This window comes from Aulonocara sp. 'chitande type north' Nkhata Bay, linkage group LG7 (assembly GCF_057382095.1).
Source record: "Aulonocara sp. 'chitande type north' Nkhata Bay isolate Kocher_YH1m ecotype deep benthic linkage group LG7, A_spYH_male_GT1.1, whole genome shotgun sequence".
In the NCBI taxonomy this organism is placed as follows: Eukaryota; Metazoa; Chordata; class Actinopteri; order Cichliformes; family Cichlidae; genus Aulonocara; species Aulonocara sp. 'chitande type north' Nkhata Bay.
In genome coordinates, this window is record NC_141350.1 from 22,265,367 (window position 1) to 22,407,377 (window position 142,011).

At 39.5% G+C, this 142,011-nt stretch overlaps 9 protein-coding genes and 1 long non-coding RNA gene across 21 annotated transcripts; 2 read left to right on the top strand and 8 right to left on the bottom strand.

The window, feature by feature from the left end:
* Positions 1-453: 453 nt before the first annotated feature.
* On the bottom strand, positions 454-5,618 carry hapln3 (hyaluronan and proteoglycan link protein 3). Of its 2 annotated transcripts, none has more exons than XM_086299408.1 (5): positions 5,536-5,618; positions 4,853-5,027; positions 3,865-4,263; positions 2,190-2,492; positions 454-2,094 (listed from the first exon to the last, which is right to left on the bottom strand). In XM_086299408.1, the coding sequence occupies exons 2-5, from the start codon at positions 5,004-5,006 to the stop codon at positions 1,784-1,786; spliced, it is 1,167 nt and encodes a 388-aa protein (XP_086155534.1). In that variant the 5' UTR covers positions 5,007-5,027; positions 5,536-5,618; the 3' UTR covers positions 454-1,783. The 2 variants fall into 2 exon arrangements, with proteins under 2 accessions (XP_086155534.1, XP_086155532.1); XM_086299406.1 differs by having other exon boundaries at positions 454-2,100.
* Positions 5,619-16,076: 10,458 nt separating this feature from the next.
* On the bottom strand, positions 16,077-38,759 carry mfge8b (milk fat globule EGF and factor V/VIII domain containing b). 4 transcript variants are annotated; one of them, XM_086299410.1, is made up of 11 exons: positions 38,558-38,759; positions 29,910-30,032; positions 29,585-29,716; positions 28,914-28,946; positions 23,553-23,666; positions 22,442-22,623; positions 22,000-22,155; positions 21,531-21,675; positions 19,634-19,818; positions 19,388-19,543; positions 16,077-18,801 (listed from the first exon to the last, which is right to left on the bottom strand). In XM_086299410.1, exons 1-11 carry the CDS (start codon positions 38,625-38,627, stop codon positions 18,658-18,660), a joined length of 1,440 nt encoding a protein of 479 aa, XP_086155536.1. In that variant the 5' UTR covers positions 38,628-38,759; the 3' UTR covers positions 16,077-18,657. The 4 variants fall into 4 exon arrangements, with proteins under 4 accessions (XP_086155536.1, XP_086155535.1, XP_086155538.1 ...); XM_086299409.1 differs by having other exon boundaries at positions 19,634-19,836; XM_086299412.1 differs by lacking the exon at positions 28,914-28,946 and having other exon boundaries at positions 38,558-38,758.
* A 3,437-nt stretch (positions 38,760-42,196) lies between these two features.
* On the top strand, positions 42,197-52,816 carry abhd2b (abhydrolase domain containing 2, acylglycerol lipase b). Of its 2 annotated transcripts, XM_086299413.1 has the most exons (11): positions 42,197-42,316; positions 42,626-42,657; positions 43,007-43,240; positions 46,046-46,221; positions 46,613-46,780; positions 46,997-47,180; positions 48,506-48,598; positions 48,976-49,077; positions 49,169-49,238; positions 49,625-49,709; positions 51,112-52,816. In XM_086299413.1, the coding sequence occupies exons 2-11, from the start codon at positions 42,632-42,634 to the stop codon at positions 51,288-51,290; spliced, it is 1,317 nt and encodes a 438-aa protein (XP_086155539.1). In that variant the 5' UTR covers positions 42,197-42,316; positions 42,626-42,631; the 3' UTR covers positions 51,291-52,816. The 2 variants fall into 2 exon arrangements, with proteins under 2 accessions (XP_086155539.1, XP_086155540.1); XM_086299414.1 differs by lacking the exon at positions 42,626-42,657 and having other exon boundaries at positions 42,243-42,316.
* Positions 52,817-53,760: 944 nt separating this feature from the next.
* rlbp1b (retinaldehyde binding protein 1b) lies at positions 53,761-63,078 on the bottom strand. Its single transcript, XM_086299415.1, has 8 exons — positions 62,967-63,078; positions 61,456-61,497; positions 59,357-59,485; positions 58,123-58,327; positions 57,690-57,868; positions 57,414-57,572; positions 55,059-55,169; positions 53,761-54,473 (listed from the first exon to the last, which is right to left on the bottom strand). The coding sequence occupies exons 2-8, from the start codon at positions 61,465-61,467 to the stop codon at positions 54,345-54,347; spliced, it is 924 nt and encodes a 307-aa protein (XP_086155541.1). The 5' UTR covers positions 61,468-61,497; positions 62,967-63,078; the 3' UTR covers positions 53,761-54,344.
* Positions 63,079-66,134: 3,056 nt separating this feature from the next.
* On the bottom strand, positions 66,135-70,642 carry isg20 (interferon stimulated exonuclease gene). 3 transcript variants are annotated; one of them, XM_086299417.1, is made up of 4 exons: positions 70,533-70,642; positions 68,306-68,977; positions 67,134-67,334; positions 66,135-66,955 (listed from the first exon to the last, which is right to left on the bottom strand). In XM_086299417.1, the coding sequence occupies exons 2-4, from the start codon at positions 68,945-68,947 to the stop codon at positions 66,758-66,760; spliced, it is 1,041 nt and encodes a 346-aa protein (XP_086155543.1). In that variant the 5' UTR covers positions 68,948-68,977; positions 70,533-70,642; the 3' UTR covers positions 66,135-66,757. The 3 variants fall into 3 exon arrangements, with proteins under 3 accessions (XP_086155543.1, XP_086155544.1, XP_086155545.1); XM_086299418.1 differs by lacking the exon at positions 70,533-70,642 and adding an exon at positions 69,997-70,503; XM_086299419.1 differs by lacking the exon at positions 70,533-70,642 and adding an exon at positions 69,677-69,907.
* A 903-nt stretch (positions 70,643-71,545) lies between these two features.
* pdia3 (protein disulfide isomerase family A, member 3) lies at positions 71,546-81,269 on the bottom strand. Its single transcript, XM_086299416.1, has 13 exons — positions 80,938-81,269; positions 79,792-79,870; positions 79,558-79,675; positions 78,986-79,093; positions 78,682-78,811; positions 78,451-78,567; positions 77,101-77,226; positions 76,611-76,790; positions 74,281-74,389; positions 73,260-73,388; positions 72,954-73,033; positions 72,236-72,293; positions 71,546-72,155 (listed from the first exon to the last, which is right to left on the bottom strand). The coding sequence occupies exons 1-13, from the start codon at positions 81,069-81,071 to the stop codon at positions 72,045-72,047; spliced, it is 1,479 nt and encodes a 492-aa protein (XP_086155542.1). The 5' UTR covers positions 81,072-81,269; the 3' UTR covers positions 71,546-72,044.
* Positions 81,270-81,468: 199 nt separating this feature from the next.
* Positions 81,469-89,571, top strand: LOC147325108 (uncharacterized). Of its 2 annotated transcripts, none has more exons than XR_015130561.1 (4): positions 81,469-81,879; positions 87,201-87,273; positions 88,899-89,059; positions 89,181-89,571. It is a non-coding gene; the product is annotated as an uncharacterized LOC147325108 (long non-coding RNA). The 2 variants fall into 2 exon arrangements; XR_015130560.1 differs by having other exon boundaries at positions 88,899-89,046.
* A 4,010-nt stretch (positions 89,572-93,581) lies between these two features.
* LOC147325109 (creatine kinase U-type, mitochondrial-like) lies at positions 93,582-109,445 on the bottom strand. The gene is made up of 9 exons (XM_086299420.1): positions 109,124-109,445; positions 107,032-107,230; positions 103,075-103,170; positions 102,538-102,759; positions 101,538-101,623; positions 99,053-99,176; positions 97,707-97,841; positions 96,499-96,624; positions 93,582-94,469 (listed from the first exon to the last, which is right to left on the bottom strand). The coding sequence occupies exons 1-9, from the start codon at positions 109,267-109,269 to the stop codon at positions 94,356-94,358; spliced, it is 1,248 nt and encodes a 415-aa protein (XP_086155546.1). The 5' UTR covers positions 109,270-109,445; the 3' UTR covers positions 93,582-94,355.
* A 5,012-nt stretch (positions 109,446-114,457) lies between these two features.
* ticrr (TopBP1-interacting, checkpoint, and replication regulator) lies at positions 114,458-128,372 on the bottom strand. Of its 4 annotated transcripts, XM_086299424.1 has the most exons (22): positions 128,199-128,372; positions 127,338-127,496; positions 125,948-126,185; positions 125,400-125,632; positions 124,481-124,715; positions 123,967-124,105; positions 123,678-123,802; positions 123,296-123,499; positions 122,414-122,559; positions 122,053-122,153; positions 121,841-121,934; positions 121,415-121,497; positions 120,847-121,077; positions 120,549-120,636; positions 119,674-119,746; positions 119,196-119,327; positions 118,980-119,070; positions 118,815-118,873; positions 118,148-118,422; positions 115,870-118,012; positions 115,393-115,521; positions 114,458-115,106 (listed from the first exon to the last, which is right to left on the bottom strand). In XM_086299424.1, the coding sequence occupies exons 2-22, from the start codon at positions 127,392-127,394 to the stop codon at positions 114,991-114,993; spliced, it is 4,992 nt and encodes a 1,663-aa protein (XP_086155550.1). In that variant the 5' UTR covers positions 127,395-127,496; positions 128,199-128,372; the 3' UTR covers positions 114,458-114,990. The 4 variants fall into 4 exon arrangements, with proteins under 4 accessions (XP_086155550.1, XP_086155548.1, XP_086155549.1 ...); XM_086299422.1 differs by having other exon boundaries at positions 115,393-115,518; positions 127,338-128,372; XM_086299423.1 differs by having other exon boundaries at positions 114,458-115,103; positions 127,338-128,372.
* Positions 128,373-135,246: 6,874 nt separating this feature from the next.
* On the bottom strand, positions 135,247-136,698 carry lg7h11orf96 (linkage group 7 C11orf96 homolog). Its single transcript, XM_086302414.1, has one exon. The coding sequence runs from the start codon at positions 136,369-136,371 to the stop codon at positions 135,991-135,993; it is 381 nt and encodes a 126-aa protein (XP_086158540.1). The 5' UTR covers positions 136,372-136,698; the 3' UTR covers positions 135,247-135,990.
* Between the last annotated feature and the right edge of the window lie 5,313 nt (positions 136,699-142,011).

The window sequence follows — 142,011 nt, forward strand, 5'->3', positions numbered from 1 at the left end:
ATTTCATGAGCTATGGCCAACTTGCCCCTGATACGGTCTCCCATGTCTCCCTGGCGGTGGGGCCAAACAAAGAGTGGTTCAGCAAATCCGGGTGAGTGGAACAAATCAAGGGTCCAGTGTACCCTGCCTGAGCATGGTTACTGAGGTCCTACCATCAGGGGAAGTGGTATTCTACATACACCGTTGACAGTGGAGATGGGACACTCCTGACTTCGACCGAGAATATAGTTAGGAAGAACACCTTTAGGAGATCCTCAGTACCATGCCTTCTTTACTGTAAGCATAGTCTGGGGAGGAAGTGGAAAAATCACCCATCACTGGTGTTGAAGTCGCTGATGTAGTTAAACAATTGAAAATGTTAACGTAGGTTTTTTTAACAGCAGGATTTAAAGGAATTTGTTTAAGTAACACCACCCACATAAAAAAAAAATGTTACTCAAATGAAAGTGTATTCACAGCAGTATTTTTATTAGTTTGTAGAAAGTAGTACAAATGCACAGACATAATGAAAACAAAAAAGGTATGTTTGTATGTAAATATTCTTTGACAATGAACATAAATAGGGTAGTGTAATACCGAGAACCAGAACTTCCTCCTCCAACAGAGAACACAATTCTTAATCAGCCTTTAAAAATAAAAAGAAACACATTATATTTGTATAAAATGTTCAAATGTAAGACAGAAAACTGCGGACCAGCTGGAAAGATCTTAGAGGGAAATAAAATCTACTCCCTTAACCATTAAGATGCTCCACAAAAGCCTGTGGTTGTGGTATAAAGCTATTACAACTGATTATTTTTTTAATCTTTGTATTGTTTTGGTTAAAGGGTCAGTGCAAACTTCTGAATTATATGGTTGAGAAATATAAACGAAAGCTATGATTGGACACCAGTGAAATACTTTGGATGGGAAGAGGACTTTTCTGAGTCTGTACACCTTCCCTGAGCTTGAAATGAGTCATCAAATGAATCAGTATTAGTGGTGGATCAATGTCAAAAACCTTCAACCAAATTTCAAAATAGCTGCAGAAAGTTTAAAGTTAAATTAGCAGAGATGGAAACTGACAGCACAAATCATTTAATTGCAGGAATAAACAATGGCCTTGTGCATTTTACTGCAAGATTTTGCTGTGATTGAGACATGTTGCACTTAGCGGCAAACAGTATATGAACATTTGCTTGTCTGGGTACTTTCATGTTGTTTGGTGTCAGGCTGAGTTTATGGTCAAACTTACTCTCTGCAGGTCAAATAAATGGTGCCTCCAACTCTAATGATATATGTACACATCTACTTTTTTGTGCTAGGTATTGCCAAAGTCCCAGTGCTGGGACTTTGGCAATACCTAGCACAATGGGTGAGCCTTGAGACAGTGATGATAACCCCAACTAACACCTCTGAGATAAACTGGAAACCCAGCTGTGACCACAGACATATCAGCATCTGTTGTGTACCAAACAGGAACAACTGTCAAATGGATAGTGACAGGTGTGAAGGAAAAAGAGTGATGGAACAAAGAGTGAATGCTCTTGCAGCAACATAATAACACCCATGATTTTGGATTTACATGTTTAACAATGACATGTCGGCAAGACTGATGTCCACAGTTAGTTTAACAGTTGCTTCATAGTCAATTGTGTCATTGGTCTATTTGAGATGGAGAGAGATAAACCAAATTCCATTACTTTAAAATAGCTCAGAGAGGAATAAACTGGCTAACTGCTAATTTGCATCCAGGCTATATCTAATGCTAACCTCTCAAGCAGAGCTTTAACCTGCTTCACTATTAGTATGGTTTAATTTGTCCCGCGTTAAAACAGAGCATCGACCGATAACAGTAGACACCGAATTTCAGGTACTGAGGGGGGAACCCAAAACTACGCACACCTGGTTGTGATGGACCACAGTTAGCCCGGGCCTTTGTGATAGGATAACGGACACTTCCATCAGCCAACCAGCCTGCATCACAGTGGTCCAATCCCATCAGTTTCCATGCAGCATACAGCTGGCCCACTTTGGCAATCTGACTTCCATCACTGGAACAAGCCTGGATTGCTTCAGTGAAGTTGAGCTTGGTTGTGTTCTCTAAGAAGTAAACTGTCCCTATCCAGAAGAGAATAATCATTGAAGAAACTGTAATGACCTGGAATTTTTAGATGTAAAAAAATGAACTCAAACATGCTCATACTCACCCTTAACAGACGCAGCGAAGCAGAAAGCGTCATATCGGTGAAGGACACGGTCTCGTTGTCCATAGCTCCGTAGACCAGGAGCCAAGTTCTTGCCCCCACAACCATCACGTGGGATTGTGATTGGATACTGCACTGTGCCATCAGCCAACCAGCCAGCATTACACCAGTCTAGCCCCTCCTCCCATGCTGTAAAGAGCTGCTCAAATGTAGCCAAAGTAGCATCCTGATCCTGGCACTCTTTTTGGGCCCTGAAGAAGTTATAATGGTAGCGTCCTTTCTGAGAGTAGTAAGGAAACACCACACCTGTATGTGAAGGAACAATGTATTACAACAGTTTCTCAATGAGTACATTTCTTTTTTAATTCAACATGATCAGAAAACCCCAAAATACAACTCAAATAATGCTCATGTCAAATCTTAAGTATATTCTGAAATGTAGAGTTCAGAAAATCCTCTTTTTTTTCATTTATGACTGGTAAAAAAATAAAGTCAGCATTTTTCATTTTTGTTTTGCAAATTTAAAAAAAAGAAGATTGTTGGATGGAAATAGGTTACATTTTACTCCCATTTATAAAGTGCCATTTCACATGAAAACACCTCCAAGTAGGGTACTTGGACAACACAGAGTGGGCATATTTCACCCTGGCCTCAGATGTGGAAGTGCTATTTCTCCCCCACACACAGCTCAAGCTGGAGCCTATCATTTGATTATGCTAAAAAAAAAAAATCATATCATCTATAAAAAGTAGAACTAAGATCCTGAGACAAGACACCCTCCGCAGCATGACTGTGCTTTGACAATGTGACAAAGGACAGGTCTTGTGGAGTCCAACATGCACACAGCTATACCACAAGTTTCACGGGAAATGTAGGGTCACCAAAATACATTATTATATTCTTAAAATACATCTACAAACAAGAGCACCTTATAGCCTATAAAGCTGCTATGAAAAATAAATCCACTTATTCATTGTCCTTTTACAGTGAATCCTCTCTTAAGCTTTCACTTTGTTTAACAAGTTAACGTTTATCACAAACTTTGTCTGCATAAAAATAACAAAACTGCAAGTCCAATCTGATACTAGATACTAGATGAAACTAGATACTGTTATTGTTAATCTATTTGATGATTTCAAATACTATGATGTCTCTGGTACTCAGGGCTGTTGAAGGCCCTAAAATAATATGCATAATCTGCTATTCTATGGTAATGTGATTAATTAAATATTTGTTTTGCAATATGTACTGTTGGAGATCAAACAGAACTTGATACTGGGCTCAGATTTTAAACCCATTTATTGAAAATTGCTCATTCAGCATATAAGACTTGGGCTTCATTTCACTTATTTTGTACATTTTATATGGTCCTATGGAAATGTTTTCAAATATAAAATCAATTCATAATTTAGGAAACAAATAATAATTTACTTTTTTGCTATTAGAAGTACCATTATTATTTGGAAGCGTAGAGCCTAATCCAGCTATACGGTAGGGTGAAACCATAGAGAGGTCTCCATTCTAACACAGATGATTGATTTGATTGATTTATGATTTTATTGAGTTCAGCTCCCTCTTGCTCTTGGAACCAAAAGTCCACAGCATTTTTTGTGGCCCCCACAAGAATTAATCCAACCTGACTCACGTTGAGGCCCAAACTCAAAAACAAAAATCTTACCCCGTAGCTCCAGATCCACCGTCACACTGTCATCCTCCAGGCCATCAATCACTTCACAGCGATATCTTCCTGTGTCGTTGACCTGTAGCTCATTGATTACTAGAGACATGTCCCCTGGCGCTGAGCGTCGCAGGCGCACGCGGCCACGGAAGCTGCCGTAGCTGCGGTGGCGGCTTCCCATGGCAACCATAACCTCAGTCTCCTTGAAGAAGGCATCAGCAGAAACTTGTGGAGTCATGGTGTTGGCAGGCAACCAGGACCATTTGACACGGGTCTTGCGTGGTATAGTCAGTTCAGGCTCATAGTGGTAGTGACACGGAAGGGTGACAGTGCTCCCCCTAGTGGCTGACACTGAAGACTGAGGGGATTCCACGTGGAGACGAATCCCATTAAAATAAACTAGAAAAGTCAGAAGAAAGACAACATGTTAAAAGGCCGAATTAAAGCAAACAGAGCCAGTCTAAATGGAAGGTTTTTATCGAAATTTACCACCATCACAGCAAAATAAACTTGTACCTTCCCCCGTTGTCCTCCTGTATGAAGTCTATGAAGGTCAATTGTGCCTTCACCCAAATGGTTTATATTATTAGCCTGTATTTTACAGATAAAAACTATGATAATCAGTGCACAGTCGGCATGCATGTTTACCATTTGCCAAATTATTTTGAGTTTCATAGTAACAATGCAAATCTGATTAGACGATACTCAAGTCTGTAAAGTCTGTTTAGAGTTACAGAAACATGGATGTGTTTACCGAAATGTGGAGAAAAGAAGATAAAAGAATATCCCAAAAACACATGTTACATGTAACACAAACACACATCGCTCACTACTAACAGTATTTGTTTTGTTAGCCCTGGATGACTGCCTGTAAATTCATAAATTACAGCTGCTTTCCCACATCCTAATTAGTTCCGACCAGCTGTGTGTTGATGCATGTACCACAGAATGTGTTAATCATGTCCACACAAACACACGGACAACCTACTCTCTCCGTGTCCATTCCCGTTGCTGATGTCCTGGTAGTGAAAACCATTGGTGTAGCCGAGGATCCTGCCCTGACAGCCCGGCAGCAGCAGGAGATACACGCAGGTGACCAGAAGGGGGCGCGGTAGACTGAGCATGGCTGCAGCAAAGCTCATTCAGCTCCTTCAGCTTAAAAGCTGTCGAAAATACCCAACAGGACTATCACAATTAAGCTGAGCGCCACAGATTAAACGCTCTCGAACGATCTATATGTGTCTGTGCTTGAGAAAGTTACACACTATCGGTTAAAACGCAAGTCAGAATAAATAAATAAGATTTATTAGGAAAAAAAACTGTCTGCGAAACACTTTCAATGAATTTGTGTAAAAGTACTCTCATTGATCCTTTCACATTTCTTGGCGTCAAATAAAGCAAATGCACAGACTGAAGAGATGGAAGAAACTTTCCCTAACAGCTCGGTCGTTAGACAAATGCCGACAAATCTCTCATCGTATTAGCTTAAACTTTCCTGAGTAACAGAAAACTATAAGCCTTCTTTTATCTTCACGAAAACATTAAAAGGTTTCAGCTCTGAAACCGGCTATGTCACCTTTATAAGTAAAGCCTTCTGTTTTACCACCTGAATAAAAGATAATGTTCATGGGACCAGTTATAAAATACAAAAATAATCCAAATCTCACTCACAGAAAAGCAGTTGTCCGCTGAACGTGTCTTCGCTTCACTTACTCCTCATCCTCTGTCTCTGCTCACCGGACCGTCCTACCAGCCAACCAGTCAGGGGGAGCGCGCGCCAACGTCACGAGCTGAGGCATCTCGAGCAAAGACCTCATCACCGATGAACCAATGAGATCGTCCTGCAATGGAGACACCGCCGCCGCAGCACGTCATAACTTTTTCTACCGACTCAACACAAGAGTGCCAAACTAATGCTAGTGCATGCAGCCTAGTTTGCCTTTGCAAGTGAGCCAAACTGCTAAATCCAATGCTCAAAAGCCTTTATTATAAAAGAGAATATCTCTGTGTGTAAGTATAGAGAAACTGTTTTCATATTAAATGGAAAATACATTTGGAAAGTTGGGTCAACTCAAGTGAAGTCATCGATTTTAAAATAAAACACGAATAAACATGTAAAAGCAATCAGAAGACTTCCTGGTTTAAAGCACAGAGAACAAAAACGGGTTTTAAAAAGGTTGGGATGTGATCGTGATTTACTACTGCAAAGGCCTGATCTTCACCATGTTTTAACTTGGACACCGTGAAAACTATGAGCATCTGTTTTGCAGACTTCAGTGATCTAATGGGAGTGTCCAGAGTTAAAAGACCAGGGCGTTGACGAGGTATCAGCCTCGCATGTTGTAATAAATGTGATAATATCCAACATTTTTTGATTGTAATCCCTTCATTGCACCTCTTAACTGCCCAGATTTCCTTCGGGGGTTTCAGTTTAGCTTCCACATAACTCCTTTCCTCCACTTTAAGTTTAATTTCGCCTATTTTATGTCCTAAAAGTAACAACTAGGCCACATTAATATTGTTAAAAAGAAATTTAAAAAAACAACCTTAGCTTTCTAAACTGCCTTGGATTAGGAGCAATATTGTAGCCTACTGTTATAATATTTCTTTTTCAACTTAATTACTTTTAAATCAAGCTTCTTGCTTTATTTTTATTTTATTTTGTAGCATTTTATCTGTCTAACCTTAAGTAAACCTGAGTAGTGAAGCAGTTTTGCTTGAGAAAAGTTATCCAGTGAGCAGTTCAAACATTTTGACCATCTCACACAATTTCAATAGTAAAAGGTTGCATTAAACATTCTTATGTTTATGATGCCACATGGAATAAGATCCTAAACAGTAAATATGACTGCAGCACACACGTAGTGTACTACATCTTGCATACAGATGGAGCCTGCTATTTGACAAAAAATTTATAGGGGTCAGTTCAGTCCAGTCAACCTCTTTAAGACCTCACAAAAATGTGCTCAAATCCAACCAGACAAACCCAAAATTTAAAATAAAACCAAAACCTGATCTGTTATTACACAAATGTAGCTGTGTAATAACAGATAACAACTATGTTATCTGTTATTTCGCAGAGTTTAAGTATAGCTTGAAGACATTGTAGCTTCATGTAAGCATTCATTCACATAATCACAGCTAAAGTTTAGAGCAAATTCAAAACAGAGAAAAATCCTCAAAGCCTAATTAAAATTTAACAGTGCAGGTAGATTATATTTGTAGTAGTCAGTGCAAGCTCTAAAGAAAAAAATCCTCAAAATCTGGTGCCTTTAAAGAAGAGCAAAACAAATAAGTTATTTATATCTTATTAACACCTACAGACATGTAAAAGCTGCCTAGTCTCTGCAGTATTGTAAAATTAGTCATTGCCAGCTTGTGGATTCGTGTATAATGAGGCTGACAGAAAATATTCCATGCCATGTTTGGCCCTGACCTCAAGTAAGATGGAAAAAATATTGCCATATGAACTCATATTTCAGTCACTAGCTGAAACAAAAGGAGACATTGTGGGAAACAAGAGCAATTCCAGTTCTCCACTGAGGCCTGTAAAATGTGCCGCCGCCTGAATATCTGAGTGAGGGCTGAAGGTGCATATGGAAGCTGCCCTCTTGACACTGCTACACGGTGAACCTTAAAACTGCCCTGGCACGACAGCACCATCCTCCAAATGATCATCCTCCAACAGAGTCCCTTCAAAAAAATAATCTTCTGCACGCAATGCTTTCCTCTGTGGGCAGCCCTCTGCAGCCACTGATGTTTTTCTAGTGACTTCACTAACACCCAGCCAGCATAACAGAAACCCAAGCCCGCCACTATTCCTGCAGATGGTGGGGGGGTGTGGTAGTGGATTTGGGGATGTTGAGGAAAAAGTTGACCCAAATCCCTGGAAAACATTAAAAGAATGGATTTTAATGAGTAAACAATGTACATGCTAGTCATACAATTTGTTTGTTTTTCCACAGTCGCCACACTGAGAATGACACCGAGGGCCAGACATATGTAGTTTAAACACACGCTTTCATTTTAGTCAAAAATGTATGTCTCAAAACTTTTTCACATGTAATTTGGTTCACATGAAATGCCCAGTACAAAAAATTTATCAGCTTTTGTGAAATACGGTTACTGTATGGAGAATGTAACCAAACCATATCCATTCAGATTTAAAAGCAATATAATTCAATTCAGTTTTTTTATACAGCTCTAAATTACAACAACAGTTACCTCAAGCTGCTTTATATTGTAAGTTAAAGACCTGACAATAATACAGAGAAACCTCAAAACAATCAATCAGATGACCCTGTGTGAGCAAGCAAATGGCGATTGTGGGAAGGAAAAAAGCCCTTTTAACAGGAAGAAACCTCTGGCAGAACCAGCTCAGGGAGGGGCGGCCATCTGCATTAATGTTTTTTATGTTCTTGTACATGTATTTATTTCTAAAGTTTACATAGTTTAACTGTTATTGTACATACCAGCCACATAAGTTGTGACTTCATCAGTCTGAGATTGATTGTTGATGGCTTTCTGAAGCCTCTACACACCAATATCATTACAAAGTGTCAGAGATTTACAGTTAACAAACAGTCAGGTGAGTAAACAACACTGAGACACTTAAGATTGACAACGTGCGGCACGGGTGAAAAGCTCAGAGCAAATCACACCGAACTGCAGTATTCGTTTATTTTTATAGGTTACATCGTCAATATGCAAATATAATCACATTTCCTGTTACGCAGGTCCTGATGTCTGTCTGCATGCAAGCTGTGTGTGTGTGTGTGTCACAGAGTATGTGTGTTGCAGGTCAATTTCTAAGAATAATATAATGCAAGTCAACTTCTGCGGATATGTATTTCTGTGCTGGTCTCTTGTCAGTGTCACAGGGTCAGCTTCCTGTTTCTACAGAAAACTGTCTGGTGAAATATGTATAACATAACTTTTGAAGCATAAGCAAATAAAACAATAAAAACTCCCTAACACAAAGGTTCCCAGCTCTCTCAAAAATGCCTCCAGAATCAACCCCTTTTTTGCATTACTGCTTAAAGCTAACTAGTATACAAGTAACTGGTATACTTAACTGGTAAGATAAGAAAGTTACCATTAAGAAAGTGCACTTTTGTAAGTGGAGGAACATTAACTGGACAAATCAGAGTTTTGACTTGATAATGGACCCCCCAGGTCTGTTTGATGGCCATATTAGGCCCATATATACACTAAAAGGAGATAATATACTTTTGGAGTCCAAATGTTGTATATGAATTATCAGTTCATTCCCGCAATAAATTTTTTGTAATTAAGGTAATACGCACACACACACACAAATCGGTGTTATGGTCTCAGTGATGGAGAAAACAGAAGAAAGGAGGAGGTATTCTTTATTACCTCTAAATGGTACCATTTGTGTGTGTGCATGTAATCATTCTGTCTGTAAACATGATAGCTCGAAAAGTTTTGAATAAATTCTGATAAAACTTTATAGAGGTGTAGGGCAGAGTCATGTAGACAATCCATTAAAATTTGTTTTACATCCATCAATGTTTTTAAGGTCAAGCTAACGATTTATTGGTTGAAAATCGACATTGTCAACAAATAGAAAGTACAGTGTAGGCATTTAAAATATCATCACATTTGACCCTTGACCTTTAGTTCAGGATCAATAAATTGATCTGAAGGTCAACCTGATAATAATGATATATGGAGCTATTTAAGACTCTGCTTTTTACTACCATTGTTTGCATTGACAGCTTAAAATTATTTAGTACATGATAAATGACGATTCTATGCATCATGTTATTTTACAATGACATTATAGTTGATGTATGACATCAAATTACGGTAAGAAGTTATAACTGTTTCAGTAAATAATAATTTGACAATGTTAAAAACAGAATAAACTTGTGATGAAAAGCTTTTTTGACTTGATATTTATTACTGGACATTTAAACAAATTAACTTAACAATGAAATAAGTGTTACACATTCACTACATCCACATAAATAACAAATAATTGTAATCAAAATTATGTGAAGTATATTAAAATGGGTTAGAACAGGCAAAATAACAAAAGCCTGCATTTTGTGCTTGTTTTAACTGGACTACAAACTTTTTTAAAAGTATATTTGATTACAACGCTCCTCCCTTAAAAGGAAATTCTTCCCAGAGAGCGAGCTAGCTTGGCAGATGTTTGTGCTCTCTAGGTGCTGGATGTTTTCTCAAGTCTTCAGAGTCTGACATTGATGTAACTGCTAATTTCTAAATTTTGAGATAATGTTGCGTCTTCTTCTCTTTTTCATGTAGCAACATAACTGAGATCAACGAGATTAATAATGGATTGCATTTATATAGCGCTTTTCTAGGCACCTAAAGCGCTTTACAATTCCACTATTCATTCACTCACTGGTGCAGGCAAACCACAGTTGCAGCCACAGCTGCCCTGGGGCAGACTGACAGAAGCGAGGGTGCCATATCATGCCATCAGCCCCTCTGACCAACACCAGTAGGCGGTAGGGTAAAGCGTCTTGCCCAAGGACACAACTACCAGGACAAAGAGAGCTGGGGGATCGAACCGGCAACGTTCCGGTTACAGATGAACTTCCCAATCCCCTGAACCACGGTCGCCCATAGACAAGACTTCTAAAAATCATGCAAAACCACAGATCTGTGTGACAGGGAAGTTTGACAAAAATGTTTTGTCACAAGTAACAGTCAGGAATTATGAAATATATTTTACATACTTTTACAAAACCCTCTTTAACTGCCCTTTTAGAACTTTCAGAATGTCTACTGTACATAAAAGAAATGGTTTAGGTGCACAAAATACAAATGGAGGCATTAAAAGGTATTCCTGTATAAAACATAATGGCAACATTAATGACCTTAACCTTCAAGCTCAGTTGCTTTAGTGTTATTGATCCATTCTGTGAGAATCCCAGCATGTTAGCAAACCACTTAATTGCTTTGAGACATTTGCATCGAGATATTTCATTTCAAACCACAAAGGGCAGAGAATAACCAGAGTCACACTTATTGTCTGGGAAAAGAAAAGTGAAAGGTTTGCCACCAGTATTAGGATATATGGAGAACTGTGCCGGAGAACAACACACAGCAATCCATGAAGTTTTCAAGAAGCATACATTTTCACTTTGCGACTTTCTAAGAACTCACAGACATTTCAATGTCAGTAGTGAATTTATGTATCTTTGCTAGCTATTCAACTGCAATAATATCACAGTCATGGCTGATAATCATCTAATGGCAGAAATCCCAGATCCGGATCACCAGGAACATTTCATCAGTTGTGGTTTGCCCACATGCCAGTAAACCCTCATCCTGTTCCTCCTCCTCCTCCCTTCTTTCCAGCCACAAACCAAACTACTGCTTGTTGTATTCGAGACAGTTATGTTATTACTCACGTTACATTCACATTATTGCCCAATGTCATGAAATACTTTTTTTTTCTAAATTTTCACAGGTTTTTCATATTTGTATGTTCCCCCCTATAATAGGGCTTTTTTGTACTTATTTCAAGCTCGCACCCTCCTGATTTTTCTACCATTGCCTTCACTATGTTCATTACCATCAGAAATATACTCTGGTTTCAACGTAAATATTTATCTTGGGCTCAAAAGCGGGGATCGGTTTCTTTATTGGGACTGCCGTTTTATAGTGTGCAATAACAAAAAGTGAATTTCTACCTCATCTGTGAGGCTCCACAGTGGGCTGCTTCAAGGAACAGCACACAAACATGAACTGAATGACAGCAAGCAAGCAGATGTTAATAAGCCTCAGGTAGAGGGCACAAGCTTGAAGGACAAAGACCACCCACAAATATATGACATTAAATAAGGTGACCTTAAAGGGATTGTGAAAGCTACTACAAAATGTGCAAACAATGCCACGGTATACTCTGTCAACGATGTTACAACATCTCACACAACAACTCATGTTGAGCAAGAGTCATTCATCTTTTATAGAGCGTGAACATACATACTTGCAATTGTTGGGATTCTTTCAGTCTGGACCAAAAAACACAGAATGAAACTGACTAACACTGGCACCCAAAAGCAGCTCCAGTGGTGTTTCCAGATAAGTGTTTTGAGATCCAGGCTCAGTATTTTCTCAGAATGACATTTCTGGATTCGTGTTAAGCAATAAACTTACTTAGCTCCCAAATTAAATCGAAGCTCCTTCAGTTTTTAGCAGCAGTCCAAACAGTCATCAATAAGCTCCTACAATCCAGCAAACCTCTCCTCAGTGTTATGCTAGCTCATGCAGCCCCCACTCTCAGCCAGCGTGACAGACGTTTCCCCTCGTTCTATGTGTCTCTAAGTCATTATCTCAGTGTGTTTGAAGAAACCAAAACAGTGCTCTTCCTTAAAAAAAAAAAGATGAAAGGTTTTAGCCTGGGGCCCCAAATGCCATCAGCCCCTGTGAAATGCTGGGAGACTGAGGCTTTTTCTGGGGTATAATTTCAGCAAGGCATCAACATTCAGGCCCAGAGGTGAGCAAAGCTTGGACCCAGAGCTCCGGGAAACAACATGAAAGAGAAAAGGACGGCTGTGTGGGTTTAAGTTTGTGGTGTTCGATGGAAGAGCCAAGGAGATGATGGTGTCAGTATGAGCAGTCACGCACTGTCATTAACAGTGACTGCTCACAGAAAGGGACCGTTAGTCACAAGAGACGTGTGTGAGAGACGGTTTCAGTGTGACTGTAGTGATTAGAGACGAAGGCTTCAGTAAAAGGTCTGACAGGAGACTGAAGCGCAGGGCTTAAAGTGAGTTTCCAACTTAATTAATAGATAGAGGATAAAATGAACGGCAATAACAAATAAACACTACAATTTCTTATGTTTTTATACACACAAATGCAAAATCAGCGCCAATTAAACATAAAATGCCAAAATAAGGGGAACATCCCTGTATAAAAGCCCTTCATCACATGCCAAATAAATACCTTCTAAGATTTATTTTAGAAGAAACAACAAAGCTTTCCCACTCTTTATAGATAACACTCCCAGAGAAGTTGTCTGTGTTGTTACAGACCTGATTTAAAATAGCTGTTGTTTTCCAGGAGTGGATCCTTCCTCTTCAAACCAAATGCGGTGCCTCCAGTTTCCTACCAGCTTTGGCCCGATGCCATACTCAGCTTTTCATACCAGGAAACCAAACAGAGGGAAGTGGCAGCACAGATGCTGATGGGGAAGCTGCTAAGTGCTTGTATTTTCCAAGACAACTCAGGAAGATATAATTTACTTTCATTCCTAAAAAGTTGATTCTGTTCATCTGGACGTAGCGTTTCCTGATGAACAGAATCGACTTTTTGGGATTTCTTTATCTCCGTGATTGACCATGCATCAGGACAATGGACTTTCAGGTGTAGAGGATCTTGTGTTTTATGACCATGATAATGAGGATGTATGATGTTTTCTAATACTAAGGGGATAATCAAGACAACAACAAGAAATGCAGGTGATTTTAGAAAAGACCATCTTAAAAAAAATAGGATGACATTAATAAAGGATATCGTCACACATGGAATTATCGCTTCACTGTCACTTCAGCAATTAAGATGTTTTGTTCAATGATGGTTCAAATATATAAATGCACCTTCAGGAATATTTGGTTAAAGGCCCGTTACCAAGTTTCACATTGACCAGCTGATTTGGTACCCATCAACAACCATCTGCCATAATACTGTCTGGATATTTGACCACTTCTCTTGACTTTTCTTGACCTTGAACTGTCATGGACCTGGTTTTCAAGCAAAACCAAGAGTTTTCAGTAGGGTTGAGGTCTGGGCTTATTCCACTTAGGGCCATTCCAGAATTTTATCATTAGCCTGCATTCCAAAACTAGATTTGATATGTGTTTGGGACCATTGAGTTGGAACACCCAACTGTGTGCAAATTTCAACTGTCTAGCTGTTGTTGAGGAATTTGGAGACAGTCCGTCTACACTATTCCATCCACTTTGTCCAGTGATGACCATCATGCTACCACCACCATGCTGGTACAGCTGATGCAGTCTTCTTAAATTTGAAAGTTTCACCGTTTTACTCCTCCAAAGATACCTCTTGTCATTGTGGCCAATTACCTAGATATTTGTTCTTCTCCTGAAGGCATTTGGCTTGTTCATGTGGGGAGCTGAAAAGCAAAAAGGTGTTGATTTTGGAGGAGTCTTGGTCAGCACCGACTCAGTCAGTAGTGATGTAAAAGTCACTTTAGTCTGGACAATGACAATGGCATTCGAGATGTTTTCTGTTCATGGCAAGCTCGAGCCTTGGTGGCTCCTGGGTTTTTCCTAACTAATTTTCTTAACTAATTTCAGCTTTCTCCTAAGTACCATAAGTTATATCATTAGTTCTGCCATTTTTCTCAGTATCAATTTTCGTTGTTAAAAATTAAATGTACATCGGGCACAAGCAATCAAAATAACTTATTCATTAAAAATTGTCAGTATTACTGAAATCTCTGTAGACTGTGCTGTTCTTGCATGATGAAGATCCACACTGCCACACAGGAGAAAATCACAAACCTAAAGTGGTTTTGGAGTGTATCGGGTGGATTGAAAACAGAGGGGAGATTAGCACTTTTTTCACAATTTTAAAATACTTTTAAATACAATTAGCACTCCTTTATCCCAGACTAGAAAAGATCAAGCACATGGAATTTTCCACCTCTGCCACAAATTCTGAGCATCCTACAATTAAATGTTGTTACTCTTGCTGAGTCATACAAATACCCAGGCATTTTTGTTCACAGTAGACTTTGATTCAGAGTTCATAAGGTTCATGAAAAGGTTTGATACACGTTGGAAAAACCTGCTATTCATTCCTTCTCTCATGATTCTCTTTGTTTGTTTGTTTTTGAATTACTCATAAAATTATGAAACAGTTCCAGAAAGATTAAAGAGGTGGGGATGGCCCTACTTTTAACTGATAAACCTTTGAAACTGAGCCCATCTTGGGAGAAAACAAAAAAAGCATGACACAGCTCTCCTATTAATAATCAACTTGAAATATAATATTTAATGTTCTCAAGAAAATAACAGAAAGCCTATTGGCATCCAGTTAAATGCAATTTATTTATAGTGTGGTTTTCAGCGGTGGTGGAAATATGCTGTGTCAAGAAAGCCCCTGTGATAATGTCTTCAAACCACATTAAGTTCTTCTTTCATTTAAGTTTAAACTCATTAAAACTGGTTTCATATACCACGCACCTTTAAATGTCAACAACTTCAAACCGCCCTTGAATTGGAGATTTAGCCCCCACGTATAGGCTTAATCATCTCATGTTTTTATCATTCTTTCAACTGCATTTATTAACACATTGTTTACTCTGTTCCGCATTTCTTTGTCTGTTGTTTGTGTTTTTGTGACTCATTTTTGTTCTCAGGCCTTTCCTGACAAAGACATTAATCTCACTGATTAAAAAAAACATAGGATCAACGTAGGGATTTTGAAAGTACTCTAAAGGTTAATAAGTAAGAAATAACTTGTAAAAGCAAAGTATTCCCTCCGATAAAAATGTTTGTGTATAACAAAGTATATATATGTGGCAAAAAACAACAACAAAGAGACAGGTTCTCAACTCACACCATAGCTGCCAGCAAGACCAGAGGGAAAACAGCTGGTTTACTTGGGAGGGCTGGTCGTAACTGGATTTACTGCTTTTTTTACACAATTAGCCAGAATTTACTGGTTAAGCACAAAAAACATAGTATTCAGCTAAATTTTATTATATAGGAGCAGTTCACAACAACAATCATCTGAAGGTTTTGCTGGAGTAATTTTCCACAACATTTACCTTTTGTTTGTTCAGTTCTAGCAAAAAAAAAGCCCAAACCGACAAGAATTTAACCGCCACCGTGTCACCATGTGAATGTATTTTCATATGATTGCAATTATGTGGGTCAAACCTTAGAGGGATTTCCCTACTTGGGAGTGACCTTCACAGGCTGTAATGAGAAAAGAAGACATGCCCTCTTTGGGTGACGATACATTTAAACAGGCAGAGTGGTAAAAAGAAAGACCCTTGGGGTGTTTAAATGCTAAACAGGCAAAAACAACCCTCCACGCTCCTCATCTTTTGATCTGCCACCTTTTTAAATGGAAAACAGGTCCAATTAATTCAGCATAATATAACCTAAGTCTGCCACCCAAAGACAGATTTAAAGGTTGCTGCTGTAACAGTCAAGTAGCCCCCAGTCAATTCACCATGACAGTTTTTCAGTTTTCTTTATTTATTCGTTCATTTTAAAAGATACAAAGGCCAAACACAAGGTCCTCTTAGAAACACAAGACTGGAATAATAATTTTTTTTTTTTAAAAAGCTTCAAAACCAGCCAAAATTCAGAGGTCAACAGTCAGTAACTCATAATACATAAAACACATCAATATCATCAGTTTCTTTTTGATCAATCAGAAAAAAAAGCCAGAACAGGGGAACAAGATATCTATAACTTCAATGCTGATGACTATCTAGAAAAAATGTCACCAGTAAAGTGGAAACTTAAACTGAGCAACTATTAACCAATAAAACGCATGCAGACGTGGATAAGAGGGCTGCCTGCTGCCTGGAATCATCTGCGCCGATAATAAATACTGTACAGTGTTTGACACCGACATCTATCCGCGACCTCTCAGTGGCACTGCTGTCCCCTCATGCATTTTTTAGGGATCCTGAATTAATATTTATTGTCATCAAAACTAACACAGTATAATATTGCACAAGCCCATAATTCATAATTCATGGGGTGGAAAGGTTTAGAATACTGTGACAGGGTGGCAGAAAGCTGATGATATGGAGGCTTGTGTCATGTCCAGTGGAAGCGTTAAAATCAGCTTTAATTTGGTATCTTATCAGCAGGGCTGCAGCTTTGAACTGGAGGCATAATGCTGGACCCAAAGTAAATGATCTGCTGCAAACATTAGCGTCTACCAATCCAGGCAGATCCCAGTACAAACGTACTGCGTATATGAATGTTAAACCCAAACCCCTTCCCCCCTACACACGCACACACACCACTTTCAAAACTCAGTTTAATCCAACAGACACTGAACTGCAAACTTGATTTCTCTGCTGCTTACCTCCACACATAACAGCAAAATCTATGTTTGTTCTTCAATGCACAGCACAGTTTTTTTTTTGGTTTTTAATACTTTCAAAACACGAACATAAAAGTGCCATAAAAAAGTGAAACTGTGTGAATATTTGGAGCAGATCTACCTTGACCTGAGACAACATCCGTTTAGTTTTAGGCTTGCATCTGGTAATACATATATTTACAGATTTAATACTGTTATTTCAGTAAAACATAAGTTGAGTAGGGGGTCCAGATCTGAGACTTTTATAACCAGAACACAAATGTGACTTTATAAAAGTAAAATATATCTGCTATAGCTAATAACACATGAAAGACTGCAATAACTGTAAAAAAACAAAAAACATTTTCTGAGTGATCTTAAATGTTTTGAAAAATTTTATCCCCTCTAATGACTGCAGCATGTGTTTGAATGATTTGCAAATAAAGAAAAAAGTGTTGTTTTTGTCTTTCATATATTAATTACCTCTTAATTATCTTAAACCTGCTGTCTTTTGTTTAAAATATCTGATCCCGGGTGTCTCCTCAGGTATTTTAGATCACAAGCGAAGTGACTCTATAGGTTTGTAATGATGGAGACTTAAACACATTTGATTCCTCTTTCTGTTCTGTGTGTCAGCACCAGTGCACCATATACTAGATTTTTATAAATACAACAACAACCTGAGGATGTGCTGGCAAAAAAATATGTGTGGATTGCATCTTTATTTGAAGCATCCAGGTCAAGAATTTACTGTTGTACAAAAAAGGAACACTATTCTGTTAGTGGCTGCTATACTAAAGCTTGGAACTAGATATTAAATAGATATTAAACATCTTAAAGCAGCCCTGAAAAGGAACAAAAGGTAACAAACCAAGAATTTAACTCTTTAAACCACTGGTGAGAAAGACTAGTACTACTCTAAGACTGACCTTGAGATTTCCAGTCTCACATATTTTTTTTTTGCCAAGCAAAATAAAATATTACAAGCTTTTAGTTTGTTGTGAGTAAATTTGGTCGTTTTTTCAAATAAAAATACATTAAAAAAAATCTGGTTATTTGCCAATATGTTAATCATATATTAATTATTAGATATTATGTTCAGATTAAGTTTTGTCCATAACCCTCAGTGTAACTTCAAAAGATAATATATATTCTGTGTTTCTTCAGGGGAGCTCAAGGGTTCATTTAAAGGATATGTGCAAGCTGTTTTAATGGAGCGTATATACATCACCAGCTGTGGGTCTCGGAGGTTCCATGTTCCACAAAGAACAGATTTAAGATCAGAGTCCAGGTAGCACCAACTGGTACAGCAGCAGTCGTGTTACCCCTGACCTCAAACACGGGGATTAGGGACACAATAATTTTATTTATATTTTGCCAATAGATTGGATCATATCTGTCCATAGATCTGCTTCCTGAAAAGATCCCAGATTTGGTTCAGGTGGAAAAGATGAATGATCAGTTCAGGAAACAAAAACAGGGGGCACACGTGGACTTCTGGTAACACTGGTTAGGGGCAACAACTCCCACCTCCGGCCAGCCAGGGTTTAGGTCATGGTGTGCTACTCTGGTGTTTGCTGCCCTCTAGGGCTGAGAGCAAGGCAGTGCAGGTGTGGCTCAACAGGGAGAAAGAAAGGAGGGAATTAAGAGGGAAGGGAGGAAAGCAAAGAGAGGGGAAGGAGGTAGAGAAGAGGAGGTAGGGGGGGGGCAACGCTACTCGTCACAGCCCAGAAGCTCCATTCGCAGGGTGATGTGGTCATGCCACTCCCACGGCAGGATGCGGACATATCGGGCGTAGAACGGCGGCTCAAAGATGTTCTTTTTGTGAACGTTGTTGTCGCTGTTGCCTGGGAAAATCTGAAGAGAAGAAAGTGATTAATTAACACAACAGTTTCACATGTTGTTGCAACAGTAAAACCGCCTTAATTTACTGTGTAAAGTTATTAAGATCCATTAAGATATTTTAGTTGCAAAAGTAAAAAGGAACATGGGATCTAAAACCATTGTCAACATAAAACACAAAATTCAAAATGAGATCATAAAGTCATAAATGTTTTATTGATTAAATCAGAGCCACGCCTCAGTGTGACCTAATCTGGCCGTATACTGCCTGCATCTGCAGATCAATAGATTTTTTGGATGTAATGGAAATGAATACACACAGAAGACTAATCAGTCCCAGTGACAGCATAACTGGCTCCAGATGCAGACAAGTACATCAAATACAGATTTCGTTGTTATTCAGTTTTTTGCTTTATTTAATTATTTACTGATTACAAAAAACACACGGTTAAAGTAAGAGCTGTTTGGGTACCATGACTGGAAGGTACACAAGATTGGGCAGATGGTTTTAATGTTGTGGCCAGTCTAGGTGTGTTAAGTTTTACTCAGTAATTAGAAGAACATTTAAATTCATTTTGTTCCCCTGTGCTGTTGGACCGACCTTGTCTGTCTTTGTGGTCTCGTCCTTAACTATGGTCCACAACTGTCCATCATCACTGTGGGCGACTTTGAAGGCTGTGACAAACTGGACAGAGCCAAAGTCTTTGGCTCCCTGTGTGATGATTCCTGTGATCCTCTTGGTAGACTGAAGGTCAACCTGAGGTCATAGACAAAAGAAAAGAACCTTTACATGAGTAGAATGCATTAAATAAAAACCAGTGTGCAACTCTGGCCAGTCTTCTCCCACCTGTATCCACTCAGATCGGTTGTTGGTAGCAGCAGTCCAGGCGTTGGTCTTGCCCTGTTTGTCCAGCCGGGCGTAGTGAGGGTGCCAGGTGAAGGCCTCAATGCCCCAGGTGCGGAAGGTGCTGGAGGCTGTAATCTGGCGATCAGACACCAATCTGGACTTCATGCCCATTGGCTCTGAACAACCTGAAGCGTTTGAATACACTGTGGAGGTGAGACCAGGCAGAGAAGAAGAGACAAAGGAAAGAGAGAAAAGAGGAATGGAAAGAAAGAGAAAGAAAGAAAGAAAGAAAGAAAGCATGATAGACAGAGGACGGAGAGGAAGCAGCCCAAGGCCAGCCAGTGATGCAAAGCGACAGACAAATGAGCAAGGACAAAATGTGGGTGTTTCTCAACTCTTTGTTGCGGCTGGTTGGAATCATTTATATTTCATAATGTATTGACCTAACCCTTAGACCAACTACATTTCTTCTACAAGACAGTCTTGCTATTTAGCTGCCATTTTAGGCTAACAACATTGGGCTTTTGTCTAAATGAATGTTTTAATTTCATGGGGACATAAAATCATATACTTGGAGTGCCTGGCTCAGCTCACCAGAGCACTGCCATGTTTGTTCACACCAAGGATAAAGCAAGCTAAAAAACCCCACTACATACACTTGCCTTCATCTTCATTATGAATACTATTAGTTATGCCCACCAACCCGCAGTTTAAAATTACATGAGCTTCAACTCTGAGCATGCAACAAGATGAATGGCTTATTAGTTTTTTGGTTTTGCTGGGCCCAAAGATTTCTACTTTTCTTTGTTCTATAACGTCTCTGCTCTTACCCAATCACACCTGAGGCTGACAAACACCCACTGGATGAGGAGAACATTAGGTTTTACAGTGACTGGAGGTCCACAGTATTCTTACTTTATGTAATTTTACATGTGCAGAATAAAGACCTTAAAAAAAAAGAAAAATGCGTGGAGCTCAGTGTAATATTTAAAGGCTGTAACAGACTTTTAATGAGTGATGGGTTAGTGGAACAGCTGAGCATGCATGTTAAATGAACAGGGGTCAAAGCTGCATGAAAAATATTTAGCACAAGCACCTGAATATTAAAACAGCATCTTTACAGTTGAGCTGATTCACTCAACAGCGTTGAAGCAAGTCAGTGAATGTAAAACAAACAGTGCTAGATTAGGTAATGAGCATTTTGCATTAAAGTGAATGTGAAAGTATTAGTATGTTGTAAAGTGATTAAACCAAAAACACATGCTGGTCGGGATCTCGTGTTACACAACTGTGGAATCATGCAGAAACTGAAGTTCAGTGGAAGAAGAACACACACTGATAAGAGACAACAAAGAGAAACAGATGTCTGACAGTGCAACGAGGCCAGCAAGACTGAAGGAACTACATGATAATGATAAAAGGAAAAGAAAGATGAATATGCTTCTACTGAAATACAGAAGACTTCAAAGAACCACATGTTACATCAGCCTCCTGGGGTGACAACATTGGGACGATGAATATGATGAGTCTTTTACCAATTAGCATCCAATATGTTGCGGTATATATAATCATATGGTTTTAATAAATTCTTTAGGGAACATCTTAGACTCAGACAGCACACAGCTGCGTTCAGAGCTGGCAAAGAGTATTACCCTGCGCATGACATCGTTTGATCATAATTAACCGCTCAATGCAAAACTGAAATAATTAGTGACAAAACATAGGAGATAAATGCCAGCAGAAAAAAGGCTGTTGGATTTCCCTTCCTGAAAACTTCCTCCCACATTAAGCCTGCATGTTAAAAAGCTTCTTTCAGTCACTAACAAACCTCAATAAACTGAGAACCTAACATGTGTGCGCGGCATGTGTACAGCGGATGTTTTCTTTGTGAATTTACCGTTGAGTTCACAGCCCACCAGCTCCATGCGCAGAGTGCAAGCCTTACGACACACAACGGGAATGATGCGGATGTACTGGGCAATGATCGGGGGGTCAAAAATGTTAGTCTTGGTGCCGTCATTGTCCATGTTCCCCACAAAAATCTAGGAGAGAGGTGGGAGCAAGCAAACTGTGTCAACTGCACCATCAGGTGAGTGTTAGCAACCATTGTTAGTAGCTTTGTGACCTATCTTGAATAAACTTCTGCTTTCAAGCTGATGCAGTCAAAAGTGTGGCATTATAGTAACCGTAGAGTATTACCAGATTTATCTGTGTGATGTGTGATATATTATTTATTTGTAAAGGAAAGTCTTTTATCACTGTGGAATCTGTCTTGTTTGGAACAGTTACTGCAATTCTAACATAAAGCAATGGAAACCAGACTTTTCAACTAGAATACTGTGTGCTTTATTCTTCTGTTGCCTTACATAGTCTTTTCTCTGTCCATCTGTTCTGTACATGGTGTATGTCCTGCCGTCCAGGCTGGAGGCCACCTTGAAGGCCTTGATAAACTCAGCTGTGCCCATGCGACTGGCGCCCTGTGTCACAATTCCTGTGAAGCGCATCTTTCTTTGCATGTTGATCTGGAAATGTAGAAATGGATGATGGTAAGATGAGTCTCCCTTCCCTTTAAATCAAATAGTTTTCAAAATCTCAAAAACATAAGAGGTAAAATGAAGCAGTCCAAACAAAAAGCTCTGCATACTGTGAGAATATGTTAAAAGTTTATGATTGAAATGCATTTGTTCTAAATCTCGATGATTCCAGACCCTAATTTCTCACCAGCCTTTATTTATTATTGTCAGTCTACATGGTCAGTTTTCTAACTGCCTGCGTTACACTCATAATCTACTGTATAACTATTCTCACTTGTATCCATGGGTTCTTGTCATGTGCAGCAGCACTCCAGGCATTAACCAGTCCCTTGTTGTGGAGGCGGGCAAGCTCAGAGCCCCAGCGCTGCAGGCCCAGTAGGCTGTAGCGGACTGATGAGGCTGAGATCTGTGACTCGGCAATGCCCCCTCCCTCCATGCCGAGAAGAGAAATACAGCCTGAAGAAAGAGCCTGGAGTTAGGTTAAAGTTTATTTCCATTTCATTTCTGTTTCTGAGATATGGAGCTGAATAAACATTATGTCACAATGCAGTCTTCACGTTCTTCACGTGGTGCGAAGCCTATGAGATAGTTTTACTTTTACTACGCCTCACTCCCCAGTATCATACCAGTCTTGGGGTCTGATATGTCAGCAGTGCTGCTGCCCTGCGTGGCTACCTGCTGATTCAACTCCTTCACAACCCCAGCATCCACCTGTACTAGTAATCAACCTAATTTATATAGGTGACATGTCTGTGTTGGTAATGTAATTGGCAGCTAGAGGCTCTATAGAAGATTTTCTGCTGTTGCTTTTTAATTCTTCACTTATAACCAAAATTGTGTTTTCTTTGACAACAAAACTGAAATTAGTTTATTATTTATTTATTAAGTCCAAGTGAATGTCTGTATCAAATCAGTACCAACAACACATTTCTCAAGTATCATATTCAGAAGAATTGGCTCAAGGGATGAAGAACTCCCCCCAAAATTCTGCATCTGACGGTCACCAATGGAGAGGCATGTAAAAAGTCAGTATCTGGTCTCACACACGTGATGTGTATGCATAACTTTTACTAGCCTGAACCATAAAATCATTAGGGATGCAGAGCACTGAATCAGCCTAATTGAACAAAGCATTGATTTCGCATTTTGAACAGACCATCTTTATGTTGAGCATTGATCATCATAAAACCCCAGCAGCTTGGCCACCATCCCCTATCCTCTTTAGTGTCGTGCACTTCCTTTAATCACAGTGCTTCTGTTACATTAGCAATATTAAAGCTAAGAAGATATGGAGTTTTTTTATTGCCATCTAAAAAATGTCTTTGTTTTTTAGCTATTTATCCCTCAAAGCATTTTGTCATACCAAGTGCTTGTCTGACACTTACGAAGTTGGCAGTGTTTTCCTACATAAGGGGAAGGGCAGTGGCATTTGAAATCTCCATCCAGGTCTCTGCAGGTACCGCCATTCTCACATGGCTGTCCAGCGCAGTCATTTACATCTACAGGGAGATAAATCACAGTCAGTGTTGTTACAGGACAGGTCAATTATAGGTAAGTTTAAAAGCAGATTATGGTTAGAAGTGTGAGTGAGCTGCATATCATGCTTGAGAAACAGAGTTCAATATTCAATCATCTGATTTACAGTAAGGTCACCTCATGCTGTGCCAGCAGAACTGGAGCTGTAGAGAGGTTAGTGAGACGAGCTTAGTCCTAGGTCAGAAAATGCAAACTTGACAGATATATTTGACATCAAAGAGACTACTGCACATGAGATCGTGTGTTTTAGGTGTAGATTATAAAACAAATCTCCCAGAAGTAAATGTGTCATTATAGGAAATCTCTGACTCCATTTCTGGATGCTCAAAGTAGAATAGATGATCTTCTGGAGAATCATTTCAGTGCCTTGAATGTGTTCATTTTGCTGTAATTCTTTGCATCACCTCTTGATGGTACCCTTACAAACATTATGTGTCCCACTTAAAAACTGTAACACAGAGAGGGGGACAAATCAGCAGAATGAAAATGGGACTAAACTCCTTTTCATCTCACCCACCACAACTGTCAGTGTGACTAAACCGGCACTGAAGGCACTCTATATTGACCACATTCAGGACCAAGGCACAAATGATGCTGGTTGTACAGATGACTGCACACAAAAAGCAGAATTTCAGACCAAATCTCTAAAGCTTTAATCCTGAGTGCTTGTTATTACGCAGGGAAATGCACGCAAACAACTCAGCACATTGATGTAATGTTTCTAACCAACAAACAAGCACACACAGCAGCATCTTCCTGCCCACATGCTCTCTCTATAAATAGCTCTGTGTCCAAACATTCATTTTCAAACGTCACAGGAGGAATATATAGTCATTTTGAAATGTGCATCCGCAAACTCTGGATAATGAGGTCCACAGCTGTGACACTTCTAGCTCGGGGAGCTCATCACATAAAACTGACTATTTTAGCAGCTGAATATTTTAAACGCATGTTGCAAATAGCCTCTTAGATCACTTTGTTGTTGTGAAAAAAAAATGTTAGCAGCTACCTCTGTCTATATCCAGGCATGCTGGTATTTCCTGTATCAGAGCACTTTTACATTTTACTATAACAATTTATTACAGCATAATTGTTTTTATTATTATTATTGTTTTATTTTTTTTACATGCACTGGATCGTTACAACATTCGAAACTACAGAAACAGAAAAAAGGAAAATAAAATAAAATGTGTAGGATGAATGTAGCACATGGTGTATGAATACTTGCACTTTGCTAATTCATGGGTAGAAACAGTCAAAAGTTAAAGGTCAATCTTCCATTTTTATTTACTTTAAAACTTATTTAAAATCAGACAGCTGTTTTCTGGGGCGAGAGGATTTGTGGGGACAAACTGAGTTCTTGTCACAAATAAGTGAGATGATCTGTGAGGTTTCAAAGAAAACAAACCAGACAACATTAGTAAGACAAACTCTTGTCAAGTTCTGAGGAGCGTCAGCTGGTGGCCCTCCTCCTGTAAGAGGATTGAGGACCAGGAGGACCACACAGCCTTGTCAGATCCAGGCGCTAATCCATTTATCCATCTATCTGATAAAAGGGGGAGGAAAGAAGAGAGGGAGAAAACAGGCAAGGGAAATGTTGCAAAATGTATGACCTGCACGACTAAAAGAAAAACAATACTGACTGTTCTGTGTGTAGTAGCATCCCAGTATCAGCTAACTGTTTGTACATATAGATTTTAGTGGGACGAGTGCGTGGTAGCTAAACAGGCCAGCTCTCTATGGCTGGGATCCAACAAACCCTATCACGTTTAAGGGAAACGGCACACTAGCACAATATTTAGAGTGTCAATATCTGTCTCAGCAGGAAGCGAAAACCAATAGAGATCTCACGTGGCTTGTTTGAAATCTGACCCTGATCGAAGCACAGCCAAGGTCCGCTGGCAGCGCTTTGTGGTGATCACCAAAGCTGCCTGCATCCTGGATCTGTGCTGCAGCAGAGTGGGATGAGGTGCCAGCTTGCATCTGACAGTCCAAACCTGCTTTGGAGTTACTCTTTTAAAAGTGTCGTGTTCTCCATACCTCACAGTGTGAGACTAGACCTTACAAGGTTCTCAAAGTGAGCTCTGAAACTAAACGATTGATGTGATTTTACAACAAAACAGAAACCCTTCTCCACAAAGACAAAGAGTAGCAACACACCAAGGACGTTACTTAAGAACCTTCTGAAACTTATTTATATGAAACTGCTAAACTCAGTATAAATGCTAGCAACGTTCGACCTTATGATTTTTATGAAATTTAGCACAACTATTAAACAGGAACAAAGTCATTTATTCAAACTAAAGCCAACATGAAGTGACAAGATTACATATTTTAATCACTTCTCATACTGTTGCCATGGTACAGTAACCAAGAGCTGCTCTTAACCCCAGTGGCATTATTAAATTTTAAAAAAAGGCTGAAATGTGTTATTTTCTGTGTGCTGTGAACTGAACAGACTGTTATAGCACAGCCTATAACAGTCTGTCCCACCATAACACCAAAGCTTCTATAGTGAAACATTTTACTATCTATATTACTGCATCTCCACACTCTTGTATGATGTATTCATTATTCATGACTTCATGTCCTTGTGGCTTAAAAGAAAAAAGAAAAGAGAAGGGGAAGTTTGACGGATTTCAAGGTTCCCTGCAAAACCCTTCTAAAGTTAGAAGTAATCTAAAGTTAAACACCACATTATATTTACATATTTACACAAATGTGGTTGGTGTACTTTCTTGAGGATCTTGGGCAAAGCCACTCGACTCACTACAATTTCAAATAAAAACACAGCAGGCTCCTCTAATCTATCATAACTTCATGGGTGAATGCCATAAGTCTAGTTTTTTTTAAAGCCAACTCGCTTAATAAAATTTTAAGTATTACTCAAATATGTATACTTATTTAGTGGACGGAGAATGTTTTACTTTTGACAAATTCCTTTTACTTTAAAAATAACTTAATGTCAAGAACTAATATAAAAAAAATACATAATTTTACTTCACTTCATCCATCCAAGCTGTAATGTCTTTATTTTCATGGAAGCAACCTCTATGGTTAATTGTGACTACCCACCTTTACTAGTCTGTTTGTTTTTTACCTGTGAGGCTTCAGCCTCTTATCAAAACACCTGACAGCTGTGTCGTGATTCTTAAGAGCATGTAGTGATTCCACATAAGCTGCTTTGAGTTCCTATTAGGTCAACAGGGTTTCTTAAATGCAGACTGTAAAGAACCAAAAAATATATGCCAGGCACAACAGAGTTCACGACGGCACAAACACACATGAAACACACACCCTGTATTCCACAGGGGGCATGTGTCCCAGACTGTCCGCACCACCACATCCTGGGAGGAGTTGAAAACTCTCCCAAAACAAATGAGAGATCAGAACACTCATAGACACACCCTTTTCTGGCCTCCGCACTGATTTCCAAGAAGTCGGAATAACTGTTCGGAAATGTGGGATTTAAAGACTGTAAGAAGAAAAAGACTCTTTCCCGTACTGTTTGCATTAATCTGCTTCGGTCTGAAGTGAAAAGCATTCAACATCCTTCTCTCTCTCTCTCTCTGCATCTCTATAACCCCCCACCCCCTCCCCGCCACCACACACACACACACACACAAATTCTGTACAACCCATAAAGGCTTTTAGGCCAATTTGATAGGACAATCAGAACTGCCGCAGTCAGACCTGAGTAGTGAGTGTGACATTGTAAGGAGGGCAGACTTAATTCACTGTTCCGCCTCCATGTTCGCTTTTTCACCCGGCAACAGAAGCAGCGCTGACGTTGCTAGCACTCAGCATGGACCGCCACTTTCTGTTGGCTAGACTGGCACGAGGGATAAACCATGTGTGTGTGTGTGTGTGTAAGTGTATGCTAAACAGTCTGTACATGAGATCATGAGCTGCGTGCGGCTGTTCATGTGGGATGTGCAGCCCACACGTGATTAAGCTGTTTTCCAGTAGATTTCTTGTTCCTTTGATGTGTTTCTCAAAATAATTTTAGGCTGCGAATCTTGAAGTGGAGTTGAATGGTGCCATTTTGTACCCCCCATTCCCCGATCAGCCAATCTTCCACTTCTTTTCTGTTTCTATTTATAGTATTTTTTTTCCATGCAGTAGTTTGTGTGCGAACATCATCTCCTACATCTGGCTTCCAGTTTGCTGACACCTGCTTGTCAGGCTTTGAGCTTGACTACTTTCTGATTAGCACCATCACTCCAATCACAGACTCCCATGCATTACCAATCCTATACAGCCTCACATTTCTGAATATTTTATTTTTCTGAAGTTCTGGCCTCATATTTCTGTCTGAATGTGCAAGTGTGAAGTGAATGTGAGAATGTTGGCTAAATGTTTAACTACACTACATCCCTGGGTTCACCACAGTCACCGGTTTTCTTCTTCCAGACTCCTTTTGCTTCACACAAACCATAGGAGCTGGCTGCCATGGTAGTTACTCCTTGCCCACACACACAGACATATTTTAGAGCACTTAAACTGTCAAACAAGTCATCAGAAGCTGTAAAATGAGGGGGACCTTTATGACCCAGCAGTCCTCAGGGGGGCTCTCAAACAGACATGGTCAAATAAATTCCACTCCTCATTATCCCTGAGGCATCATCTAATTAGTGTAAATGCCTGCCCCATGGAGGGCTCATACTCTGGCAGCTTAGCTAACATTAACTGCCAAATGACTTGTGAATGTATAGATTTTGATGAGCTGTGATTTGTGGTTTTTGAGGGGAAAAGAAAACAGAAACAGATTCCTTGGCTATGGTTTCTTAAATGAAAAAAAGAATGTCTTGAACTTAAATACACTCTGGGGACTGTAAATTAAAATAGATGAGAACTTGGAAGCAACCTAATTGACTCAGCGGGAATGATGCACAGCTTCACTGATATCTGAGCAAATGTTTTAGTATAACAAGACCCATCCCATCAGGGTGGCTGAACTGATTAAAAGTTGGTGGATCTAATGCTAAAATGATATCACTGCTGTTTTTGTGGTTGGCCTTGATTCATAAAGGACTATTTGTGCTGAGTTAGAGATAATGCTGAACTCAGCGGTTCCTTGTCTATAAGTGTATCTGTGAATGTAGCCAAATTCCTCAGCCTCCACATGCAGCCAGAGCGAACAGAGAGAAGTTGGATCCAAGAAGGAAAAGAGATAAAAGTGCAGCAAACACTCCTGTTTTCACTGTTACCTTTCTTTGAATTTAAATCTGCACCTTGGACACCTAGGACAGAAAAGCACACAGGTTCACACAAAAATACACTTTGAAGGTCTGACTTGCAAATGAGCTCTTTGAGCACGTGTGGTAACTGTCACTCTGCTGCCTTCTCCTGCAAACAGTAACCATCTGTCTGTGTGTGCAGGGGTGGAGGCAGCTGCAGGAGCGCAGCACGTTCCCATCCTTGTTTCGACTCTTTCAGGCTGACCCTGTTTAAAGCAACCTGGTCTGAGTGACGTCTGAAAAAGGATGACAACTGTCGGTCTGGTGGCCAGTACTCACAGCAGCTGTCTCCATGTTAGCGTATCACATTACACTGATCAATGTGGACGTCATTACACGTGCCAGTTAATGGCATGGCAAAGTATGTACTGCTGGTAAAAAACAAACAAACACACACACACACAATAGTAGCACAGTGGCAACACTGAGACTTAGGTCTGCTTATTACAATTTTCTCCACAAGTAAGCATCAGTAGAAGTCAAAAAAACTCTTCCAACATCCATTTTTTTTCAATTTTCATTCATAGTTGGCCTTCATTAAGTAGAGTTATTACACTACAGCAGCTCTACAAGGCCCACAAAAAGCCTGCCAGTATTTTATATTTGCAACCTACAACAGTCAAGAGGGAGCACAAACTTACTGTTCTGGCAGTGAACTCCATCAAAGCCTGGCTGGCATTTGCAGACATACTCGCTGAAGACATCACCTCGGCGGGAGTGGCCCGTCACCTCACAGATGGCATCATTCTTACATGGATTGGGGTTGCAAGGTCCTTTGGGTATTGAAAAAAGAGCCAAGTTTAACAGAGTTTAAGCAGTGTTCTATGTAATTTTTTAATGAAAGGGGTTTAACCTTGATTTAACAAAATTAAACTTGGGCTTCTGAAGTGGGGTATGCCAGAAAATGTTTAAGGAAAAACTAAGCAGTAAACTGTGAATCAGTCATCCTGCAGAGGCATAACATACCAGACTCAGTCTCATTGCAGGTTTCTCCAGAGAAGCCATCAGGACAGATGCAGATGAATGGAGACCCTGCCCCGGTCACACAGGTCCCACCATTAGTGCACACGTTCACCTCACAGAAATCACCTGCATATAGAGTGGAACGGTGGCAAGTTGAGTACTACATTTAAAATAAACTACTCTGCACAAGAACTGATAAAAAAGTACGTTCTTCTAGTGGGGAAATTGAATTTGATTTTTTTTAATGAAGCCAGCGGTGGTTTATTTGCTTCATTTCACATTTATAAATGCTTGACAGTTTACTTTTTCCCCTCAGAAAACATCTGATATCTCCAGGAGAATATTTCAGGACAGAAAATATGCTCACATACAGTAGGCAGGTTTAGCATTGGCTTTATGCGTCTTTACAATGAAGAAGCTATCCCCTTTTCACAAAGGAGTAGCTCCATATGTTAACATATTTTTAATAACAGATGCCTTCCTGACACAACCCCAATTGGATTTTTTGGTCTCGTCTTCCTTACAACAGGGATCCTTCACTGTTAGGTGTATGTGCAAACCACCACACTATGGAGCCACTATACATGTTTTTACTAATATTAAATTTTTGCTCATTTTTTAGCATTACAACTATAGTCTGAAGCCATTCAGTAAGAGTGTAACAACAATTAAACAACTAAAATGATGTTGTTCTGTTATCATATTTCCATTCTATTCCCATATTGTGTTTCTGAAGAGTAAACACCATGCTGCAGGCTGGAAGTGAGGGTTTTAAAAAGCTGAGTAAGCCATCACTACACTGTAAACACCACACAAACACTGGATGCTTCTACCAGAGTGTAACTGCTGCCAAGCCTGGACCTGACAATCTGGCTGCTCTCTGGGCATGAGGGAAATCATGTCAGTTAGTGTTCGGCGGAGGGGGAAAAAAGAAACAGAGGGTTTGTTGTGGTGTTTTAAGAGCATCATGACTGAATCAGGTCTGATTTACTCGCAGAGTTTTAGTCCAACAAAAAAGGGACGCCTCTAATTCAAACTATATGTTACGTCTATTTGAGAATTACACCAGTGAAAAAAGTACAGTGAATTAACAATGAGCAAATGGGTATTTTACTTCCTGCATGCTCTATCAAAGCGCTTTTTCCTCCTCCTAAAGCAAACTTAGCGAGAAAGCATCTCACACAGCCATCAGCCCTTTATAGGGTTTAAATAACAAACCACATGTAATGACAATTTTCTGCAAATTGATACATAGTATTTTGGAAATCAACTTTAAAAATGACAACTCTATATAGCTATTTTGACACTTCGAATAATACAGAGGAAGTCAATGATTTAGCGTCTTATAACACCCAAGAAGACAGAGATGCCTTTTTAAGCAAACACTTTATCATCATTTAGATAATTGTTAAGGAAACTGAGGTTGGACCCCTTGAGACAAACTAGTGGTTTAATCACCACAGAGTCTGCCATACAGGCTAAGAAAGGAGTTCTGACCCTGTGTTTTGGTGGAGGGAATAAATATTTTTCCCCGCCTTCTAATATAAAGTTAAAGAACTGCATTTTAGCTATGCTGAGGGTATAATTATCATAGGCCACAGGGCCATAGCTAAAAATGGTATTTTGGAGAGACTAAATTTAATGCGCAAGGCCGCATGCTTCTAATGTGATCACACACATCCTTAGTTGTTCTTAAAAACAAAAACAAAACACAGAGTAACTTATTCAGTGCAAACTCTAGCCAACGTCGGAAGCACTACTCTTCAACGTGCACAAATGAATATTGTGTAGTCTGAGTATTGCGTAGTCACTTATGACAATATGGACCTCATTTGTTATTACCAGCAAACAGCACTGAGGGAATTGCAAGAATCAGATCCATTTTACAAACATCCTGTTTGACTGTTTATCCATGAAGTGCCCAGTCCACGAATATCCCGGGTTATCTGTGCTGCATCCAGTGTCACGGCCCTTGAGTGCTTTCACATCTCGTGGGATTCTTAGGAAACAGGCCTGCCTGGCAGCACTAACAAATCCTTATCAAACAAAGTTGCTGCCTGTTTATCTTTGGGAAGGAACACATCCTCCCTTCCTCTGGAAACCCAACAGATAAAAATGAATAACAAAATATGTTTACAAAAAATCAAATAAAGTTTGCAACCATCGGCATTTTATCTGTCTGTTTGTGGTATGATTTGACTTATTCAGCTGAAAATCTGCCTGGGTGTATTGAGGAAATGAAATTAATGACGCATCAAGTTAATGTGGTCCGCAAAGAGGCAGTGACCCAACCTGAAAAAAATCCCTACAATGACACCGTTGTCAGTAAAAGTCACTTTACTGATGAGTGAAATGAATGAAACTTTTGTTGTTCACACCTATTCATTTTAAGTATAATGAAATTGAAGAGTCACAAAGCAAACAAGTCATGGCTCTGAACTTAACCAGTTATATAACATATTGTTATATGCTGTGCAAATGCAACCACATGAACCCCAAGCTCTGTTATACTCTTCCAAGATACTTAAATCTTAAAAATAATAAGTAAATGTTTTCTGTACTACAAGAGTACAGATATAGATGCATAATATTTGCTACAGTTATTAATGCAGTGAAAAAACAAAAAAGTACACCACTTCTACAAGTACCCAACATGGTGCCCCACTAAATCTAAACCACAGTGACAGATCAGGAAGGTATGTGGAGTGATGTTTGGCTGGAAAACCCAATTCCACAGGGCATTGTTTCTCTCACTTTTTATGAGTCACTGTCTGTGCCTTTCCCATGATGCCCCAGCCCTAGATTGAGGTCCAAACAGGGAGTTGGCTTTGGTATGAGCGTCTGTGATAAGTGTTGTGTTTACTTGGGGGGGGGGGGGGACCAACAGATATTTCCCACATCACAGAAGGAGGAACCTTTACAGTTAACCAGCAATCTCAGTCAATCCTCTGTACCCTCTGATCACTATACAATTCAGATGGATAGACTGGAAAGAAGATGAGCACTCAACAAGGATGAGTAGGCTCCACAACAAGGGACTTTTTGGACTTACTGCATTTAATGTGCACCTTGAATGAGGAAGAAGACAGAGGAGTCATTTGAGGACATTAGGAATGTGGTGGACAAACTGAGGACACTTAATGAGTCCTCAGTTTGTCCACCACATTCCTAATGTCCTCAAATGACTCCTCTGTCTTCTTGAGGTAACATAAAACTCTGGCCTCCGCACTGATGTCCGATCCATTTGTATTCCAAACTTAATCATTTGTGGGGACTGCACAGAGCATGCCATTTGCTGTGCACAAAATACACATAGCCAAGGGCAAAAAGTTTATTTCATCCAAATTACCCCTGAGTTATCAAAGGAGACTTGGAGAAAAAAAAAAACAGTGGTGCACAAAACATAATACACTTAGACAGGTTAAAAAGACATTAAGGAATTACCTTATTAAATGTATTCAAAACAGGAGCTATCTGCAGCCATATGGAAGTAACTTGACTGTGGTCTGAGGGGTGATTAGTCTCATAAGCTGTATGTTAAGTGCAAAGAATGAGCGAGACCTGTCAGAGGTCAGGGGTTTGGAAGTCAATAATCTCAAAGGTAATGTCTCCATACTGTTGATATGCATGGTGAGAACAGAAAAACAGAACAGAAAAAAGAAGCGGACATGAGAAGTTGTTTTAGTGCAGGACAGAATGCAGCAAGGCACTGATACCAGTGTGTTACTGACGATATAACAACCTCATTTCTGGACCCAGGCATCTCCTCGACTGTGTGAGGCTCACAGCATTTCAACATGATGCTGTCAATGTTTCACTGTGGATATCATGCTAATACCAAACCATGCAGCAACATATTAACATGAGATCATGTCATGGATCTCAGGCGTTCTCTGTGGGGTTTTTTGTTTTGTTTTTTGTGTTCTTGCCATATGCCATAAGCACTCGTCCACTGTGGACCCTCAACATGTAGTTCTATTGAGAACCCTCCAAATGTTACTAGTATTTCGTTTTCTGGCTTTGTTTACATGCAAAGTTATATAAGTGCTGTACTTTCAAAAAACAAAAACAAAAAAAAACTTAACCTTTACATCAAAAACAGGCTCACCTTCAAATATCATACAAATCTACAAAAAACAGATTTAAATACAATCATCTTTACACGTTAACTAACTGGTTCATTTACCGTTAACGTCTCATGCCACTAAACCTAGCAAGCCTTGGTTTAGTTTACTATAACACCTAGGAGAACAGCTACGCTGATTGTTCTAATGGAGCTAAAAGAATTCAGACCATTTTTTAAACTTTCAATGGCGTCTCAGTGCTCATTTTCTATTGGGAATTGGAGGACCATTTGGACTCAGAAATGGCTAATGGTGTTGGTCTTAACAACTGGACTGAAAAGGTCCTGGGGTTTGAAAACAGCAAACATGCTGTACGCTGCTCTGACGTCCACACACTGGCATGCCAGGTCATACAGGCTGGCAGGCGAGTGTGGGAACTCAGTGTACCAGAAGGAGAAAAGCTTACATCATGTCCAAACACACACACACACACACACACACACACACACACGTCCAACCCTTGTTAAAACAGTTAAGGATGTGCTGAACTATAATAAAAATTCCTGTAGTACTGAGTGCTCAAGGAGCAAGCAGGGGAAACCTAAACACACAGGAAGTGGATGTGTTATGGCTGCCCAAAGAAGGTCCTGTGATAACCCAAGCCTTTTCAATATTAAGAATCAGCGGGACTCCAGCTGCAGGTGAGGTTTCTGTAATCTGCATTTGCTATTCTAGAGCACAGCCATCTGCTACTGCTCCCAAGAAAACAACAACGAAGGCCAGCCGCTAAAAATACACACTCAAACACACAGGCACACACGAGTCATGCACCATCAACAAAACAACACGCTCGTCTGTAGCTGACTACAGCTGAAATAGAGATAATAACTCCATAGTAACAACAGTCTTAACTGGATTACTCATTGGAGATGTAACCTTTGTGGCAATACCGTCAATAATTTGGCGTTCTTTTCTCCGACCATATGAATACAAAAAGTTTGTATAAACAACTCCTGATCTTGGATGCAAATCCCATCAATTTTCTACTTGGCTCCAGTGCTGAATGCACAAAAGACAGCGTGTAAAATATTCAGCATGGCAGATTGGAAAGTGGGGCGACAGACACTAATAACGTGTCCCGAATTAGATGATATTCCATATTGTTATGAAACATTGATTAAGGAAGCTATTCAAAATTCATATGGAATTTAAAAAAAAAAAAGAAAGAAAGAAAGAAAGAAAGAAAGAAAGAAAGAAAGAAAGAAAGAAAGAAAGAAAGAAAGAAAGAAAGAGCCTGTCCTGTCCCCAAGGGAGATGAATAAACTCCAAAAGCAAAAAAAAAAAAAAAAAAAAGGACATAGAATATATAAAATCTGACAGATGTTGTCCTCCAAAGCTCTGTGTTGGACCAATGCACAGCCATGCCAGTCCCCCAAGACAAAGGATGTGTATAAAACACGGATGTAGATTGTGAAAAGTGAACCAAACTGAACTGTCTTAAATCTGTACTTTTTCATGGCCATCAAGGGAGAAACTGATGAGTTTTCATAAATATTCCCAGTCCTATAGAAGTCTATGGGAAACACTTTCCTGGTGAGTTTATATTAAAAAGCAAAAAAAAAAGAAAAAAGAAAATAGTCCATCTATCCATCCAGTAAATTTAGTTATGCTCATTCTAAAAGCCAAAAAGTTTATCCAGGGTATGCTCACTGGGTAGCAACTTTTCAATCACAAGTTGTTAGCCAATAACAACAACAACAACTAACTACTAAGTAAGTAGAACCTTTTTAGCAGAGTCAGACCAAAATATATGAAAAGGTAATAAATCCAATGTGCACTGTTATGAAAAGCTGTTTCTTTTATATTACTATTATTATTTCAACACAACCATGCAGAAAAAGTGAGAATGGGCTGGAAAAAGATACTTGGGTAAAAGTAGTAATGATGCAATCAGAAAGTGTGTAAAGAAGTCCAGAAGGTCAATATACAATAAAAGATATTCCATGGGTTATATGTTCTTTAATACAAAATAAGATGTTAATTAATATTAATAGCAGAAAAATATTGAAAAATTAAAAAAAAAAAAAATATATATATATATATATATACATAAATAAAAACAATCCTAACTAAATTATTCCGGAAAATCTCTTCGTGATTTTTTTTCTGCAACTTCGAAGAAGGAACATCATCACTTTAACAGGAAATTAAACTCCTTGTTGAGATCAGATATCTCACATTTAGTAAGACCAATATCTACCTGATCTATTAGCAATTATCTCAGACTCACAAGAAAATTTGTAAAAGGAAATTATTCATACACACCTGCCAACATGCACAAGTTATACACATACACACACAGTGTCCTGACTATATTTAGCCCTGGTTCCGTCAGCTATCCTAAGTGGTCTTGTCATGAGAAAAAGATTGCCTCAGCTCTGACAGAACTCAATTTACCACTTGTCTTCCATCAGCAGCTAATGAAGAAGACAACCAAAGCACAACCTGCTGAAATGAACCTAATCAGGTCAAACGCAGAGTGGGAAAAATCCACTCAGCTCTTATTATGGCCTCTAAACATTTTGCATGACACAGCAGCAACAAGTTCCCCCCCTTCATTGCTGTCTGTAGCAGAGATTTGAGCAAGCGCTGGTGTGGGTGGAAGTTCGCTGGCACGCTAGGATCTGGAAAATTGACTTCACATTGTGGTTGGGTTAACTACACCTTTTCTCCGCAGCTGTCCTGTCTGTCAGTCTTGAGGACTAAGAGAACACGGAGATGTGCACTTCACTTCATTCATTTCGGTTTTAGCAACAGACGTAGAAATGTTCATGAAACATTTGTGCAATACTGCACCTGGGATAAGTAAGAGGAGTTGCTTATTATCCATTAATTTCACTATCCTTCAAGTCAGAAAAAATATGGTTCTCTTAACTACCAAACAGAACATATCTTCAATTATGTCTTGCTTTTTCCACAGCATGTGTTTCCACACAATTGATGAGCGAAAGCACTAAATCTACAAAACAATACAATAAAACTCACTAAGAAGCACTTAAGCACAATGTGTAGTTCGGATGTTATATTATAAGCAAAGCATAATGCATAAAGTATCTATTATAGGATTCATGTTGGCTCGTCACCAAACACAAGCACCATAGACACAGCCAAGGCACACTCTGTTTCTTCTGGCTCAAAACAGCTATTTGAGGGGAGACTTACACATAACAGCTAGTTCAGTCCACCTTCAGTAAAGCGAATGAGTCTTTGCTACTTTGACAGGAAACAAAAGTGTAATTTCCTGATATTTCTAACTATCTTACAAAGAAAAGCATGGTTTATGCATTAGTAAACTGCAATTTAAAAAGTACAATGCTGGTGATTTACCTCTGGCTCTGAACAAAATCTCTGGTGGGTGTCAAAAGGCAGGAAAAACTCTTGACACAGAAGCATTAGTGAAACCATGACAAGTACAACAGTCATGCTATACTGTGAAAAAAGTAGCCACTTCTACGCTTCTATTTTCAAATCAATCTAACTCTGTTCTTTATTAGTTTATTTTTATGCTTTCCAACATATTTTCAAATACATCTGTAAAGAAGAAGAAACTGCTTTGACCTGCTCTGATACTGAGTTTCAATCCCTCAGGAGGACTAAGCCAGTGGCTCACTGACAGCTGAATAGACTATAAATCAAAATGTTTAATCTGGAAAGCAATGTACTATTACACAACAGTAATCCAAGTTATGAATTTCCCTTTTTTTTTCAATATGCAAATGGTGGAAAATGATCCTTTTTTTTTCTTCCTTTTTTCACATTTGGAAAATACACCATCATACCAAGGAAAACACATGTGACTCCTTTTCCATTTGTGTGTGAGCAGAAATGGAGGCAGTGGAAGTCAGGCCATTTCAGCTTTTGTCCATCGGCCTAAATGTATTTGATGCGTGGAAAAGCAAACAAAGACAAGCGCCAATGGCATAAGGTTAACACTGGATAAGTATAATAGCCACCGTAAGTGTGTGATGCTTCTCTTTTTAATAAAAATAAAAAAAAAGGGGGGGGGGGGGGGGGTTGTCAATGCGCACATGAATGCCTCCAAGCGTTGACTCTGTAAACCATACAAAACCTGGAACACATTTAGATCTCATCAGCTACAGACGCTTAGTTGTTTTTATGTGATTATCCTTACAACTGCAATCCTCCCGTTTCACAACCAGCCAGTGTCCCACTCACCACATTCCCACACGTCCTGTCCACTTATTCAAGGATTGCTTGAACTTGCACCTACAAATGCCCACAGCTCCATTATTCTGGCGATGAAGTGAAGGCACCACTTGTGCCGGGGTGTGATTAGCGCGCGCACACACGCACAAAAAGGGGGGAGATAGGGGAAAAAAACTGAGGTGTCAACAACTAATTTATACTGTGTAAAATCAGAAGTGACGAGAGGGGAAGCAAGCAACCAACTCAACTGAAACAGTCACGGTACTGGACACTGTGGGCTGCGGTCTGAGCAGTAAGGACTGTTGACAGTAAAGACTGGTAGTAATAGAACAAATGTTAAAACAGAGAGAGGTAACTTACCGTTTACCCCAAACACCAGACAAGCTGTAAAAAGTTGCAGCCAAAGGAAAAACCGCGTCTGTTCCTTCATACTTCTTGTTTTTGTCAGCCGTTAAATAGCTGTAGTTTGTTAGTTTGATGGACAACTGTACGGTTAGAGTGCAACGACAGTCTGGACGTTGTTGCTACGGCGGCTCGAGCTTGTTGTTCGGCTCTTACTCCCAGAGAGCAGGCGTGGAGAAGGAGCACGTGTACCTTGGCTCTCGGCCAATCGCAGCCTGGCATTTAATTGTGACCCCGCCCCCCGTTTAAAAAAAGTCACTAAGAAAAGTAAATTGATCTGCTATGGAAACAAAAGAAGCTATTATAGCTAATGGGCTGCACTATATCTAAATTTGATTTCATTCAATTTTTCAATACCCAAACCTTGAAGAGAAAATCATTGTTTACATTTTAGTAACATTTATGTATTACGAAGGTGAATAGGTCTGCCAGCCCTTGTAGTAAAATGCTTTTCTCTGAGTTTGAGGGACATCACAGCACCAAGAACCACGCATCTTTATTTTGACTTCAGATACCAAGCCAACAGCAGTAGTGAACTTCAAGAACCAACTTCTGATAGCATCACCTTTGGCCACCAAAAGGACGTCCTTAAACTCACACTCTTTCCTTGACAAACAGTTTGATTACATTTTCACATTGTATGAGAGTTACAGCTAACAGGGACAAAAACAGCAACGCGTGCTGACAGAAAAGTTCAGGATATACTCAAGAACAGAAGTAAGCTCACTGACCCTTTGACCCAAATTAGACTTCATCAAAACGTTTTACAGCCTCCTCCAGAGTAAATAAACATGCACACATATTGACCGCTAAGCTAAACTGTAGCTACGATGATCCAATTCAATTCAATTCAATTTATACAGTGCCAAAAAGTCACACAAAGGTGCTGTGTATTTTAAGATAAAGACCCTACAAAAATACAGAGAAAACGAGGTGACTTCCTATGATTAAGCACTTGGTGACACTGGGAAGGAAAACCTTCCATTTAACAGGAAAAAAAACCTCTGCCAGAAACCAGTTTGAGGGAGGAGCAACCATGGGTTGGGGGTGAGTGAGGTGAACTGGGAGGTGTAAGAAAACAGAATGTATTTTACTGTAATCTACAATCTGATGAACTCTAGTGGTAAGATTTTACTAACTTTAACAGTTCAATCAGCATGCATTAGCATCATTTGGTTGTTTTATGGCTAAAGTCAGATTTGCTGTATGTGAATTCATTATACATACATAACAGCTTTATATGATTACAACAGGATGGATAACAGATGGGAAAAGGAGCTATAATCATGTAAGGCCTAGACCACAGCATTCAAAAAAATCCATATGAGTTTTTGCTTTAATTGTAATGTATATATCATCTATATATGATATATGGTCTAAAATGTCAGATTTACTATAGCATGTGAGAGAGTTCATTGATTCTTAATGTTCTGAATAATGTTTCTTGTATCCAAAAATGTTTGAAACACACTGAAATATTTTATAAATATTTGTAATATTTAAATGAGTCCCATTTTTCTTCTAAAACAGAATTTACATGCATTTAATTTGCGTCATCATCGTCACCATCAGTACAGCTTTAGTCCGTAATGTCACTCTTTGATGGAGCCCTGTTGATGAATTGCAAGTCTATTCACAAAAAGTTCTGGGAAAATTTCCATGATGTGCCATGCATGAAATTCTCTTCTGACATGCAGATTAAGGCCAGAGATTTATTGTATCAAGCCATCTGTGGGTGTTTCTGGAACTGGGATCCAGCAGTGGGTCAGAGTTGATTTTTGAGCTGTCAGAGGGAGTGGTCGTGAGACAAATAATTGGTTTTAATAGGTGTGAGACTAAGAGTGATGTCTAGGAGTGGTGATTCTATCAAGCTCCCAATCTTTCACATTTATCTTGTGTGGATAAATGTAACTTATTTGTGGCTCTTTGGGCGACTAATGCAACTACATTTGTTTATGCAACACTCCATCTATTTTAGAACTCCAGTGCCTGTAATTGATTTTTCGAGGGTGAACTGAGAGAAAAAATAATAATGAAGGAGATTACATTTCTCTTTAAGAGGTAAGTAAATGGGTGGGGGGGGGGGGGGGGGGGGGGGTTAATAATCTTTCCCCTTTTCAAGTTTTAATATGAATTGCAAAAAATTACCACTTTTCTCTGAAAACACAGATGCCACTGTATCATGTACACATCAGGCTGACTGACATTCATCAGTGGTCACTGTGGTGTGTGTCTCAGCAATGACAGATTTCTCAGATGTTCCTCTTCCATGCGACAAAGCTTCTTCACATGACTGACCTTCAGTTAGTATGAGCTGGGTTAATCGTCACAAGATGACAGTTAAATGAAAATTTAATGTGACAGGACCCTGTTTGATCTTAATCCGCATTGCAGAGAGTAGCATAATCCTGTAAACTCAAATCTTGAGAACATGTGATACCCTTAAAGGGAAATGCTACTTGGCGAATTTGGCACAGGATTCATGAATGTATAGCTGGTATGTATCAGTGATGTTTCACTTCTGTCTCCCACACAGAAACAAGAAAAATTGGCCAAGATGTCTTTCACTTCTGTCTCCCATTTGGAAATGAGACTGAGGATTCATCATAAACAGCACCAGATATAAAGAAATGAAAATAATTGATAGGAGTGGAGATGAGCAGAGTTTCATTTTGACATTCTTAGTTTGTACAGCTGTGTATGCTCACAAGGCTCAATGATTTTTTTGCCAAATGGGGCTTTCTGGTGTATGTTGGACTGTGGAAGATATACACATGACAATAATTGATGAATGTATATATTGCCAAAAGAATTCTATTAATTTTAGTTGTTTAAGTTTACATCGTTGCATCATTGTCGCATAAAGTATGCTGAAAATCCCATTTCTTAGAATTTATTTGAAAGAGTTAAAGATTTGGGAGATGTGATGAAATGTATGCATAAAGTATTGAGAGTGTGTATGTTACCAATCTGTAAAACTATACTTTTTGATGTCAAAGTTAAAGCCATGTCATCAACACATTAAAATAAACAAATATTCACTTATTATACATGGATATATTATATATTAGTAGAAACAACATTTAAAGCATGGTTAAGCCGCTATGAGTATACAGTCATTGATTTTGACCCAGTGTTTCCAGTTAATCAATGGCGCCCTCTTGTGGCTAACACACTCAGTGCAAAGTTTAGACAAATCGCTTGAAAATGAATGACATTTAAACTAGAGGAATAACGTTTGTTGGATTTCGTTTTTCTGTTTGTATTATTATTATTTTTTATTATTTGTCAACGTAAGCTAGGGTTTCAGTTAAGTAGGAAGTAAGTGGCTATGTTTGCTGTACTGACTGCTGATATAATCGGAAATTTCAGTTTCACAAAGCGAAGGAGGAGACTGTGACACCGAAATGGAGAGTTTCATGTATTATATTATGACTATACATGACAGGTCTAACAAGTAGAACGTAAAATAAGATGGACAAAAACGTGAAAATAAAACGTTAAAAAATTTGAATATACATATTTTCATTCGCAATTGTAAATTTATCATTTGGTTGCATTTGGGATTGCAAAAATTCGGAGCTTTTTCAGGTGGCATGAAGGCATCCTGAGCGAGCCGCTGGTCAGTCAGTTTCTCCGCTGTAAACAGGCGGTGTTAGAGCGTCAAACTTCGGGTGGGTCCGGGAAAAACCTAGTGAAACTTCAGAAAGTGTAATGGTAAGACCATACATTTTAATTTTATGCTCAACGCGTATTGCGTTCTTTACGTAAAGTGCCTGTTGTGTTTGGTCGACATCTGACAGAAAAAGTTTTACCTGAGTGACGTGACAAAGGCAACAAACTGAGGCACTTTTAAGCTAGCAGGCAGTTTCTTCTAACCTCCCTATTTCTCATTTTGTGTAATCCATATGCGTCACGTAACCGCACCGCAAACCACATATTGCAAATTACTCGTGTTTGTGTACTCTTTTGTTGGTTTGCCTTGGCCATTTAATTCAATGAGATGTTACTTGCGTGTTTTCCCAGCTCTGAATGAAATACTTTCTTCTGGCAGCAAGGTGAGTAAAAACCGTCAACATTAATAGATGGTGTCACTCCTGGATAACTCTATCATGTCTTCAGTGGATTTTTAGTTATTTATTTAATTATTTTGAGATTTCATACTAGACTCTACTGAAAGATCAGATCCCAAATGTCGCACAGCTGCCTATAAGTTAGAGCACCATGTAATTTTATGCTGTTGTATGTGAGAAGCTGCCGTTTTAGCAGAAATTTACAAACATATTTTATGTTTTCAATATTTCAGTTTCATTTATGAAATTTGACTTTTGTAAATGTACTGTGTAAAAATAATCCATTTGCTGTTGGCTTTTTGCTTGTGTAAATTATATGTTTATGCACACACAGCGGATCAACTCACACATATAAAATGACCACCACGGAGGGCGGTTACGTACACACCTTTGGCCCAGAGCTGCCTGCCATGTTTGATGGTGTGAAGCTGGCGGCGGTGGCTACCATCCTCTATATCATTGTCCGCTGTCTGAACCTCAAGAGTCCCACTGCACCACCAGAGATCATTTACCAGGACACCCTGCTCAGTCGCTACCTGCTCAAGACCTGCCCAATGCTGACCAAAGAGTGAGAGATTTTAATATTATATTAAAAGATCTGTGATGGCACTGAGATGACTGGAATGTGGACTTAATCATGAACTCCCGATTCTTACCTTAGATACAGGTGCACCATAGACTCATCAGGCATAACATTATGACCACCTGCTTAATTTTGTGTTGGTCCCCCTTTTGCTGCCAAAATAGCCCTGACCCATTGAGGCATGGAGTCCACCAGAACTCTGAAAGTGTGCTGTGGTATCTGCACCAGCAACAGATCCTTTCAGTCCCGTAAGTTTTGAGGTGGGGCCCCCATGGATCCGATTTGTTTGCTTTGTGGCGTTATCCTGCTGAAAGAGGCCACAGCTGCCAGGGAATACTGTTTCCACGAAAGGGTGTACAGGTAAGCAACTCACGCACAGCTGGCCATCCACGTGATGTGAAAGAAAATGAGATTCATCAGACCAGACCACCTTCTTCCATTGCTCCACGGTCCAGTTCTGCTGCTCACGTGCCCATAGTTGGTGCTTTTGGCAGTGGACAGGGGTCTGACCACACGGGCCAGCCTTCACTCCCCACCTGCATCACTCTGTCGCTTATTCACCACCGTTACTTTCTTGGAACACTTTTGATAGATACTGACCACTGCATTCCAGGAAAACCCCATAAGAGCTGCGGTTTTGGAGAAGCTCTTACCCAGTCGTCTAGCCATCACAATAATCAAACTCGCCCAAATCCTTACCTTGGCACATTTTTCCTGCTTCTAGCGCATCAACTTTGAGGACAAAATGTTCTCTTACTCCCGAAAATATCCTGCTCACTAACCGGTGCCATGATAATCAGTGTTATTCACTTCACCTGTCAGTGGTCATAATGTTATGCCTGATCAGTGTATTTATAGTGTGAGCACAGTGTATGATATACACAACATACAAAAATCTAGAAAATTTAACAACAAAAGCAAAAGAATCAGAAAACAGTCATCCTGAAACTGTTCCAACTCTGTTCTAAGACGTGGTTTGCATTAAAGTTGGTCAGTTACAGATTTTGGCTTACGTAGATGTGAATCCCACTCTCACAGGTCCTCGAGTCCTATGTTGAACTGACTGAACCACTACTTGTGTGGACTTCTGAGGTCTTTATTCGCCTTTATGTGACTCATTGTAGGGGGGGTTGGAAAAAAGCTGTTATTGGCCAGAGTCTCCCAAGAAGGACTAGATTTCCTAAACACTGTAAACAGAGCCTAGAGGAGCAGCAGTCTTTTCAGATACGTTGTAAGGGAGAGATCCATTCTCTCAGCCCAGCACCCACAGAGGCAGGCAGTGGCTGAACTAGGAAACATAAGAAAACCATGCAGTGTTGTTGCATTATAGAAGTTTAGGGGGATTTCAGCTGTTTGGAGACATAACATCCATTCACGAATGTACTTTCATTTCTCTTACTCTGACCATAATGTGAATAAACATGCCATTTGTTCTCTGGTGGAATGAGCCAGGAATTACAATTTAGGCTGAGCTGATCCATTAGTGAAACTGTAATTTTCCACATACATGGTAGGAAAAAAGCTTCCCGGGGAGAAAGAAAACTTTAGAAATATTTTTTTGGAGGAAATTTACCAACCTTTCTAAGCATTTTCAATACATTTGAGTCAATATCTATCTATTGATAGAGAGACAGGCAACAGTGGATGGATGGATGGATATCCTCATTTATTTAGATATTGGCCTTAAAATAAATGCCCCACTAGCAGCCATCAAGTGCTGCTAAGTGGTTGATCCATAGTATCCAGATTATATCAGATTATATCAGAGATAGTCCACAGCTTCTTCTGCGTTGTAAAAACCTGGGCTCTACATTACTTTCAGGGCTGCCTTCAACCCTGAAAGAACCCTGAAAGAACTTACAAAACATCCTGTCCTGTTATGTAAGTGTTTCACCTAGAGCAGGGGTGTCAAACTCAAATACACAGTGGGCCAAAATTCAAAACTGGAACAAAGTCGCGGGCTAACATTAATATTTATTGAAAAAAAAATCTTCCTCCAGATATAAGAATGAATCTTTTCTTATGGTCTCAAATACGTTTTGCTGGAAAACTGAATATGGAACAAGCAAAGCTTAATACTAAACAATATATATATTAGCTGTATAATACCAGTAGGCCAGCTCTAATAGTAATTTGGTATGGCTTCGCGGGCCAAATGTAATTAGGCTGGGCCAGAGTTTGACACCTATGACCTAGAGTGTGCACTGGCCATGATAAAAATCTAGCTAGTGGTTGGGTAACAGTTCTGACTCACTCACCAAAGATGACAAAACATACCTCACACCCCTTCCAATAATGTTGCACAACTATTCAAAGAAACATGTCATTCATTAGAAGGAGTGTCCGTGGATGGGCTAAGCTAATGTAGCCCTGATCCACAATCCATCCTAGTGAGGTTTGGCGATTTTCTCCAAACCTCCAAGTTTACTTTCAGTTTTTTTAGGTTGTTTTTGTTTTTCTGTAAAGATTCTGTTTGCACAGTGGGTGTGCTGTTTTTTAGTACACACTATGAAGTAGATAAAGATAAGGAAAATTCTCAGCTGTTTGTTTTTGGACAGGAAGGAGCGGTATGTTGGCCAACCGCATACCTGATGTGAACTTAATTTCTGCTAAATGTTATTTGGCTTCATATTTTTGGCACTCTTCATATTTAAGCACGCTGGAGTCATGTAATTTGAACACCTAAAAAAAAAAAAAAAAAGCACTCTCAGAGTGTGCCTGGCTTGTCAGACTGATGATCTTCTGAAGCATCTTCCAGTTACATAATATGGGCCTTGTCCTTCTTTTCAGATACATTCCTCCCTTGCTGTGGGGGAAGAGCGGTCACATCCAGACGGTGCTCTACGGGAAGATGGGACGTGTCAAAACTCCAACGCCCTGTGGGGTTCGCATGTTCCTCCCAATGCAGGATGGTGCTACGGCTACCTTTGACCTCTTTGAAGCTATTGGAGCCCACACCACTGGAGGTCAGAGGCAAAAACTACTTTGTTCCTGTTAAACCACCAAATCAGCTGGTTTTCGGGGTATTTAATTACACAACGGCTGATGTGTTGGTACTTAAAGAGCTTCCTGATTGTTGTTTAGTTGAGGTGCTTTTCTTTTCATTTCATTCCTCCTGAGTTTTATGTGCTTGTTTGGACCGAGAGAACATCAGTCTCATGTAACAAGCAGCTCCTGCTACACTTTGAGCGACTTTAATGAACTCCCTCGAGGAACGATGCCAGCAATGTAGTTCAGTGGGGTTAAATCTGCACACACACTACAGTGCACATGACATCGACTTTTACACAAGCTCATGACTCCAATTTAAATGTAGTTGCACATCCAGACTCTTTTGTGTCTTTGTGTGGGTGCCAGATGACATTACCATGGTAATCTGTCCTGGGATTGGTAACCACAGTGAGAAGAACTACATCCGGACCTTTGTGGATTATTCCCAGCGGCAGGGTTACCGCTGTGCTGTCCTCAACCACCTGGGAGCCCTGCCTAATGTTGAGCTCACCTCGCCACGCATGTTTACATACGGTAAAAAGTTATTGCCACATTGTCTGTTTTTATGATATTTTTTAACATTACTTGGATAAAAAAAAGAACCTTATAATGTGCAATCCTGCCAAAATCAATCTTTTGACAAATAAAACCAGATTCCCAAGAAGCATAATGTTATAAATATATATTAATCTGTCATATCGAGTATATATTACTGCTATACATTTGTAAAAGCAACTCTTTTACTTTCAGGTTGTACCTGGGAGTTTGGAGCTATGGTGGACTACATAAAACGCACTTTTCCCCAGACTCTGCTGGTGGTCGTGGGGTTCAGTCTGGGAGGAAACATCGTCTGTAAGTTCCTGGGGGAAAACCAGTCAAACCAGGACAGAGTGCTATGCTGTGTCAGCGTCTGCCAGGGTTACAGTGCCCTCAGGTTGGTAAACTGACTGAAGGATTAACACAATTAAGACTAATGGGTCATGTTGTTGTCGCCGTTGCTCTGCCATCACGAGTGAAACTGAGGTGATCATGTTGAACTCTGATAAATACTGAAACGGGGTTTATTTACTCTGAAACACAGGAAAGAAAGGAGACTGAGAAGACTCTGTTATATCAGGACTATCAGAGCTTTGAAAAGAAAAAGAAAAAAGCTTGTGAAAAAAGCATCCTAGGTACGGTTCCAGTCAGAGACTTTGTTAGAGAAGAAGACAGCGCTCAGTGAAACCTAAATTGAATCTTAGGGAATTCTGCAGCGGCAAAGATGGTGATAGAGTTAATTTCCAAGGGGGTAAAAATGTTAATAATGCCTCTTTAAGGGGAATGTCAGTAAATTTCTTAAGCAGTTTTTATCAGCTTTGACTAGTGATCTTCTACATGCAGGGACCAAAGAAATGACAGTTAATTTAGCTGTTCTTTAAATCAAGTTCCCAAATAAGTTCCTAAAGTTGTTTCCTAATGGTTCTTGTGAGATTTGCTTCAAGAAAGTATTACACGTTGTCATGTTGCCATTCACCCTGCTTCACTGAGTGAATGGGTTAAATGCAGAGAGGAATTTCCCCACGGGGATGAATAAAGTAATAAAGTATACATTATTCAGAGGGATTATTTCTGTGGTAAACAACATTCAGTGAGTGGTGATCATTTGGCAGCATTGAATTCACTTAAGCTTTTTTGGCGATTAGACCAATGAGCCGTCATAGCAGGCTGTCAGCGCTGATAGGCATTACGAGTCTAGGCCCTGATGGGATTGAAGATGGAGGATTGGATGGAGGTCTGAGTGACCAGGGGGAGGTGGGTTCCACCAATCAGAGTCAAGAGGCATCAGAGGAAAGAAGATGATTGGATTAGAGTAATGGTGTCAGCAGTGGATTTGAAAGCGTGGAAGTGATGAAAGAAATAGACTAACAGCCAAACATCCATGAAAGCAGGCAGATGAGTGATTACAGATCTTTCTTATTGAACTGAGGCATAAGCGTCATTACTGCGCTTGTATATGATCGTATTAAGCGGACCCATTACATTTGTTTTGGATTGCTTGGAGGTAGTGAGTGCAATATTAGGTTGTATAACTTAACTTAAAGTTTTGTGTTAAGCAGCACCATAATAGTGTTGGGGTTAAATAATTTGCAGTGTTGATTTTTACAATAGTTAAAATATAATAGTGATATGATGGATCAGACTACTGCTGTAGTGACTTTAGTTTGTAATGTGGTTCCACAGTATGTTTGTATTCATGTGCATTTGCTTGTGTGTGTTTAGGGCTCAGGAAACTTTCCTTCAGTGGGACCAGTGCCGGAGGCTCTACAACTTTATGTTGGCGGAGAATATGAAGAAGATCATTCTGTCGCACAGGTGGAGCAACACAACAGTTATTGATTAATGGTTACAGATACGTAACACTCTTAAATTTGATCAGAATGTCATTTAGTCATAAAGTACTGCAGCTTTTTGCTTTTCTGTAGCTCAGACACAAGCATGAATCTTTTCTCTGCTAATTGTTGGAGTGGCTTTCTGCAGACACAAAATTTTCTCGATTATCTCTGTCTGATAGAGTAGAAATTCTTAAATGTTAGCGTAATTCTGAAATATTTGCCAGAAATTCCTAAATCTGTTATCTAAAATGTAGATCTGTGAGTCATTTGTGGAGAATCAGATGAAAAGCACTTCTCAGCCAAACAAAGACACAGTCTCCCGCGTTGGTTGTGTCTAAATGTCATATTATTAAACAGGGACAGTTTGCTGGCCATGCAGTGCAGCAACATTGGCGATGGAGAGCTGAACAGACTGTATGCAGCCACATCTTTGATGCAGATTGATGACAGCATTATGAGGTGAAATATTCTGGGCTTTGAATATGATGGGTTGCTCTAAATTCTGTGGGCCATCTCTTTAACTATGTTATCGCATCATTTTTCACTTCAGAAAATTCCACGGTTATGACTCACTGAGAGAGTACTATGAGAAGGAGAGCTGTGTGCACTACATCCACAAAGTGAGTAACAAGTACCTATCCGTGTATGTAACAGAGCTCAACACATCTATCCCTCTATTACTACTTCTGCAATGACTTCATGTTTGGACTACTGTTAAATACTGTTGCTGCTATATTTATTGTTCACCTGATCTAGCATACTTGGATAGCAATCATACATAATTAAGTCCAGGTGTGGTTGAATACTACTTCTCTTATCACTGTTATATTATTCTGTTATAAAAGTGTAATGGTAGACAATATAAAATGTGGGCGTAGCTTGTGTGACATTAGCACAGAAGTGCCAGTGATGGTTACTTCTATCTTTTGTACTGTCTGCACTAATAATGTGTAAGTAGGTATTCTAAAAAATTAATAAATAAACTGGACTACTCTTTTTTTTACAGATCACTGTCCCACTCCTCCTGCTAAACTCCTTGGATGACCCACTGGTTCATCCATCACTACTGGCTGTTGCACGCACTCTTGCAGGTTTGTGGTTTTTGTCTAAACTCCTTCTGCAGTGTGAGTCAGTGGTAGTTAAAGGTTGTCTTTGTAACAGGCTAGCTTAAAGCTGGCTGCCATGATAAGTAGCTACCAATTTGCCCACGTTAGCAGGCAAACAAGAAAGATAGCTCGTGGTATGTTTTAATTATAGATAGCTAGCAGTTTATTAGAATAGAAGAATTGAATAGTCACTTGATTCTATTCTATTCTGACAAGCTAACAAGGATTCCTCCTAATAACACCTGTAACTGTGTCTATGTTTGATATTTGGCATGTATGGTTTAATTAGTGAACGTGGTGAAGTCTTGGCCAGTGGGCATGTTGAAGTAAAACTGGATAGGGCATTCACAGAGCAACCTTTGTTTTAATTTTGTGGAGTTCCTCAAGCTAATTTTTTATCACTGTTGTTAACTATGTAATGTTTTCTTAGCTACCTAGCATATGTGGCTAGCTGGCTATTCAGATTTCTTCCTGCACAATGCTTGAAGAAGCCAGGTTTGTTTGTTTTTTGGGAGGGGAGTTGTGATTGTGTTGTGTTGTACTGGAGGCAGGCTGTTGGCGTGTCTAACTTGATGTTAGCTAGTTATCAGTCAGTAGTTAAATTGTAACAGAGAAGAGGAAATATGCACTGTAGTGAATATGAACATTACAACCTGTGGATTTACATGGAACATTTGAGTCTTCAACATAGAAAACATGTTGTTGAAAGGAACTGAGAAAGTCAAGGAAAGTATTTTTTTTAAGTTGTTTTACACCAAGTTTAAAATATGCTTCCATACAAACCTTTAATAACAAATATTAAAGATATTATTTCATGGCATGCAACACAGAGGTGATGTAGAGTCTGGTGAAAATGCTGTCCTCACAGTGGTGCTAACTCAGAGCAGCATGAAGCGAGTTAACAGGACACTCGCAACACAGTCTTAAGTGTTGATAAGGTCTTGATGCAGCTATCTGCTCAACACACCCTCCCCAGACAGTCTTGTTGAATTTTTCAGGGCCATGTGATCCACCTGAGCTGTTGGGTTATATACAGGGACCTGTGTGTGTGTCTGGCCTCAACCTGCTGCCTTGTCTTGCCTCACATGGGAGATTCTTGTTTTGTAAAAGTCTTCGTATTCATGTAAAGTTTTTACGCTTCAAGTAGTCATGAATTCTATTTCTTTAAATTTTTGTCTACTTTTCTACTGGTTCTGTATCAAGATTCAAGTTATAATCTGTGCAGTCAGTTTCTTTTGAAAAACATGATCATCTTCGTGGTTGGATATTTGGACTCGTCACAGCTTTGGCGTCATTTAGCTTCTTAAAAATTGGTCTTTGACGGGAACAGATTTTTGGTGAACTGAAACTTTATACTTCTCTCTTCCTAACTGTCTTCCCCTTTTAGAGAAAATGCCCAATGTGGTATTTGCCCTGACTCAACATGGGGGCCACATGGGCTTTTTCGAGGGAGCTGTTCTGTTCCCTCAGCCCCTCACCTGGATGGACAAGGTCATAGTGGAGTACACCAACGCCGTCTGCCGCTGGGAGAAGAAGCAGTCGGTCTGTCAGAGTAGCAGCGAGTAGGACATGAACTTTTTGTATGGAAGCACGCAATACCACTCTGCGAGTTGCACTTACATACAAGTCCAGAGACAAACGCACAAAGACAGCTTGCTGTACCTGCTCAGCTTCAGCACTTTTGGCCTTACAGCTACATGATTCTGGAACTTGTAGATGATTAGACAAGGCAGCCTGAGTGGAAGTGGTTAAACCAGATTAGAAATAAAAACCTACAGAGGTGATCGCACAGGTGAGTGTAATGTGATCCCAAGCAGAAGTGTTCTTTCTGCTTTTGTTCTTTTTATCTCTCAGGTTAACAATAGTTTGCCCTCTGCTGGTTTTTGGCAGGTACTTCTTTCTTTATTCTCTAAAGCAGGGTGCGTAATTTGAATTCTGCCATAAGAAAGAAAAAAAGGTGGACTTTTTTTTTCAAGTTTTCAAATAATATTTTAATGATGTTTTGGTTCTGTCCTGTTCTGAAGTCCTTTAATTATAATAGTGCATTTTCACTAAGAGGATGTTGCTGTTTATTAAAGAAAAACATCTGATAAGAATGTGATTTAATCTCTCAAATCAGGTAATGTTTTACAGATATTTTTTGGTAGGTTTTCATGCTCAATTTTCTCCAGTGGACTCTGTCTGCATTTAGGGTAGACAAAAACAGACCCAACTGAACATTTCTGGTTTGTTGAAACATGTACTTGTAGATCCAACCATTCCATGAATCAATCAATTTACTGTAAAGCCTCCTGGTGTAGAACTCTGGTTACCCAAAACTTATAAATAACTAATAACTCCCAGCGTAGAAATAATTTAACTAGAAGTGGCAGGTGTGGTGGTATAAACGGCTGTTTACGGTATGTTTCGAAGGTGATAACATTTTGAATGTGTCTCTTCTTGGTCACGATTATGTTCCATATACCAGGCGTGGCTTCAGTTTAAACACTGTAGTGACTTAATATTAAACTTTAGCATCGATTACCTTTTGGGGGAGGATGTTGTTGTTGTTCATAGCTGTTCATTGCTGCCTACTGGATGGTGGTGTTTGCAATATAAAAGGTAAAGACAGCTAAGAGTATCGCTCTATTGAAGATGATTAGTGTCACTGACAAAAAAGGACAGTGGGGTGGATTTTTATATTTTTTATTTTCTGAATTGTGAGAAAGAAAGAAAAAACACTCCTGTACTGTCATGGTACTGTAAATTTCCACCAGAATTATGTGATTTCAAAGGTTTCAAACACCAGCTAAGCTGGTGAGGGCACAAATGCAATGTTTTTGCTGTTTTGGTTTGCTTGTTTTTAATATTCTGAGCTCTTATTATCATGTTAAGGACTTTTGAGGTTGGTCAGTTTCCTGTGAGTTACATTCTCAGTGGACTCCACCCAGTCTATGTAGCCTCCAAATTATGCAACTTATATCTGCTCTGCAGAAGTCAAATGTCATGCAACAGCACCACAAACATGTCCTGACTTTTTCACTGTTTGCTCGCACTTTATTGTCTTCAATGCACTATGTAGAGTCATTGACAATTAAAAGTAAATGAACACATTTTTATTGGTGTGATATTATAAATTAAGACGTTTCAATTGTCTTTTCTCACAATCATTTTCTGATGGGGTATTGTGCATAGTGTAAAAAATTACTCTTCATTAACTTGTTCCTGGATGAATGAGTTTTTTCAAGTTACTTGACAAGATTTTTCTTTTTAGTCTCATTTCACATAACAGGGGCTTGTCTGCATTGTTGAATATATGATTATGATGTAGAAAATGAAGGAAAATGTGGGTGTTTTCATGGTGCGCAGCCTGTTTACAAGTGATTTTCACATATTGTTTCCTTTTGTGTATTTCTACATCAACAAAGTCACAACACTTTGCATTTATTAACAGTTTATTGTACATGTATTGACATTGTTATTGGTGCACTGGGTAGCACAATGGGTCAAACTTTATTATACCTTACTGAAGAAGTCTTAAAAAAAGAAAGAAAGAAAGAAAGAAAAGCAGGAAAGAGAGGCACTTGTTGGAATACCAGCCTTGTGCAAGAAGATGATCAGGGATAAGAGGTTGGGTCCTGAGAAAGCTGGGGCCTGCCAGTAATAAACCATCTGTGTGGTGGGTGAATTTAAGTCCAGAGAAAGCACAGTTTGACAAAACGGAGACATAACATGTGGTGTTCAGAGCCGGTCAGGATTGGCAGTGTTTTTGCGTAATGGAAAAACACTGTATGTGATAAGATAATCACATATATGACTTTTATTTTATTTTATTTTATTTTATTTTATTTTTTTGGTCCATAATCATAAGCTTCTGTACACTTCACACCAGTACCAAACCATGCTGCTTCTTCTGCTTCTTCTTCTTCTTCTTTTTCTTTTAAGATTGACAACTGCCTCCAAGGCAGCCAGTCATTCAGTCCATGTACTTGGGTTTGGAATGAACTAAAAGTGATTGTCACAGCTAATCCACCACTGTGTACATTAACTTATCTGCATTTATTTATTTATTTATTTATTGGTTATGGTTCTAGTGATAAAAAGGGGAACCCTGTGACAAGATTGATGCTAATTGGACTAAAATTTATCTTAATTGCACCAACGAAAAAAAGTCCTGGCCTGAGCGAGATAATTTGGACTGGACTGCTTATTCTGCTAAAAAAAAAAATACAGAATTGGCAAAAAGTAAATAAATACAAACACTAAAATGTTCACTGTAATGAGTTAGAAGTAAGTTTTACTTATCATAGGACTGACTTTCAAAGAAAGACAAGCAAATACATGAAGTGTATGCACTCTGTAGTTATTTGGAGCATGTATGGCACTTTTGATGGTCATCAACTAGAAAATTCAAACTATACGGTGTCACTGGGATGGCTTGTCTAGTTTTTGTCTTGAATGTGCTTTACCAGGACCTGTGCAGTACAATATCATTTTACCTTCTAACACAGTCACGACTTTCATTCATAACTTTAGTTCCTACAACCACACAGCTAGATTGGGCGTTGATTCTTCACAGTCTATAGGGTTTATAATACGTAAAGGCTCTCGACCCCTCATTGGCAAAAGGACTGAGGATGTCTAGTCAAACAGCTTGGCTGCTGTGGCCTTGCCGTCGTACTTGGGACCTTTTCCGTCAAACTCGGCAGGGAGAATTTCGGCATCAAACTCCTTGTAGTAATTTTCCAACTCGTCTCCGTGCACGAACACCTAAAACGAACATCCGCAGCTGTTAGAGATGCTTAAAAGTGTGTGCTATCCTTCAGCAGCCAAATGTCAAAGTCATAAATTAATTTAATATCCTTGTATTGAATATCCTGACAGACTCAAACGTATTGCTTAAGCGCACCATAAAACCAATTTTTAGAGTGGCATTATGGTTATTAGATTCAGCTCTGTTAATCAGAGTGAAACACACATCAAAATCCTTTCAGAAGCAAACTGAAGGATCCAGACCAACACATTATTGAATTAATACAGTGGTACTTGACTGTCGAGTATGTATGAAAGTCTTGTTTTATTAGAAAAAATGCAAAACTGTTTTTGCTACTTTTTGCCAAGCAGGTTCATGTCAAGTCAGATGCTGTCACGTTGCATATTACAGCTCTCCTGCACTCAAACCAAAATATAAAGGATATCTTGAGCTTGGCTGATGATAGGTTTATATATCAGAGACTTAAGGGGCAACAGTGGTCACAGTTTGAATTGCAAACCCCCTTAATGTCTGCCATTAATGCTCTCTACAAGGACTAAAACCAATCTATGTTGTCATTGAATATGATTCATTTGACTCACTCTCTCCAGCAGCTTGCTCTTCATGAGAGGTTTGACCACATTATAGGTGGTAGTGAAGTACCAGGGCTGGTGGATGAAGTGCACAGCTTTGAAACGGGCAGGGAATGAGTCCTGGTGGAACACAAAGAGCAAGATGAAGGGCAAGGAATCTAAAAATCCCATCATAAATGAATGCCAAGTCAAAGTGTTGAAACTTTGTTTGACTACTCTATTATACAATGGTTTTTGAGCTGTGGACGCTCTGCTTCCACAGACGAAAAGCAGAGCGTCTGTGGAAGTCCACCGGTCTGACTGTCCATCGTGAGCACTTTAAAGACCTACTTTACCTATATAATGAATCAGTCAAAGAGGCCAGATCCTCTTACTTCAATAATCTTATAAATCGTCATAAAAATAATTCAAGAATTCTATTTGATACCATCAACAGTATTGTTTCTCCTCCAACCCAGCATGCTCTGTTGCTTTCTGATGAAGATTGTAATACTTTCCTTAATTACTTTGTAAATAAGGTGATGGACTTGAAATCCAAAATTTCCTAAAGTGCCTCCCCTTATGAAGATACCCCTTGCTGTCTTGGATCATTTACCTCCTTTTCTCCAATCACACTAAATGACTTAATTATAGTTTTAGGTAAAATGAAATCCTCATCATGCTCTGTAGATATATTACCTCACTCTGTCCTGTCTGGGTCTATCACCAGCATTGGTCCCACATTACTATCCATCATCAACAGTTCACTGAGGCAAGGCTGTGTTCCATCTTATTTTAAACACGCTGAGGTAACTCCTCTGTTAAAAAAACAGAATCTTGATCCTAGCTCTGCTAGTAATTACCGACCTATTTCAAAATTGCCATTTGTAAGTAAATTACTTGAAAAAATTGTTGAAAATCAGTTCAGGTCTCTCTTATGTAAATTACACATTCTTGACCCTTTTTCAGTCTGGCTTTCAAAAGCAGCACTCTACAGAGACCGCTCTCTTAAGAGTCTATAATGATCTATTAATGGCATCTGACGCAGGGAACTGTTCTGTGATCATTTTGCTTGATCTTAGTGCAGCCTTTGACACTATCGACCACAAAATCCTACTTAACAGGCTCAAGGTTTTGGCTGCTATATCTGGCTCTGCCCTAGACTGGTTTTCTTCCTACTTATCAGATAGGACCTTTTCTGTTAGGACTGACAGGTTCACCTCTGACATTGCTGCCCTGACCTGTGGGGTCCCACAGGGCTCAGTTTTAGGTCCATTACTATTTTCTTTTTATATGCTTCCTTTAGCTGGTATCATTCAATCTTTTAGCGACCTGTCTTATCATTTTTATGCTGATGACATTCAGCTCCATATGTCCTTTAAGCCTCATCAGCTGGATAGGCTGTCCACCCTAGTCCAGTGCTTAACCCAGGTTTCTGATTGTCTTTCAAGCAACTACCTTGTTCTAAATACTAACAAGACCGAGACCATGATCATAGCTCCTCCTGAGCTACATTCTAAAATCAGTCAGGTTCTTGCCTCTTTCTGTCCATCTGTCAAGTCAAATATTCGAAATCTTGGAGTAATATTTGACTCTTCTCTGGGCCTCGACTCTCATGTAAAATCCTTGTCTCGTTCCTGTTTCTATCATTTAAGAAACATATCTAAACTGCGACATATGGTTTCCTCAGCTGAACTGGAAAAACTCATTCATGCATTTGTGTCATCACACTTAGATTACTGTAATTCCCTTTTTACTAGCTTGGATAAATCATCTCTCTCTCGCCTCCAGACAATACAAAACGCAGCAGCCAGATTACTAACTCGCTCTACCAAGCGTGTTCACATCACTCCCATCTTATATTCTTTACATTGGCTCCCAATAGAGTTTAGAATTCGCTTTAAAATTCTTGTTTTAACATACAGAGCACTAAATGGCCAGGCTCCAGATTACTTATCCAAGCTTCTTATAAAATACACTGCTGCTCGTCATCTCCGCCCACAGACTCAGAGTCTCTTAGTTGTTCCCCGTACACGACTGAAGACAAAAGGGGACAGAGCCTTTCAGTCTGTTGCACCAAGGCTGTGGAACAGTTTACCACTACATTTATGTTTGCTTGACTCTGTGGATTCTTTTAAAAAACTGTTAAAAACTCTTCTGTTCAAACAAGCCTTTTGTTGATCTACATATTTTATATTTTTTACATTATTTACATTTGATCTTTTACATTGTATATAATGTCTATTGATTTTATTGTTTATTTTAATATTTGTGTACGGCGCTTTGTGATTGTCTGTCTGTGAAAAGCGCTTAATAAATAAAGTTTACTTACTTACTTCTCCTCTAAAGTAATTCAACCAAAATAATGGATTTTTTCCCCCCCACCTGTAACATGTCCACCATCTTTTTGAGCTCAGTGGGTTTGATTCCTGATGCCTGCTGCATGGTGAAGCCCTTGAAGTTTTCAATGATACAGAATCCATTGATTTGAGTTTCCTCGTTCTCTAGAAGCTTCTCAAGTATCACACAGTAGGCGCGCAGGATCTGAATGCACACAGACAAACATGTTTTATATTTATAGTATCTTCTAGTAAGCTCCTGTCAGAGATGGGACAAAAATACATAAGCTTCCTGTGTAATAAAAGAAATGAGTCACCATACCTCGTCAAAGGTGATCTCCTCGTAGTCCCAGTTCTCGATGTTGAAAAGCAGGACCACACGGCCGTATTTGTCTCTGCTATGCAGGATGCCGGGGTAGCCGGCCTCGATGGTGCTGCGCACGGCCTCAGGGGTCAGGTTCTCGAACAGCTCGGGGTAATCCTTCCTAAAACGCACATAACCTGAGTAGAAGCACAGGAATCCTATTAGATTACATTTCATCTTTGAAAAATGCTTTTTTTAACTACAGGTGGTAAATTTTTTTATTTTTTTTATTTCTTTTTTTAACCTGGATCCTTATGATAAAATCATATGTTTGTGAGGCTACATGACTTTTCAGAATTGATACCATAATGACGCTTAGATGCACAGAGGAAGAAATGATGTGCATGTATTTAGATCTGCCACTTTCAGCCGCTCATTTTGAACATTTTACCCTTCATAAGGTCGAAAGCCCTGGGCACGTCGTACTTCCTGGCACGAATGAAGTGGGTCAGCATGTTGTCTGGTTTCTCCCCGAAGGTGTCCTGCACCCCCTTGGCCAGATCATCACCACCTTCTGCCTTCTCCTTAATAATTGCTCGCAACTCCTTCACTGCTGACACCCGCTTCTCATCGGTCTCATTCAGCTCATCCTTGGCCTGCAGAGAGGAGCCAGTCCAGGCAGTTAGTTCACAGATTATATTTGAGTGGTCCTGGTTGTATAAGGGTTTATTTTCATAAATATGGTCCATGTTTCATTTCACTTATGCCCTTAAAGTTGGTCGTACTGATCAAACCATTGTGTTCTACCAGATACAGGGTGATAATTTAGATAGGATAGGGTAGTGGTCTAACCACAATTAAGAATGACAAGCCAGCTTTAAGACCCGAACTCTTCCATGGCATGCATTTTTAATCTTTGATATTTGGGCTGATTGGAACCCGATGAACGTAAAAACAAAGAATCACCAGATTTTTTTTTTTTTTTTTACTTGATTTCTTTTCCAAGAAAGATGAGAGCCACATATGAGGATATTCGTTTTCAATTTTGATAAGACAGAGGCAGTATAATGTCCTTGTAAGTGGATATCAGGCCCTTGTAGAGCAAAATTTAGTATTTTGGTCTAAATAACCCAAAATGTGATGTCCACATATGTGGATGCCAGGTCCTAGGAGGTTAAAGTCACTGCTTCCAATTTGTAACTTAAGACAAACAATTGGAGGGCTACTATCCCAAGTTTTACATTTCTGGTGCCACCTATTGTTGTGAAAGGGTATTGCACATCCTAATGAAGCCTTAATGTTTTTTCCCAATTTGGAACACCAACACAAAGATGTACCTTCAAAAAACTGGACATTGTTAATAAGTAAACCATTGAAAGTTGTATATTCTCAAACTTTAATTTTATTTATGAAAACAAACTTCAATTTAGAGTTATTTATCTAGCGTAAAATGGGGTAAAGACGCTACAATAATAGAGGGATAATGCCAACAATCAGATGACTCCCTATGAGCTAGCATTAGGCAACAGTGGGAAGGAAAAACTCCCTTTTAACAAAAGGAAACCTGGAGGTTTTACTGGGGTTGTTCTGGCATTGCATTACAATTCCTTTGCTTGTTAAAGAGTTTTTTGTCCTGATGTGACTCTGATGAATCTTGATCTTATTCCAAAGATTTCTTTGATCACCTTCTGCATTGTGTGGTCTGGCACGTTGGTGCAGGGTCCAAAAACTGGTCCGTGGTCCTTGACGGTCAGACGCTCCAGCTTGGCCCTGAGCGCCTGCTCCTCCTCTGACACCATACGGTAAGTTCCACTCTGAGGACAGAAGATATTATTACAGCTTGTCATGGTTGCTTATAAATGTTTATTTATAGTGAGAAAATCTATTGGTCCTGTAATCTCAAATTCCTCAGAAACATTTAAAGACACTTAATCAGGGAAACAAATGGACTAGTAAATCAAACGACCTCCCAAAGTCCAACTTCCAGTCTGGATTCGGGAGACAGACACGTTGTCTTCTTTTAAGATTAGGCTTAAAAATGTTCCTTTTTGATAAAGCATATAGTTGGGACTGGATCAAGTGACCCTGAATCCTCCCTTAGTTTCTTAGTTATGCAACAATAGGTGCACATGATGCACAAAGTGTTTCTTTTTTATTCACTTCTTTAAACTCACTATGTGTTCATGTTTATACACAACTTTGCATTTAATCTTACTTCTTAGCCTGCACCTATCCACTCGAACTCTGCGCTCCTCCAGTCAGATGCTTTTATTAGTTCCACACTCCCAGTTCAAATCTAAAGGTGACAGGGCTTTCTCCAGTGGCCTTGACTTGACTAATCTCTGTCTTTTGTCCTGTTTTCCTGCCCTCACCCACCACCCTCACTGAGCATGGTTCTGCTGGAGGTTTCTTCCTGTTAAAGGGAGTTTTTCCTTCACACTTTTGCCAAGTGCTTGCTCATAAGGGTGGCCTGGTTGTTTTCTCTGGATTATTGTAGGGTCCTTGCCTTACAATGTTGAGGTAAATGTTGTTGTGATTTGGAACTAATTGAACTGAACTGAAGGGCAGCGGGTGGCGCAGTGGTTAATGCTGTTGCCTCACAGCAGTAAGGTCCTGAGTTTGACTCCACCATCTTGCCGAAGTCTTTCTGTGTAGAGTTTGCATGCTCTCCCTGTGTTTGGGTGGGTTGTCTCAGGCCTCCTCCCACAGTCCAAAGACATATGGTGGGACTTTAGGGTAATTGATGATTCTAAATTGGCCATGGGTCTGAGTGTGAATGGGTGGCTGTTTCTCGGTGTTAGCCCTGTGACAGACTGGCGATGTGTCCAGGGTGTACCCTGCCTCTCACCCTATGATTGCTGCGATAGGCTCCACCACTCTACACCCCCAACACCACCACCCCACCCCACTGCAAAATAAGGATAAGTGGAACTGATCTCAATTCAAAGCTACTCTAGTTGTGGTCAAGAAATGAATATGAAACTGAGCATGCTATATCCACTTTAGTAAAGATTAAATGCTTTAAACCAACAGACAAAGTTGTGCTTTTGAACACAAACCCCAGTCGGCCCTGTTCAGAGCAAACATTTTATCATAGTAAGAAGGCACAGGTATGATTACCATCATTAAAAATGGATGCATTCCACTTAGGTGTGCCATTTCCAGGATCTTGACATTATGGATGTTCACTGGCTTAGTGGCACAGGTGAATGAAGCACATTCATTTTTAATGGCAGCAGTGTCACCTGTCAAAATTGCTGTAATGGGGGAGACTAACTAAAGATGTTGCAGTTTGTTATAATGGCTGATGGAAAACCGTTTCCCTGTGAGCACAAAGATGTTTATGTTTCACGTGTCTGCAGGAAAACTTTTAAGTTGCGCAGCACTTTGGATAAAAGCCGAGTACCTCGTCATGTCAATTTAACTCTCTCACAAGACTGGGTTTTGCTGTGTGAGCTTTAAAACACGTCTAATCCACGTGAGACAGGATGCCTGTCCACCAGTGTTGCAGGTCCGCAATCAATAGACTTCAGTGTTTTGGTTAATCTCCCTCACATGAGTCCTGCAAAGCTTGTAAATACATGGTGAGGACCACTATTCGACCTGAAGCAGGGATCAGAGATTAGCAGCTAAAGAAACTGTGGCTATCGCTGGTGTCTGCAACAATGGGCCTTTGGGAAGTTTTGAGCTGCAGCTGAATCCATCTGAGATGGAGAATAAATGTTTGTCCTTATGAATGCTGTCCTGTTTGTCTGTTTAAGAGTGTAAAAGTGGAGATACTCACGACTACAGCCATGTCTTCTCTTTAAAAATGTCCTTGTCCTGTCTGGAAGAAAAGAAGAGGTAACTTGTGATTCTTATCAATCCCACTTAAATCTTAAAAACTGACACACTGTAGTCCTTCTAAATCCCTTTTCAAAATCAAATCAAATCAAATCAAATCACTTTTTATTGTCACATCACATGTGCAGGCACACTGGCACAGCACATGCGAGTGAAATTCTTGTGTGCGAGCCCCACAAGCATCAGAGATGTGCAAACACAACAACACAAACGAGCAAAATACAAGAATGGCCAACCTGAAACTAATAAATATATGTACAATATATAATAGTGTATGCATTTCTGGATGTGTATACTAAATATTTTCCTACGTGTGTGTGTGTGTGTGTGTGTGTGTGTGTGTGTGTGTGTGTGTGTGTGTGTGTGTGTGTGTATACACATTTTTACAAATTAAATAGTAAAAAAATAAAATAAAATAATAATAATAATAATAATAATAATAAAATATATAAAATATACAGAGTTGAATATGTGCAAAACAAGTGGCATTTATATACAGTGTGGAGTGCATAATGTTGAAGTTCCAGTAGTGAAGCTGAGGTGTCTATGACGTGTTCAGCAGTCTGATGGCCTGATGGAAAAAGCTGTCTCTCAGTCTGCTGGTACGGGACCGGATGCTGCAGAACCTCCTTCCTGATGGAAGCAGTCTGAACAGTTTATGGCTGGGGTGACTGGAGTCCTTGATGATCCTCCCCGCTTTCCTCAGGCACCGCTTCCTGTAGATGTCTTGGAGGGAGGGAAGCTCACCTCCAATTATCCCATCCTCTCTGCTCTCACATGGTACCTTTTTGGCTATATTTAGCTTTTGCCAATCCTGGGTGACTTATCAGGAGAGTTAAGCTTGACAGCCTTTTAGTTTCATAATCATCAGGCTCACAGTGGGTGTCGATGGGAAAAATGTTAGATATAGAGCAAGAAAATCTTTAATTGGTACAATGGTGCATACATATAGGCATACATACAGTATAATACAGCATGCAACCACTTGATGAAGGAGATTTGAACAAAAGTTGAATAGCTAACCTAGTTGCGGTCAGTTATTTACTTGAAAGAAAATGAAAGTGCAGTCTAATAGTCTATTAAGCACTTATAAAATATATTCATAAAGACCAGCAACATCCATATGTCTTTATAATACCATGCTACACAGCCCAAAGCTGTGGTATTACGAGTGCTTGCATTTTTATGACTCTCGGTCTCAGTGGAAACGCCTCAAACCTAACCACTGTCAGCCCCATGATGCACCCACTGCACAAGATTTGAGCTGGAATGATCTGCTTTTAGATACCTCGAGATAAAAGAGAAACAAGGCAGCAAAACATCCATAATTTCATCCTACTACATAAGATGAAGTCTGTAAAGCTGAGCCAAATCCACTGCCTGGTAACAACAGGAGTTAAGGAACTGAATACAACTGGAAGCATCATCTGAGCAAAGAAGGCCGATTCCTACCTGAGGCAGACGTGAAGTAGCTGGCGGGGAGTCACAGGGTCTGTGCTGAGAAGTGTCGATGGGAGCTATGATTTGTAGTGTTGGGATTAGTCGCGTCACAGCAGATTACACCCAACAGGCTCCTTTTTCTTTTCAATCAGTATAAAAGAGGCAGTGAGTGTGGAAAGGGGGGGGGGGGAAGTAGCTGTGATGGGGTTGCTTTTTTAACCAATGGTGGACGAGCTCCGGTGATGAAAGGCAGGGCCAGGATGATGTAAAGTTAAGTGTACCCTTCAGTTCAGAAGTGATTTAAGGAGAAGAGGGATTTGATTGCATTCCGAGGAGACTTGAACGGAGTGAACAGAGACCATTGTGAGTGCTGAGTCCCCAGGATGAACACACTGTGTTCAAATGCTCTGTTTCACATGTTTGGAGGTATAATTGAGAAGACGTGGTTAGTCTGGTTCTGCAAACTTAAATTGCATAATTTATCACATTTCATGCAAGTTGTTGGGGTCGAGCAGAAACCCAGAGAGCTGAAAAATTAAGCCACCGCAAAAGTGCAACTAAATTACAATTTCTCTGTTGGCCAGTCGCTGAACTGAACATCTCTGTGTTTGTGCTGTTGGTGGCTTCTTGAAGAAATGTTAAAATAAATTATCTGACAAATCACGAGACATGCCCCATAAACCTAATAACAGGTTGAGCCACTCTCAGCAAGCATTTGCAATAACTGGAAATGAATCTTTTACAGCGCTGTCGAGGAGTTTTGGCCCACTCATCTTGGGAGAATTGTTGTAATTCAGCTACACTGGTTTCTGAGCCTGAGCTGCCTTTTTAAGGTCATGACACAGCATCTCAATCAGATTCTGGTCAGGACTTTGACTAGGCCACTCCAGAATTTTCATTTTGTTTTTCTGGATCAATGGTAATGAAAATATTAATGATCAAGAAACTGACCTCACAGCCCGTTGTTTGCCAGGGAGCTAGTTTCAGTCGTTATGCAAATATTATGTTTATAAGGTTGGGGAAACCTGCAGTCAGCTGAGACTGAAGAAGTCACTTGGATGGGTGACGAAACATTTCTCCCACTGAAAACTCTACATCCAGATGAACAGAATGAACTTTATGGGAGTTCTTTGGAAATCCCAAAACCCCCCGTAAACCCATGACACCTTAGAATATGGGGTTCCATGGTGCTAATGACATTTAACTTTATTTAAAAATCAAGGGGTTGCTTTTAATTGAACTCTGTGCTATCATCATACCAAAACCTAAAGAACTCTTAAAGGCCTTCAGACAAAACATTTTAATGTCCATGAATTAGTAAAATGTTTTTTTAACTACTATAAGAAAGATCATCTACAAGAGGTTTATCTTTCAAACTGCAGGCAGTTTGATTTCCCATCCCAGTAATTTTATCCCTAAGTGCAGATCGTCTGATGGAAAACAGTCTCCAAGAACCCCAAAATTATCTCGGGGTACCTGCAGGTAACTATTACAACTTTTGGTCTCAAAGTACATGTGTTCACGATCAGAGACTGCAAAGTTTGAGGTGCATTATAGGTGTGCCAAGAAAAAACAACAACCTTTCTTGTACCAAAACACACTTTTCCACTAAACATACAGTACGTGCAAAGAATACACATTTTGGAAAATAATGTGCTGTAAAAATAGTAATGCATGGGAGTGGAAATGTGTCTCTAGTTGTTTCAGTGGCTCAGCAACTCGAAATAGTGTTTAAAGGTCATGGGAGGCCATCTGTGCACGCTCTGAAGCCGTCTTGGAACAGGATAATAAACTCAAGTGCACTCGAAACATTATCCAAGGAAGTGAATTTTATATAGAAGAGTGGTTACTAATCTGAGGAAGTTGATGCAGAAATTGCTGGCCAATTTTGCATAACTCTGTGATTGTATTTTCTTGCGATGTTTAGTGTATCGCCTTCATCTGTAGGTAACATTTAAAAAAGGTTCATATGGTTGATCATCCTCTGAATGTTGCTTTTACACGTGAAATACTCAGAAAATCTTATCGCTATAACCGAAAGATGACCAAGAGCAAAAAATAAAAGCAAAAACTGTCAGACATCTTTTCTCTATTGGGTATGTCACACGTATGGAATAAAGGAAGCAGCTAAGATAATGAATAAGGTTCAAAATATACACCATTTTCTTGCATATCTGCACACACAAGCCCACAGATCTGCCTGTAGACATATGTGCGGCCACAGAAGATCTTAAACTTTCCACACTGCTCTGTGATCTGATTAGTTCTCACGCACACAACTTTGCATGAAACAGTCACTTTCTTCATTTTGCGAGACCAATGTCTAAAGTTATCTTTATGCAGCACAGTGAAGCATGATCAAAAAAAATTATTGGCGATTTCATTTCTCTGTTCAAACATGAATAATCTTGTGTTTTAGCTAAACAGAATGACCCCGACCGTGTTAACGTCACTGATGATGCTATGACGAAGGTGCAGGCAGCCAACCAACCAGTAATCTGCTAATTCAGGTCTGATCTGCTAAATAAAGCGATTTGTGGAGCAAAATTAGATGGATTGTGCAAACAATGCTATGCTCTGTTCTTCCCTTGTTGCCTGAGCTTTAGGGCCAAGTCCAGCCTTTAGGTGTGTGCATTTGTGTATGTGTGTGTATAAAGATGCTTGAGAATTAAAGCATGAGATGTAAAAACATATGTACAGCTCTACCTGCAGCTTAATGCACTCGCCTACATAAAGTAAATTGTGCACATTAGTTAAATCGCTGTCTGGAAACAAGTATGTTTCCTTTTGTTTGGCTTATCCTCTAAAAACAGCTTTTGCCAAGTTAAATGAGGATACTGGGCCAGGTTATGGAAGGGGTTTTGTAACCTATTTGGCCAGGGTGCCATCACATCGTTTCACATGCTGAGCCTGTATTTGTGACACTTAATAGTAGGTCTGAATGATCCCCAAATTATTTCCCAACACTTAAAGTGAGATTTCATTATGTAATGCTACTGGTGCTAACAGAAACCCACAACCTGAACTGATATGACACAGTGTGCTTAGGAAACCAACCTGAAAGAAGAATGTACAGTAAAGGTCTTTCATCATCAGGGAATGACTTTAGTGAGGCTGGAGGTGTCTGCATTGTGAACTTCTAAAATTATCCTCACAAGCACTAATATCAAACAATGGGACTTTTTGTTTTTAAACATGATGCAGTTTTATTAGGACATTTCAGAGCAGCTTACAATGTGAGATGATCAAAATACTAACCGAACCCTGCTAACATCAGTCCACATGACCAATATCAGCTCATAGAAAAACTTGGAAATCACAAATATTACTATCAAGGCAGTAACTAACATTTCAAAAGCAGTCATTCATCTTGTGTTTTCAAGAACAGCTACATTTATGTCATCTTTTCCAATTAATAGATGAATTTTTCAAGGAAGAGCAGATACTTGTTAGAGAACTGCAAACCTCAAACACAAGAGCACCAACTCTTACTTTATAAATACAATCAAGTCTGGAACGACTAATTTGATCAACCATTTCTACAGACAACCAAAAGTCTTTTGTTAGAAGCTCTGAACATGTTTAACATGTTAAACGCAATAAGTTAGAAAGTGTTTTTGTTCCACATTTTAAAGGCATTTCTCTCCAAAGTGATTCAGGACACCTTCAATTTAACATTTCTAACATTCATTCAGATCGGACTTCCATTAACTCTCTGAACCTGCTCTGATGACTACGAACATCATCACGCAAAAGGAGCCTGCTGAGGTATTTCCCACTGTCCCACCATTACTTTTCTCCTATTAGCCATCAGCAATGATGTCATCCGGCCAGTACTCGTCCTGCATGTAGTGCTTTGATGAGGAGAAGCTTGGCTCGAGTGGAGCGTCGTCATCCCTCAGCTTGTTCTGCACCTCCTGCTCCCACTCCCCCTCCACCAGCTTGTAGAGGTCGAGCGCAGCCTGAGCATCCTCCACTGAACAATGACCTCGCTTCCCAACCTGAGAGAGTGATAGGATCCACAGGGTTACAACAACAGTTACACGAGCATATTACTAAATCTAGTCTCAGATACCAGAAAATAACTTCAGTGAAAAATGCTGTGACCTGAAAGGAACAATTTTCCAAAACAGCCGCTCATCACTTGTTTTGGAGCGTCCTCTCATCTCAAGCTCTCACCTGTATGCTCCTGTTCAGCAGCTTATTTGCCAGCGTTCTGAGGGAGGGACAGCATTTACTGGGGAAACCGGCCAACCGGCTGAGGAGACGCGTTGTACTCGTGTCCCTGACCATGTGACAGGGATGAACCATGTCCAGTGCCTCAAAGTCATTATAGATGGAGTGGCCCACGACCACTTTGCCTTCAAGTATACTGAGGATCTAAGGTAGAGAGTGAGAATCCATGCAAGGGAACAAGGAGGAAGACAATTTACTTAACATTTTATTTATTTTTTTTTTTTTTTTAGACTGTAACAGATTCAAATAAGTTTACTGAAGTAATTCCAGAATTCAGGGGTTAGATTTCTGCTGTCATGCATTTCATTTGTAATCTAATTTGCAGATTCAGTCTCTCTCGGCTCTAGCTTGAAGTCTTCATACTTATGTCCTGTGACAGACTAAGGGCTCTAAACTCATCATAAAGTCAAGTGACAATTTTTAAGTGCCCGTGCGCTGCAGCAGTGCTGTTGTGGAAGGAAAGCTCGACTACACACAGTCTGCATTTAACTTTGTTTTCTGTGAAATGCTTTTATATTTTTTAAAATCTGTTTCAGTCCTCCTGTTTTGCAGTTCGCACTACGTTCTTCTTCGTTAGTATTGAGCTTAGTCTTGGCAGACGACATGAGCGGTACTGCCCCGATTAGCTTCCAGTAGTGCATTGCATTTCCACATTTTTTTAACATGTTAAAATAGACAAATAAAGAGCAAGACCAAGCATGCTTACACTTTCAGCCTGGTACTACACAAAACAAGGAAGAAAAAAAAAAAAGAAAAGGGATGATTCATCGAGATTTAAACTTGGCCAAGAGTTTTAGTTAATGCATCTATTGTGTTCATTTGAGCACCACCCTATTGCACTGCCGGTGGGGTGACGATAACACCAAGGTTATCGGCTGAAGGGAAAAAATTAAAAGTTAGGATTCCACTTTCTTCAAATAAAAACTCAAGTTGGGCACATGATAGAACAAAAGTCTGATATACAGTCTTCCTCCCCCCATGATGACAGAGTGTCCTAAAATGATTAAACTGAAGTTTTTCTCCTCAATCCACCAGATTATCCCAGGAGAACAGTCTCTATTTTAGAGCCCAGGTTAAATCTTTCATCACTGTTGTCTACAAACACTCAGACGTACCTCTTCTCTGGCTTGAATGAAGGGTGTGGCGTTGAGGAGATGATGCCTTCGGATGCCGCTCCAGCGAGTCCTGAAGTCTGTGACAGGCTGACAGGGTTTCACGTATTTATCATACAGCACGTTCCCATGATAGTCCAGGATGCTGCAGCGGGCCAGCTCGCTGCAACGTCCTCCAGACCCTGTCCCCACCATCTCACAGTCCAATGCCACCACTGTAGTCGGGCAGGAGCTGAAACACGGCGAACTTCGACCACTGGCTGGAGGACTGGCTTCAGAGGAGAAGCCACTGTCCATCTCCCACCGATCTCCAAGGGCCGCAATGACAGAGTGGTGGTTAGCTGTTCCAGACACTGATGTATGTTTGGATAGATCAGTGCTTTCAGAGTTCAAAGTGCTTTGATTTTCCTGTTCTGGAGCGCTCATTTTAGACCTTTTGATCAATACGTTTGTATCAAGTGATTCATGGTGGGCGTCCGTTCTTTTCATCTTCATGTTGGCGATTATCCTCTTTTCCTGATGCCTCTTCCTGGCTCTTGCATTCTCCATGGCGCAGAGCACCATGGCTTTTTTACAGAGATACCGATAATTGCTGAGAAGACCTCGTGAGGAGGCTTTTCTCCTGTTTGATGACTCTGCCATCATTGATTCGTGGAACAGTTTTCACAGTCATGTCTGAGGAAACAACACAAAAGTCAGGATAGTGATAACCCTTATTAAAAATGTGGCTCATCATGAACTGCAGATTATTGAAATGATGTGAAAATGATTTTAAAAAATTGTTAATGAACTATTCCTGTACAATACACAGTACATGGGGATTGACAAGTCATTAGCCGGTTAGCATATCCTGGATAACCCAAGGAATACACCAGGCACAAATTAGCACCATGTTTCACATGCAGTTTAGTTTCATCCTTTGCACAACTTCCCTCTTTATCTGCTTTTTACACAGCATCAATAGAACCAGCAATATGAAGCAGGTCTGGTGGAATCACAAGCACCATCTTAGGAGGAAATGATTGGCTAAGGCAGGACCACACCCAGTGTAATTCCTAATACTAATACAATAACCAGAACTTCAAATTTCATCTGGAATGACCTGAAACTAGAGACTTTGAGATTGCGGTTTGAGCATGAGCAGGAGAGTGAATATCTTGGAGAAGATGAAGCTGTAAGGCAGGAGGAAAAGAGAAAGACCACAGAGTAGATTAATTATGTAGTGAAAGAGGACATGCAGAGAAAGGTCTGAGGTGATAAAAGAGGATCCTAGGAATTGTGTGAAATGAAGGGAGATGTGGTGATCCCTAAATGGACCCGATCAAATAAGGGATGAATGAATTAATAAATGCAAATGTAAGGCATTTTGCGCACTTGCTCCACTTTTCAGACCCATAGGCTGTATCGATGTTCTGCAAACATGAGGAATTCTTCACGTTTTTAGGATTGGAAAAACACCCAAGGAGGACTGTCCCTGCATAGTCGCATTTTTGGTACACCTGAAAGGGAATTTTAGCCAATGCGAAAGTAAATCACTTTGATATAGCCCCGTTTTTTACTTCATGCACTATGAAGACAATAAAGCAAAAAAGTTTGAGACTAACGTATTTGGTACCACCTGAACATCGTAATTCTCCAGCCACAATAATCTGGACACGTGGCCATACTTACGGGTGCCTTTAAGGGCCACATACCTGACACTAACAGTTTGACTCTTCTTAGTGGCATAAATATGATGGTGGTGTCAAGTTAAAGTTTAAAAAATTTTTCCTCGCCAGTCTTCATGTTGATAAATAATAAATCCAGCATACAATTCAGGCTGTATATACAAAGCACCCATCATCCAAACATCATCCGCCTGGATGATCCGGATATGACGAGGCCTTGATAGATTGTAAAAGCTTACAGTTTTGTTTTGTTTTTTACAAAAAACGCGCTTGGCACTTTTGAAATCAAACACTAGCCGGTAACATTTCAGGAAAAAAAACTGAAGCTCATGTAAAACGAGTTTGCATGTGACTAAATTCAGCTGGAAATTCCACGTATTTAAACACAGTTTGTCTCTCAGTTTGATTATAAAAAGAAAAACCCCAGCGAGCCGCAGAAAGTCGCGTTAAAAATAAGACAACGCCCCTTGAGATCGATTACAAGCATAAACGACGTATTTCTGAACGCTGACAAACACGAGAACAGAAATGAATTGAGAAAGAGTAAAAATATCTTACGTTACCTTCTGAAACAGCACGTGTAGGGTCTGAACATGCCCGGACAAATCGCCTCTACTCTTTAATCCCATTGGTTCAATCTCTTCTTCTTTAGTTTACTCAGACAAACTCACATGCGGAGTCGCCGCCTATTGGTTGGGTGCGTACCCGTGCGTTGTCTAATATTAAACTTTGTTTGATGATGTAAAACATGTAAGCGTGACAAATATGAAAATAAATAAATACACAAGAAAAGTCTGAGAATCCATCAGCGTCTTCATTTCCTCCAGAGACTCTAGGTTTTTGCTATTTGCAGCAACATCAGCAATCAGTTTTGTATGGGACTGTAGTTGCTCTCTGATCTCCTACGGAGATGATAAAGTGATCTCATCTTGTATGTTATATACAGTCCGTAATTCGGACCGCTGCCAAAAACACATGAAAAAAAAAAAAGAATAAAGATTTTAGCATTAGCTACCTGTAATATAGCCTAAGGGTTTGGAAATGTCCCATTAACAAAACACCTTTCTTTGCACTCAGTGGAGAGGTACTAAAATAAATCTCATGTGAATCCCACATTATTAATTGTAGGACTATAAATGTCCCCATTTACAAAAATGCGGTGGCATTTTAGCTTCTAATCAAGGTTAACATCTAGATTTCCAACATGTGAACTGTACCCCCCCCCCCAAAAAAATAAAAAAAGCTACAGATCAGTAAATATCAGAAAAATGATGTAGATGCACTGATTATTTGGCTTATATTTATAGTATTTTGTGATTGGGATAACTTTCTCCAGCCCAAGAGAGGCTGGTTTAGTGATATTTAAGGTAAATATAACCAAATAACTCAAATTTGTTTTTGAAGATGTGACACACACACACACACACACACACCTTGCTTAAGTCTCAGTTTCACTACAGATACATCAGTTGTTCACATTTAGCCACCAAATATTAATTTCCAATTAAAATGATCAACTATGTCTAAGTGTGTGCCAAACAAGCGTTTGAGTTGATAGAAAAGACTTCAGAGTTCATTTTGGTTTTGTGGGCCTTTTTATTTCACAATCCTTCCAAATGTACAAAATCAAAGGCATGTTACAAAAAAAAAAAAAAAGAAAAAGAAAAAAAAAGAAAATAAAGAAAATTTCACCATTACTGTGATTCCCCTTTGATGACAACAACAAGAAACTAAAGCGACAGATGACAGACTGTATCAAACCAAAGTGCATCAGCCTGAGGTGTAGTAGACAAGACCAGGGGAAATAGAAATCTCATGTTTTAAAAAAAGTCATCCCATCTTCCCTAAAAATTGGTTTGTTTTGAAATATTGGGCAGACCCTGGCCAAAACCTCTCCACCTTCCACAGCATTCCCAGTGCAATGAGGACCTAAAGGAAGGGCCACGTCTTTGACTTCAGACCATTCGGTAGTTCACTAAGAGAGAGGAATATAATTTAGTTCTTTTTCTTCCCCAATCCTCCTGTTGTGGTGGTGGAGGTAGGGAGGGGTGCTGCTGAGTTCCTGTTTGGAGCTTTTATAGCTCTGACTTCTTCTTCTTCTTCTTCTTGGACTCCTCCTGCATCACCAGCGGGTTTGAGGCCTCCCTCTTCAGGTAGGAGATGAAGTCACTCACCTCGCGACCTCCCTGCAGCGAAAGCAGAGGGTTCATCAGCAAAGCACAGACATCACTTTGCCACTGTGAATGGCACTTTAACAGACACTCACCTCATATTTCTTTGGGCTCAACTTGTGTCCAGCTGGAGAAAAGTAGATTGTAGGGAATCTAGAACAGAGGTTGAGGACAAAGATTATGATTTCATGTATCAAACTGCACAGGTAATCACACATGCATGTTAACCTGAGTTCCTTCACCTTTCCCAAAGTCAAGCTTCTCACATAGCTCACAGCTAATCATAATCAGTCTGTAATTAAGCTTCAGGATGTCTGCAGTTTCATGTGCAGTGTTCTGCTCCCCCCCTTTTATCAGTGATGAAGATATGTAGCTGAGAGAATACAGGAACAGTCTCCAAGTTATGTTGAAGGGAACATACTGTATGCTCTGTCATCATGGCAGACAGATATGGTCTTTAAATTCACTCTAATGTCACATACAGGACTCAGCGTGAAGCTTATGGCTGACCCAAATTGTACACCTTCACATGGTACAAGAATGTCCTGACTGTTCCGCTTAAAGAAAATCTGCAATATTGCAAAATTCTGTCCCACATTCCTCATCCCTCTTTTTTTTTGTAAAATTAAAACATATTCTAGCTGCTTTGACTGCTACTAAAGAGTTTAACAATTCACCACACTCAGCTGCTCACTTTCACTGATGCTGCTCATCTTGAACTGTCCACAGCATGAAGTTGGGGGGGGGACCATAAACCTTTAATTTAATTAACAGCCCAAGCCTTATCGTCACATTAAATGACTCAGCACTCACCCGCTGACTTCATATGGAGATGGCACATCATTGGCTGTGGCGTCCATTTTGGCAATGACGACGTTGGGATCATCGGCCAGCTTTAGAAACAAACAGGGCAAATTGTTAAGTCTTTCCAAGACAATTCACTAAACCTTAACATCCACACGTTAGACTAGTCTACAGGCTGGGTGATGCAAGCCAGAACAAAAGCAAGCTAATCCAGGAGGTCACATGACTTAAAGTTCTGGATAAGTTACTTAAGAACATGTTATTGTTTTAATGTGAAAGATCTGAACTAGCAGCAGTTCAGGATCGCTCGCTCACCTTCTCTCCCAGCTCTGTGTATTTGGGCTCCAGGTTTTTGCAGTGCCCGCACCACGGAGCGTAGAATTCAATCAGCACGTCTTTGCTGTCATCGTTAACGATGGAGTCGAAGTTTTCAGCCACCACAACCTGAAGAGACATTGCAGGTATTAGAGCTGGTTCTGTACTGCAGCCATTTTCCCACCTGAAGTACCCAGAACTTCCTCCACTCAAAGGCTATTGTCTGTTTCTACTAATGTGCTGATGCATGCTCAGTAATCCAGATGAGGTAAGATGATGAAATCATTGCTTCCAAATGAACTGAATGATCTTTCTGGTTTTTGAAAACATTTTTACCTCTGATTCACTACTTTTGTACTTCACCAGAGTTGCAGTCTCATTGATCCATTTAATTATTATCATTTTTTTTTTTAAGCCATCTTGCAAATTTGTTCTGCTGTTCCCAATCGAGAGTGCTGGGTTCCACTGTTAGGAATAATCTGACTGACAGCTCCTGCAGTGGACAAACGGCCTTAGGCTTTATCTCTAGTCCTAGGCAACAGTAAAACTTAATCTCCGTTAAAGCTGTCAAAACATGAGGCAAGAGTGTGAAAGGAAGGGGGTGGGGGGTGTTGTAGACCGATTATACGAGTTGTGATTATGCGTTGTCACAGAATTAAACAGAGTATCCAGGATAATTGCACATCCTCACGGTGCATTTATACACAGCACAGAGCTCCATCCATCCACGGCTGAAATCTTTCAAATAAGATGTAGCTACTAAAAAAGAAAGTGGACTTGAAGGCAGTTCACCTCAGAGACTGGACAAACTAGGCAACTGCACTAAACCTCAGCATGACAATCATTTCTTAAATGAGTCAAAGCTACTCCAGCCGAGGCAGAGAATAAACATTTGCAGCTGTAAATGATTATAGGCCCCCTTTAGCCTTAATGTACGTTTAAAAGCATAAAGCATGTCCATGATACACAAAGAAAGTGTTTAGTACAAATCTTACAAGTGTCAGAAAAAAATTGATCTCACCTTAACAGGTCCATCGTTGTTCTCTGGGATGGGTTCTGATTTGAGATAGCGCTTCAGCTTGCCATCAAAGTAGTCCTGCAAGAAACGCTCCAGAGCTTTTCCATCACGACTGTTGAAAGACATTCAACGAGTCAGTAAAGTCACAATTCTCCTTGAGCTGGAAGTCATTAACTGGGCACCGTTCTTTTAGCAAGCGCCTCATCTACCGATTAGTTTCTTAGGCAACCGAGGTGGGAATCAGACACTATGGGTATCGCTTAGGTTTTATCCCATAAAGAATGAGAACACAAAATTGGTCCAAAAACCTCACATGTTCAGCTGTTTTTTTGTAAAAAAAAAAAAAAAAAAAAAACAACAATGTTAGTCTTTCCTGAAGCTATGGGGCATATATGGTATCACTCTTGGCTGGAAGCAGTGCTTAAACAATTGGAGGAAAAAAAACAGACAAAAAAAACCCCACAAACTTTGTCCAAAAACCTCTCATGTTTAACCGTTTTCCACTTTTTCTTTGGTCATTTTAGCCTTTTTGGCCAGGGTGAAGGGAGTATCTGCCATCAAACAAGAGGACAGCCGCATGTAGCTATGATGATGTTTGCTAGTTCACCTTACATGCATTAATGTAATAACGTGGTTAGCCTACTCAACGTAAATTACACACGAACAACATTAAGCTACTGACCCAGAGAAGAACGGCTGCTGCTGCATCATCCGTCGTTATCATTTCTGCTACACTGGCAGGGCTAGGGGCCAGGACTCTAATCTTCGGGTTTTTGGGGGATGTTGCAAACTCCGGGTCCGATAACAGGCAACCCACCCGCAGTAGATGTGCACGGTGTGAGGTCTCACAGCAAGCTATCAAATACGGTGTCGAGCAACAAGCGAGAGCCTGCTTTGCCAACCTCCACCTGTTCTGTGACCCTCAGACTCATTTCTCGGCTTTAAAAAATAAAAAAATAAAAACGCTACGCGTCGCCAGCTGTTTAATCGGATTCTTGGTGTTACCTCCTTTGACAGTATCACAGTATCAGCTTAAAGCACTTGTTGCAGGCTGCTGAGTTTGCATATTTTGCTGTGAAGTACAGCCAGACTTTCGACCGCTTCGCCTTGGGCATTTTTAATCTGTAGCTCTGCTCTTAAAAAAAAAAACTAAAAAAAAAAAAAAAAAAAAAAACAAAAAAAAACGCACGGACCTGGACCCGCCTACTATCCTTGGAAACTTAACTCATTCACTGCCATTGACGTCTATAGACGTCAATTACGTTTTTCAATGGGAGGGGCTAGAATACAACCTCTGGCAGCTTGTCAGTGAATTTTATTTTTTCATATATTTGTAAATAAATTGTTTTGATAAAACAACCTTTCTCAGTGTTATTTCTGTTTTATAGAAGTGAAAAACTATTTTATATGTTAGAGGTGTCACAAAGCAAGAAATATTAGTGTCAAAGGCACTTTTCTGCTTGAAATGTATTTTTCACAAAAAGCTCGTTTTCTCCCTTTTTTTGGTCAAAACAGGCATTTTTGGTGGAACCCACCTCTCTTCTACAGCTGATTACTAATGAATGGAAAATGGTAGAAACAAGCTTTTTTTTTTTGGATGAATGCAGAGAGTCTGTTCTTCATTTTGGTAGGTTCAGCGTTTATATGATCATAACACACAGTTTTCTGTGGCTCTTCAAAAATGAGTAAAAATGCTCAAAAACCCTGGCAGTGGGGAGTTACCCGATTTGTAAATGGCTGGCAGTGAATGAGTTAAAATGATTGGTTAGAATCTAAAGTGTATCACAGCTCAGGAAAGAGGAAAAAAAAAAAACAAAAACAAAACAAAAAACCCACTGAAATAAAGCACCGAAATGTGCGCTGCTTTTCGGTCTGTTACTACCAGTACCCATCCCTAATCACCACATTTATACATTTTGTGATAAGGCGAGTTGTGCAATAAATACTGTGATATCACCTTTTCTTAAATATAAATTTTAAAGTTTAAACTTTGTCAATATCAGTTTTATCCAATAAGGTCAATTTCTTACTTCAGATATGCTGCAAATGAGACAGAGCTTAAACAGTTCCCAAATGCTACCATCTGTAACTGAATGGGGGTCAAATTGGCAATTACATGCAGTCTTGTTCATTATATTCCCAGATTACTCCATTTATTTCATAACATATTTGGTGTCCAGTTTTTATACAGTTTTGCCACACCATCACAAAACTACACTGTTTAGAGTTATACTCTATGTAGCAAGGGTTCTATTAAATCCAACTAGCAACTTGTGACGTGATGTGTGTGTGCACTGGTGGGGAATTGTGGTGAAAAGTTGTCCTGGACTTACGAGAACTCCTCAGTCATGGTGTATTTGTCTCCTTTGGCGGTGCGGATGGCCACCACAGGCAGTTCGCCACTGGGATTCAGGCCAAACTCAGACAACTCGTGGCTGAACATGTTCTTGTTAGCTACAGCAAAGTTCAGCTTCTTGCCCTGATCCAGGAAGCCCTTTGCCACCTTCATCACCCTGAAAGATGCCAAGATGGTTTTTAATCATGCTGCCAAAAACAAAGATAATACTGTGGAGGATTAAATTAAGGTATTAAAAAAACAGAAAGATCTGGTCTCATTTTCGTTTCTTAGCATGTGGCTAACTGCCAAAGGGGAGGTGCATGGTCTTGTACTAAACAGAAAACAAAACTTATGATATTCAAGATCGATCTGAGAATCAGCCATCTCTGCACAGTGCAGATTTAAAGTCTGCAGGGAAACGGCAGCTTCAGAAACAGAAAAACACCACAAACCTTAAATGAGCTCCCCCCCCCCCAAACACCTACCTGTTCCTCCAATAGTTGGAGCCTTTAGGGTTTTTCTCATAGTCAACATCATAATAAGCCACCAGAAGGTCCTTCCCTTTCAGCTGGTCCTTGTTGTTGTCATTCATGTGGGGACAGAATCCAAAGCTGAGAAAAACAAAGAACACACACAAAAAATAAATAAATAAATCAATCAAAGTAGAGCTTTGAGTTTAGCCTCCAAATCTGCGATGCTGAAGCAAAATGAAATAACAAATAAATAGGAGTATCCTGCATTGTGTGCACATGGGCTTGGGTTAAAAAAAACAAACAAACAAAAACACTACATGTGTAGACTGGTTATAGCAGGAGCACTTGTAAACCACGCGGAGGAGATAAGCAAACAACTGCTCTCTGCAGGTGCGTCAAATGTCAAAGTTATTACCCAAAATAAAACCCATATCAAGTCCCTATTATCTGTAACGCTGTTGCAGTGGTGGAGGTGCATATCTGAACACCAGCTTGCGCTAAACCACTTTCAGGTGCATTCTTTTCTTCTCTCTGATGTCAGTTTAAGTGGATACCCTTAAACCTTTCTCAGGTTTCTGCAGCTACACCCACCTGCAGTTCAAACTCTGCAAGGAGAGCCAATCACAAAAAGGCTTGCTTAAAAGGGAGACCAACTGAATCTGCTTGTGTCAGACAGAACTGAAATAAGGGAGATCTAGATCCCCAGATAGGATAATTAAAGCCCATTTTGAAATGTGAATCATGCAAAGCTACTCTAGTACCAAAATCCAATAGTATATATAAAACTAGAACGAGCATGATTTCCCTTTAAATATTCAAACTGAAGGGACAGTTCAAACATATTAAAAAAAAACCAAAGTAAGCTTCATATTAATGAGCTTCAGAATTATACAATTAAAACCATGTTTGGGGGGGAACAAAACAAATCTGCCTGGATCAACTGCATGTACTTTATAAAGTGGGTTGAGGTCAAACTCACACTCTGAATATAAACAAGACCTCAAACAGCAGAGTTTCCATCTTAGCTGATCCCCTTCAAGACTGATTACACAATGGGTCACAAAATCATTTTTTCCTTTAACTGAAGATTCAATTATCTACTGGTGTTATTACACTTTGAGGCCAATTTACTATGAAGTAATATTTATTCAGTGCCAAACTCTTTGCTACTGCCAGAACTGAACTGTGTCCCGAGAGGACAACTGCCTACCAAACAAGTTCCTGTTGGCACTGGGCCAAACTTGTAAATATGTACCTTTGAATGAAAATTGACTTCGTATTTAATCCTAAACAGATCAACTATTTATAGACTGATTATTTTGATGCCTCTACAAAGTGTCTCTTCTAAAAAGCAGGACTCACATGTTGTCCTGGATGAATCTCTTGATTTTGTTGCTGGTGTATTTATCCTCACTGAATTTGACCGAGCTGTCTTCAAACTTGTTGTTGAGTTGGGGTGGACGGAACAAAACGACTCCCCTGTAAGCCGAGAAAGAAATATTTCACTAACAGCAGATACAAAGGTGAGACCAAATGTGCAATAGTGTTATTTTTAAATGGTTTGGTGAGAGACGTCTAAAGAGATCTACTCACTCTCCCTCAATGTCATGGCTTTTGAGGAGAGCCTCAGAGTTTGTGTGGGCGAAGCGGTAGTTGTCCCTCAAGGCGCTCGCTGCCCTCAGGAACTCAGCCTGTTCTTGGCTCTTGTCATCAGCAAAGAATCCTGGGAAGGAATGGTCAGTCAGACCAGGATTCAATATCAGCAGCAAAAAGCGGCAATAGTGTCTGAACAAAAAGTGAGTAACATAAAATACCCTAAACTTTAAATTATGAAGAACGTTACTAGTGAAGAGCTTTAAAAAGACCTTTAGAAAAGTTTCCTTAACTAGATGCTTACCAACAACACTTGCATCTTGATCTGCAAGAAACTTTTCTAGGTCTGCGTTATCCTTGAGCACCACAGAAGCTGGACCAGCCTGCTTCTTCAGGAAGCCGACAATTCCATCTGCAAAGAGAAGTAGTGAGGTGAGAAGGATGCAAAAAGACAACGAAGAGCCACAGGACCAGTCGCCTGCTCATTTGTACACTGATTTAAGATGCAAACAAACTGAATGAGTGGGTGATGTGGCAAAGAGATCAATTCACATCTCTTGTGGTAGAAAACTTGCTGGTTTTATCTTGAAAGTTCAGCTTAACAGAGTACGAACGTTATGCTCTTTTGTATACGAGGTTCCAGTTGTATGAATTTTATGTTGAAAATTCCGTCACTGTTAGCCATGTCTTGTTCCTTTACCTTTAAAGCTGGTGTTGTGGAAAACTCTGTATCCTTTAGTTACCTCTCCACATAGCCCTCATTCCACTAAGGATATCATTTTCACATATAAAGAATTCCTCCAAGAGGCAGATCGAACGCCAAGTTAAACACCTAACTCTCAGATCTTCCAGTGCTAAAAGACATGAGGGCAATACCTGCAGTTCTGGGACCATCATAGGGACCAGATTCATCGCCATCCCTGAAGATCTTGAGGGTTGGGTAGCCACTGACGCCATATTTGCTGCATATGTTGCTGTTGGCAGTGCAGTCAACCTAAGCAGAAAAGCAAATTATTCTCACTTTTCGATGAGACACAGAGCACTGCAGTTCAGAGTGCAGAGAAGCCACACTGAAGTGGACAAAGTTAAGTGATCTGTGTTGTGCAGTACCTTGGCCAGTGAGACGATGCCTTTCAAACGTGTGGCTGCTGCCTCGTACTCAGGTGCCAAACGTTTACAATGGCCACACCTAAAGTCAGAAGATATGGATTAGTCAAACAAACAAAAAAACAACAACAAAACTTTAGGGCCTAGCCAGATGAAGACCTCAAGGTAGACCTAGTGGAATCTGATGATGCAACCTAACTATGTTTGAATAAATGGAAACAGGTGTAAGTACAAGCAAAAACATGAAAAATGTACTGAAGATTTAATTAGCCACATATTGTTACAGCTGTGCTTCATGTTTTCTCAGGTACCTATATAAAAGTTGTCCTTAATATAAGACAGACCATTATTATAATATTGCTTGCGTTTTCTGTAGGTCGAAAACCCAAAGGTTTAGATTATATTGAGAAAATAAAACCAAGACTAAATATTAAATCTTCATAAAAATTTGTGAATATTTGCCTTTTTCAAACAATTACAGAGTTTGAAAAGACAGCAGACCAGACAGCACAAAATGTACTCGTTAGTGCTTTATTATAAGGAATACTGTACATTTTTATTTTATTCAAGTTTAGCACAAGGGTACACGTCACATTTCCTCTGGGCCAATCCCAGGTGGACACCAAAACTTTCCTGGCCAATCAGAAGGTTACAACAATGAATGGACACACCCCCAACTTCCTCAGCCTCATTCGCACATAATCTCTTTTTTCTTTAAAAAAAAAAAAAACCGGAAACTAAGCGGAGTTAAAATACGACTAGTTAGTCACTGTTTAAGGTAACATTTTCAGTGTGCCACTAAACTGCAGCACCTCTTAAAATGCGACGTAAAATAAAACGCAAAACACAGCGAATTAGCCTGTGCCTTTCGACTAATAGCTAACATGCTAATGCCTGGTCCTACGCCAAGAAGCGAGCGAATTTGACAGTTCTGCCTCCACTAAAGTTAGCAACAAACAGCGATGCAGTTTGCACAATTAATTGCACGTTTCCGACAAAACGAAATTCCCCACTGACATCCACGATACTGAGAGTTCTGCAAGTGGGTACCGCTCAACTGTTAACCGCAAAGAGAGTAAGCTAGGATTCGCGTTTTTCACTTATGCAAATTTCTCTGATACTTCGGAGAAAACATGTGACAAGACTCACCAAGGGGCAAAGAACTCCACGAGAATTAGCTCATGGTCTCCGATCCTGCTTTCGAAATCGTCATCCGTGTACTCAAGCACATCACTGGCTCGAGAGAACCCGGCGAGAGCGGCCAAAAAGATGAGTCTCAACATCGCACACGGCGCTTACTGAGTCCTTTAGTTTGCAGAACGGTTTTAGGATGCAGATGGGGTCTGTAGAAGCGCCCCTCTTCAGTTGTGCTGCAAGGGGAAAGCCAAGGATGCGAGTTCCTCAGACAAGGCCAAGCGCAGACTGGTCGATAGAGAAAGAGAAAGGAATGGAGGCGGTGTAGCCCTTCACACAGGCTGCGAAAACTCTCATAACCACAGTGTGGCAGCCTCTCATTGGTTCATTTACACAGTCACTCTGCCTCGATTATCCAATCAGAAGGAGGCAAATAAGACCTCATCGTCTCCAATCAGGAATGGGCAAATCATGGCTTTTTAATGTCAACACAGCGACCTGTCCAGGATGTACCCTGCCTCTTTCTCTATGACAGGTGGGAAAGGCTTCAGTCTCCCGTGCCCCCGAACTAGTTAAAGCAAGGGTGTTAAACACAAGGCCCGGGGACAGAATCGACCCGGCGAAGACCCTAACCCAGGGGTCGGCATCCCTACACGCGAAGGGTTAACTGATGGCACGATCATAGCTGGACTGGTCATCCGGCATACTGGGCATTTGCTCGGTGGCCCGGTGACTTTTTTTTTTCTTTGTAACGGTATAAACAATGAAAGGTGGTGGATTGGCCAGATGCTGGTCGGTGTGTAAAAATAACTCAGTTATTTGGTGGTGGCTATGACGGTGCTTCCTCAGATTCAGTAACATTAGCAAGTGGTGGAGGCCAGCAGGTGGATGAGAGAAAGGGGAGGCAGGAGGAGAGCCTCGAGGCAGCCGCCGAGTGTCAGGTGAACTGAACTTCAGGTAAGAAGTTATGACCTGCAGTCTGTCTGGGTCAGATATAAACCAAGTTTAGGTGGAGTTTATTTTCGTTGTGCTGACTTTTTACAGTCAGTTACAATAACTTATACTGCGTACTAGCTAGCATGACAGAGTTTATATACAGCTGGGTGGGTGCTTTGATGTTACTGATGTTGAACTTTATTTAATGCACAAGGTTAGTTAGTAGAGTTGCCAACCGTCCCGTAAAATGACGGAATCGTCCCACATCGAGAGGAAATATTACGCGTTTCGTGTTGAGGTGAAAAGGGACAGTTTGTCCCGGACTTCAGCTAGAATGGATAGAGACACAAAGTTCATCAGAGCTGAACAGGTGATGGAGAAACAGGTTTACCTTTTAGGTGACATGAATGAGTTGAAGGGAAGTTATGAACTGTTTCTGAGAGACAAATAACACCAGGATCCTTTTTTTATATAGCTGACAGCTGGTAACTGTGCAGGGGCGGGTCTAGCAAAGTTTTGCCAGGGGTCCAGGTAGGGCATTAACAGGGAAAGGGGGGCACAAAGAAATACTTTCTTATTTTCATTTAAAATGTCTAGCTTTTATTAAATAATTATCTGAAGCTTACAACCAAAGTTTTTATCTGACGTACAATGTATAGAAATCATACATATAACATCGAAGCAGCTGGAATCCACAGCTGTGCATGTTCATGGAGCTGCATTTTCACCTGCTGGACATCACTACCTGACAAGTTTAACCGTCTTCAGAACATTGCAGAGGCCTTATTGACAGTATTTGGCTCTACATATCTGTGTGAGCAGATTTTCTCTCACATGAGTGTCCTCAGGTGTCCTCTGAATGCTGGACACTTGGAGACCTGTGTCTCTGAGTGGGAGACCAGAGATCAGAGTGTATTAACAGACATGCCATTATTTTTCTTATCATTGTTGTGAGGAGACCATAAATAGCATTTGCATTTTCTGTTGTACAGTTCATTTGCTGTTATGGAGTACTTGTTATGGATAAAGTGTCTTTTTTTTGTTTCAAAACAGCTGATAACTATTCGCTGATAGCTGCCAACATCTGCGAACAAATATAATTCTATAAAGTGGTCCTATATAGTGTGTAACCGTTAATATAGAGCGTTATTAAATTTATTGCTAATGCAATCATATGGCACACTGACCTCTGAGGAAATTTTAAATGGCACTCCTCATCAGAAAGGTTGCCTAACCCTGCCCTAACCCATTGGATGGCTTTGGAAAATGAGAGAGGAGGGATAGATTTTGGACTTCTCCTGTGTTTTTATAGGTTTTATAGCGTTTCGTACTGATTAAGACCGCCACCATTGCCATCCATACTACACCAGTTTAGTAGTGGTAATAAATAAAGAATACCAATTAAATACAGTTTTTAAAAATCTATCTACAATAGAAATGTCGGGGGGGGGGGTTTATAATAGTTTGAATGAACAGTGTATGCGAGAAATAATTTAAAAATAAATACTGAAATGACCAAAAAGTCAGACTATTTAACTGTTGGGAAAGGTAGATTTGAGAGTAGATTTTAAAAACAGCTTAAAGTCATGTGATTTATGTATTATCTGTAATATATAGGGTGGCATACTAGAAATGTTATCAACCTTTCACACATTTTCACTCCTTTGTAGAAATGCTGGCTGTACCCCACCAGGAATAGCAATTTGAAAAACTGGTGGCTTTACTGCTATTTTCAAACTGCTTTAATGTTTCCTAAGGTCACTTTGAAAAACTCTGCTAGGCGATTAAAAACACTATTCCTTTGTCCTTTGTTGATGGAGTGCGATGGACATCAAAATCTACCATGCTGCTCCAAAATATTCAATATGGTGCTTCAAAGGACATAAGATATGTATGAGTCATGTCCTTTTCGAACTCATCAAACAACTGTAATTTATGAACATTTCTGTCTCACTAGAAAAAAAAAATCAGCACAGGATAAAGGTTGTTATTCAGAACTGTGTGCTAATTTAATTTACAGTAATCCTTCTCTCCAAGTGGACCCGAACCATGCCAGAAAAGTACTTATGCAGCAATCACATAACCAGTGTCAATGAGGAGGACACTGTCTTTGGAGTGAATGAGCTTATGAGATCAAGCTTCAGAAAGTATTCTTCTTCTTTCTTTGGCACTCAGAAGAGGTCATTCATCATCTTGTGCAGCTACACTATGGACAGAAGTATAACCTGTTAATCATTGAATTCAGGTGCTTGCAGTCCTATTGCCACAGATGTACAAAACCAAACACCCTTTCCATGCAGTCTGGCTTTACAAACATTTGTAAACAATCACTCATTCTACAGAGCTCCTCGATACTTCATGAACAGCTGTAAGTGGCATTATTTCAGAGTGGAAGTGTTGAGGAACCACAGCAACTCATCCACAGAGCACCAGGGCAAGGAAAGTCACAGAGTGGGCTCGACAAGTGCTGATTCACATAGTGTGTAAAGGTCAGCAATAGCTCTGCTGACCCAATAACTGCAGAGCTCCAGTGCTATCACCACTCACTATTTGTGTTGATGGCATTAACATCAGAACAAAGCGTGTGCGCCAAGTGCTTCATGGGTGGTTCAGGGCTCCCATGGCTGAGAAACACCTGTAGGTGTAATGTGGAGGTGGCTCAGTACTTTTGTCCATAGGGTGTAGTTTTAGAGTAATGACTACACTCGGAAGTTGCAAAATATGGGTCAAAGATCTTGTGCGCTCACAGTCCATTACCCCAGGGTGTGGTGAGGTCATTGATCCACTTGTGCACCAGATGCAAAAAGGGGCATCGGAGAGTATCCACTGGTTTTTGAAATCATAGTTCAGTCATGTAGCAGATTTATTCAGGCCACCAAACTTTTCATTACAGTCTTGAAAGGGCCCCATTCTGACTCAAAGCACTCTACACTACAACCCACTTGTAAGCACTCATTGGTACAGCACTTCCCGAGGTACAGAACCTACTGTATGCCAGGTCCAAAGCCAGTTTAGTATCAATTAACTTAATGTGCATGACTGTGGACTCTGAGAGCAGGCCCGAGTACCTAGAGGAAAGCCATACAAGCACACAGGGAACATGCAAACTCAATCCCAGCTATCCAGGAGATTCAAACTAATGTGAGAGACAACATGGAAGAACACAGTTAGACTGCGATGAGCATTTTTGTTAGTTCAGAAAAATGAAAACACAAGAAGGGAGCTGTTGTCCTCACATATATCTGCACATTTAAAAGGGCATTTTACTTACAAAAAATAAATAATTTTGTTTAGTCATTGCATTTCCTGCAATTAACACAAAGATGTGACAATATTTTAATTAGTTCAAAGAACCCACATTGATTAAGTGAGAAACTAAATCCTGCCTAATTATATTGTACCTTCATCCTCATGTCCAATCATCTTGAATTCCACCCGAAGTACACGATAAAAGAAACCGCATTCCTCTGGGGGCCTCTGGATGTCTGGAGTTTTGATCTCCTCCATAATGTTTCATGCCCTGGAGGACGGGGCTGTGGCCCCCCCACAACCTCTAGCAGATCATTACATGAAGGAACCTTTTTTTTTTTTAAAAACAAGCGCGCTCATGCTGACAGGTGTACACATGGGTGATCACACCCACAAACTACACCCTTTTTGGCTCCTACCTCAAAGCACACTGTGTTCTGTTGATCTTATGTGCTGCACAATAATGTTTAATATTTAGTATTTACTGTCATATTCCCATATATCATTGTGATGTTGTTTATTCTATTACTCTTGTTCTGTTCTGCTTGTTTTCTTTTTTCTTTCTCAGCAGGTGATCCAGGTGATTGATATATGCATTTTTTTTCTGCCCGTTCTGTTGGTTTTTGTTTTTTGCCCTTCTCCCCCGTCCCTCTTCTCAGCTGTTTCTCTTTCCCTCTTTCTTTCTCCCCTTCTTTCCCCCAGTCAAGTCTGTCCCGTATTCAGCAAGTGAAAATAAAATAAACAATAAAAGGTGAATCAAATGGACCATTATGGCAAGGCTGGGATGGTCAATTTGGTAAAGTAAATCCGTTGGGCATCTTTCTTTGCCTTTAGACAATAATTCTGATGGCAAAAGAGCCAAAGGGGACAGGCAGAAAAAAAAAAGAAAAAAAAAGAAAGAAACCGCATTCCTGTGAAGAATTAAAAGTCCCTAAATTTAATGTACAATACTACGGCTTTAAATTAAAAGATTTTATTTCATTCAGTTGCATTTCCTTCAGTTGCACCTCCGGCCTTTGGCAACTATTTTCAATTCAAACATGCTTTTAGTTGGACAACTATATAATACATACAACTTTTAAAAGAAGTAACGAATTTTATGAAAAGTTAAAGGTGCCCTAGATTTTTCATTGGTTGTACCACCTGACATGGAAGTGTGTATGTATAACTCACACCAGATGAGTAAAAGTTGCTTTGAAAACTATTGGATGTGGTATGAAAAAGAAAGATTTGACTTTCTCAGTGTACAAATTAACTTGCATAGTACACACATAAGTTGCATAGTAAAGAAAAATGTAAATAATAACTTGAGCTATTATTCACAGACATAATATAGGTAGAGCCTTGGCTCAGATGTCAGAGGAAAGGTCAAACAGACTCATCGCCATGCTGATGTGCAGTTCTGCTTTTTGTTTTTTGTCTTTATGCCACATATCTGTTGTGGAAAAAGCCATAACTCCTGGGATTTAGTGTGTTGAAGTGTGACTTTGCAAATATAATTAAAATTGGGTAATTTTCATTCTGGAAGTCAAACACTGTCCCCGTTACAGCAACAGTAGATGTGACTGCTGGACAATGATGATAAATCATCAGTTTCCATTAAATGATTAAAAGCTGACGTGTCACTTTGTTTTGGTAATGTGTTGACCTGTAAGTTTGCTTAGATATTTTCACAACTTCAGTGTAACATAAGCTACAACAAGACCTCCATTCTGACTAAATTTGGGGACCTGTAGAAAATGTCATTATTTATTTTCAAAAGTCATTATGTTAAATCACTGTACGAATGAAGTCAGTGACAGTGTTATCATGTAAAAAAAATAGACTTTATGTTGTATGCGTACAGAACAGATTAAAGTTTCTACTCTTTTGAGACATAGAAAGTGTGTCTGTTGGGGCTTTAACATTGGGTATAAAAATTTCTTTTGTGATAAAGCTTAAAGTTAGAGCTGAATCACGTGATCCCTAACTCTCTCTTAGTTAAGCTGCAATAGAGTGTTTCTTCTTCACTTACCTTTTTCACTCTCTACGTGTTTATACACCACTATACATTTAATCATTGGTTATTTTTAATCTCCGGCTCTCTTCCACAGAGTGTCTTTTGTCCTGTCTCCCTCCAATCACCCCCAACCAGTCAGGACAGATGACCTCACCACCCTGAGCCTGGTAAGGCCTGAGTTTTCTTCCTGTTTAAAGGGAGTTTTTCCTTCCCATTGTCACCAAGTGCTTGCTGACAGGGGATTGTCTGATAGTTTGTGTTGAAATGAATTGAAAGCGATAATAAAACTATAACACCTTCCAGTCCTGGTCACATGCACACCCGACCACGTTATATGGATAATTTCAAGCTGAATGCTATATATTTGAACAGTGCCATTATCCAGCAACATCTATTTCATTATAAGGCGTTTTTATTATCAAATACACACAGACAAAAAGAAACCTCAGATTACACAACGTAATGTGATAATACAATAATAATAATAATATACACAGTGAAGTATTTTTGTGTGTATTAGTGCAGAAATCCTGTTTGAGATGTAAACCGAAACGTTTTCCTAACTTGTAAGTCTGCCGTTATATAAACTCTCCACCAGAGGTCTGTGAAGGTTCTCAGTCACCAGAGGGCGCTCTTTTACTGCAAAGGGACATTGGTATAACAATTAACCCTTTATTGTTTCCCCGTGTTTTTTCTCAATACATTACTTATTTACTTTCTATATTTCTATGTTTTCTATATTACTTTCTATACTTTGTATATTGCGGGTGCCCAGTATGAAATCTCAAAATGCTTAAATCTTAAGAAATTCAAATAACTGCAGTGCCGTTTAGCAATGTTTCTTTTGGACTTTTTTTTTCAGTCAAAATGCAGCCTTAGGGGAAAGAGACTAGCTGATGTAATGAAAGTTTAAATATTAAAAACTCTTTCAAGGCTCAAATTATATAAAAATAATTCACGTATGTTTAAATAGGATATAATCTGGCACTGTAAATGAAGACGCTCTAAATTGTTTAGATTAGTTTATTATTCTACCAGAAACTTTGGGGCAGCTGTCATAAATGATGTTTAAATGCTTAAAATGAAACTTTTTACTATTTCATGAAAAATAGTAAACTCATTTTGAAGGTCAAAAATCCCGGAGCCAAGGTGTCACCATTTCTCTGACTGGTCACTTGTAGATTCAGCTTTTTAGATCGTATTTTTTATTTATTTTTTTTAAAGAACTTCTGGAGAAAAGCAGGATGGTTGAAAAATCTGTTCACACTGGATTTCCTCATACATTCATCATTAAAAACCTTTGACTAAGTTCCTTCCTTCTTTAGACCCTTCCCAGCTGTGTTGCCCTCCCACATATATACTGTCACAGGTTTGTCACAGCTTGCTTTCATGAGAATGCTGCATTGACAGAACAGGTCATGCAGGGCTCAATTTCAAGCCTCAAGCAGAAGGCTTACAACAGGAGTAGGGGTTTGCATATCACAATTCTCAGTTTATAGTGTAAGGTAAAGACCCCACAGTATTCACCAGAAAACCAAACAATCAGACATCCTACTGGCAAGAACTTTGTGATGATAGAGGGAAAAACTGCCTTTTAACAGGAAATCTATAGCAATGAAATATTTGCCCAAATAATATTATTAAGTCACTACAATACACAGTGTATTGTAATGTACTGCACTGCTAGATTTAATGATTTAAAACACCAACAGTAAAAATGTGAACATATAGCATATAGCAGAACATATGAGCATATTCCTCTTTTTACTTGTAAACTTTGCTTCTTAAACAGACCTGAGGAAGACTGTTATTGCTGTGGCTCAGACTGGGGAGCTGCTTTTCTTTCATCTGTTTACTGTAAATTGATGGCTGTGATGGAAATCACAGAGTTAAGACATGAGAAATACAGGGATCAAATGAGGTTACAGCATCCTGAGCAGGTAGAGGTCTACGGTAATATATATATCTAATCAATATGTGATCACACTTAACTCAGTCTCAGTATTAAACATTATTTTATTTTGAAATCCTGCATTTACTTATGCAATTACTGGCTCTCATCTGTGCTGTACAGATTTGCTGTCTTCTACCCACAAAGCCTCTTCCTCCCCCCCCATCAGAGCCCCTCTTCCCTCTGTGAAGTTGTTGCCATGACAATCTGCTTGCTCCTCAGTCATATCTGGAGCAAGGAGAGGGAACGTCTGCAGCATTATGCCAGTGACATGCTCTGACTACTGTGAGAGACACAGTTCGAGGGAGAAGGAGGAGCGAGGAAGTGTATTCAGTACATCAGAACCTTCCTTCAAATCCAGGAGGGGAGAGAAATCAAGTCTTCCCGTTTCAAAACACCCACACTTGACATCTCAGCCGGGTCTCCACAGAACACTGAACGCCTTGTTGTCCCGTCAGCTCCCCGGACCAAAACACAGGAAAAATTGTTGCTTATTTCACTGCTGGAAACAATAAAATGCTATTTATTCAGAATCAGAATCAGAATCAGAATACTTTATTGATCCCTGGGGGAAATTATTTTTTGTTACAGTGCTCCATTTTAAACCAACATTAAGACAAGACAGACAATACGCTAACTAAGAATAGTACAATATATACATATATATACATACATACATACATAAGTCACTTATAAATAAATATTTGGAAAAGAAACGTGTAGTTGTAGCAGCAAACAGTGTGTTAAGTGGATGCGTTGTACAGGGAGATGGCCACAGGCAGGAATGATTTCCTGTGTCGTTCAGTGGTGCTTTTCGGTAATCTCAGTCTCTCACTGAACGTGCTCCTGTGACTGACCAACATGTCATGGAGTGGGTGGGAGGTGTTATCCAACATTGTCTTTATCTTGGACAGCATCCGCCTCTCCGACACCACCTTGAGGGAGTCCAGCTCCATCCCCACAACATTGCTGGCCTTACGGATCAGTTTATTAAGTCTGTTGGCATCTGCGACCCTCAGCCTGCTCCCCCAGCATGCAACAGCATAGAGGATCGCACTGGCCACCACAGACTCATAGAAAATCCTCAGCATTTTCTGGCAGATGTTGAAGGACCTCAGTCGCCTCAAAAAATAGAGACGACTCTGGCCCTTCCTGTAAAGTGCTGTGGTGTTTTTAGCCCAGTCCAGTTTATTGTCAATGTGTACTCCAAGGTATTTATAGTCCTCCACAATGTCAACACTGACCCCCTGGATTGAAACAGGGGTCAAGTGTTTCCTGGTCTTCCTGAAGTCCACGATCAGTTCCTTGGTCTTTGCCACGTTGAGCTGCAGATTATTCTGCTCACACCACGTGACAAAGGAGTCGACCACAGCCCGGTACTCTGTCTCATCATCCCTGCTGATGCATCCAACCACCGCAGAGTCATCAGAAAACTTCTGAAGATGGCAGGTCTCTGTGCAGTGGCTGAAGTCTGTGGTGTAGAGGGTGAAGAGGAAGGGGGAGAGGACAGTCCCCTGTGGTGCCCCTGTGTTGCTGATCACCTTGTCAGACACACACTGTGGGAGACGTACATATTGTGGTCTTGCTGTCAGGTAATCAACAATCCAGGACACCAGAGAAGCATCCACCTGCATCGCTGCTAACTTATCACCCAGGAGGGTCGGCCTGATGGTGTTGAAAGCACTGGAAAAGTCAAAAAACATGACCCTCACAGTGCTCGCCGGCTGGTCCAGATGGGTGTAGACACGATTGAGCAGGTAGATGATGGCGTCCTCTGTTCCGAGACGAGGCTGATAAGCGAACTGAAGGGGATCCAGATGTGGTCTTACTATGGGTCGCAGCTGGTCCAGGATGAGCCTTTCCAGGGTCTTCATGATGTGGGAGGTCAGTGCCACGGGCCTGTAATCCTGGGGGCCACTGGGACGAGGCGTCTTTGGTACAGGGACGAGGCATGATGTCTTCCACATCACCGGGACCCTCTGCAGACTCAGACTCAGCATAAACAGTTTATGAAAGACTCCACACAGCTGGGGGGCACAGGCCTTGAGGACGAGGGGACTCACTCCGTCTGGTCCAGCAGACTTGCCTGAGTGAAGTCTCCTCATTTGCATCTTAACCTGGTATTGAGTGAAGGTGATGAGTGGGGGAGGGGTGTCAGGAATCTCACAGGAGGCAACATGTGAAGAGAGAGGCTGGCACAGTGGTGTGGCTCTGGATTCCAGGCTGACTGCAGGTGAGGTTGTGGGGGTGGGAGCAGACACTGTGGTGTCGAATCTATTGAAAAACAGATTCAACTCGTCGGCTCTATTCTCACCTCCCTCAGCTCCCCTGCTGTTGGTTGGCCTGAATCCAGTGATGGTCTTCATGCCCCTCCACACCTCTCTCATGCTGTTCTGCTGGAGTTTCCACTCCAGCTTCCTCCTGTAATTGTCCTTAGCCTCTCTGATCTTGTCCTTTAGTAACACCTGGACCTTCCTCACCTCCTCTTTGTTGCCCCCTCTGAAAGCCCTCTTCTTGTTGTTGAGGAGGGCTTTGATGTCCTTAGTCACCCACGGCTTGTTATTTGGGTAACAATGAACAGTCTGAGCTGGAACAATGGAGTCGGTGCAGAAAGTTATGTAGTCTGTGATACACTCAGTAAGCCCATTGATGTCCTCGGCGTGAGGCTCACAGAGTGTTTCCCAGTCGGTCACCTCGAAACAGCCCTGTAGTTCCGCTATTGCCTCCTCTGACCACCTCCTAACAGTCCTGGTGGTCACAGGTTCCCTCCTCACAATTGGCACATAGCGGGGGGTGAGGTGAATCAGGTTATGATCTGACCTACCTATTCACAAGGGGACAAAGAACTTGTTAGAGACTTCCTTCACTGCAGAGAAAACACTCACGTCTTCACAAGCTTCTTTCAAAAATAATTCCCTACAGCAGCGCTATTGACTGCCCTATATTTGTCATGTTGTTAGTAATTGAATGAGCTGGATGGGGCCAGTATATATGGGACTGAGGAGACCGATCATGTTTCATGTAATACTGAAAGATAAGTTACATTTTTTAGTAGTTATTACACACCAGTGAAAAGGAAAAGGGTATCAGGCTTTATAATCACAGACAACACGGGGGGTATCAGTTTGTTGTTAGTTTGGGTGTTAATTCGCTAACATACCGGCCTTATCTGTTATCTGATATAAACAAAGACTGCCTCCGGTCTAAGTAAAGGTTTGGCTGTAGAAGAGGCCTGGGTGTCGAGATCATAGCCTTTATAAAAGATGGATGTAGCCACTGTGATGTCAGCCTTTGGTTTTAGACTGTATTTCAAAGCGGTTGAATGCTGCCACTGGAGTGTTAAATTATCAACATACTAGAAACCGTGGTTATCCATCCAAAAAACTGAATGCAGTGCAGAAACACATTTCAGCTGATTAGTGCTAAGTAAAGCCTAATAAAATTAGAGAATAGAAATTGACTCTCCAACGTTGAAGCATAAACATGTGGTGCATCACACAGAAGGGCTAATATCTGTGCGATTAAATCAAGGCAGGCCTAAAACTCCTCTATCCAGAGGAAAAGAATTACCCTATGTAGAGATGTTATGAATGGGGAAAGTGTAAACATGCTTTTTAATGCTGTAAGGTTGGTTGACTTTACACTGAAGTCTACAGAGATTGACTTGCTTTTGGAGCGAGCCTCAAGTGGCCACTGGAGTAAATACAGTTTTTGGTAATTCAGTCTCCACTTGGTCTGGATCCCTTTTTTTTTCTTGGAAGAAAAGTGATGTCCTCAGAAAAGCACAGTAATAAATATAGTGTGATAATACAATATTAAATAATATAATAACATACACATGGTATACTGCACTTTTGTGCTCATTAGAGTTTCCAGACAAAACATTTTCAAGATTTAGTACAAAAAAAGGGTTGGCCCAATGTGTCCCATTCACCATTTTCCTTCACTATGCCGAGGTGAATTAAAAACAAAGGCTATGTTATGTGTAGTTCTTTATTTCAACCACTGAGTAGAAAGAGACATATTTAGGGTTATTGCCAGACTCAAAATGCCAAATTGTTAACGGGCAGCCATATTTTCTAACACACATTTATCGAGCGGGTCTTTCAACAGTTCATATTAATGTAACTTGAATTTTACTTAATACGATTTCAAGTAGGCCACCATGGGTTACCTATGACTGGTCTTTTGTCCCCATTATACCATCTCTTTGAAATCAAAGTTCCTGCAGGTGAGCTAAAATATTTAATCACTCATTGTTGTTTTCCAGGTCTGGGCTCCATGTGAGAATATGAACCCCGTGTACTGACCTCTTAAACATAATACAGTTTTGTTATGCTTCCAACTAAACATTGTCACATGACACTATGCAACCACACTGATAGAAATCATGCCACGCAAGCTTGGTTACTATGGTTACTCAAAGCTCTGGATTCATATTGGTAGAAAACACCAAAGAAATTGCATTTAGCTCACATAGGACCCAAAAAACATAAAAAAATAAGAGTCAGACAGTGGAGCAAATACTGTTAAATAGATGATTTCTTTAATAAAAGACATTAGAGCGTGACATTCAGTTATAAACTCAAATGATATTGCTTCAGTAGCATACAGTACAGAGCTTAACTGGACCAGTGTGAATTATAATCTGACACCAGCATGTCACCAAACAACCCACTCATCCGGAGAACACATGGGTCTTCTGTCTTCAGCTTGTTGGTCTACATTCAAACCACTTCAGAACAGTTAAAGTAAACTATGTACACACAATCCACCCTCCACGGTGAGCACAGATGGATGAACTACACAAGCACTAGCTAATAGGCATGAACAGTGAAACTACAGAGATGAGAGGAAAGGGGATGTGTGTACAGGACATGCGACAGGAAGGGAGTAAGCCAGGTTTGGGCAGGCTGAGGAGTGCTTTGATAGGAGAGCCAGAGATGTTGGGCCATGCAGAAAAGGGCATCTTATAACAGCCCCATAATTTGTGCATCCTTATTCGTATCCACTGCTATCTTAGAGCAGGATTTAGATTTAAGCTTAAATCAAACTTTGAATTTACTGCAGTAGGCTTCACTCACTTAGGCCCAAAGCAGTTCTGGGAGCCTGAAGCTACATCTAATATAAAGAGATTATATTCTAGAGAGGTATGCTGTGGGGTGGGATGGTGTAATTAGTAGTAATAAATGAGGCGATGAAATAGATATTTGTAATATCTATGGGCACAGAGAGCGAGAGGAATTTGTGCATGTGTGTGTGCCCAGAGGTCTGTGTGGGGAGGTGAGGGATCAGTGTCTACTTGGACAGCTTGATGGGTGGGGGCACCTTGATGTCCTGTCCTCTCTCCAGTCTCTTCTCACACTCAATTAGGTAGTTGACGCCATCAACCACTGTCTGCACCAGCTGGACCTGAGAGGATGAACATGCCACATTTTAGTAATAAAAGTGAACAGGAAAGTGCACAGAACATAAAAAGTAGACACTATTTTTGCAATAAGGAAGAGTAATTTTATCAAGGTCAAAGCCAAGTGACATTTGTGTTTGGTAAGCCACACAAGACAGAAATTATTAACATGACCAGAAAACATTTGTATCTTAAAGCAAATAAAATAGTGAAAGCCTAATACAGGGTACTTCTAACAGCTTTTTCTTTGAATGCTGTCAGAGGCTGAAGATACAAAACAGTCTGCAGCTATAAACAAACCCTTCACAACCAAAATGCCACCTACCAAATAAGGATGAGCAGATATAAATACAAGCAGCCTGTACTCTTGTTGATTCTGTCTTATGGCTCAGTTAAGACGCAGAATGTGTGCCTCCTCTAGTGCTAAGTACAGCCCACCTCAAAAACAGGCACTTCTCAAATCTTCACAGGGGCTGATGTATAACACACAACCCAGAAATATCTATATATTTTCACAGCAGGACGATGCAACAGTGGTTAGAACGGTCACCTCGCATCAAGAAGGACCTGGGTTTGAATCCTATGTCTGTGTTGCTTCTCTCTAGGTATTCAGGCTTCTTCCCATAGTCCAAAGACATTAGGTTAGTATGTGGTTCCAAAGTGGCTGTGAGCATGAATTTGTTTGTCTCTGTGTTCTCACCCTATGCAGCTGGGATAGCTTCAGCCTGTCCTGATAGATAGTTTCTATTCTGTTGTGTCACACAGCAGTGTCCTCACAGTGGTGTCATGTCTGTGTCAAATTACAACCTGCTGAGGGCCTAAAAACTAACAAGAAACTTTCAAGTACCCGCAGAACTGTTTGTTTGTTTTTTTTTAATTAAAATGAGGATTACTAAATATTTATTTTATTTAGTATTTCTAAATTCTGTATTTTATATCATATTAATTCAACAACAACAATACTTAGACACATCTATGGTATCAGTTTCAAAATCGTACGTCGCCTTGGTCTCATGTTATCTCATTCATAAGCTTTTCTGAAAACCTGACCTTTGACCTTGTCCAAGGCTCAGTCGAAGCACCCGTGGTATGAACTTCAAACTCCTATGTGGCCTTGTTTTTGTGTTATCACACTAATGAACTTGCGTCTAATTCTCCGTCAGCCTTTTATGAGGGGTAAAAAGCATCGAGTTAATTTTACTTCCTCAGACTTCTGCACAGGTTTGTGATTTTAATGTTTATTTTATTTGCATTATAAGGTGACCTTGAGTGTTTTAAAAGGCACCAACATATCAGACTGAAATCTGTATTTGTTAACATGGGCTTAAAGAGGAACACCTCCTTGTAGTCCTCCTGCACTTTTCCCCAGCTGCTCACAATTCTCTCATTCCTCCATCCTTATTCAGATTTTCTCTTTCCTTAACTCACTGACTCCACCCTTGGAGGTCAGCTTCCAAGCCTTTCAATAATCAGACAATATTTTAAAGAAAGAAAATTAGATGAGTGATTCTTAATCTGTACCAAACTGAAGGCTAATTTGTACACTGCACTTCACCCAGAAACAACAAAGAGCCCCCGCCTCCTCTGATGTCATCAGAATAAAACACACAACCATGCACTCACCACAATAGAGAGCTCCTCTATTGTACTGTACCCATGTGACGCTGAGGCCAAGGACATAACGGAGACAGATTACATGTACAGGCCAAACAAGAAGCTTCTCTTATGCTTTTGCAGTTGTGAAAAATAGCTCCAGCTATACTTACTTGGAGTACTAACTGTACTCCAAATAATCCAACTCACCAAATATTTGTTTAGCAACAGTTTACATTGTGCTCATATTTTCTAGGTAACACGGTTAAGATGGTTAGCTTTTTTTTAGCCTCACTGAGAAAGCATTGTCTTTGCTTATCCCGGGATAATTTATCGAGGTATTTGTGGTTAATGAACAACACCTGGAAAAACGGCTTGACAGGTAATATCTGCGGTGTACTTAAAGGTTAGGGACGTAGCCACACACTTCATTTACCCTACCTCAGACTGTCCCAGGCGGTCTAGGTTGGAGATGTCAAATACACCACCCACAGCTGCAGTATCCACACCGCCTGTCCCTCGCTTCTGCAGACGCAGGTTGTCCAGGATCTTACTGAAGCGAGGATCCTGGGATGAAGCAGAAAGGTGTTATTTCACGCCGTTTCAAATCACCAACCACAATATTATTAAGGGTGAATTAATCTAAAGATTCCTTTTGTAGACTTGAGAAAAGAATTGATGATGTTCACAAAGCAGACGATGGATAGCCAAAGTTATCAAAGGTGTTTTAAAGTGTCAAGAAGAGTGAAGTATCATCAACAAATTCACAGAGAGCAACACAGCGCAGAACAAGCCTTGCAGAGGTAGGAAGTGAAAGATTTCAAAGACTCTGGAAAGAAGAACAAGAGAGATGTGTCTAAAAACCCCAGAAAAACTCCCAAGACATGAATGAATGACTTAGCCAAGTCAGGAACTGTAGTCTCAAAGAAGACAATCGCTAGAACCATGCACAGGAAACTTAATTCTGGAGAAGAGAACGCCATCCCCACAGTGAAACACACAGATGGGAGTATTATGCTGTGGGAAGTGGGAATCTTGTCAAGGTGGAAGGAAACATGAAGAAAGAAGATTTTGCAAGAAAACTTCAAGTAGTAATTGCTTGTGGATCGTTGCGTTGTCTTCCAACTTGACAACGACCCAAAACATGTCGCTCCTGCTGAAGAACTACCTCCAGAAGACCAAAGTGAAGGGTATTGACTGGCTTGCTCAAAGCCCTGACTTTATTCCCATTAAAAATCTGTAATGAACTGAAGACCAAGATCGGTGGAAGAAGACCATCAAATCTAGAGGAGCTTGAGAGATTCATCAAAGAACAGTTGTTTGGGATTGCTCAGGAGACATGTGAGACTTGTGGAAAACTACAACAAAAAGTGGAGGCTGTTATTGAGCAAAAAAAGGTACACATCAGACAACGAGTTAATAATTTTTGATAGTTTTTGTTTTTTGTGAACAAAATGAATAATGTAACATAATGAAGATGTGCTAAAATGTCCTGAGTCTGTTTAACGGCACTCGGGAAATCCTTGCTAGCTTAATTTTAAAAAGCCACACACAGTGCAAATCTTGTGCTTTAAATGTGACCCCAAAACCCAATAAAACACATGTATGGAAACAAACGTATGGAGTTTCTTTACAAACATTAAACTCACCTTGCTCAGCAGGGGCAGCTTGACGTGGACACCGGCCCTCAGTCCTGTGCCCAGGTTTGAGGGGCAGGTAAGGACGTAACCAAGCCTCTCGTTCCACATAAATTCCCAGCCTCTCTCCTGGATCAGACGCTCCACCTAACAGAGGAATATGGAGTCCAACAAGACAGTGAGTTTGTTTCACTCCCAGACTGCAATAACTGCCACACCTTTGAGTTTTCATATTTTGTGGCTGACAAGAAAAGAATAGCGAGTTGCTCAACTTCTATAACTGTTCAATGAACTCTGGTGGGAGTGGAATGACAGATAACCCAGTGCTAATGTAGAGCCAAGGACTGCTGTTCAGGGCCCTCACACATTTAGTACATAAAAGCCCCAGATGTTGTATTGCTTGTCTTTAGTGCTTTCTCAAAAGGGGAATTTGGCCTGCTTTTGGATAAACAGTTTATCCCAAAAAGTTGATTGTATTCATCTGGACATGGTGTTTTCAGTGGGGGAAACGTTTTGTTTCAGCTCGCTGTCTGACTTCTTCAGTCTCAGCTGACTGCAGGTTTCTCCAACCTTATAAAAAGTACCTCTGCAGACTGACTGAAACTAGCACCACTGGCAAACAACATGCTGTGAGATCAGTTTCTTGATGATTAATATGGAAATTGTCATGACCATTGATCAACAACCACTGATCAATGGCCATGAGTACCATTCACAGAGTTGAGGAATGGCTGGAATCACAGCATTGTAAGATGGTGAAATAAGTACCCTTAGGCCCCCCTGCTTCATTCAGAGATGGTCGTTCCCTTTTCACGTAAATCTCCCCACTCAGTGTTCCTCCCTGTTCAGGATGTGTAAACCCTCATTATGGGAACATATACTTCCTGGACAGGATGACATGTACATCCTCTTTCCTTACCTGGGCGAATGAGTATGCATCAGGACATAAACAGTTTATGTTTGCCCAACCATTTTTGGGCATCTGTCAACATGTGAAGTCAAAGTCTAGTGTAAGCAGTTTTTTCCATTCTGTAACCATTCTCTACAGTGATGCTTTTAGACTGTATTAATTATCTTGCCAGGTTTATTAAATCCATAAAGCCATCAAACTGCAGCAGACCCACAGTTTACCATTATCAAATTTAATATCCAATACTTTTATTAAATCACACACAGCCAACATCGTGCAGTGTATCAGATTTGCTGGCAGTAATTTCTTATGGTCCAGGATCACATTTGCACAGAGATCACAACGGAGAAAAACACCATGCCTGCTCAACTCCCCAAATTCTCTATTTAGTTCTTTTCTCCTTAAGCTGTTTCAAATTATCCCCTTGCATACACAAACACAGTCTTACCTCCTTCAGGCCTCTGCAGAACCTCTCAAAGACTCTCTTCATGTTTCCTCCCTTCTCCATAGAGATGACTCTTGTGTGATCCTCCTCATTGACCCAAATCAGGAATGTCTTCTCAATGTTGTGCCTGCGCATAGATTAAGGACATAGATTATACAGTATTCATGTTTGTGGTTGATGGTTGCCCAGTTTCTGTAATTGCACTAGCATATAAAACAGAAGTGGACAGACTATAGACAGTAAAAAAAAACAAAAACCCCAAATGGTTATGGGCTGGAAAATAAAGCCGATCCAGATGTGCCTTAACCCTGCATTCTACCTGAAGGCCTCCAAACTATGATAGCTATGGTTGTAAAGAAGACCTTTGGTCCTATAGACATTTATAGGAAAACAGCCTTCAGTCTTGACCTCTTTAAACACTTTCCTGACGAGTTTATGGCCTCATTCACTCTTAATCAGACGGAATAAAATATTGAGTCTATTTTATAAAGTTTGAACATGCTATGTTTCAAATTGGAGAATTATCTGACCATTATTACGATTATCTAATTATCTGAACCCTCACCCCTAAGTCTTTTACTACCGCTTTGTCAAGGTTTCAATGAAAGACTAAAGAAAGCAGACATGTTATTAAACAGATAAAAGAAAGTAAAGTCTACCTGATAAAGAGTCAAGCCTGTCAGTGATACAAACAAGTGTTTATTCACATTAATATTTATACTTCTGAAGATATAACCACGACTGCACAGATGCATGTTCCTATTCCAGACTGAAGACTGTCTAAAGCTATTACAAAGTGCACACTGATTGTACTCCGGAGAATATATATTCTATATACTAATGTTCAGTACCAACTATACATGACCTACTGTACACGTCACTTCAAGAAAAGACTCCCTCATAGAAAGGCTCACACAGTATGAGTCATTAGAAGTGCCAACTTTTCATGCATAATGTTATAAAATTTTAAGTCAACGCATAAGACTACTGTGAGGTAGTCTTTTCTCTGTGCTTATTACCTTAATGGTGGCAGACATTTAAAAAGGGTAGGGAGAGAGAGAAGGAGAATACAGTGATGCAATAAAAAGGAAGAAAAAGAACACGGAACAGAAGCAAAAAAGGATTAAAAAATAAGCAAAACGATTCACAGCAGAGCTGAACATAAGGTTAGTGAAAAAAAGAAAAGATCAGAGAGCCAGAAAAAGAGAAAGCTGAGCTCCTGAAAGAAGAGATGATGAAGGAATGACGTGAAGGTGAATTATTAAGGAGAGCTGAGGACAGGTTGGCTGATACGGCTGGCAGAGGGAGAGAGGAGGGAGGCTGGTGATTGATTTTGGCTGGCTGACACGTTGCACTGGGTTATTCCTGAGTACATGCTGAAACTCAGTGCTGAGGGAGCATTTTCCGCATTGCTAATACACCTCCACCAAGGATCAGTGACGGAGAAACGCCAAAAACAAAGACAAAAAAAGGCCCTTCTTTATTTAGAAAACTGTTAAATATGAAAACTAATCATTAAGGACTAAAAGAGTGGCCTCACTTGGGAGAAACACGTTACATAACTGTTTGTATGACCCACTTCCAGTTTGTAGCAGTAAAGAAAAACGTTAATTAAATATCATAGTGGGTCACCTCCAAACACTGCATCACTGTCATCCCTCAGAAAAGAAGAAAATGTTATTCTTAAATATAAATACAAGATTAGTCAACCATCAGCAGCGCCTTGTGTAAATCCAGTACACAGCAATGATCTAAATCAGGGGTAAAAAACATAAGGACCACAGGCCAGAATCGCAGCGGCAAAGACGCCGTCCGGCCCACTAGACCCCCCTAGATAATGTGAAATAGGGCAATCTTCTTTGAAACAACTGTATTTCAATACATTCTGCAGCTTTTCTGCCTGATAAAGTCCAATCATACTACACCAAAGTAATTAAAGATCAGACAAAAAAGATCAAATGGCAGAAAAATTCTGTTCTGTGTATCTCCTATACAAATTTCTGTTTTTTACAGTGGATGCACAGAGGGGAAAAAAGGGTATTCTCTGTGAATTAACAAAAACTTTCTGTTTTGTAATTAGACGGCATTCTGTGCAATGAGATAATAAAACTTTCACTATTGTTTAACACATTTACTTTTTATTTCAGTTTAAGCCCATAGAGTCCCGCTGGCAGATGTTTTTCATTTACTACAGCAGCATTTCTTTATCATGTAGAAAAAGTGAGATATACTGTTGTTGCACTTCTTTTTTGGTATATTATGATAGCTCAGAGATTAAATGTGTAGTTAAACGTCTTTATTCTGACAGAAAGGGGAGTTTCACTGTTCTGGTCCACCTCAGGTCAAAGTGGGACATGTTATTTGGCCCATAATATAAAACAGGTTTGACCTCTCTGACCTACATGAACCTTTACCAAGGTATTTAGGATCTCTTTATTTCTGGAATTAACAGATGAAGAAGTTTTGTTTACCAGCCTTATCCACTTACCAAATACCACGGGCATCTGGCCAGTCACGAGCCATCCCTGCACACGTGAGGAGGGGGGACACCGGCTTGTCAAACAAGAAGTGGTCCTGTTGGAAATACAGAAAAAAGGATGATTTATACTCAGCTAAGTCCAGAGTGTTTGTTGGTAAAGAAAACAAAATGGGATCAAGAAATTAGAACTAATTACAAATATAAACAACATCAGAACATTAGAAATAATATCTTCAATCAACTCAATAACCTTAACCCAACATTCAATCAAGAGTTCTTGCTGCTATTTCCATCACTAAAATGCATGCTGGGAGCCATTAACAATGAGGTAGACCTGAGAATTCAATACTCTGATCTTTTCTCATTGTGAGGAGAAAAATGCTGTGTCAACCACAACACGCCCACTCCTGCTTATATGTGATAAAATTCTCTTTATTTTTTCTTCTTGTAGGTCACGTAGTGGAATTGTAATCACATCAACAGCAGGCTAAACATAACAAAGAAACATTAAGCTGATGGCCCAGAGTTTTCTGGTTAAGTGTGCTAAAAAATTCCAGCTTATAAATATGTGATCAACTGACGGATCGTTTCTTTCAGGCTAACTATATGAAGTACAAAAATGAGAGAATGCATCCTCTGCCAAGGCCAAGTATCAGTTTTGCAATTTTAGTCTGGATCTGCACCAAAATGAAATGGGTTATTCTTTTGCTTCGTCTTTCTGCCAAGTTTGATGCAATTCTATTGGTAAGTACACTTGCTAAAAGACAAGCAAACAGACAATGGCACTGAAAATATATCTTTCCTTATAGAACACCTGTAAAATGTAGTAAATAAAATATAATGCTTTAGTATAACTTTGGTTTCCAATGTGAAATTGTATACATTAACTTACAGGATGTTTTTTCTAAGACAAATATACAAATAATTAAATGAGAGCAGAGGTAGCTAAAACTTGACTTTTTCCAAATGCAAATTCCAAATGAGTCAACAGCACGACGTCATCACTCACATCAATGAGCTGTTGCTGCTCCTTTTCTGTCATTTGGGTGAGACTGTAGTACTTCCCTGTTAGGTCACCCTTCAGGCCAGACAGGGCATCCACCACCACTCTCTCCACCTCCCTGCGCTCTGCCCTGGTGCAGGCGGGTGGCAGGCTCAGGCCGCGGATGCTGCGGCCTGTCCTCACCCTGGACGACAACACATATCGCTCATCGAAATGACCTGACTGGATCTGAATCAAAGATGGGGGAGGTTTAAGGCTACCTGTGCAGGTAAATCAGATCATATAATGTATTTAAAAAAAAAAACAGTGAAAGAAATAAGAGGTGAGGAGGAGGAAGAATTTTATACTTCTCTAGACTGGTTATTGTAGTATATAAAGAGAGCTAGAAATCTAACTAGGCACTTTGCCTTCACAATTTAAACGTACATATTTAGAGTAAAATGAGTAGTTCTTAATTTTTTGATGCTTTTTGCAAATTTTGCTTTCAAATACCCAGCCCACGGAGTAAAATACTACTTCAGGCACTGTCAGTGTTAGTAATACCTTGCTAGAATCCAGATCAGTGGGGTGCTTCATGACGCGGGGGTCATAGCCATTGTGCCTTTCCTTGATCACAGGGTCCAAAAGGTCTGCAAATACCTAAACCAGAAAAAGGAATAAAGAATACTCAGACATTGCATGTATAAGGTTTACTAATGAGTTCATTTTAAAAGTCTATTTTTTCCACCTTTAAATATTTATTATTGCTCATTTAAAATAAGCAACAATGAAAAGGAATAATTAAAAAAGATTTTTCTTATGCCTGGTCTGGAGTGATTGATAAGCCAAGTAGAGCGAACAATTAGGGTCATTTATTAGTGAAATTGAGTCACATGAATTATTGAGTTGATAAAGTTAAAGTAATATAATCATTGTTATTTTGTTGTCATTTGTTGATAAAGCAGGTAATACATTTTCCAAAATGCATGTTGCAGTTGATTAGCTTGTTCGAATCAGTTTATGTTCACTAGCATTAATTACCATAAAACAAGCTCTAAACAGTAACTTAAGCACATTTTTACAGCACCTGATATGCCTTTAAGTCTGATCGGCCCATTTACAGCACAGTCAGTAAAATATTTGAATTGCTGCGTTATTTCTGACCATTTGATAAAGAAAAATATACAATACACTTGGATACCTAACATCACTCAACTAACTAGTGGAAGAGGGGATTTCCTCTATGAGAATAAATCTAATCGGTACTTCAGTAGTGAGGCATGGTAGAGGCAGCATCACCCTTTGAAGGTGAGAGCGGGGAGAAAACTCAGAGAAGATGCTAGGAGGAATGGAGCCAAATGCACAGAAGCTTTTAAAGAAAATCTAATCCAGAGTGCAAGCAACCTGAGACCAACAATGGATCAATTTTCACAACAACAGCCAAGAGAATGCTGGATTGGTTTCAAGACAAGTCTCTGACTGTCCTTGAGAGACCCAGCCTAAACTCAGACTTTAACCCCCCCAAATCTTTGAAGAGACCCAACGGTGGCTCAAAGCTGATGACAAGGCTTAAAAAGATCTAGAAGGAAAAACTGGACACACTGCACATGTGCATGTGTGAAAGGTTGTTACACTTAAAACTATATCTGCCGTAAATGGGGAGAAAAGATGATTTCAGAGACTTTGAACATTGGTGCAATACGGGCTGAGTATTTCAGGAACTACTAGGATGTTCCCCCCAACCATCGCTACGGTTTTTAGAGAATGGCGTGAAAAAAGAAAATATCCAGTGAACAGCAGTTCTCTGAGTGAAAGTACTTTGTTGATGTTGGTAATGATGAGGATAATGGCCAGACTGCCTTGACCTGGTAGTAAGGCAACAGTAACTCAAATAACCACTCTTTAAAAGCAGATGAGCATCTCTCAACACGTCCAACCTTTGGTAAATGGCCTGTATTTGTATAGCACTTTACTTAGTCCCTATGGACCCCAAAGCGCTTTACAAGTTCAGTCATCCACCCATTCACACACTGGTAATGGTAAGCTACATTGGGGCGCCACCGGGCTCTCTGACCACCACCAGTAGGCAACGGGTGAAGTGTCTTGCCCAAGGACCGAGACCGAGACTGTCGGAGCCGGGGCTCGAACCGATTCCGTCTTCCGATTACAAGACGAACTGCCAACTCTTGAGCCATGATCACACCTTTGAAGCAGATGGGCCGCAGCAGCACAAGACCAACCCAGGTGCTACTTCTTTCAGATAAGAAAAGGAAATTGAGGCTATGATTCACACAGGCTCACCAAACTGGAGATATTTTCTTTGACACACTTTGAGCCCCTGAGTACCAACTGATGATCATTTAAACACCACAGGCTACTTGAGTATTAATGGTGACCACGTTCATCTCTTTATGATCCATCTTATGATGGATCATTTCAGGTGGATAACATGCTACATCACAAACCGCAGATCATTTCGAACCTGAACTCAAATGGCCTCCACAGTTACCAGATCCCAATCCTATCAGTCTCTTAAGTCCGAAGTCATGAACCGTTTCCGGGTCCAAACTGTCTAAACTCTCTTACCGTTAATAAAATGATTAGTGTGCTCCCAGGTGTTACAAGAAAGTTTAACATCCAACCATCCATGAAAAATAGAATTTCTGAAGTTCAACCGAGTTAGAAGGTAGCAAGATGTTAGATCACTGGTTTCCATCTAAACATTATACACCATGTTCTGAATGAGGAATTTTGGAAAAACTAAAACAAACAGCTCTGCTATCACTTCACATTAAATGAAGATAGAAAACTAGCAAATAGTTAGCTGATGGGCTGTAGTTCCATTGTAAGGTTTTAAACTGCAGCAGATGAATAGTACTACAGTGAGGTCAACAAGTATTTGTTCACAAATAAATTGTTCAAAAATCATATAATGTGATTTCCGGATTGTTCTTTTTAGATTCTGTCTCTCACAGTCTCTCTGTCTCTATGCTGAAAATTGTAGACCAAGACTGAGTAAGAGAACTTGCAAAATGACAGGGTGATCAAATACTTATTGACCTCACTGTAATAAAAACCCACAGAGCCCAACAGTGATCTCTCATTATTTTTAGGGGTTTGTTAAGATTAAACAGAACAAGATACAAAGCCCTGCAACATGTTAACGATACAACAGTATCAGTAGGAGTTTGGACCTGGAAGCAGGGTTTACACGTCATCACTTAATAACCAGAAAGAGCACTTGTGCGGTCTGATGAAATGGGAGTTGCACAATATGGATGCGTAGCAACAAATCTACGCGATCGTGGCTCAAGAGTTGGGTGTTCGTCTTGTAATCGGAAGGTTGCCGGTTCGAGCCCCGGCTCGGACAGTCTCGGTCGTTGTGTCCTTGGGCAAGACACTTCACCTACCGCCTACTGGTGATGGCCAGAGGGGCCGATGGCGCAATATGGCAGCCTCGCTTCTGTCAGTCTGCCCCAGGGCAGCTGTGGCTACAACTGTAGCTGCCTCCACCAGTGTATGAATGTGAGAGTGAATGAATAGTGGAATTGTAAAGCGCTTTGAGGGGTCCCGAAAAGCGCTATATAAATGCAATCCATTATTATTATTATTATCTACTGCAACTCTGTGATCCCATCATATCAATATGGACCAAGCTTTGAGAAATGTTTTCAGCACCTTGTTTAATCTGTGAACTAAGACTAAGAATTCTGAAGGCAAAAAGGGATCCAACACAGTACTAGGAAGGTGTGGATATTTTTGCAGTGCAATCTTCTAGCCAACATTTTATGACTGAAAAAAGTGGAAGGGTCTGAAATATCCTAAAAAGACTCTGTCTCTGAACATTGAGTAACTACTTTACCAGAAGTCACTGACATTCTGTTGTGTTACAGTAACGCCATACCCTGAAGTGTTCAAAAGAAACTCCCACACATGTCAAAAGCTGGGAGTATATGATACATTGCAAAGGTATGTATTCATATTGTTTAAGGAAAATGCTTACACAATCACAAGTAACAGAAATGTCTAATGGTTGACCTGCAACCTTCAGCATTACAGATTAAACACTCATTATTCTCCTGATCCATAATTAATATCACATTCAAAGACACACACACTGCTGTCAGCAGTTCCAAGATATTTCTGTAGCTTCTAAATGAAGTAGGCAATTAAAATGAAAATGTACTGAAGTATCCTCATTTTAGATATTGAGACATCCCAAAAGACATGTCCCAGCTAAAAACCCTGCCTCAGTGACACTGTAATACTCTGTGTATGCATGTGTGAATGTCACAAAACATACTTGATAATGAGGGTGGGAACACTAACAGGGTAGTGAAGACCCGAGGACATACGTCCCGATGACAGCTGCATATGCAAGTACATAATAATGAGTCTTCTTCCGCATAAGGAAGGATTCTCTGTTACCTTGTGATTCTTTCTAAAACCTATTAGACCCAAAACCCTGTTTTTGTATGCAGAAGGAAGCCTGTATGTCGAAAAGTTACTATGACGTCTGACCTCATAAGACTCCTCGTCCCCTGCCACCATGCCAACGGTCTTGATGAAGGGGTGCCCAGGGTTGTCCACGCCCGTCTGGATGGCCTCGTCCAGTGTGAAACCATTGGGAGTGGCCCTATCACACAGCTTAGCATAGATTGCAGGTGTGAGGTTACTGGCCATGCAGTTGTTGTGTTTGCGCAGGTCTGGGAACTCCGCACTGCACAAACACAAATGAAAGATTATATGTGAATGTGCTGCTATTGGAGAGAGAGAAAAATTACAGGAGTGTAGGCGATGGTTTACTTTTTGCCCTTGGAGCAGGGGCACAATGAGTGACTCACTCAAGGAACTGTTTTTCATTGCACGTACGCAAGTGACTGGTGTGTCAACCTGTGACTTTCTGCTAATACAACACCCTGCCGGCTAACAAAACACCACTAATGTAAGACACAGAAGGACATGAGCATTGTACTATAAAACATGGCACAGCGGCACCATTAATCTGCATTCTTTGGTTAATGTTCAACTATTCATGAGATGGTAAAAGTGCCATTTATTTCATGATGATAGAGGATGCAGAATTAGATTAGACACTACAAGCTTTTCAAATGAACATTTAGGCTTTCACAGACGCTAATGGGAAAAAAAGAAAATGCTGTGAAAGACCAGCAAAAATTTATACTTGCTGCCAAGAAGTCTGAAAGATTAGCACTGCCGTAGAAGCACAAATTAACGTGTGTGTTTTTGTTACACTTTGTCTCAAAGCATAGGGCTAAGACATCAAAAATAAAAAACGTTCACAAACTCATCTTTATCATAGACAATCAATCCTTTAGACTTTCCAGCAAATTCAACTTTATGTTCCAGAATTGTTTTGTGTATGTGTATATATTTTTTATGGCATAGCGCAAAAATGAAACAGGCAAATGTTTTCTAAATTTATTGTTAAACCATTTTTTACATCATTTTTATTGGACAAAAACCAGGTTCCGTAATAGTAGTCTGTGTCTGTGGAGTAAATGTGTAACTGTATGTTCAGAACCATTTACTAGAAAAATTATTTGTCGATCAAATGTCCTTGGATTAAAAAACAAAGACAAGCATGTTTTCTTTATTGCAATAATCTGACAGATATTTATTCCTCTGTAAGGGATGATCTGGCTAGAGCCCTATTGTATGTGGAAGCAATGCCAACATCTGTCTACAGTTTTTGCCAACACACCACGACCACCTACTGCACCATTACTGCAAGGTTTCAACCATAATCACTAGCTACTTCTAATTTGAAAACTTTGGGACCATCACTTAAAAAGGATTATGATTTTTACTTTTAAAAAATGGGTCGAAATATTAGTAAATGATATAGTCCAGGTGATTTTCCACATTCTATTTAAATATAATTAAATATTCCCATTTCATGCGGGCCACCCCACTGAACCAATCTTGTTAACGCCCCTGCTGCAGGAGCTCTTTAGGTGTGACCACTTGTATAACAGTGGGCAGGGTTTTATATCAGAATACCAGTAATCATTTACTAACCTATATATGGTGTATGTGGTGCATTTTTAATGCATGCAGGCGTGCACTGGGACACGTACGCACCCCGCCTCGGCCTCTCCGAGTCTTTTGATCCCGCCAGTATCCATGTATAACAATGGGTGCATGCATGAAACCTATATTTATGCGCTAAACCATCTGCTCTGCAGGCTGGTGCAAGGAGCACAATTATAGCTGAAGGAAGCAGAGATTTGAGACATAAGGTTGCATACGTGCGATGGTTATGAGCGATATTAAATCTAATTTTACTTCACGTAAAAAGCATCACTGAACCAAGTATTTTTGCAAGGACGTTAGGATTGTGCGTGATCCCTATATGCTGCCTCTTGCACGATTAATTTTAATTATGTTGATGCAAACAATGATATTAATAACATATTAATATTTCACAAAAAACTAAAAAATAATATAAAACATAGCATTCGCGCTGCTTTACTAATAACTAATAATCTGTGCATTACATCACAAAATATGTGATAAAGTTATGCTAAATGCTTCTAAAAATAATGGCTACATTTGTGTGTAGTTGTAGTATTGAAAAAAAAAACGTTACCTCGCTGGGTACCTCCTGCGAACAGGCACTCCGGCGCTAACATGTTCCCGGTGGAGGAGAAATCCAGCCGTTACCGAGCCTCCCACCAAAGTCAGGATCCCGATGTGTCGTTTGGAGGAAAGGATTCTCGAGAAACTGCTTGCCATTTTTTATCCTCCTTGTATTTGGGTTTTGAAAAAAATGAGAAAGGTCTTTTTTTTTCACGGCCACGGGGAAGGAGGGTCAGGTGGACGGGAGTGTCGGTAAAGAAGTGCCCGTGATGGAATGGAAAGGAGTACGATTGAGAAGCAGCGACGTCAAGATGGAGGAATACACGGCGAGAACGGAAATTCAGCTGCATCTTCAAAATAAAAGCACAAGATTAAAACGCCTAATGTTCCTCCTGCAAATGAGGACACACAACCTTCACCCCCAAATGTGACTTTATCATTTTTTCACAGTATATTTAATTTACTCTAGCCTAATTTACTCTAATTTTTATCAAATGTATAGTAATTATACCTTTTTTTTTCAAGGAGCAACGATGATGATTTCAGTTTACTGCTTTTTATATTTTACTCTGGCAGTCATTTCAGCTGTATACCTTAATAATGAACCACATGCAATATCAAAGTCAATCTGAATGCCTCTGGTTGTACACTGTTACTAGTCACTCTTGTGAAAGAGTTCAATTAGAAACAAACAGTGCCTATGAAATATATTACTCCCAACTAGATTTGTTTTAGTGTTTTACAAAAGTCAAATACAGTATATCGCACTACACTCAGTCAAATGCATTCAAATTATTTTGTGAAAACCTTTCAAATATAACTGAAATCAGGATGTCATAAGAAATGTGATTACAACCGACTGTGTGCTGTGCAGACAGCAGCTATTTAACGACCAATTATTTTATTTAACGACCAAATCCAACACAGTGATGAAGGAAGCATCAGCAGGTAAAATTATAGCGAACCTCAAGTCACAGTGCACGCCAAATCAGAATTTGGACGGTATTTTTGCCTCGTCTTGTGCAGTTTAATTGCAGCTATGGGCCTGACAGATAATGCAGATGTACAACTAAAACACCGTGCATGCATTTATTCCCATGTCATTTTTACTTGCATACCCAAATGTCGCGAGAGAAAAAAAAAAACAAGCTCTCCATAAGGGCGGAATCTGCTCTGTGCAGGAAGTCACACACGCTTATATGGGCTAACTTGACCGTGTTGGAGCGGTGCGTGGTGTGAATACTGAAGGACATCGGTGAATAGGGCTGCAGCACTGAAACGCCTCACATCACCCCAAGTACTACTCCACAACCCCCAAACACATACACACACAAACACAAGATGCGCTCCCTCCGCTCTTCATTCAACCCGGAGGACAAGAAGCAGCCAGAACGCCTTTGTCTGGAATAAGATTACAAGGTTACTCCAGCCACTCACAGTCTACCATTAAAAAACAAACAAACCAGCAAAAACCTCACTGCAACTTCCTCATGGCGATGCGTCAAGAGTGACTTACAGGGAAAATGTTCAGTTTTTCTTCACGTGGAATCTGAGATGAATTCGTCTGGTGGAAGTATGAATGGAAAAAAATGGCAACACTGACCTTAAAATCCCAGACCTCAGTTCAGTTTCCATTTCTTCACTGCTAAGCGATCTGACATAGTCACATATCTGTGTGCATACACACTATGAGCAACTTCCCACAGACATTTTATTACCAAGATCAGTCTACAGCCAACATTCTTTAGAAAAAGTGGTTAAAATAAAACTGTAACTGATGCTTAAAAAGTGCTATTGGCTGTTTTTCCCCCTTTCCCCCCATTGTCTCCTGGGTCACTTCTGAAACCAGATATGACTAAAAATGCATTGTGATCACTGATTTTCTGCAAAATGGCCCCATTTGGAGGTAGGTGCTGTTGATTTTTAGATGGTTACTCTTTCCAAACTAATCATCCAGTTTAGATGAAACGTGGATCATTCCATAAGAATGTTGCCACTAATTTCCACCACTGTACAAGTTTGTGTGCAATTTGCCATGCCTCAGCATTTTTTCCATGTTTCCTTCCCTTAACATTGGCTTGTTGACAGCCACCCTTCAACTGAGGCCATTTCTTATGAGGCTTCAACAAAAGATTAATCAACTGAAGAGCCGGGTGCATCTCTCAGGTCCTGTGCCATGTTTTTGTTGGATTTCCCTCCTATTTCTATAAGGACATGACTTTCAGATACAGTTCATCAGCTGTAGATTGTTTCGTTAAAGCCGATCACATGTTCTTTTGTGCTCCACTTGTCCAGTTACCTCGAGTTTTTTAAAGGCACAGTGCACACTAGGCTGAGATATTCCAGGTTTTTAGCTAATAGCTCTTTGGATTTCATTGTGTTAGCACACAAATATTTTTTCTGCCTGTCAAACTGAGTAATTTGTGCTAATTTTCATATATTCAAGCAAATAAATGGGAACAAAAATGTTTTGTGACCTGGTTGTTAGTGACAAAATGTCAAATGACAATCTAAATTTGGCTGTCTGGTATGTGTAGACAATACTGATTTATCCCTTGAATTAGGTGCGTTTTTATGCTTTGATGTTAAGTGGCTTAATAAAGGAGAAGAATAAGAACAGCAGCAACAATTCTTCTGAAAATAGTCAAGTACAAAGACTGGATTGATAATAAATAAAGCAGCCAATATAAAAAAAAACAACAAAACTTTAAAAGGCCTTTAGAAAGCCTGGAAAACTATGGCTTAACTGCAACTGCAAGAAAGTTTAGCTCCTTGGAAGCAAAATCTATACATTTTGTCTCCAAAACAAAACTGTCAACTAGTGGTATTTTTGTATATAATTTTTTTTTTTTTTTTTTTAGTGAGTCTTTGAATATTTGGAAATGGAAATCAGATCTGTGCCACACACTATTCATGCTACAGTCAGAAAGAGGAAGCCCGTTTTTACATTCACTCTGAGCTACTTACTCAAGATAATTCAGTAATCTCTGGATTATAGACGAAATAGTGGTCATACTGTACTGGGACCAAAGTTCACATAGCTTCCTTATGGGATCATTTATTAGTTTACAGCACCATGATGTATTTAGAACAACTCCTCCATTAGAGAGGAACAAAGCTGGCAGTACTTCTGTGTTGAATTGAACTACCTCCAGGATTAAAAAGGGGGAAAAAATCTAATTTAAAAAACAACAAAAAATAAAACTACAGTGGTAGATTGATTGCATATAAGCCTATTCACCTGACATGGAGTTTACTGCTAAGACTGAAACAGAATGAAAGTAACTGAGACTTTTTACATCAACACATAAGCACACAAAATTTCACATAATTATTCGGATTAAAAAGAAAAAAAAATCTAATCCTAATCTAACATAAAAAAAGACTACTTAAGACAAAGGTGCCTCAAGCAGTCCTTCCCTCCAAAACTGACTTTCTTCCATGGACAGTCGACGAGGCCTGTCCCATTCACATAAAAAAAAAAAAAAGCATGTGGCAGCAGCTGTGTGTGGGAGAGAGGGAGAAATGAGTCTTCTACAAGTAGGGGTTTTATGAATGCACCAAGACACAGTGCAAAAATGTTCATGCTGCGGAGAAGTCTGGCTAGAGTACAGAGCTCAAAACAATCCACCATTCCTGGCACGAGCAGAAAGCTGCAGTTGAGTCATGGCCCCGAAAACTACATCAAAGAACGTATGTGGCTGCTATGTGAAGGAATACCAACCTTTGCTCAGCTCTGCACGGCTGAGAGACACAACTACTGACTTAACATTGTGTGAGTGTAAGGAAGAGGACTCCCTTACTACAGTCATTTATATTATATTATCTGTATAGCACTTTCTTTGCAAGCTCCTTTGAATAGCACTTTAGAGCACACCTTTCACTTTATTAAAAGCACCTTATCAAGCACTTTATTTAGCATTGCAATGCAAGCATGGATTTGCACAGTAAAACATTTGCACACAAGAAGTTTAATTATTTATTGACTATTTATTGGGAATTTTAAAATCAGTTGGTAGCCTTGTTTCAGATCCTGCACAGCTGCTCCTCGTCAAGGAATGAAGGAATGTGGTGGTTGTCTGTGAGGAGAAAAGCATGGTGACTGAGATTGTGATTAAGGCTTACCAGTAAAGAAAACTAATGCAAATGTGTGGGTGTGAAATGTAGGAATAAAAGTGGTGCAAATAAGAGTTTGTAAGATATAATTACTCACCTTTCTTGCCTGTGTCCTCTTCAAGGTGTTTGGGCAAACGCTTCCCCAGGGGTCCAGACACCATTTAAAGGTTCCGGGAGAGACCATTGGTAAAGAGTGGTGAATCTTTTTGTGCTTGTTTTTTTTTTTTTTTAATATAATATTGGGTTTGGTGTAAAATTAAAGTGTGAAATGTTTATTAATATAAAAATGTGAAATATATTTATGTATTTATTTATTCTAATTGAGATATTGTATACTGTGGTGGAAGGTTGGGATTTGAGAATTTACCTGAGTGGAAGAATGGGTTAGTCTGTGACAGCTGAACATATTTAAGGCTGCCGGTTGTCGTGGGAGGGTTGATATTGTACTGTGAAGAAGCTCGACGAGTAAATTGTTGTAAGGAGAGCTGTATAGCAAATGAATACTTTTTGTTCCACTACACTTGCCTTGGTCCATCTCACTGGGTTTCCAGCCGCTAAGGGCCGCCCTGTAAACACATTGATATACACGACGCTTCACTTTCAGCATTAAAGAAAAGCCTGGTTACACGAGACATACTGTCTTGACGCAATAGGAAAAGTAAATTGTTACTTATTAACAATAAACCGCTAAGTCAGACGTGTGGCAGAGCAAGGGCCATAAAACATGCACTAGGACCCTGAGCCACAGCTGATCAAGCTAGTGGAGTGTACTTTCTACTTGTGGTAGCTATCTGAACTGCTACACAAACACAGGACGAAGAAGTGTGCCATTTATGGGGCTTTGCAGGAGCTAACGAAGCATTTCAATTAACAGAGGATTAAAAAAAATAAATAACATTCACACCAACATATACTCCTGAGAAGATGATTACAAAATGAAGTCAATTATATAGATTTATTAGAACATTCTTCCTTACTTTTTGTACCCCTCAGTTTTATGGTTTTAGAGCAGTGACCTTTGAAACTTAAGAGATAACACCAGGTTTGCTTTTATTTGCTGGCAGCTGATAAAATTATTTATTATGGTGACAGTCAAAGACAATGAAGCCTGCAGAGTAAAGTTCGGTAAGGTTTTAGTTTGTCTCACTGAATAGGTTGACTATATCCTGCAAATACTCAAATGATAAGAAGGTACAAGACACAAAATACATATGTAGCTTCCAAATCATTAAGAAATTTATATTTATTTACAAGACTTTAGCAACTTATTTACAAACTGTTAAAATTGTTCCTTTTATTTTTTAAAAAAAAAGTATACAACTAATAAATACACAAGAACATATTTACAACAGCAAATTAAAAGCTCTGAATTGATTATAAAATAATTAATTACACATGTTGAACAATGATATGTAATGCAAACCTGTTTTCTAGGTTTTAGCTTCAGAAACACCCAAGTGGGTATTTTAAAATGACTAAAGGAACAGAAAAGGCAAGTTTTAAAGTCTTGGCAAAATGGCACAACTTTCAGCTCGGTTTGAAACCAAAGTCTTGACCTATCCCACGGGTTGGAAGAGAAAATGTCCAGATCAAAAGTGCCGAGAGAGCTGATTGAATGGAACATTTTTTCATGTAAAAAAAAAAACATTTTCAAGTGGTGCTTTAAAGACCTGTTTCAGATCTGTCATCAAAAGGCTCAGCTTCAGAGTTAAGCATAGAATGGACAAACTTTCTGCTTTGTTGGCCACTTTCCTTTGTAACTCAGTGAATTAGTCTCTTCCTGCTGTAGGTCTTTCCTGTGTTTGAGCGCTTCTTTGGTTGGCTGAAGGGAGACAGGTCCACTCCATCAATTTCTGTCCTCTCTGATGCAGCTTCTTCTGAAAACATTATGGAAAGAATACAGTTTGCCATATATTTTAGGAAAAGAGATGTTTTATGAGTTATGACACAATGCTTTTCTGGTCAATCCCACTTTAAATCAAATTAGGTTGCCTGTGGCTCATGAACTAAAATCCTTGAAAAGAATGAGCCGATAAAATCCTACTGAAAAGACAACAGAAGAGCCTTTACGGCATATTGAAAATGTGAGAGTAATGAAAATAGATGGTGCCTTGAACAATAAATACAAAAAACAAAAAGGTTTTATAACAATGTACAACTTACCTCTAAAATTTGGTGTTCTCTTACTGGCAGAACCTGTTTTGCCCTTGAACAACAATGGGGACTGGGTAAGGGCCAAAATACCACTGGCAGACACTGGCTTTCGCACCTTTGAGCTGGGAGGAGTCACTGCTGCAGAAAATGGCAAAATCAGACACTTTGTGATGGATTTCATTCATATGACTTCATGCAATCATTTAAAAAACAAAACAGTGTGATCACTAAATTCTCTGTAATAAATAAGCAATGAAAAGAGTAAATATTCTAATTGAAATACTGAAGCTCAGGCTCATAAATCAAATGAAAGACCTTTTAAATCGCTGAAATTTGTTTATCCAATAAAACCACTAAATTACTCACTAAATAAATCATTAAATTAAACTATAAATCAGTTGCAACTCTCCATGCATAATCTCAAAAATTTAGAACACAAAACTTATATATTTAAAGCATACAATACAAAAATAAACCATGGCTTACCTGATATGCCATCTTCATTTTGAGATGCCCAGCCGGTTTCGTTTTCAGCCCTGTGAGAGTCCGTGCACTCAGCCAGCTTTTCCATCCAGTACAACTCTTCCAGTGGAGAAAGAGGAGACACATCTGATCCAACTGGAGGGGATTGTTTGGAAGTCAGAGCTAATGATTTAGCTTTGTTGTCCAAAGGCTCATCAGTATCCTCAATGTCCCGCAACCTACTAACTCCAAGTTCAGCCTCCTCCAGGAGCTCCTCAAGCTGAGGCTCCCCCTTCAGGCCACGATCTTTGCCTCCTAACACACTAATCTGAGCTCTTTTCCTGCGAGGCCAGCTGTTAAGGTTTTCTGGGGTCACTTTACCAGCACTTTGAGGTGAAGGAGTCAGGGGGACAGTCTCTGCAGTTACTGGTGACAAGGCAGGATGGTGCGTAGGTGTGTAAGACTGGCAGATGTAAGTCTGGACGCTTCCACCTTTCCCGGGTGTGCCCTTGGCTGGGGTTACATGAGCACAGACAGATGGTGACATGCATCCGGGATCTCGGTATTTGGAAAATAAGGCCAAGGGGCTTTCAAACTGAGGTTTCACACCTACTACAGGGCTTTGCGCTCCTGATCGAGGACTTCCATCTGAGACAAACTCTCCTGCATTCGTGGAATCTGTGCGTTTAATTTTTAGCTTGGGAAGTCCTGATTTTTGCATTTCCAGTTCTACTTGGTAGGTAAGAGGATTTGGCGTACTTGCGCCCTTTTGGCGGCCATGTCTTGCTGAGCCTCTAGGGGTTGAAAATCGAGGTGAATCATTTCCGTATCCTAAACGAGCAGCAGCCTCCCTCTGCTGCCGATCAGGTGTCTGACGGAAGCCGTAACTCCGGCTTGGTGTGTTATGGGATGGGACACGTGGTTTAGCAGAGACAGTGTTTGACACAAAGTCTTCACTTGACAGTGAAGGCTTCCGTGTAAAGCTAATGTTCATCTTGAGACCTCCGCTAAACTCTGTTTTTACAATGGCTGCATCAACTATGTCAATGCTATCATCATCTGTGGTTCCAGAGGTACCATGAGAAGATTGCTGAGAATCGGTATGAGAACTAGCGTCACTTGCAGTGGACTGCGAGGCCTTAGTCTGCGCCTCTTCCTTTGGGTCTGACTGCAAACTCTCATTAGACTGGGACCTTAACACACGTGTAGTTGTTTTACCCCCTTGACCAGACTTTCTTCTTGTTAAGAGCTTTGGTGGAGACTTTGCTGAGGCATCTGAGCTATCTGAAAGAGTGGCATCTAAAAGTGGTGAAAATTCAGGATTATATGGTGAAGCAGTGTTTGAACTTTTACCTGGAGTTCGCCCAGAACGAGTAACCATTTGGTGAGTTGGACTAGGCGTTTTATTTTGACTTGTAGTGTCCGGGTGAGTGGAAAGGTGGTGTTCTGGTGGGGGTGTGGTTTTAGCTTGAGGTTCAACCAGAACAGCATCACCTTTTCCTGGTGTTTTAAAACTGGAGTGAGGTTTTACAGAAGACTCTCGATTTTGTTCTGGAGTCAAACAGCTACTATGCACATTTTCTGATACTCTTACTAGGTGTACCTGACACGTCTTTTCTGGGGTCTTGAAAATGTCTCTTTTAGTGTTTGTGCTTTTGACAGGACTGCTGAACTTACTGGATGTCACCAGTCTCAGAGAACTGTGAGATGTAATACTCGGTGACTGTGGCACTTTAAAATTAGCACTCTTCTCCACTATCCTACATTTCTGTGGAGAGGGAGACCACGTGACACTCTTCCTGGGAGTCCTGGAAATTGGGCTGTGGATCAGATGTAAATCAGTAGAGGTGCATCCTTCAATCAAAGCCTTGACTGGAGTCCTGAGAATACCCTTCAGAGGGCTCCTTATGGGGTTTTGCTTTGTAGGTGTCTCTGGAACAAAAGGCTTTTTGGCTGGAGATCTGAAAGGAGTGCCCCTCAGAGACATACCAAGTCCACTAGTGCTAGCTACCTCAGGACTCTCTGCAAGTGACAAAACATGTGTACTGGTGGAAGGTGGGGTCTTGGGGGATTTAGGGGTCTGAGGAGTCCTAGGTGTTTTTGGAGTCGTGTTTGCAATACTGGCCCTCCCTCGTTTGTTGGGTGATTTTGCGGTTTTGTCTGGAGTCTAAAAAGATAAAAAATACGTTTTAGAATTTGCTCTCAGATCACATGAACACACTTGAAAAAAGCTGATCTTTAGTAATCATCTCAAATTGCAGCACATTAGGATGACACACTGATTATTAAATTGAGAAGTTACCTCAAAGACGCTTGAGTCTGTGGATAACCGTGACCTGCTGGGCCTGGTTGCACCTGACTGGTTAGAATGACTGGGAGACTCAGCAGCTCCAAAAAGAAGACGCATGGGAGACCGAACTGTTTTTACATTAACCCCACATATTTTGCCATCACTCAGACTAAGCTGGGATGCAGAGAGAGCCTGGTCCAGGTTGCGGGAACGAGGCTGAGAACTTGAATAGAAAGTGCTTGAGTGTCTCCGAGCGAACTTCTTTATTCTTGGGCTCCTTCTTAGATCTAACACAGAACCAAAGGACAATGATGTATTGAGTTTATGGTCTATATGGAAAGTGTGAGTTGTGTAAAATTACAATCTTATGAAAATATCCAAAGCAGCAAAACGATACAAAACAGACTGTCTAATTGATACACACAAAATTATTGTGGATCTTTGAAGTTATTTCTGTTAAATTAAATATTCAAATATATATGTAAATATTTTTTACTCAGAATTCCTGCTGTCTTTAATCAAGAAAAGAACCAGGTATAAAGAAAAAGCACAAGGTGAAATTGTATATATAAAACTGACTTAGTTTACATACATATACAATTATAAATCATGCATTTGTGTAAATGTTATTTAAGTAGAAAAACAAAACAACAACAACAACTTGGTATTAGCAAAATACCTTCTGAAGGTTTCACTGGTGATTCTTCCACAATGCACTCCTCAGTTAGGACAGGTTTTCTTCACAAAAAATAAATAACCTGAGTTACTACGTACTTCAGGTCTGATTAAATTTAAAATAAAGGTATGGCAAGTAAAAATATTAATTGCATTAACAGAAACATACCTTCCAATTTTCTGCCTGTGTAGTAGACGACTAGACACTTGCTTGTGGAGGGGAGTCTCACACACTTTTTTGGTAAGGAGCCTGTGCCTCTCTGAACACAAAAAAATATTTGGAAAACATTAAAGTAGTTTAAAAATAGGAATAACTGTGACAGGAAGTCATGGACAATTATTACATTACGTATTTAAATTAATCTATAACAGTGCATTCTTCTACCTTCAGGTTCATGGGATCGCTTGCGTTTCACTCCTTCCACAGCAGACACAGAGCAGCTCCTTTGTAGCTTGGCTTTCTTTGAAGGGGAAACAATCTCTTGGTTGAAGAGGTTTCTTCTAACCTTGGTCACCTCTGAGAATTAGCACAATCTAGGTGTTTAACACTTATCTTTTTTTTTTTTTTTTAATGTCAAGAGGTATTAGTGTGCATGAAACAATACATGTAACCAGGCTAATTTACACCAAGGAGCCCTGCTCTCAAAAACTGATCTAGATTTAACACTGTCTGTGGAGCTGGATTTAAGAAATAAGTGCATAAAGTTAAAGTTTTTAGAACATGTTTAATACCATATTGTGTCTGTACTCAATGTGATGCCACTGGGTTGGTTGGTTAACATGTGATCTGGGAATAGTTTTGAGGGTGGAATAGGCAAGTTATACGTGATCAAGAAAGATGTACCGGTAACAAAAGGACATACCTTGTGTTTCCTGTTTTGCGGGATGCGATTCCTCAACCGGTTTATCCAAAGATACACGACCCTTTGATTTCGACTAAAAAAAAGAAAAAAAAGAAGAAGCAGAAATCAGGTGGATGAGATAAAGAAAATTATGAGCAAATTACACCACCATTGTTTATAGTGGGTGGCTATCTTCACCAAAAATACAGTTTAACAAATCAGACAGTCCAAGTAACATCCACAACATTTCTCTCAATGGCCATAAGGCTGGGTGATAAAATGATAAAGATAGTTTTCCTCAATTGAAATACAAGACGTGGTCAATATAAAGTGGAGAGAACTCGACACGAAACACGACAATCCAGTGACTTAAACAGCAGTGCGCCAAACCATTCATGTGGCTAGAATGCAATTAATCATGTCGGGTTGGTGGACAAAGCATAGGTGGAAACAGCAGCACATGTGCTTGGGGTACTGCAGCTAAAAACAGCTGTACATTAGGAGTGTGAGCGAGATAAAAGAATAACTGACAACAAAAAACCCTAATGAAAACTCAACCATGAGCGAACATGACACCCAAAAGGACATACCATAATGCTCAAAAGATGAGGACTTTGTTCAAGAAAAGGCTCAGATTAATTCAGCATTGTGAATTTTTTTTTTTTTTTTTAATTTTGGCTATTTAAAGCCCAACAAAGAAGCAGAGTAGCACACACTGCTAACTGCATGAAAAGCATGTTTTCACAAAGGCATGGATTAAAATGAATCAAAAAATTATTGGGATTTTTTTCTATTTCAGACAGGCCAACTCTGCAATTAGAGAGGTTCAGACAGTTGGTTCAGAAAGTTGATCAAGGTTTTATATTAAGTAGAGACAGCAGAAGTGTTTATCTTACAGCTCTTGTAGCCTTTTTGGGGATCTCTATTTGCCGAAGACTCTGTGATGATTCTGTCATGCTGCGATGGCGAGTCAGCATCCCACTCCTAACAAACAAACAAAAACAAAACCCCCATTACATTCTGTGCATACTTCTGGGCACTTTAAAAATACTTGATTATGATTCCAGTCCAGTGAAATGAAAACAAAATATTTCACTCAAATGCCACTTCTTATTGTAGCATCTAAGATTATTTGTAATTTAAAGTCCTCCCAGATTGTCTATAATAGAAGAGTCTTTTAAACATCCTCCTCACCTCTTTTTGTTGCCTGAGCGGTTCCGCAGGTCCTGTAGTCCATCTTTGTCATCTGAAACCAGGCACTGTGCAGACAGGGGAAGTGAAGAGGCTGAAGGAGAAATGCTGTCCTTGGCTACCGAGTCATCACTGAAGAAGTCTGGAGGCAAGACTGCCAGCAAAACTTCAGGGAGCTGTGTGCCCAGACTGTGGTAGATTTCTGCAAGCACTCTGGGGATTGCGGTCAGGAACCTGCCACAATCCAAAAACACTATTGTTAGATTCTTACAACTGCAAGTGAGAAACTGGCTCATTTGAAATCATACAAAAAACAAACAAATCCCAAAACAAAACATGTTTTGTGTGATGCAGTAAGCCAACCTTGGCTTAGCTTTTTTTGCATAAAAGTATAATCATTAAATATGCCTACAAAATTACAGAAATTCAATTCATCTGAGGCACTTTTATTTATGACTTTATTCTTGACTTGAACAAAAGTTATTTAATGCTGCTTTGTCTTTCAGCAGGAAAAATAGTTGTATTGCTTATTTTGAAAATACAATAAAAAAAATTATTTCTGAAGCCTTACCCTGGCATGACTTCATCTTGAAGGAACCTCGTTAGGAAAACTGGGTCTCTGGTCAGGGAGATTATTCGAAGCATTTCAGCCACCTGAAGCACAGGGATTGTATTTTACATGAATTAAAGTTAAATTTCACTCAATTTGAAGTGACTGACAAAAAGTGTATCAAAAGACAGAACATTTCAATATAACTGGAAATACTGTTTTATATTCAGATTACTGCCACAATTAATGGCACATACTGTGTTAGTCCAATAGCTCGAACAATAGTCACCTTTAAATAAAGAGCTTTTTTTAAAATCATCATGATGGTAGAAGGTATTGCTCTGCTTGAAAAAAAATCATATACATTGTAGTCACAGCCTTTTCCATGTTTGTATTAATTACAAAGGAGACCTCACTGCATAAAAGTCTAAGCCATGATCATCTTACCTCCTCTGCCATCTGACCAACATCCAGTGAGTCTGACTGCTCTGTGGAGAAAAGTCTGCACAGCTCCAGCCTTAGCACCACTTGCAGCTGGCACCTAGAATAAACAGACTGTGTTACTGACAGCTAAATATTAATGACTTGAACAGAAACTTTATTATTCAGACAGATGGAGACACAGGTTGTCCCCAAGGTAAAACTTGGAAACCACTCACTCCCTGACTTTACTATCAACATCAGCAGCCGTTCCATAGAGTTGTCTGATTGACTTGCTGGTCTTGAGGAGATGCTGTTGAACAAGGAAGGAGGTCTTTGCCTAAAAAGAAAACATAGAACTTCATAATCACAGTTCAGATCCCCCACTGGCCTAGTTTATGCATTATATTTCCATGATATTTCAAAGATTCTTCCATCTTCTATCAGCATTTTGCATTCTTCGACCTAAAGTGAACATCTTGCATATTGTAATGAAGTTTTCATCAGGTGATTTAACCAAAATATAGCATTTATTTTACTGAAATCAAAATGTAAGTTTTTCTGTATCTATTATTCATTTAGAAGCATTGTCTGTCTCACCTCCCAATCTGATTCTGCTGCAAGGAAGGCCTTTACAGAAGAAACAAGCTGCTGAACACCCATAAAGACAGACTCCTCTCTCTCTGCCATAAACTTCTCATAACTGGACTTCAGATGGGACAGCAGTTCTGACTCACTCTTAAAACCTAGGAGAAGGGAGAAGATACATTACTTGACTATTCGAAGTAAGAAAAAAAATCATCATAAAGTGTTTCATAATAAGACTAAAAAGAAAAATGAAAAATCGGTTCAAATTAAAAGCCAAAAATCAGTTCTTAAGTCATTACGGAGGGAGTTAAAAAATTTAGGAACTCCAATCTCAAAAGCACAATCTCTTCATCTGGTAAAGATATAAGAACTTTTCATTTGTGCATATTTAATCTATTGGTGCACTAGGAGCAAAGTGGGATTCAGTGTCTCCCTCAAGGACAAAGATACTTATTATAAGATGACTTATTTTCCTGAAATGAAGCAAATACTACAAGCAGTATTGGGCCTTGGATGAGGAAAACCAGTGATCAGACATAATCAAGAAACACTCACTAAAAAGTTCTGTCTCAGAGAGCTCCAATATACAGTGACCTACAGTTTAAAAAACTACTGAGATCTAATAGTCTCAATAAAAAATATTATCGCATCACCCGGAAAATGATGCTAGCTTAGGTTTTATCTTAAAAATAAAAGAGAAATAGTATTTTCATACCAGGCTGCACAAAGCTTTGTAACACAAGCAAGTAGGTAGTAAAGTAAGTAGTTCAACTGACATTTTGGGAAATGTATACATTTTCTTTCTTGCAGAGACAATTTCATACAACAAACTCAATAAAAGTGAACATTGGAGTCGAAGAGTATAGTAAGGTTTAACAGAAAAGGTGCACGTACTGATCACATTTGCTACTCCAGGTTTGTTCCTGTCACTTGACCGTCTCTTCCCTGTTCTGTCTGCTTCCCTACCCTCAGTTCCAAGCTGCTCAGACTCAGCCTGGTTCTTTTGGGCTTTTACATTCAAGCGTGCCACATTTAGCATCTGCAAGGAACGACTCATGGTCTTCATCTTCTGTTTTACTGGTGTGCGGTGGGTGCCACCTATAGATATCGACAAGAAATTATTTAGGAAAAAAAATATCTGACGTTCATGACTATGTATGAGAAAAACATTAAAATGATATTAGTGTTTTGGATAATCTTAAAATTTGAGTTTTATGATTATCCACAGTTTGTGATCTTCACAAAAAAAGGGGAAAAAATTAAGATATTCGCTTACATTTCTTTCCCCTCTTTTCTGAGTCCTGGGATGATTGGTATATTTCAGCCAGACCACTAAGGAGTTCCTGCTGCAGTGCAGGTAAGTTCTCATCTTCTCTCTCCTCCGGTACTGCATGTAGCAACCTGTTCAACAGTGTGAGGAGGACATTATAACCAAAGGCTTATAGGCTTTTTATTATTCTATGTTGAAATATTATACAAAAGCTACACTATTTAATAACTTGATACATAGATAAGCTTTTCAAAAGCGCTATAACAGAAAATATGAGATTTTTGAGTTCTTGTACCTCATGGACTCCATTAAATGAGAGCTCACTCCAGAATAGTCTGACTGAGAGAACCAAGTCTCCAACATGTTTGGTGCTGGTGGACTGTGGCTGAATTCCTGCTGAGCCCACTCAGGAATGGGATTCTCCTTTAACTGGTCTTAGAAATAAACAATCACAACAATGTCAACAACCTAAAAATGCAGATACTGAAAATAACATTTCCAATATTTGACAGATAAGATAAACAAGATTAAAATTAGATTGATATAGAACTTGATTTTGATCTTTTCTTAAAAATATTATTAGTTTAAAAGTATTAAGATTGTCAATTGTACACCCATTAACCCATAATGATGAAATTAATGGATTGTGGATTTACTTTCTTTTTGCATTTATTAATACATTTACAGACAGTTTCAAAAATATATATTTAAAAGATATTTTACAGTTAAAACATCATGTAATACTCTCTTGAAAAAACACTAAATAAATGAGTGGACATGATATCAAACAGCCTTGATCCTATTCCTACCATTAACACTATCACCATCCTGCTTCATGATGTCATACACTACTCCCAGAACACTGTTCACAATGTCTGGAAGGTCAGCAGAGGTTTCAGACAAGGCAGGGGTAATGACTTCAGTGGTCAGTCGCTGGTTAGACTGCGCAATTACAGGCTGGAGAATGGAGAGCAGAGCTGTAGAGTATGATAGTGGAGAGAGCACAGCCGAGCACAGAAGCCCATTGTCATTCACCTCAGCAAGCTGGGGTAACAAGAAGACCGAGAGAGAAAAACAAAAAAGAAGAAGAAAATAAGCAGATCAATAAATGCATACAGTACAGTATAGAGTATAAGACAGTACAAGATGAAGATTCAGCTTTTTACAATTGCACATGGACAACATTTTCAATAACAACAATTCTAAGCTTTCTGATCAGCTTCTGATCAGGTTTATCATGTGGCAACCTCAATGCAAAACATGTGTCTTTTGGAAATCAGACACATTCTACCTGCATAGTGAAATGCAGTGGGCAACAGTAGATCTTAAGGGAACTTATTGGCAGCTTAATATTACCTGGTTATTTATTGTGACCAAGTACATATATTTTGTATTAATTCATTAAACAAAGCATAGGTTCGGGTCCTTTTATACACATACATGTGTTCACAAGCAGGTCAGCATGCAAAGTCTTGCTACAGCCACAAAAACAATCTCATTCTGTGGAAACCACAGATTTTGCAATGCAAAAATGACAGTCCAAACCTATCCATCTAAACCAACCTTTACTCAAAAGCTCTGAAAGGCTGAATCTGGATTATAGTGTTGGTGTTTTCATCTGCACAACTTTACACAATCAGAATCAGCACGGCCAAAAAAAAAAAAAACTGAGAAATTTTTTTTTTTTACAAATTGTGTAAAACAGAACCATTGTGTTTCGAGTCTCACCACGTGCAGAGCATGAGTAGATAGATCCATTAAGAGATGCTGGAATGCACCAGCTCCCTGGTCACCACTACTGGAACCATGAATCACCCACGACTCTGTGGAGGTCTGCATCAGTGATGAAGCATCCCAGCCTTTCAGAACTTCTTTTAAGGACATTTTGACAGATTCTGGGAGAAGCTTCTGTCTTCGAGTCACTGGCTCCATCATGACACCACAGCTCTGTGTCACTTCACCTGGTTTAGTGAAAATTATCACAAGTGAATTTTTGCAGGCTATTCTCAGCTTTGAAATTAAGCATGTTAAAGATAAACTCCTTTTAGCTCACATCAGTTGCCACATTATTTACTGCATGTTAATACGCCGTTAAAATAATTAATTGCTTGTTTTGCCGTAAGAATTGCAACTACTTTTCCATCATCTGGATGTAGATATGCTTACACCCAATGTTTAATTCAAGCACAAAAACATTGTGCTTCTGCACAGAGGGATATTTGGTAATAATCATGAATGCTTTTAGTTTGTTGAAGAGATCTCCTCTGGCTACTAACCTTGCTGCCACTGCAGGACACCTCCTATAACAGGAAAAGCCAGGCGGTAGTGTTGTTCAGAAGACAACAGGTATCCAATGCTGGACTTGAATGCAAAAGACTCCCTCATGAATCCTGAGTTGGGCTGTTGAGCGCTACAAAGGTTCAGCAGTGCAACCACAGGGATTATTCTGCCATCCATCTGAGCTAGGACCTCAGACAGCTTGTCACAGCCAAAATAGTCCTCACACCTCATAACCTGCAATAACACACATAGTTACAGACAGGTGTCAAAGCAGATGTTCAATTAATGAATAATTAAGCCCGATAAACAATTTAATAGTAACACTGCATCCTAAGCATAAACTTTTTTCATTCCCATCCATGTCATGTGCTCATATGCATTAGTCAATGAAGTTGTGGTCACAGCACTTAAGCATCAGACTAACTTTACAGAATAGGAGTGAGTAGAAACAGAATAACTAATCTCAAAACCACTAACATCACAACAAACAAAGCTGTTTCTGTGGAGTTTGGATCACAATCTGTCTAAAGGTGCAGTGATGGCATTTTCCATGATGGAAAAAAAATGTCTATGTGTGATAAGTTCACTCAGAAAAAGATATATATATATATATAAAGAGAAAAGATAGAAGAGGAAGATGAGACATTATTTTAAAATAGAAGAACTGCTAACCAAGTAATATTTGATCAGCTGAAAATATAAATCTCATGGGCTATGTTATAACTCAAATAGTTGTTTTGTTAAATCAGACATTGGAGGTGTGCAAAATTATGTAAGTGAGTGAATTGGTGTTGTGAATATCCTTGTGTGGGTATAATTTTTTTTATGAAAATTCTAGGGACTTTGGTACATGCTGAACCAGTCAGTTTGCAGTACTGTGCTACACTTTACAGTAATGTACTACATTAGACTGGTGAAGAGCAGACACTACTAGGTTAGATCCATGGTATTAATCATCAGTTTAAATTTAGGTTGATGATAGTTAAGATAATTGAACATTTATGCTAGCTTTATGTATGTTGATTAATTGATTATATAGTATTCTGTAGTTCAAAATACTTCGTAAAATTGCATTTTCTACTACATAAATTGCTTGCAAGGGATCTTTTTGTAGAATTATTATCAAGTAGATTGTTTTCTGGTATCAAAAGTACTACTAACATAAAATCATATAGTCTGCACTATGAGCCCTGAAATTTATTGTTAGTATGTCTAACTTGTAGATTATAACATTTACATTATTGTTATTAAACTTGAGGTATGACATCTGTATACTCAAAACATTGTCACTTTGCTGGTAGCAGTGTATTAACTGTGGCAACTATTGTCAGATGCGGATACTGGACAGTGGTTTGGTTATGCTCTTTTGAACACTACTGTACTCACCTGGACGTGTGATCTACAGTCAATCCAGTGGAGGACAACTTGTCTCTGAACCAGCATATCCTGAAGTCCTTTGGCTATAACGTGGTCTGTCACATCTGTAGGAAGGCTATTGTCTCTCAAAGACAGGTAGTCCACGAGCTGTGCCCTTGAAAGTGGACACTGCGAGACAATAAACACCACATTCCTCTCGTTAGTTAAAATGTCATCTTCATGAGACACACTGGGTCTTCCTCCACGACTCGACTTCCTGGGCCTTAAGGACAGTTTAGTAGGAGACGTGATGTCTGGTCTGTCCCACTGGAAGTCCAATAGGGTTTCTTTAAGTGCATTTTGAACCGAAACCGAGTGATTTGATCGTTGTTTCTGTTGAGATGGGCACGCTTTCTCCTTCACATCAAATTTGGCTTCAAACTCTTTCTCAAAGTCCTCAAATATTTTGTGCCGAAGCTCCTTGAAATCAGATACTCTTGATATGAGACTGGCGTTGCGGGCAGTCTTGGAGTCAAAGAACTTGTAACCCCATCGCACTTTCTCAAATCCATATTTGTAGCCGAAATGTAAGAGAATGTTTAATATTCCTCGTTTCACGAAATGACCCCTGACATCCATTTGATCGCCCGAATCGTGATCTCCATAATCCACATCGATAACAAAAACCAAATTATGTAAAGCCATACCGTGAACTGCAGACGCAGAGTGCCCACAGATCCCCAAATTCAGCGATAGGCAGTATTAATCAAATGTAATAAATGCAGACGTCAACGACCTTAACTAAAGGAAGTTGACGTTAACTAACATTATGTTTCTGTGCTAACCTCATTCCGCTAGCTAACTATGATAACGCTTGCTGAAACGACTCACATTAATGTTAAGTAAAAATCAGCTTCAGTATGCCATACAAGTTTATCGCTCGGATAAGGCATAAAAGCAACACACTTATCGTATTTACAGGTTTTTAAAAGTGCTTAAAGTATCAATATAGTGTAACCCGCAAACCCAAACTCCATATTCGCCATTTTCTCGTAGCCCCTTAACCGTTCGCGCTCCTTGAATGAAACGCCTCCCCTGAATTTTGATTGGTTAAGCCTACGACAACACAATTGTCATTGGTCCAAAGTGAAGCTTAAAACGCGTCAAAAGTCTCATTTAACTATTCATTGGTCAATATTTTCCATCACTCACATCTGAACTGTACTTCATAAAGTGTGACGCAAGAAAAGGCAGGAATAAATGATTGACAGGCGACGCTTGTATTTAACTTTTAAACCTGCTCCTGCTAACGCGTCACAAATCTCCAAGGATGCATCAGGGAAATTCAATACTTGAACTGGCTCTCTATAAACACAGGCACAGTGCAAACGTTAACAGCTCTGTCTTTTTATCAAAACTGTTGTATACAGAAACAAAGTTCAACCGAAGCATACCAACAATGTAGCTTGCCATCACCAGTGTGTGAATGGGTGCGTGAATGGGTGGATGACTGAATGTGTAAAGCGCTTTGGGGTCCTAGTAAAGCGCTATACAAATACAGGCCATTTACCATGTGCTTTCATACACATACATCTACTACTACTACTACTAATAATCACATGAATAATCACATAAAACTCATCCACATATGACTGTTACAACCCATCATATCTACAACAAGAACAAATCAAGAAAAGTTAATCAAACTAACCCGTTATCATTATCATTATGATCGTATTTGCATTATGATCATTACGATCATACAATCAAACTTAATTCATATATTGCCAAAAAGGACTCCAGGACTCTTCATATTGACATTTACAGTTAGCCTAATATTGAATGCTCTTAATATGAATAACTAAAATAAAAATAATGCAATCCTTTCCTACATGTTGGATGTAATAGAAGGTTTTAAAAAAGTTTTTGAGAAGAATTCCCAAGAATAGAATTTTAAATTTCTTCATTACAAATAATTTATTTAAAACTGTCAGTTTATTATTCAAATGCTAAATTCCATTGTATTCTGGATTATAATTACAATGTAACAGGACTATGGCAGGAAATCAGAATGTCATGGTAACCAGTGTTGCTTATATTGTAAACTGAATCAGCCACTACTACAAAGTAGTCAGTAGATGGAAAGATACCAAATGTAATACACAGCAGAGTAATTAGGTAAGATACACTTTTTCTGCGATTTTACACATTTATTTCTTATAATTTAAGAGATGTGCTAAAATTTTCTCTCTTTTTTTGCTCTCTTTTTTTAAGGAAAAAGAGAGCAAGAGTTGGCCTGGTAATGCTATCTATCTATCTATCTATCTATCTATCTATCTATCTATCTATCTATCTATCTATCTATCTATCTATCTATCTATCTATCTATGTGTCTTTGTTTTTCAGACAACAGATTTAAGGGAAAAGGACACTGGGTGAAGTGATATGTGGGTCACCTTCTGCGTTGCATCAGTAATCAGCTCTTTTCAGCAGCAGGGGGAGATGAAGAGCTTAGAAATGAAGCTTTGAAATAGAGGGAGAATAATGCCTTGGACCCTGCTTTCTTTGTACCTTTTCTGTGACTGCCTCCTTCCTAAGTCATGAGACAAGATGAATGCAGCTGCTTTAATAAAATGCAAGTCCAGAAGCGACATGTGGTGCCCTGCTTCTATTCCTTTACATTTTGGATGTAAATATTACATATAAATATTCTGCTATGTACATTTTCTAAAGCTACCTATGTGTAAGTTAATGAAAACTCCAACTGTAACATTAAAATCTTGAATACATTTATAAATCCTCAAATGCCAGTAAAATGTATATCATTCTGAACATGGCATTTTGACACAATGACTTCTGTTTTTTTTAGGTGCAAAACTGTGTAAAAGTCTTGAGGCCCCATTTCTCTATATTTTGCGTGTACTGAAAGTGGCAAATAGCTGGGGAGATTTCTTGAATGTGAGTCAATATTTTGTATTACCATCTTTATTCTTCAAAACTTCTTTAGGTTGTAAATTAGATGCTTTCCAGATGCTACTTGTCACGGTTCTGGATCAGTTTGACCCAGCTCTTTCTGTTTCTTGGGTTTTGGTGTTTTTTCTGAATTATGATTTATGTTCTGATTATTTAGTGAGACTGTTTTGATTATTGATATTATTGCAGATTTAGTTTAGTGTTAAGTCTGCGTCTTTGTGATCTGTTTCATGTTTCCAGTTTTATTTTGATAGTCCCAATCTGTTGTCAGTGTGTTCAGTTTTACTGCTCCCCTGTCTCGTTAGTCTAATTTCTTCCAGCTGTGTCTCCCTCCTGTTTTCCATTCCCTCACTACGTCCCTGTGTATATTAGCCCTGTGTTTGTCCTTGCTCATTGTTGTGTTGTACCCTCAGATTCTGTGTGTGCGTGGGGGTTTTCCCCGTTCCAGTATTCATTGTTCTATTCATGTTTTGTTCTCTGCCAGCAATGAAGCTGTGGTTTTCTGTTGAAATTTGCCTTCACGAGTCCTGCGTTTGGGTCCTCGCCTCCACCTGCCCGCACACAGAGCCCTGACACTACTGCGTGATCAATCAAAATCTATTTTCTATTTTCAAAATTCAATCAGTGTTGACAAGATCACTAACACCCCAGCTGCCTGAAACACACTTTCAAATCAAGACAGGCAGCTGTAGACCTGCTGCCATTGATTTTCATTACAGTTTTGTGCAATTTAGCATACCTTACCCTTTCTCTTCATTTCCATTCTTTAAGAATGGTTTTCTGACAATGATGTGACCCGGCAGTGATTTCTGATGAGGCTTCAGTGAATGGTAGATGGACCACCTAAGATCCAGATGCATCTCTCAGGTCCCACGGTCCGTGCTGTGCTCAAAAATAAAGTGTTAAAATTTCAAGCTACAGCACCAGCTCAGATTCTACAAGCTTCAGTTAAAATGTAAAATGTTAAAATTCATGACAGCACAATTATAAAAAGACTGAACAAGTACAGTACGTCTTGTGTGGAAGGGTTTCCAGGAGAAAACCCTCTTATTTCTGAAAAGAACATGACAGCACAGTTTACAAAGTTGCATCCGAACAAAACACAAAACTTTTGGAACGATGTCCTTTGCACAGACCAGACCACAGTGGAGCTTTTTGGCCATTAAGCACAGCACTATATATGGGGAAAACAAAACACAGCATATCAGAATATCACCTTATACAGAATGTCAAGTCAGTGGTGGAGGGGTGATGATTTTAGCTTATTTTGTAGCCACAGGACTTGGACACCTTGTGGTCAGTGAGTCAACCATGAATTCCTCTGTATGCTAAAACATTTTAGAGTTCAAGGCCATCTGTCCAAAATTGGGTCATGCAGATTGTCGAAACTGGGACGTTCAACAGCACTAATATCCCAGGCACACCAGCAATCTATAACAGAATGGCTGAAAAAGAACAGAATCAAGATCAAAGTCTGAATTTCAACCTGACTGAAATCCTCTGCTGGAATTGTACATAAATAAAATTGCCACAAACCTAAATAATCTTAACTGAAGCTACACTGTAAAGAAGAGTGGGCCCAAATTCGTTCACAATGATGTGAGAAACCGATTAATACATACAGAAACTGAACGCTTCAAGATGGTAAAGATGGTTCTACAAGCTACAGCGTGATGTGCATATTTTGTCATTTCATCTGTGGTCCATCTGTTAAATTAAGAACTCCTTGTTCAATGCTAATTTGCCATCATGACACTTTTATCTGATAGTAGAGGAAAATTTGCTATTAATGCCAACTTTTTAATTTTTTTTAATTTAACCAGTCATGAATTTTGTTTGCTTATAGCCTTAGATTTTATTTTATTTTTTTTAATGAAAGGCTTTAAATATTTATCAACTAAGTCTGGACCTCACTGTGTGCTTTTTTAGACAACAACCAGACAAGTGACCATCATACATCCATGGCTATAAATGTCAACAGCTTCATAAAAATTAGGGTGAGACAGACACTGTACAAACAGACAAAGGCATGAACGTGCTGCTTGTCATAATGTTCTCAGCTGTGGGTGGAATCACTCAGCAGATGCTTTGAACTTGGGAGAGAGGACTCTTGTTCCAGAGCAAATATTGTACCAGCTATTTATGCCGAGCTCTCGGTACACACCACTAGAACAACCCTGCTAACATGCAAGTCCCTGTGACCCTAAAAAAAAAAAAAAACTCCAATAAATACAAGTCAAATAGTTATCATGATAATGGAACGTTTTATTCTTGTTTTTGGAACATTTTGCAATAATGTGGCCTTCAGACGGTTTCCCCAGATATGTGAATATACACCTAATTAAGACATATCTCAAATAAATAAAAGGACATATTTCATAATATAAAGGCTTTCACATGTTTAGATAGTTATGTGCAAACCAAAAAGAATAATAAAAAACAGATAACATAGCTGGTTGTAATGCAATACCTAGAGTGACTTTTCACCTAAAAGTGAACAATTTTTCAAAAGGTTTATTTTGCTGGGTAACATAAAAGCAGTGGATTAGTTGTTTCCATTATTCAGCGCTCTAATGATTCAATACTCACGACATTAAAGGTTTAAAACCTTATTTTTGTTAAATTTATTTTTACCTTAAAACTTAAAAAATGATCACATGAAGTAGAGTTGTCCATGTTAAAATATTTAATTTTCAGTCCTCTGTTCTTCAGAATATTGTACATACACTTCAGATTTTACAATAATAAAATGTTTAAAACCAGAACTCTAAACAAACTTGTGAAAAATAGGTACAAGGTGCATATTTTACTTAAGGAGCAGAATATTTAGATTAAAACATTGAATCTACTTTTAGCTTACAATACAGCACATTTCTTTCTTATTTTGCAATAGTCCAGGCATGCATGTACTTTTTTTTGTATGCATGTATTTATACAAGCTCCTTTGCATTTGAATAAATGTAAGTGTCAGCAAAGCAGCAGAAGAATGAAGACAGCAGCTCCAGACAGTGGTGTATTTTAAACAGTGATGTCGCCTTTCAAGGAGCTTGGTATTCCACCAACATTAACAGGAAAATGACACTGAACAAGATTATATCTTTTCAGCTTCCTCTCAGTTTTTCTTTTATTCCTTACAGGCTATCTAGTTCGTTAACTGACAAAACAGAGCATCTATACAGTTTGTTCCATGTTCTACATATTCATTTATCAGATGATTGCCCCTTTATGCTATTTTAGCTGCTATCAAGTTGTTTACAAAGACATCATGCACTTCACAGGGTCACACTACCCCAGTTTGGACTCTTTAACAGTGGTTTCATGTTGTTTTTCATGCTTAACTGACTGCTTTCAGTGCTAGGTTTGCTCTTTTGTCCAGATCTTTAAAAGGGGGAAGAGTTCACCCTTGATGGATTTGAGTGCAGTGCCCAGACCAAGAATGGCAACCCTTCGTTGTTCAAACGCCCTTTAAAACTTTTCATTTTGAGGCAAAAAGTGGACTGCTGGTCCCTGGACATTTGTCAGACACTTTAAAACTTTAAAAATCAGTCATCAGTCGTTGTAATCCGTCTTCCTTTAAAGCACCGAGCAATCTGTCTTGCAGTCAGACAGTGAAACTAATTACTAAAAGAAGATTTCACATGCAAGGTTTTGTTTCAGTGATGCTCTTGAACACTCCCTCAGCTCCTCTGCAAAATAAAAACTGGGTTGCTGAAGAAAGAGGGCAGGAAGAGGAGGCATGGACTGAATCAATCTGTCACTCCGGCATTAGATGACAAATGTGATTTTCTTCTCTCTCTCTCTATTTTTCAAACCAGACAATATCTCCGTGACTCAGCTGTTTCCAGAGCTGCGTCGTCAAACAGTGTGCTGTGTATGTGGTTAACTACAACAGCTCCACAAGCACTTGAAAAACAATGACTAATGAGTGTGTTTGGGTAAAGGATGGGGAAAGAGCTCTGGAGACCTTTTATGTGCTACCGGCTGGTCTTTATCCATGTCCACTTTGGCTGGATAACTGGAACTGGCTGTTTGTTGTTGTTTTTTGTAAAGAAAAGCGCAGTTGTGCTTTGCTTTACGTCAGAAGCAGCAACAGGGTCAGGGATGTTACGGCTTGTAAGTTCAAGATGCTTTTTTGGCCTGCTGTAGCAAGTGCTCTTTCTCTGAGTCTTGAACTAAAAGATGAGAGTGTAGGTGTTATTGTAAAATATACAAAATCTGTATTGCAGTATTTGTTACTTTTCCAACAATCTACCAATACCAAGTGTGAGAAACAAAGATAGTTTAATTGTACAGCAACAATTAAAAGCATGTTAATAGGACATATTTTTGCACTTGCTGACATGTTACTTCATTAGGATAAACATGGGAGATTAAATTTATTTTGTGAGCCAAATCCAAGTACCGGTACACAAATCCAATAGAAAAGACAGTTGGTGGCTACTAGGCAGCATGAATACTACTGGCAGGGTAAGGAAAGTGTTTTTGTGTTTTCACTCATAACAAGAAAATTAGTGAGTAAATCCTACACTATCATGTAACTGCTGCCCACTTACTGTCTCATCTCTAGTCCGTGTCACTCCATGACACAACTGGCTGCAGTGGCTCTCTGTGCGTTGCTGTTAGAAACCCAACATTACCCAACATTACTGACACTGCGTCACCTTTAAAGCCATTGGTCTTGTGTTGACAAGTGTGTTTACAAGCGAGTCAGGCAAAAGTTTATCTTAACAATAACACTGGTAATGGAAAACCAGTTAAATCTATGTAGGCTATGAGTTTGCTGTAGTCCTAATCGTATCAAAAGTCATAACTGTTAACTTCTGAAGTTTTTTTTTTTTCTATGATAATCCTTCCCAAACAGGAATATACAAAGAAAGGAAAACAGAAAATGGTTCAAAATATTTGAAAATATTTATTTATAGGTACATACGACAAACATATATGTATAAAGTAAAACAAACAAAAAAACAAGTATAAAGGTTATATTTTTCATTGAAAGTCGAGGTGACTTTAGAAGTCAGAAAGAACAATAAAATAATATTACATCTACAGCTCCACTTGGTTATGAACAAAATAAGGGAATAAATAAAGACATGTATGCAGAAAGTATGTTTTTGCACATGAACCGAAGCTGGAAAACAAGAGCTCAAACTCTTGACAAAGCTTTGTCAGTGGTACTCTACTACTCCAGTGACAGCCAGGTCACTTTCGATGCTGGGCATTTTGCTTAGTCAAAGTATTTACAGCCTTGTAAGTCACAATACTAAAACCTTTTAAGAGTTCTTTCTATGGTGACTCAAGTAGAAAAATATGGATTCAAACAAAAAAAAAAAATACAGCTTTAAAATGGGAAAATACCATCTATCTTTCATCCTTCAAGTTTTTATCAGACTACTGTAAAAAAGGAATACGTATGAAGAGTGATGCGCTCAACACTGTTACTTTTACACTCGTCATATCTGTGGAACAGTGTAACCAGCCTGTGGTAGAGCTCATTACAGATATGCTGTAAGTGCATCTTTAAGCTCTATACTTTGTGTTGGCATGTTAGTATTTTTTAAAAGGCAGGCTTTTGAATGAAGAGCAGCAGTTTACACACAGGCAGCCTGGCAGACAGGCCACTTTGGTTCAGTTCAGTTGACCTAAGTTCAAAACGGGGTCAAGGCAAAGCGAAGAACGTGGGAGCCGGGAGAAGGTCATGTCTCTGCCCTCACTGGGTGGAGTCGGAGTCGCTGGAGTCCAGGCTGGCCTGTGTGGGTGTAGGGGTGCAGCTGTGATGGGCAGCAGGTGGGCAGTGGAGGGTCTGTGTGCTCCGCCGCAGGTTTTCCAGTGACTGCAAGAAGGAGCGCCGTGCCCTTTCCTCCTCCAGGGGCGAGGAGCCTTCTTCTTCTACCTCTTGGATCTCAGCGAAGGTGACGGGCTGTGTTTTGAAGCGAGCCTCGCGAGGTCGACGGGAGCGGCTCTTGCCCTTTGCTGGGCCCTTTGGGACGGGCAACTGCTGGGGAAACTCCTCCATAGCTGATGCCATAAGGTGAGCTGGCAGGACATGGTAGCCAGAGGCCTCCATAACCATTTGACGTACAGCAGCCATGGTAGAACAGGAGTCCAGTGAAACTGAAGGCTCTATAAGTGAAAGCTTGAATACTTCTCTGCGGACAGTTTGTCTCTGTGCTGTTTCCAGTTTAAACGAAGAGACTCTTTCTCAGGAGCAACAAAGCAGTAGTCAGTCCAAAGTTCAGCCAAACAAACACTCCAGAAAGCTCCAAGTCCAAGTACACTGTAGTATTCTTGAAGATACAGCTGCTTTGAAACTACTCTGGTCAGCTTCTGCTCTTCAGCACTCAGTGTGTTTCAACTCTGCTGTTGCCTGTTGATTCCACTCTTCCTCGTTTTGTGTGTGTGTGAGACTCTGAGTCTGCTGAGGCTAATGCTACAGACAGCTCCAGCATTCTCTTTTATAGCTCCTCACTACCCACTCAGCCTCTCTCTCTCCTTCCCTCCCTACTCTCTATTTGCCAGGTTCCTCCTACTCCTCTCCTTTCCTCCAGTCATGTTTCCAGTTTCTGTAGCAGTCAGTCCCTCAAAATAAACATGTGAGAAGTGAATCTCTGTGTAGGGGGCTTTTAAGGTTTTGTAAGTGGGGTTCATAGACACAGAGAAGATGAGAAAGATACTTGATACAGAAACAGAGTCATTTGAAAGAAACCAAACCAAAGGTTGAGAGTAGGAGACTCAGAAGCCATAAGATTTGCCACAGTGGCTCAGGCTGTTGTTTTTGTTTTTAGCTAGAAATCTATTTCAGTCTCCTGTATTTAAGGGAATGCCACAAGACACCAGAGTTAGATTATACCTGGCCAAAGAAGCTTCTATTTATTTACCAGATTCACACATTCATTCAGTAAATATCCATCTCAGTATTCATTTCATGTCATTCATGATGTCAAAAACATAAAAGAATGAAATTTGTTTCCTAGGTCAGCATTAAATAAATAATAAAAAGACACATGGTAATAATCTAAACTCAGAGATGCACTGAAGTCGAGGCCTTGTTTACAACAGGTAAAAACAGAAGATGCAACTGAATGAAAAAAAAGAAACCCCACAGAAAATTATTAGAAAAATCAAAAAGAGATAAAACAAATAATAAACTCAGTAAGTAAGATTGCAGGAAAAACTGAACAACTAAAATCAGAATATCTTTAAAGACAAGATGGCACTAAAAACTAAAATTGTGATTAAAAAAAATGAGGCTTTATTTTTCTGCACATTATTCCCATTTAATAAAAACAACTGACACCTGAAATGTAACAGACTCATTTTATTGTGTCTGATAAATGCCTCTATACACCATCATAATATATTATGTAATAGTTTGTGCTTAACAAAGGGGTTCAGCTGCCCTTCATCTGACCCATCTGAGCAGAAACACATCTGGCAGCGATGCTTGCAGGGTTCATATGTAAACATGACTGTAGGAGAGGCAAGTAGTGTGACTTATAACTGTCCCTGTGTTGGCACAACAATCTCATTTCTTACCCAGTGGCATCTGCAAATGCATAAAACAGTCTACATGTACAACAACCAGCAGAAAAACTTATCTGGGCCACATGCATTGTGTGTGAAGAAAACAGAAGCACCTGAGGGAACTCAAATTCAGTTCGAGAGGACTTGCAACAAATGGCCAAAGCATGGAGCAGGTAAACCTGAAATAAGCAGCTTTTGGTGTTATGAGCCACAAGGAGGAGCAACTTTGGATTTTACTTTATGGCACAAAATAAAACAACAATTTGCTCCAGATTAATTTAATCTAAAAACTTTCAAAGATTACTGGAATCACTGTTGGTATTAGACAGCACTCCCATGAGACATTTGGCATCTTGGCATGTTGTGGCACTGTGTGTGTCTGTGAATTTTTCTGCATGCAGTGAAGGCTAATAATAAATTATGTTTATTTGCATTTTAATGCAATAACATACAGAAAAAAAATGCAGTGCAGTATTACATGATTCAAAATCGACCAAGAATTTCACATTAAAATATTTAAAGCCCCTAATTTTTGTTGTGAATGTACAATTATTTTAATTTTTACAATATTAATATATAGTAAAAATATTCAATAAATAAATAAATAATTTGCAACAACACAAATCAAATTTATTATTTGATATTGTTCAAAATATTGTTCCAAAATTATGTTTTAGTTGCAAATGCAGATGTGTCTGCCTCAAAAGTCTAAACAGATGTAGTAGTATATACATAAAATCGTACTTTGAGGGTAAGATGTCACTGAAAGTTCATTATATTGATCTTTTTACATACTGTTTTATATTTGTGGCATCAGCTATTACTGCACTGGGAGAAAATGGGGAGGTTAGTCAGTGAATGCACCTGCTCCAATTTCAAGTTTAGCAATGACTCCAACAACTAAAATTACAGCTGCTGATTTAAGGTTAAAACTGCATTTTAGATTTTGACTAAGATTACTACGAGTGTGCTGTAAATGAAACATATTCAATGGGTGTAGGCTTTTAGTTCAGGGAGTATAAATTTTGGATCCAGAAAAATGGATACAGTTTTCTCAGCATGACATGTAGTAAACGTCACTGTCGATTAGTAAACAAACACAAGCATAAAACAGCACAGACTGATCAGCAGCCCCAGCATCATCCCAATTACGTCATCTTGACTGTAACTGTAATGACTAAATATATCAGTGTCAGTGCTGACGCTGGCAGGCCAGGGCTGGTGGAGACTGCCGTGGTCACACTGTAGCTGACAAATATTTTTCTTCCACATGTGACACAGGTCAGATGTCACCTGATCAAACAGAAATACGTGTACCTATGTAGAGGCAAGTTCTCAATTTCTCCTGTGAAAAATGAAAATCACCGACTTAGTCATCTACTCTATTTCTGACTATTCTGAATAAATCATTGACAGAATTTCTCACATCAGAAAAAGAAAGGAAAAGACAGCAGCAGGCATTTGTCACATCATCATCCATATAGATGTTCCTATAGCCAATGAGTGGTTCAATGACCTCATGTGGAAGACAGAGGATTAAAAAAGACACTGAAGTGCACTTCAGCTTAGTCAGAACAACTTAGTCAGAAAAAAATCCCACACACTGTTAGTGCTCATATGGCAAATATCACAACAAAACAGATGTAGTGACTTCTGTTATGTTTAATTCATACTAAGTCACTCTGAACTCTCTCTGCTGGGATGCTTCATGCAGGTTGCAACTACTATTGCATACAGCAATGTCATGAGCAAAATCAAGGACAGATACAGAGTGATGGTTCTGTTCAGTGAACAGACAAATTACTTAAAGTAGATATCAATAGTCATATGGGTTTAGATGTGTTTGATATAATGTTTTTTTCTATCTACTTCTGTGATGATTTGTGAGGTGTGTCTGCTCAGTTATTGTGCTGTCTCTTCAGGGATGCCAAAAATATTTTGGCAATTGGTAAATAGTCGCTATATTCAATGTATGGCTCTTGAACATAATGAATCTGGGATTGTGATTAGGGTTATTTATAAAACCCAAAGTTAGTTTTTCAAATGCATTACAGTGGGCAAAGCAACAAAAACACAATAAAACGTATGGTTAAAGCTAAATGTCATTTACTTATTATTACTTAGTATTTAGTATCACCCACAGCATATTGCACATTAGGCATCGTAGTATCAGCTTCACTGAGGTGACAAGTTCTTTGCATTTCAAGGGCTGACCTCATGGGCTTTCCTTTGCCATCCTTGTGGAGTTTCCAGGAGTGACAGTACAGCTTAAAACAGCCCCCCTCATTTCGTCATGCATTCCTTCAATGACACTTCAGGGGAGTTTGTGGGCAACGAGGTCATCCTATTTCTCATGCTTACACTTTGGAGTCATAATCTTGAAGAGTGCATATGTGTGTCAGATGCATATGTGAATGTGCAAACACCTGTTTTCTCTGTTTTGAGTGTATCTAAGGCACACCAGTATCAAACCACTTTTTTCAAATGACATTAGAGGACAGTTAAGACGTAAATGTTTGTGATATGGGGTAGTTGATGCATAAACATATGCTGCACAGTTGATTTTTCATTTGCTTTAGCGTACGTGTTTTATGACACGTTTGCAGGGAATGACTGTGTACTGTGGATGAACCAAGTAGGCCAAGAGCTGGTTTGTATGTCCTTGGGGATTATATGTTTTTTCTAAAAGACCCAGACAGTGCTGCACGTGCTGTACACAAGGACAGAGTTTGGCAAAAACAATAGTATGAAAACCTTTTTCTCCTGGACTTGTTTTTTAATCTGATAATTAAAGAGTTTAAACTGAATAGAAGAGATAAGAGTAAGGCCAATGTTTTGGCTAGAATATTATCTGATTTTCTCCATTTATCTTTTTATAGCTTGAAAATGAAAGCATTTAGAAACACTTCTTTAAAATATTATTTCAGACTTTTTGGATAAGTTTGTGTTTGTAGAAACATTTCAAAATTACTATCGTGCAGTCATGATGCATCAGTGCATTTCATTTACATGAGATGGGAAGTCTGTTTCTTGTGATTTTCTGGATGTATTTGCTAATGAGGCAATATGAAAAAATGGGGGCTAGGGGTCTATACAAAAATAATAATAATAATAATTTATCCGTAAAAGGGAGGACCTACAGAAAAGGTTTAACAACAACACTGTCAAATGACTTTGCAATGATTTATGTAGAAAAAATTATTGCTCAATATTGAAGCCATTCAATAATTTTAAGTTATATTTAACTCACCTATTTGTTTTTACAGTGCAATTATTTTCAGGTCTTCTAGTCTGTAGCTTTATAGCCCTTTTTTCAACCTCACAGTTGACTAGGAAGTAAAGAATGTTTTTTGTTGCTAAACAGACCTTAACAAGTAATAGATTGCATATTAATGAAAATCTGTAAGATCGGCAGTGCCCTTTCTGAAGCGCTTGTTAGCAACAAATAGCACCTCTACAACCTCTATAGTAACTGGTATTTGGTTACTATTAAATAGTATTAAATCTGTGATGCAATGTGTGTATAAATATCAGAGTCCTGTTAGGAAACATGGTTTAACTTCCATCACATGATACATTAGGGAATGTGTGAGTCTACATGTTTGTTATGAATGTGTGTTGGTTAGAATTACAAAGCTAAATGTAAGTCATGGATTAAGTCACTAATAGTATGATTATTATACACATAAGTGTATGGCACACTATGGCAATCTAATATATCGAATGTATAACTATCGGATATACAACTACAGACGTAACCCGAAACAAAAAATATATTTGCGTTATTAAGCACAAACAGCTGCCAGAAACACCCAGGCATGAACAGTGTTTACATTTTTGATCCAACCCAGACAAGAAGCAGTTGTACGGACAAATAAAAGCCACTAACTTATACTTTGGAGGCAACATTGTTATTAACCAGGCTACTGGTAGGATATTAAATTTTGGACTGTCTTTGGTTCTTGTAGAAAAAATATTACAAACTACACATTAATTGTTGTGAAAATTTGTACAGATATTTGCATTCCCTAGTGAATTAACCTACACTTCAGTGAGCTGGTGTTCTCATCATACAATTGTCTTATGTGCCAAATATCTAGTTTGTACAATGTTATTGTTAGGAGGCTAGCAATTCACGCCACCGTAGCACCTCTTAACCTTATTTATTTTAGTTTGCATTTTTTCAGTGGTGTATAGGCAATTTAAA

Excerpts from the sequence above, each read along its gene's own strand:
- hapln3 (XM_086299406.1), bottom strand. The coding sequence starts at position 5,006 with ATGAGCTTTGCTGCAGCCATGCTCAGTCTACCGCGCCCCCTTCTGGTC. Across the intron at positions 4,264-4,852 it reads CGGGAATGGACACGGAGAGA|TTTATTTTAATGGGATTCGT; the intron begins GTAGGTTGTCCG and ends TGACTTTTCTAG. Across the intron at positions 2,493-3,864 it reads GGTGGATCTGGAGCTACGGG|GTGTGGTGTTTCCTTACTAC; the intron begins GTAAGATTTTTG and ends CTTCACATACAG.
- mfge8b (XM_086299409.1), bottom strand. The coding sequence starts at position 38,627 with ATGAAGGAACAGACGCGGTTTTTCCTTTGGCTGCAACTTTTTACAGCT. Across the intron at positions 30,033-38,557 it reads TCTGGTGTTTGGGGTAAACG|GTGATTTCTGTGAGGTGAAC; the intron begins GTAAGTTACCTC and ends CTCTATATGCAG. Across the intron at positions 21,676-21,999 it reads ATGGACAGAGAAAAGACTAT|ATTTTTGTGGGGAACATGGA; the intron begins GTAAGGCAACAG and ends CCTCTCTCCTAG.
- abhd2b (XM_086299413.1), top strand. The coding sequence starts at position 42,632 with ATGAAATACTTTCTTCTGGCAGCAAG. Across the intron at positions 43,241-46,045 it reads TGCCCAATGCTGACCAAAGA|ATACATTCCTCCCTTGCTGT; the intron begins GTGAGAGATTTT and ends CCTTCTTTTCAG. Across the intron at positions 49,239-49,624 it reads GTGTGCACTACATCCACAAA|ATCACTGTCCCACTCCTCCT; the intron begins GTGAGTAACAAG and ends TTTTTTTTACAG.
- rlbp1b (XM_086299415.1), bottom strand. Across the intron at positions 58,328-59,356 it reads CAGACCACACAATGCAGAAG|GCCAAGGATGAGCTGAATGA; the intron begins GTGATCAAAGAA and ends TCCTCTCTGCAG. Across the intron at positions 57,869-58,122 it reads GGCTTTCGACCTTATGAAGG|GTTATGTGCGTTTTAGGAAG; the intron begins GTAAAATGTTCA and ends GCTTCTACTCAG.
- isg20 (XM_086299417.1), bottom strand. The coding sequence starts at position 68,947 with ATGATGGCAGAGTCATCAAACAGGAGAAAAGCCTCCTCACGAGGTCTT. Across the intron at positions 67,335-68,305 it reads TCATTCAAGCCAGAGAAGAG|ATCCTCAGTATACTTGAAGG; the intron begins GTACGTCTGAGT and ends TCTCTACCTTAG. Across the intron at positions 66,956-67,133 it reads TGCTGAACAGGAGCATACAG|GTTGGGAAGCGAGGTCATTG; the intron begins GTGAGAGCTTGA and ends TCACTCTCTCAG.
- pdia3 (XM_086299416.1), bottom strand. The coding sequence starts at position 81,071 with ATGTTGAGACTCATCTTTTTGGCCGCTCTCGCCGGGTTCTCTCGAGCC. Across the intron at positions 79,871-80,937 it reads GTGGAGTTCTTTGCCCCTTG|GTGTGGCCATTGTAAACGTT; the intron begins GTGAGTCTTGTC and ends TTCTGACTTTAG. Across the intron at positions 74,390-76,610 it reads ACCATGACTGAGGAGTTCTC|TCGTGATGGAAAAGCTCTGG; the intron begins GTAAGTCCAGGA and ends GTCTTTCAACAG.
- LOC147325109 (XM_086299420.1), bottom strand. The coding sequence starts at position 109,269 with ATGGCAAGCAGTTTCTCGAGAATCCTTTCCTCCAAACGACACATCGGG. Across the intron at positions 103,171-107,031 it reads GGGACGAGGAGTCTTATGAG|GTATTTGCAGACCTTTTGGA; the intron begins GTCAGACGTCAT and ends TTTCTGGTTTAG. Across the intron at positions 99,177-101,537 it reads CCAGATGCCCGTGGTATTTG|GCACAACATTGAGAAGACAT; the intron begins GTAAGTGGATAA and ends ATCTATGCGCAG.
- ticrr (XM_086299421.1), bottom strand. The coding sequence starts at position 128,012 with ATGGCTTTACATAATTTGGTTTTTGTTATCGATGTGGATTATGGAGAT. Across the intron at positions 119,328-119,673 it reads CGCAAAACAGGAAACACAAG|AGGTGACCAAGGTTAGAAGA; the intron begins GTATGTCCTTTT and ends GCTAATTCTCAG. Across the intron at positions 119,071-119,195 it reads GCGATCCCATGAACCTGAAG|AGAGGCACAGGCTCCTTACC; the intron begins GTAGAAGAATGC and ends TTTTGTGTTCAG.
- lg7h11orf96 (XM_086302414.1), bottom strand. The coding sequence starts at position 136,371 with ATGGCTGCTGTACGTCAAATGGTTATGGAGGCCTCTGGCTACCATGTC.